Source organism: Haplochromis burtoni, unplaced genomic scaffold (assembly GCF_018398535.1).
Source record: "Haplochromis burtoni strain Fernald_Lab_line unplaced genomic scaffold, NCSU_Asbu1 Contig_7, whole genome shotgun sequence".
Lineage (NCBI taxonomy): Eukaryota > Metazoa > Chordata > Actinopteri > Cichliformes > Cichlidae > Haplochromis > Haplochromis burtoni.
Genome location: NW_024582368.1, coordinates 859,630 through 1,000,728, shown reverse-complemented (window position 1 = coordinate 1,000,728; position 141,099 = coordinate 859,630). Strand labels below are relative to the sequence as shown.

At 40.3% G+C, this 141,099-nt stretch overlaps 11 protein-coding genes, 1 non-coding gene and 1 pseudogene across 19 annotated transcripts in view; 4 read left to right on the top strand and 9 right to left on the bottom strand.

Annotated features, from left to right (window-relative positions):
• The window catches only part of sfxn3 (sideroflexin 3), a 10,319-nt gene extending 519 nt beyond the window's left edge, over positions 1–9,800 (top strand). The window contains exons 1-11 of one of the 2 annotated variants that reach the window (XM_042224794.1): positions 1,223–1,336; positions 2,174–2,628; positions 3,103–3,273; positions 4,699–4,797; positions 5,361–5,436; positions 5,549–5,634; positions 5,733–5,860; positions 6,228–6,277; positions 6,483–6,532; positions 6,654–6,701; positions 6,791–9,800. In XM_042224794.1, coding sequence (XP_042080728.1) covers positions 2,555–2,628; positions 3,103–3,273; positions 4,699–4,797; positions 5,361–5,436; positions 5,549–5,634; positions 5,733–5,860; positions 6,228–6,277; positions 6,483–6,532; positions 6,654–6,701; positions 6,791–6,887 — 879 coding nt within the window. In that variant the 5' untranslated portion in view covers positions 1,223–1,336; positions 2,174–2,554 and the 3' untranslated portion in view covers positions 6,888–9,800. Of the gene's footprint in view, positions 1–1,118; positions 1,337–2,173; positions 2,629–3,102; positions 3,274–4,698; positions 4,798–5,360; positions 5,437–5,548; positions 5,635–5,732; positions 5,861–6,227; positions 6,278–6,482; positions 6,533–6,653; positions 6,702–6,790 lie in introns of those variants that run through there. The other variant, XM_005913958.3, reaches the window with a different exon arrangement.
• Positions 9,801–10,729: 929 nt separating this feature from the next.
• Positions 10,730–17,971, bottom strand: selenou1a (selenoprotein U 1a). 4 transcript variants are annotated; one of them, XM_042224773.1, is made up of 7 exons: positions 17,884–17,970; positions 14,781–15,023; positions 13,849–14,034; positions 13,315–13,406; positions 13,069–13,209; positions 11,570–11,734; positions 10,730–11,490 (listed from the first exon to the last, which is right to left on the bottom strand). In XM_042224773.1, the coding sequence occupies exons 2-7, from the start codon at positions 14,974–14,976 to the stop codon at positions 11,395–11,397; spliced, it is 876 nt and encodes a 291-aa protein (XP_042080707.1). In that variant the 5' UTR covers positions 14,977–15,023; positions 17,884–17,970; the 3' UTR covers positions 10,730–11,394. The 4 variants fall into 4 exon arrangements, with proteins under 4 accessions (XP_042080707.1, XP_042080710.1, XP_014192120.2 ...); XM_042224776.1 differs by lacking the exon at positions 17,884–17,970 and adding an exon at positions 15,493–15,606; XM_014336634.2 differs by lacking the exon at positions 14,781–15,023 and having other exon boundaries at positions 17,884–17,971.
• A 136-nt stretch (positions 17,972–18,107) lies between these two features.
• On the bottom strand, positions 18,108–19,722 carry LOC102307047 (annotated as a pseudogene).
• Positions 19,723–27,813: 8,091 nt separating this feature from the next.
• mat1a (methionine adenosyltransferase I, alpha) lies at positions 27,814–35,523 on the top strand. Its single transcript, XM_005913957.3, has 10 exons — positions 27,814–28,046; positions 29,549–29,626; positions 29,881–30,003; positions 30,096–30,208; positions 31,247–31,390; positions 31,579–31,704; positions 31,803–31,895; positions 31,985–32,167; positions 32,264–32,397; positions 34,161–35,523. Exons 1-10 carry the CDS (start codon positions 27,980–27,982, stop codon positions 34,261–34,263), a joined length of 1,164 nt encoding a protein of 387 aa, XP_005914019.1. The 5' UTR covers positions 27,814–27,979; the 3' UTR covers positions 34,264–35,523.
• Positions 35,524–35,575: 52 nt separating this feature from the next.
• On the bottom strand, positions 35,576–55,630 carry zgc:154058 (Transmembrane protein 150A-like). The gene is made up of 8 exons (XM_005913950.3): positions 55,357–55,630; positions 54,807–55,032; positions 50,647–50,694; positions 49,650–49,736; positions 48,557–48,624; positions 43,497–43,624; positions 39,203–39,380; positions 35,576–38,554 (listed from the first exon to the last, which is right to left on the bottom strand). Exons 2-8 carry the CDS (start codon positions 54,869–54,871, stop codon positions 38,292–38,294), a joined length of 837 nt encoding a protein of 278 aa, XP_005914012.1. The 5' UTR covers positions 54,872–55,032; positions 55,357–55,630; the 3' UTR covers positions 35,576–38,291.
• Positions 55,631–58,297: 2,667 nt separating this feature from the next.
• ftr14l (finTRIM family, member 14-like) lies at positions 58,298–62,180 on the bottom strand. The gene is made up of 7 exons (XM_005913951.3): positions 61,566–62,180; positions 61,374–61,469; positions 61,013–61,246; positions 60,724–60,883; positions 60,498–60,614; positions 59,390–59,526; positions 58,298–59,267 (listed from the first exon to the last, which is right to left on the bottom strand). The coding sequence occupies exons 1-7, from the start codon at positions 61,962–61,964 to the stop codon at positions 58,884–58,886; spliced, it is 1,527 nt and encodes a 508-aa protein (XP_005914013.1). The 5' UTR covers positions 61,965–62,180; the 3' UTR covers positions 58,298–58,883.
• Positions 62,181–64,548: 2,368 nt separating this feature from the next.
• On the top strand, positions 64,549–71,268 carry si:ch211-198a12.6 (uncharacterized protein LOC563253 homolog). 3 transcript variants are annotated; one of them, XM_005913953.3, is made up of 3 exons: positions 64,549–64,750; positions 67,418–67,516; positions 67,675–71,268. In XM_005913953.3, the coding sequence occupies exon 3, from the start codon at positions 67,796–67,798 to the stop codon at positions 69,449–69,451; it is 1,656 nt and encodes a 551-aa protein (XP_005914015.1). In that variant the 5' UTR covers positions 64,549–64,750; positions 67,418–67,516; positions 67,675–67,795; the 3' UTR covers positions 69,452–71,268. The 3 variants fall into 3 exon arrangements, with proteins under 3 accessions (XP_005914015.1, XP_005914016.1, XP_005914017.1); XM_005913954.3 differs by lacking the exon at positions 64,549–64,750 and adding an exon at positions 64,757–65,440; XM_005913955.2 differs by lacking the exon at positions 64,549–64,750 and adding an exon at positions 65,447–66,023.
• Positions 70,177–94,801, bottom strand: stox1 (storkhead box 1). Its single transcript, XM_005913947.3, has 4 exons — positions 94,224–94,801; positions 77,306–77,458; positions 73,491–76,125; positions 70,177–72,937 (listed from the first exon to the last, which is right to left on the bottom strand). The coding sequence occupies exons 1-4, from the start codon at positions 94,552–94,554 to the stop codon at positions 72,784–72,786; spliced, it is 3,273 nt and encodes a 1,090-aa protein (XP_005914009.1). The 5' UTR covers positions 94,555–94,801; the 3' UTR covers positions 70,177–72,783.
• Positions 94,802–108,227: 13,426 nt separating this feature from the next.
• On the bottom strand, positions 108,228–123,865 carry ccar1 (cell division cycle and apoptosis regulator 1). 2 transcript variants are annotated; one of them, XM_005913944.3, is made up of 26 exons: positions 123,763–123,865; positions 122,448–122,608; positions 122,179–122,354; positions 121,935–122,066; positions 121,382–121,414; positions 120,724–120,920; positions 120,342–120,468; positions 119,680–119,799; positions 118,910–119,102; positions 118,606–118,750; positions 118,335–118,487; positions 117,986–118,211; positions 117,239–117,352; positions 116,030–116,196; positions 114,939–115,149; positions 113,635–113,718; positions 113,360–113,548; positions 113,066–113,257; positions 112,724–112,954; positions 112,515–112,644; positions 112,310–112,398; positions 112,077–112,217; positions 111,822–111,942; positions 111,522–111,704; positions 110,223–110,428; positions 108,228–109,237 (listed from the first exon to the last, which is right to left on the bottom strand). In XM_005913944.3, exons 2-26 carry the CDS (start codon positions 122,557–122,559, stop codon positions 109,160–109,162), a joined length of 3,750 nt encoding a protein of 1,249 aa, XP_005914006.1. In that variant the 5' UTR covers positions 122,560–122,608; positions 123,763–123,865; the 3' UTR covers positions 108,228–109,159. The 2 variants fall into 2 exon arrangements, with proteins under 2 accessions (XP_005914006.1, XP_005914007.1); XM_005913945.3 differs by lacking the exon at positions 123,763–123,865 and adding an exon at positions 123,042–123,723.
• Positions 117,142–117,206, bottom strand: LOC121815320. Its single transcript, XR_006054983.1, has one exon. It is a non-coding gene; the product is annotated as a small nucleolar RNA SNORD98 (small nucleolar RNA).
• Positions 123,866–124,683: 818 nt separating the features above from the next.
• Positions 124,684–129,540, bottom strand: zgc:110319 (uncharacterized protein LOC796111 homolog). Its single transcript, XM_005913943.3, has 8 exons — positions 129,322–129,540; positions 128,799–128,899; positions 128,574–128,709; positions 126,875–126,941; positions 126,679–126,790; positions 126,531–126,594; positions 126,133–126,307; positions 124,684–125,284 (listed from the first exon to the last, which is right to left on the bottom strand). Exons 1-8 carry the CDS (start codon positions 129,384–129,386, stop codon positions 125,189–125,191), a joined length of 816 nt encoding a protein of 271 aa, XP_005914005.1. The 5' UTR covers positions 129,387–129,540; the 3' UTR covers positions 124,684–125,188.
• Positions 129,541–131,350: 1,810 nt separating this feature from the next.
• Positions 131,351–138,031, top strand: si:dkey-228d14.5 (uncharacterized protein LOC796266 homolog). Its single transcript, XM_005913942.2, has 7 exons — positions 131,351–131,684; positions 132,333–132,380; positions 132,473–132,538; positions 132,631–132,698; positions 132,789–132,919; positions 134,422–134,599; positions 135,888–138,031. The coding sequence occupies exons 1-7, from the start codon at positions 131,620–131,622 to the stop codon at positions 136,079–136,081; spliced, it is 750 nt and encodes a 249-aa protein (XP_005914004.1). The 5' UTR covers positions 131,351–131,619; the 3' UTR covers positions 136,082–138,031.
• eif4e1c (eukaryotic translation initiation factor 4E family member 1c) overlaps positions 137,958–141,099 on the bottom strand; it is a 7,682-nt gene continuing 4,540 nt past the window's right edge. Inside the window, exons 3-7 of the mRNA XM_005913941.3 lie at positions 139,746–139,841; positions 139,485–139,548; positions 139,254–139,367; positions 138,994–139,133; positions 137,958–138,876 (exon numbers count right to left, since the gene is read on the bottom strand). Of these exons, the coding sequence (XP_005914003.1) occupies positions 138,762–138,876; positions 138,994–139,133; positions 139,254–139,367; positions 139,485–139,548; positions 139,746–139,841 (529 nt within the window). The 3' untranslated portion in view covers positions 137,958–138,761. The remainder of the gene's footprint in view (positions 138,877–138,993; positions 139,134–139,253; positions 139,368–139,484; positions 139,549–139,745; positions 139,842–141,099) is intronic.

Below are 141,099 nucleotides of genomic sequence, written 5' to 3'. Positions count from 1 at the left end.
CATCTGCCACTGTGTCTGTTGCGGTTTTCTTTAATCAGCTATTTCGGTATGACAAACATCATTCATGTGGTTGTCTCGCTAGTGAGGCGATTGGAGGCTCGTGCACTTTACACATAGTTTGAAGGAGCAAACCAATAGCCAACTCCTCTGTTATCTATTTATCCACGCTATCAGGTGTTATCTCGCTCTTTAAGGTGTTTTTTTTTTTTTTTTTTTAAATCAATTTGGTAGTTGTGACCTTCATGCCAGAAAGAACAAACCAAGGTCTCCACACTGCTGTGCCCCCCAGTTTCTTACTCTATTATGGCCCAAGTGCTGGATGAAGTCATCCAGTTAACACTGTGGTGAAAAGCCATAATGTGAACAGCACAGAAATAAAGAGTTGGATCTGAAAGAGGTCAATAGTTGTATTACAAGTGAGGTATTGTTTTATTTGAAATTGTACAGTCCAACTTGGATTTTTAAGTGACTGTGGGCTTTTTGGTGTTGTGTGGGCATTTAATGGATAAAAACATCATCTTAATTTTACTTTATCCTATACTCACAGACACAGCTCACATTTTAATTTGGACTGCACTGAAAGCGAAGAGCTGCTTATAAGGAACCCACAAATGGACAAAACAACAGTTTATTGTGGTTTTAATTTAATACAGCAAACAGAAAGTGTTATTTAGGCTTCAGAAATCACTGAGTGATGAAGAATGCAGTAAAACTCGAATGCCCCGAAGGGTTGTTTCCACAAAGATTGTACAGGGTGGTGTCCTGTACAGTAAAGGTGGAGGGTTTCGTTAGCACAATGTATCTCTGGAATGCAGCACAGCTTTTAGTGAAACGCGGATGAGCGCTTATCTCTGCCACCAGCCTTTTTCATTACAATAATTACACTTGTAGGGCTAGGAATCAGGTCGCCATACTTATGTTGTTTCAAACTTTGATCTCTGTTTGTGATATTTGAGCATGCATAAAATTTTAAAATAACATTCAGGGTATGTTTGTTGTTTTTTGGGGTTTATTTTTCTTGCCTATAAAATGTTTTGACAAGTCTTTTCTGTGAGAAATGCATTAGTTAATCCAACTCATACGGTTCTTTTTTTCTTCTGACTTGATGTTTTATGCAGTGTTTTACGTTTGTGCCCGAGCACTAATCAAAATTTCTAAGTGAAGAAGTCAGGATGTCAGAAGAGGTGTCCCGCAACATAAACATCAAGGAGCCAAGATGGGACCAAGGCACGTTCACGGGCCGCGCCAAGCACTTCTTCATGGTCACGGACCCCAGGAACGTCCTGCTGTCCTCTGAGACTCTGGAGGAGGCCAGAGTGACTGTGGAGAACTACAGGTAGAGAAGGTCAAGATATAAAGAAGGGAGTAGGAATGTATAACCCTTATTCCAAAAGACACTGTGTAAAAACCCATATTTTAATTACAATAGGATATAGAAAACATATCAAATGTTTAAACTGAGAAAGTGTACAATTTTAAGAAAATTATTAGCTCATTTTGAATTTACTGGCAGCAAAATGTCTCAAAAACATTGTAAAAGGGCCATGTTTACCATTGTGTTGAGTCCTCTCTTCTGGGAACTGAGGAGACTAGTTATGGATTTTGGGGGAGGAATGCTGTCCTATTCTTGGCTCACGTAGGATTTGAACTGCTCTACATTTTGGGGTTATATTTGTCATATTTTTCATCTCGTGCTGTTTTCAGTTGGTGAAAGGTTAAGTATGTATACGCAGTGTGTGGTTTTGCATTGCCTTGCTGAAATATGCAAGGGTTAGGGTTAAAAGAAGTCATGTGGATGGGAGCATGCGTTGCTCTTAAAACCCGTATGTATCTTTATGGTGATTTCCAGGTGTGCTACCTGGCAATTTCATACATTGAACAAAAATATAAATGCAACACTTTTGTTTTTGCTCCCATTTTCCATGAGCTGAATTCAAAGATCTGAAACATTTTCTAGATACACAAAAGACCCATTCCTCAAATGTTGTTCATAAATCTGTGTTCATGAGCACTTCTTCCTTTGCCGAGATAATCCATCCCACCTAACAGGTGTGGCATATCAAGCTGCTGATTAGACAGCATAAATATTGAGGGAGTGTGCAATTGGCATGCCGACTGCAAGAATGTCTACCAAAGCTGTTTGTGAAATTAATGTTCATTTCTCTGCCATAAGCTGTCGCCAAAGAGTTTGGCAGTACATCCAACCCGCCACACAACCGCAGACCATGTGTAACCACACCAGCCCAGGACCTTCACATCCAGCATGTTATCCTCCATGATCGTGTGAGACCAGCCACCCGGACAGCTGCAGCAACAATCGGTTTGCATAACCAAAGAATTTCTGCACAAATTGTCAGAAACTGTCTCAGGGAAGTTCATCCAAATGCTCGTCGTCCTCATCGAGGTCAGACGACGACGAGATCCTAAGGCCCATTGTTGTGCCATTCATCCAAAACCATCCCCTCATGTTGCAGCATGATGATGCACGCCCCCATATTGCAAGGATCTGTACACGACTCCTGGAAGATAAAAACATTCCAGTTCTTGGATCAACATGATCAACTCTATGCGATGGAGATATATTGCACTGTGTGAGGCAAAGATACAGAGAAACCCCATCACTTTAAGGTGCTCTTTTTATACCCAATCACGTTGCTAAAATGCTACCAATTAACCTAATTTGTTAAAAATAGCAACACCAAACAGCTGGAGAACTAACTCCTCCAGTGTTTTTGTTGCCCCTACTCCAACTTTTACGAGACCCACTACTTCCATCAAATTCAAAATGAGCTAATAGTTTTCTTATAGTTGTACATTTTCTCAGTTTAAATATTTGACATGTTTTTTGTTGATGTTGTTTTTTATAAATAGAATATCGATTTATGAGATTTGCTAATCATTGCATTCTGTTTTTATTTGCATATTACAACAATGTCCCAACCTTTTGGGAAGCGGGGTAGGATGTCTGATCTGAGTAAGGCATGGATAGGAATGAGCTTTGAACGAGATTATATGCTGACTTGTTTTCTCCGGGGTTTTTTTTTTTTTTTTTACATATAACAAAAACCGTACTGTAGCGCTGTACTGTTATGACTTTTTCAGAGCTGGGATCGTGAAGCCTGGTCTGACGGAGGATGAGCTCTGGAGAGCCAAATACATCTATGACTCTGCCTTCCACCCCGACACAGGGGAGAAGATGTTTGTGATTGGCCGGATGTCTGCTCAGGTGCCAATGAACATGTCCATCACAGGCTGCATGCTCACCTTCTACAGGTACAGCTCAGGTTTAAACACACGATTCACTATAATCTGCTTCTAAAATGATTCCCTAAAGAGAATCTAGAAATGGAAAAATCTAATATCTAATAAATGAAAGACTGAATTTGATACAGTTTCTGTGTGACCAAAAGTCAGCCTTAATACAGCAGCAAAAATAGAAATGTTAATCCCTGTGCAGAGGGAAAATCCTCTTAAAGAATAAAAAATGTTGCTCTTAATTCTACTGATAACTCGCTATGCTGTGACCATTTAATAAGCTGAGATCAATTCATGTTCAGAATCAGAAGACTTTATTTATCCCCAAGGGGCAATTAACAAACAACCGAGCAGCATACGTTGAAGATAAGGACAATAGGAACAGGCAGTAGGAGTGAAATAATAAATACACAGTATATACAGTTTTAAAATTACACAGTTTTAAAATTAAAGTGACTGAAGGTGAATAAATAACTGCAAGTGACTAAAAGTGAATAAAGTGTCAGTAGTGTAAGAAGAGTGTAGTTTATGTTTATGGGTGTGGGAGAAACAGTTTGATCTGCAATAAAAGTATACACAATATGATAAAAGGTAAAGCTGAGATGACTTTTAATACTCTTTGTAATTACAGAAATAGATGGTGAAACTAAATAATAGATTATTGGCTATAGTTTTAAAAACTGATTTATTTTAAAATTTTATGTTAATAGTTCACATTTTATTTTAAGTATTTTTTCACGTTTTTGTTAATTTAATATTTAACAATTAAGTCTATCATTTTTGTCATATTATGTTTATGTTTGTTACTCAGGTTCAGGTTGGATGTATCGTGCACTACCATCAACCACAATGTTGTTTTTGCATCCTACCACTTGAGGGCACCATATGGTGACATTTTAAAGTCTATATATTATAGCTTTATATAGTAAAATTGGTATAGTAAAGAAGAGAGCGAGTGCTTTGGGGGGTTTCTTAATACAAATATGAATATTTTAGGTGATTTAAGTTAAAGTTGAAATTCAGCATATATTTCTGGAGGCCTGTAAACTGTGCTAAAGGACCATTTGGTTTTTAGGTCACATGAATAAAATTGTGACACATACCCTATCAAGATGATCTGTATCTTTTGCATGTGAATTTTATTCAAACTTGACTATGGGCTGATTGATTTTATATGAAGATGTTATCTGCTGGGAACACTAGTGTGAAATGAGGGTCCACACAAACTTATCTGTATGCAGTTATGACTAAATGCATCTGTAGGTTACTTAGTAGTTTTGCTTGCATCCTCTTTTTTTTTATTATTTTTTTAAGTGTTTGTCGCTAGCAGCTACTTTCTCAAGTAGTGTCACTTCTTTGCCACAGCGCAAATGGCACCGAACACGCAGCGTGAAATCTCACTTCCTCAAACACACTGTCGCTGTTCCTTAATGTTTTTTGCAGGACTACTCCAGCAGTGGTGTTTTGGCAGTGGGTTAACCAGTCCTTTAACGCCGTCGTCAACTACACCAACCGCAGTGGAGACGCACCCATCACCGTGAAGTATGGAGGGCTTCTCCTTTCCCTTCCTCTCTTGATCATTCCTGTCCCACGTCTAAACTAGTCTCTGTGAGGAGGCTGTGGGAGCGGCTGTCCTCTCCCTCACAGCGGTATTACGTTCCACTGTTAAGCATGTTCGGCAGTGTCACAGTGATCTCATGCTGACTTAGATTACGTGCTCCTTGTTGACAACAGGTCAGCATATTTGCAATAAATTGCCCCTTCCAGACGCTGCAAAAATGCATTGAATGCATGCATTTATGAAGAACAGCAACATGCGAATGCATATTTATGGATCAAGCATGCAGTCAGTGAAACACATATTGTAATGTTCTGTTTTGCAATTATTTGCGAGGATGTTCTCGTTCATTCTTAAATATTCATACATGACTTCACACATTTCTTGGTCCATTTAAACTTTGCATTGATTCATCTTAGCTTAATTTGTAGACTCTGAGCTGCTGTCTTCATGTGGTGATGCATAATTGGCTCTATTTCACTTATGAAAATGCTGAAAAGGGATGTGGGTTCTCAGTGTGTGACCTGTGATAATTTTGTTCTTGCAGCCAGCTCGGTGCAGCCTACGTCAGTGCAACAACTGGAGCCGTAGTCACTGCACTGGGACTCAAGTCTCTAGCTACGGTAATACGTTTGTTTCAAGTGCAACAAACATGAAGTAAACCGAAGATAAAACAAACACATATGACCTGCTCTGAGATGTGATCCTGATTGCTTAATTTTGTTGTCTTTGCAGCGTCTCCCTCCAATCATCAGCCGGTTTGTCCCTTTTGCTGCTGTTGCTGCTGCTAACTGTATCAACATTCCCTTTATGAGGCAGAGGTGAGGTCACTAAAGTATTAACTATAATAGGCCACTGATTAATATTTTAACAGCTGGTATGACAGCTTTACATGATGTTTGTTTTTCCCCACTATCAGGGAGTTAAAGTACGGTATCCCTGTAACTGATGAGAATGGAAACCGGTTAGGAGAGTCTCCAAATGCTGCCAGACAAGCCATCGTGCAGGTGGTGGTGTCGAGGATTGGGATGGCGATGCCTGCAATGGGTAACGTCGACCTTTTCTCTGCTTGGTCATTACCTTGCATGCATTAGTGACAATCTGCAAAGAAGTATCAGCTGAAACTGCAGCTCCTCTCTGCTTTATGGAGTTTTCTGGCTGGTTAGGTTCCCCGTTTTTCTGCCTGTTCTGTATAGTGTTCATCATTTAACAGCCTATGACCCAGATATTTATCTCAAGAGCCGCTAGACAGCAAACACAAAGTTAAGAGAATATATGTTGACTTTATGATCGTCTCTCACCAAAAATATATTAGAAAATGTATCTTCACCTCACACATTCTGAGCCTTACTAACAGTTTCCTGTTTTGCTATTGAAGCAGAAACCCCCACCTGACTTGTTGTTCTGTTCACAGCCATTCCTCCTGTCATAATGAATGCTCTGGAGAAGAGAGCTTTCATGAAGGTAAGCGAATTGCATCCGTGTTTGCTGTACTGTTTTGTTTCTACTGAGTGGATTTACCAGACATGCTGGTATTTTATGAGGTTAAAGAGTCGCACCGCATTCCACATGTTGCACATACATTGAATGCTTGTGTCTGTGGACGCTCTGTAAAGACAAACTCATCTGATATGTATGTGTCCCTGATTTTTATCTGATTTCTCTGCAGCGGTTCCCAATTCTTAACGCTCCAGTCCAGGTGGGACTAGTCGGTTTGTGGTGAGTAAAGTAGACTTGTTATCAGTGAGAGTATCCTTTTATCAAATGATGTTTTTAACTTCACCTAGAAAGTACCTGCAACAACATCTGAAACATTCCTGTTTTCATCTCATGATTTCAGCCTGGTGTTTGCAACTCCTCTGTGCTGCGCCCTATTCCCTCAGAAAAGGTACCAGTGGCCACTTTCACTCTTTCAGTCTATATCTAGAGTTGTTTAACTTAGCTGCCTTTTAATGATGCTGGACCATCTCTTTGTAGCTCTATGAGTGTTAGCGGGCTGGAAGAAGATCTGCAAGAAAGGATACGAAAGACCAGTCCTCACATCACCACTGTCTACTTCAACAAAGGCCTGTAGGAGCAGCAAGCACATTTCCATGCATATGTTGAGACACACACACACAGTGCTCTGGATTCAGTTGGAAGGGTGAAATAAAATATATTTGCAGGGGTTGTTGTTTTTTTTTTTTGTTAAGGCTCTTTTTCTTTTCTCTTGAGAGAAGAGCACCATCTATTTACAGTTTATTGTTTTGTGGTGTGTTTTTTGTCTTCCGCTGGTCACAGCTGAACTTTTGGATGGCTATTCATGAAGTTACTGATTTGTCCTCAACCCGCCAATATCTTGCGTTGCATTCAGGTTCATTTCTGATTCAGTTAAAATGAAGACTCATGTGTGTAACTTCTTCTGAATGTAACAGTCTTTTCTGCCTTGTGCTCCCACTTTTTCCAGTGTATATTCCAGTGTCATAGATTTCGCACTGACAGTTTTGTTAAAGCAACTCAGTTGCCCCAAGAAAACTGTATATTAAGTTGCTCTAAATAGCCCGACTCCTGTTGAAGTTCCTGTTTTGTTGTACCATGCCTGTTGTTACCCAGTGCAGCTTCTTACCCTCGTCTACTCTCCTCTAAGTGTACTTATGCCCTTCATATTCTTAGTCAAAGTAATGAGGTGCTCAGTACCTGTGGCAAAGATCTTTATATAGCAAATTGCTCATCCTATATCAGTCAACACTACAAACTGTGGTTCTCATCAGCATAAGTATGTACTGTGGCAGCCTGGGTTTTTTTTTTCTTTTTAAAGGTGATGGCGCTTTTAAGTAGTGGCATCTGGTGGAAAGAGGATAGTGTTGTGTGTCCACGAGGAAGTAGAAATGCTGTGGATATCGTTGATAAGGATCTTAAATTATCTTAAATGTATTGCTGCTGTTATGTGAATACTAACTCACAGTTTGGAGGAGGGTTTTTTTTAGTGTTTGCACCTGACCTGAAGTGGGCTGGGAGACATCAAAACAGCCAGATTGTCAAAAGCGCGAGAGCCGCTGATGTCCTGTTGAACCAAAGGACAGTAATAAATGTTGTGTAATAGGTCAAAATAGTAAACTCCTGGTTATAGGTCATGGTAGCTGTGTGTGCACAGTGTTTGTAGCTGCTTTGTTAATGTGGACAGCTTGGCCGAGTTTGAGCATCTTTGATCAACAGTCATTCACATTGTTGACCAAGCTCTCCAAACGCAGTGTCTCCAGTGTGGTTAGATAGTGATGATGGTGTCTTAGTGGTGTAAAAATAATTATATTTTTCTTGGATATATTTATGTACAAAGCACATATAATGTAGAAGCTACGAAGCACATTTTTGAGGGATTTTAGAGATTTTAATTAAAATGTATGCCTCTGTTAGTGAATGCATCAGATGGCCCCACATATGCACTTGGAAACAATGTCCTCTTCTCTTGGTACATAGTGTAACTTATTGCAAATGACTAGGAGCTTCTCCTGCTTCAAGACCAATCAGTTCTCAGATTAAAGGAGTGTTCCTATAATTTGATTTATCACTGTTGCAAATTACCAGCTCGGATTCAGTGTTAGTATAAAGTGATGTTTTGTGTATGTTGGTTAAAAATGTGACCACAGTAAGATTGTATAGATCACCAAAATTCATCTCCATTAAGACACTTCGATGTAGTTGTGGACAGATGTTGGGCGTTAAGGGACTGTAGTAACCGCACAGCATTTGCATTTTTGTGAATGGACTTTTTGTACAGATACAAATGCACAGTGATTGTGTTAATGTGCGATTCCAACATTCAGTAGCTTTATTCACCAAACGTTAGGAGAGTGTTGCTACTTGAAACTTAAATGAAAGTGGACGTAGTGTTTTGGGTTGATTTGTTTTTTTAACTATTGGCTCTGTTGTTTTGGAGAGAAATTGGGTTTTCATATGAACACTTCACTCCCTCTCATCTCATCCATGTGAACAGAAGGCTTCTGTTTGAGTCCCCTGCTTGAATTAGACACCGACGTGGGATCACACGCACTGCAGGACAGTGTTTCACACTTGACATCACTACTATAGTCTATATGTAGAAATGTTTGCAGTGCCCACTGAAGACCTTTTTGCTACGATGCTGACTGCAGCTACTGTGTGATGTGTTTGCTGTGCTGCTGTAGGAGTTAACTGGATTTGTGTTGCTGTTTTAAAGGAGCTTTTACAAGTGTGCATTGATGATTGTGAGTCTTCATCATGCTGGATAATGCTGATTGAATCGTGGCTTCGCGTCTGCTAATTTTTAATCATTTGTGGTCTGCTAGCTTTCGTTGCTCGTAACCAAGTTGCTTTGTTCCCATCTTTCTCCTTTTCTACTCGCGTTTTGGTGCACAAATGTTTAAGAACAAAACTGAGGGGTTTGAGTCGGCATTCAGACACGTTTGGAAACTTTCATCGTCCCAGCTTGTGACTGTGTTTTACCACCGTATCATGTCACACCTGTAGAGCCAGCCAAAGATGAAACGGGTAAAGGACTGAGGAAGTGTGTAGCTTTTTAAAAGTTTTTGTTTCAGCTTTAGCAAATGGACCTTTTGCCATACTTGTGCAAAAACAGTTTGTTTTTTGTGTATTTTAACACAAGTGGTCCTCTCCACCAAATCCATTGTCTTGAATACAAAGCTACAAGTTTGAAAATGTAAAGAAAGTCCAACACACACTTTATTTTTGGAATTCATTTTTTTGCCATTGATTTTATTGACAGTAACATTTTAGATCACAGAGTTCTTTCAGTGTTTTACAACTTTGCATACTGAAGGCATGCATGGAAAAGTCATGTCATGCTACACTCCATGAATGTTTTGGTTATTTTATATACATACAACTCACATACATGTAGACTTATAAGTATTTGTGTTTTCTCCCTCTGTTTGTATTGTTTTGAAATGTATATTTCCTGGACGTGAGATGTATTTTAATCTGAGCAATAGAATAAAATGTGTAACATCAATGCCCAAGCATGCTTGTTTCATGCAGTAATATTTAACACGGGTTATTATCACCATATAAGTGAATATTTCAGCAGAACAGTTCAGATATGAGCGTAAACATTTAACCTAACTTAAAAACCACTGAATTTTGGTGGTTGGAACATTCACAACTTTAATCTGACACCGTCAAACAAAGAAATTTCACACTCTATGACATGGTCACGTCACAGTCAGCAGAGCAGGACGAATTAGGCTGCTGTAGATATACGGATTAGAAAGTAGTTCTCCCTGTCCGGACTTTGTACGCTGTATTAGTGCAGCCGCCCACCCCTGCTGGGGGCCCTGTGCTATGTGGTAAGCCGCATTCTTGAAAGGGCTAGATAATGTTTTAAAGTCTTTGTAGCTCCTATATAAAGGCTGCCAAATTTTACAAGGATTAGAACCATTAAGCTTTTTTACTTTGACCCAGTGCATTTACATGGACAGTTAACCTGCCAATTACAGTACCTGCATCATAGGGTATCATGTCTGTAAGATCTTCGATTAAAGTAACATATATGGAGGCGATGGACCATACATAACCTGTTATAAGCATGCCGTTCCGGTGCAAGTTTGAGATAAGAATTTTCTAACCTTTGATATACTTGCAAGAGGGAGAGAGCCGTTCTGGTGACCTTACTGATGTAATTAATAATACCAAGGTTCCTGACAAGAGTATTTTTTGTGTCTAAAGGTGAAATGATAGAACATAATAAAACCAGACTCATGCAGAGGAATTTTTTTGCTTTGTTTTTGTTGTTGTGCTATCAAGGATAAAGTTTTAAATGTTCAAAACTCAAAAAAATACTAAAGTTCTCTGAAAACTCTCATAAGAGCTGTGTAAGTTGTTTTATTAGACCAAGTTTTAACCAATATACAAATTACATTTAAAGAAAAAGAAAAGCACAGATATTGGATGAGGTCTTCTTTATTCACTGTTCTGCAGCTGGTATGCAAATGTGCAGATGCATAAAATTCTCTCTCATACGCACAGTCATACAAAAGCGAGCAACGCCTGCACCACAAACAGTCCTCAACATGACGACAGCAGCAGTGTGTGTGTGTGTTTAGGCATCAAACTTGCTCCCCTCGACCAAGAGTTTAGAGTGAAGTTGTCATTATCACACACAGACCGCACGCTCTTGTTATGTCAAAGGAGTGTTTGAGAGCTTGACCAGTAGAAGCAAATTAAGCTTTTACACAGAGTCAACATTTCAAATGTTTCACAGTTATATTCAGATGTAAAATTCAGCCATTAGATTAAAGCATCTGATTTTCAAGTGACCTTAAATAAATGGCTGCTGCACCTAAAAGGAAGTGATGCCTTTAATTCCCTAACATTTTCATACCCGTGTCAAGAATCTAGCTTGTAGGTGGCTTGATTTTCATAACCAACAGCAAATTACATGTGCAAAAGTCAGCGGCATCTTATGATATTAAACAACACAGACTTCATAAATACCAGAACGTTACTGAAATAATAATTATATTCGATTTTGACTGAAACTCTGCATGAGGTTAAAAATATTCAATTTGCTATTCAAGTTGTGATCTAATAAAAGCGTGCTACGAAAATTATTTCACTGGTACAATTTTTTTAACTGCCTCTAGAACATCGGCCGTGTCCACCTTATCGCCAAACTCCTTCTCGCGGTGTTCCAGGAGGATGCCCTGCCAAAAAACAAAACATGTGCTTAAAAATAGAGACGAATTTTGTGAAGCATCACTGAGCCAAATCTGTGGAAGCTACCTGTTCTGCTGGTCCGATGACAAACACCCCTCCGAGGACAAACCCCTCTCCATTCAGGTTGCCCTGGTACCCAGACCTCCAGGCTCGCATGAAGTTCTGCCACACTCCCAGGCGAATGAACCCCAGGCCTCCCATCCTTCTCTGCACCGGGCCATAAAAATGTTTCTGCAATGCACATTTTAGTTTCAGTCCGCCTCATTTATACACAGCGTACAGCAATTACAGTAGCATTATTTGACTGCTACTCTAAAACTGATTTATCACTGCGTTCTCATGACCCAATACTCTTACTGTCAACAAGCAATCCCTGCACTGCTGCTTGATTTGAGATTAAAGATCATACAAAAGACAGGGGTACTTGTAACTGTGGTTCTGTCAGGACATTCGGTAAAACGGCCCCTTGCAGTTAAGACAAGATGCTGGTCAGGATTAATTTATTCACAGAGCTCCCATTAGAAAAACCATTAGGAGGAAGGAGGAGGGCATTTAAGAGCTTTTTAAGCAGCAGAGGCAATGTCAGAAAGACAAAGAGGAGATATATGCTTGAAAAGCTTAATAGCAGCGAGCTAATGAAACGCGACAGATTAGATCGTGCGTGGATAATGTGTGTGGTGGATACCATTAGAGACGCACTCGTGCCGAGAATGAAAAAGATATCGCTGAGAAAAAAACTCCAAAGAGTTCAGCGGCGATGAATTCAGCCTTTCACATGAACGATTACCTTCCTTTCAAACAGGCCTCCCCTGCTGTTGTGGGTGTAAATATTTAAAAGCCAAACAATTTATCAGCATTAATAACTGACAGATAACAGTACTCATGTTATGTTACCATCATGGCAAATAAACATAACCAAGTGATCATAACGACTATGAGCATGTTGATTTAGACGTTTGCAGTGAATCTCTGCAGAACCTACAATGTAAGTGAAGTGAGTGGCCAACGTTGTTGCCAGCGTTTAAGCTTTTTCTGGTTCATTGCGTGCCAGTGTGACCGTGTCCTGTTTCATATGCGGTGTCGGCCAATAAAAACAAAAAGATGCGACGACTTTTTCCCCTCCTGCGTCTTCACTCTTTGTTGTGGTCAGTTGGTTTTTTGATTTGTTTTTTTTCCTCGGGGGTAAACATATTTGTCCTTCAAGTTTTCCCATTTCTTTGTACATTCCTTCATTTAAATTCCGATCATTTCAGCAATCACCCTGCAGCAATGTGACATTTGTGAGTGTTTATATTGATGCTATGATTACTTTTTTTGGATGATATGGCAGTTATTATTATTCTCTCATATATTAAATTCAAAAAAGTCACCTGAAATGCACAGGAGGACTCGACATGCATTTCAGTACACCATACGGTTTCAGTTACGAGGTAGCTACGATGGTGATTTCCTGCTGAAGCCTAAACCGGAAATCTATGCTAGAGGTTTTTCAGTTCAGCCAGGAACTCTCAGATTATTCTCACAATTTTTCTGAGCATGCCCACTTGTTATCTACAGCTGCTAACCTGTTCATCAATATAGATGTCCCCAGCGAAGTGCGGTCTGAAGTCCCGGATCTCTGTGCCGATGTCCTCTTTCACAACAGCAACCAGCGGGACCCCGAGCTCTTCCAGCTGGGGTTTCAGAGAGGACAGCGCAGAGGCCTCCTGCAGCGAGACAAAAATACCAAAAAGAGAAAAACAATCTCATCACATGCACTTATAGTTGAGTGGAAACAGACAATGTTCATTCACAGAGACTTTTGGCGTCACCTCTCTGCACAAAAATCATCCAGGTCTTCTTACAGCCATGACCACAGCCCCATTCGTCTCCCACAGGCTCTTTGCTTTGATGACCTTCTCATCTGCAGACAAACCCACATTGAACTATTTCTTATCAAATCTTTGACCTCACGCGTTAGCGATTAAACGCAAGTCGCAAAGATTACGAATGCCGCAGTTAAAAGAATCTAACAGAGTTTGCAAGATAGAGAAAACAACAAAATGTTCACGGTCACATGGTGCATCTCTTTCACGATGTTCATTAAATACTCAGCATAGGAATTTGACCAAAGTTTACAATGATTTAATCTGCCAGAAAATTCTAGAAAGTGGCTTCACTTTACATACTACACAAAACCTCATTCGCTGCATGTGTAATGTGTCGAAACGCGCACGAGGAAAGGAAACCACATGTGGCTGATTCTAGTGCTTATGTAACTTTATATTTCCTTTTAATAGCCTTAACTACATCTGCTGTTAGTCTGGTACATTCCAATATTGTACCGTATCAGAACGCTTTCTTACCACCCGTGGTGGAGTGCAGATCAGCATCTTCAAGGTACTGCAGCGTTGCATTGGCAGCTTTAGTAAGACACAGATCCGTGTTGGCCAGGAAGATCCCAGTTAGCGCAGCTCCGACGGCACCCAGACCCACAGCCCACATCCCCATTCCAAAGAGCTCGCCCTCCAGCCCAGAAGCAGAAGACAAAACTGCAACACAAAAAAGCAAAAGCATGTTGAGAAGAAGAAGCATAAGCATAAGGGACATTAACTGTTCTTTATTAGAACAATATTTCACAGTGCTAGTGCAGACATCACATCTCAACTGAGATTGCATCTCAACAAGGCTCAGCATGCCCATTTTATTTGAATCTGGTGCAGACTGTAGTCTGTGAGTGTGCGTTTGTTTTTGCCACTGTACTCTTATCTAAAACTCACACATGCGATTAAATTCCTCATGCACTAAGATCTGCAGGCAAATTTCGACTGGAGCAAATGTGCTTCTCGATAAAGCACAGCTAACCGCAGAGTTTGGTTTTTGTTGACAGTGTCTTTTAGAAAATATCGCAGCATAACATCAGGCTGCAACTATTTATTTTATTGTTTTAATTATTTAAAACATAATCTATCACCATTTCCCAGAACTGAAAATCTTTAAATATGGTTTGTTTTAGGTTTTTTTTTGTAATTTTATTTTCTGAGAACTGGTTTATCGATTAACTGCCGAAGGGTTGGTAAACTGTGCGTATGGGACTCCAATCTGACGTTAATTGAATTATTAAATGACTCGTTTAACTTGTTTGTTTTTGTAACATTTCAACCTGGAGTCATTCCAGTGTACGGTAAGTGGGAAGAAAGAAAAAAAAAGAGTCGCCATGCACAGGTGAACAAACCTGAAGTCTGGGCTGTGACAGAGATTGGCTAACTGTGTAGGGAGCAGTCAAATGTGTCCTTGCCTGAAAGGATCTTGTTTGGGTCTGGACTGGCTTTGGCTTTACTTTGGTGAAACGGGGCAGCCTGGGTCCTTAGAAACTGAGGCCTGGCTGTGGTGGAGGGCTGGCTGCCTGGGTTAGAGCCCCTCACGGAGAGGGCAGAGCAGCGGAGGGCAAGCCTCCAGCTCAAAGCTGTGGAACATCTGGACAGAGCCAGCATGGTGGATAAAGTCTGATGATCTGACTACACACACTCTTAAGATTTCACTGGAAGACAGAAACACAAGTCGTTTCTAAGCAGGTTAAAGCATAGTGCAGTGCCATAAACAAACAACAGCATAATCCACCTTTATCAAAAGCTAAAGTCAAGGATCGACTTGACAAGTTTAAAGGAAAAGAATTTCAAACTTTTGCTTTCATTGTGATCCAATTATCAGGTTTTACCACCTGTTAAACAAGTTCGCCAGGCTTCAGTTACGCTCACACTGCAGACGGTGCAATCAAATGTAACAAAAGCATAACGTACAAAATGTTTGATCTTCCTTACAAAGTCTACTGTGTAACTATTTTTCAAGTTCCTACTTTTGCCCCTTAAGTTCTCTTCTGTGTAGCAATAAAGACAGAAATTACACTGAAAACCAAAACACTGTTGCCAGTTTACAGCATGCTACACAGAGGGAGTCAAATCTGGCTTTTCTATATAGTCAACTTTAAAGTAAGATCAGAAAATACTAACTTGTCTCCATTGCCAAAGAATGAGTGAATGCGTCCCTTCCTGTGGTTCAGACCATCTGGTTTAAAACTCAATCACCCAAAAGCATTTGAGTTCTGACTCCTTATTACTCAGAAAATGAAGAACCAAAAAAAATATAACCGAAGCAGCCAATCATCTGTGCAACGCACACAAGAGTCTGACTTTCTACATCTGCAGAGCCAGAAGTGAAAAAAACAAAGAAAAAAAAAAAAAGCTGTCAACACTGACTGCTGATCAGAATCTAGTCTTCCACAAAACATGTAAACAATGAGCACGACTAGTAAATTACAAGTTTCCTAAAAAATAAAATGCTTCACTGGTGATAGCGCAACAAACCCTGTGGTATAAAGTAAATTAGTTGATTTATCTACACTTTATTTAAACGTTTTTTTGCTTTGCTTTTCACTTCTTTCATCTGTCATCTTGCTGTAGAGTGAGTCCTTTAACTCATTTACACCTCAAGTGCATGTCGATGAGAATACCGTGCAACTTTATACTTTTTCTAAAGTAGACGTTTGAATAAAATATTTGACAGCTACAGTAAAAAAGTAACCTGCTACGACATTAAAATAACTTTATTTTATTTTTACTTGTGTTAAAGTATTCATAAGCTTTTCGTGGCTCAATCTGTGGCTTTTACCTGGAGAACTAGCGTGTCACTCATTATCACAATTGATAACTCAATGTAATTATGAGCTGATTTGTATAAAGCAGCTATGAGTAGATGTATGGCATTAGTATTGTCTACTCTTTGTTATTGCATAAATATTTTCATATTATACCCCACGACTAAGGGTGTAATTATCCAAGAATTAAATCTAATTTCCATGTTTGTTTGTTTTTAATCTGAAATTACAATGCAATTATATTTGGCTAAAATACGTAGAAATACGTAGCGGATGAGACACTAGAATAAGGGGGTAATACCTTTGTTTGTACCGGAAAGAAGAAATAATTATGTGTAATTTTAACCTGAACCATGAAATAAATGCAACAAAACCAATTCTTTGTTTACTGAACTTAATATATTAATATTTATGATAATTATTATTAAATGTGTTGTCAATTTCTGAATAATTATGATGCATGTATGAGTTTTAATTTGTATAGTTTATGCTAGATTTGGCATTTTTAAACAGTTTATTGCTTAAAAATGTATTGTTCACTTTATTCAAGTTTTCAAGGAAAAGTACGGTGGCCCTGAGAGGCCAAACGGACTTCCGTTTGGACTTCCCGGCGTGTTTTGTGTGCTTTTACAGCATTTTTCTTATTGCTTCCGATCCAGAAACACTAGAGCATCTATTTTTCACTTGTCAGTATGTTAATGCTTTTTGGTTTGAAATACACTGTTGGGTTTCACTCAGAATTTCCAATATACCTTCCTTCACATCTAAGGATTACTTTATGGACAATCTGGATTCTGAAATCTCAGATGTTGTCAATTTTGTAATAGTGCTCTGTAAGTTTTTTATTCATTTATGTAAGTGGAAGAATGCCTCTCCTATGTTTACCGTCTTCTTGAATTACTTTTGTCAATATTTTAAGTCACTTAAGCTTATTTCAAATATGAACAAAAAAACTGCTGTACTATACTGTAAAATCACAAAATACTTGCTATTCTAATTTTCCTGCCTGTGTCAAAAGGTCTATGTTCCTTATTACTTTACCCTAGAAACTTTTATTTTCTCCCTGTAAAGTTATGATGACTTGCTTCACCATCTTTATAATGTAAATTGTTACAATTCTGGTCTGTTTCCTTGACTTGTTTTGTATATGAAAATTTGTTTCAATAAAAAAAATAAAAATAAAAAAAATTCTTATTGCTGGTGGGTTTTTTTAAGTTGCAGTACGTTTGGCCTCTCAGGGCCACCGTAGAAAAGAAAAATAAAACCATTACACTGATGATGTAGAGGTCTCAAAAACCCATGTGTCAACGCATTAATAGTTCCTCTACCTTTGACATTTAGCATACATGTGAATCAGATGATGAGATGGCAAAAACTAACTAACAGTCGCCCACAGATCACACGATACAAATAATGACCTTGATGCTGGTAATTGTGTAAGATGTTTGTTTACGATGACAACTGCCCAGGTAGACCAAACTTCAAAACTGTAAATGAAAAGGTGTGATTATCTGGACGATTGCAACTGCGTGAAAGATACTGTCAAAGTCCAGAGAAGTTACTGTGGTTTATCACAGCGTCGCCGCCTCATAGATAAACCGTCTCCCGTAAATTAGCATCTAAAATGAATACCCGTTACCGAGTCTGCAACCTGAGCCAGCCGTGCCTGCCAGTGCATCCGTGCTTGCTCCGAAAATGTCACCGTGACAAAGATAATGAAGTAGTTTTTCAAAAAATACACACTTACCAAAATCAATTTAGCCACCAGTAACGCCTCTCACTAAACGGCTTGTCTTCGGACTTTTGCGCAGGCGTACTAACCGATTCTAAGCGCAGGGGAAACTAATCGAGCAAGATTTAATATCGTTTGACGTAATTGAGAAAAGTCAAAGCAAGACTGAGAAACAGGTAAATGTGCGGGCTCTCTATGAGCATCGCTGATGTATCGTTTTATTGTTAACTACTAGGGATGCAGTTTACATTAAATTTTCATCATATTAGGCCCAGATTAAGGTGTTGGTTTTGTGCGCTTTGGGATCAGAGCTGTTCTGTCTTTATTAGTTTAGAAACAACCCATCATTAAAAACACACAAAACATCATTACACAGTCGAGCTCATATAACCAGACATTGAGTCATTACACATTTAAAGTGTCACATTTTAACCATATCGCATGACATCTCAGCTTGTTCATTCTTATTTGCTAGAGGACATGCTTTTACATGTTATCTATCACTATCACACAAGCTAATAATAATTCTGGCATCTATCCTTTCATGTCTTCTCGCATTTTGCGGGCTGCTCTGAGCACTGCCAGCATATTCACTTTATCCCCAAATTCCTTCTCCCGGTGCTCCAGTAGAATACCCTGGGAGAAGAAATATAATCAATCATAACCAATGAAAATATCCAGATACACTTGCGATAAGGTATTTTTTCAAACATCACTTGTGCTCCACCTGATCTCCTGGCCCAATGACAAAGACTCCTCCCAGCACTAGTCCTTCACCTCTTAGGTTTCCCCAGAAGCCCCTCCTGTAGGCCCTCCAGATGTTCCTCCACACACCGATGCGCAGAAACATGGAGAGACACATCCACCTCACTTGTGGGCCATAGAAGTTTTTCTGTGAGAGTGAATAAAGCTTATTGGCTTTAATTATGAAACCTTCCTTTTTTCTTTGAATATCCCAAAACATTGCATAGAAGAGCAACATAAGACCTTCTGATCCACGTAGACTTTCCCCAAAAAGTATTTCTTGAAGCAGTCCAGCTCCTTGCCAAGGTTTTCTTTCACCACCGCAATGAGGGGAACTTCAAGGTCCTGCAGCTGGGAGTTCAGAGAGGACAGCTCAGCAGCCTCCTAGAGGGACAAGGAAAGAAAGAATCAAAAGCATGAGTGAAAGATAAGCAGTTCTTTTTACACACATGGGTATCTCACTTCATACCTCTCTGCACAGTAATCATCCAGGTCGGCGTACGACCGTGACTACAGCTCCAGTCTTCTCCCACAGGGTTTTGGCCTTGTGTCTCTCATGGACTAAAAGACAGCAGAGCATTACTGAATCTAAATGCCACTGAGTTTCCCTTAAAGAAAGAGAACTCACATCCTTAAAATGAACCTCTAAGTTGTTATAATTTTAATACTGTTCTTTGACTTACCCCCTCCAGTTGTCTTCAGCTCTGTGTCCTCCAATATTTTTAGGTCGGCCCAGACTGGTTTGGTCTGGAACCAGTCTGTAATGGAGCTTATGACCTCTGCAACAAACAGACTCACTGCCTTCAGGACAGTGGTAACAGTCACCATGGTCCTAAACTGGCTCTATGAATACCTGCACAGAAAGCAAGCACAAAGATTAACTTTCAGATATGTTTCTGTCTTTATCGCACGCTCATGCAAGCTGGGAATCAAGATGATCTCAAAGTCTTTTCATGGTGACATTCCCTCTGAATGTCACCAAACTAAACAACATAAAATAGTGTCATTAATAATGTATAAGCATTTAACTGAACTAGAATCTGTAAAGTAACTCTTACCAGGCTGTGCTGCACGGAGAAATGTGGAGAAATCTTATGTTTTCAAGCAGCCTGGTAATCTCTCAACCCTCAGATCAGCCCAATCACAGTCAAATCCTTACTCATATGAAGAAAACATGCAAGGAATTCCTCAAAATCTGCTGTTAAACAGGGATTACGATGAGCTGAATTCTCAGTACCAGGTTCAGCATGGTGCAGCACAGACAGCTTATCAAGCAGCAATGCAGACTCGGTGGTGCAACAGCATTTTTAGATATTTATTTAATGAGTTATGTTGTTCTAATTACAATTAAGCTGCTAACATTAATAAATAAAACTAGACAGGAACTCAGAGGTTGCTTATGGATGTTGCACTTTTCTGTGATTCTTCATTACTTGCCAGCAAAACAAGCTGAAAGTAACTGGACATCTCTTGTGATCGGCTGAGACCAACACTGACACCTGCAGGAGGTTAACGACATTACAAAGTCTGCAGTAGCTGACTTCCATGATACAAATAGCATTGTTTATTATTGTTTTGCTCATTCATCAATCCCACATTTTAATCAGTTTTCCAGTTATAGCCAAGTCAAGAATTGATTAAACATGCCTCTGTGTACCACACATTAGTCTATTAGACATGTTGAGCCATCTGCAGTTGTGATATTCAGGTTTTGCTCAGTTCCACATATAACGAATTTCATTAATTCATTCTGGGTGTTAGAAAAACATTGTTAAAAGGAAATGTTTTAACTTTACTTAAACGTTTTTATTGAAAAACACTGTCTTTGAGAACTGATTTGATGATTTTTTTTGTTCAGCTTTTTTTTTTTTTTTTGTACTTTTTAGATTTGTTGTGAAGGACTAATGCAAAGTGTAACTGTCTGCCGTTGAGTGCAATGATCTGCTGAAATTTCTGTTTTATTTTTGTTAAATTGGAAATTTTGTGAAAGCCCAGATTTAACCTCAGATAAACTACAGGTTAAGGAGTTGGTGTCTGGTTTCAGTGTCAGATATATTTGAGTATCATGAGCATAATGGTTGTTGTTTTCCCTAAATCAGATTAATGAAATTACAAATTTTAATCTATTTAAAATGCAAAATCAGTCAAATTCTCACATTTGACCTTGATTTTGACTTATTTTTTTGTAAACTAATTTTTCTTGAAAAGCTAAATGCTGCCCATTAGTTTATTTCTAACCTTGTATCCTTTTCTGCTTGTCCCTATCTGTAGCAATAAAACAACTGATATATGCTTAAAATCAGCATTCCCATTACAATGACATTGCAGTTTACTACTTTATTACCTAATAATGCAGTAAAATAGAGTGGGCCAGTAAATAAATAATCGTTTTAATGTAGTGGTTTTGCAGGTGGATATTTCCTGATATTGAGGGCATTGCTATTAATGTTAGAAAAACTGGTGATAGTACTCTTTTTCAACAAGCCAAAGGACTGAAGATAGAAGATACTGAGGAAAGATTTAATTACACAGAGGCAAGTCAAACGAATATCATGCCTTGCTCCATGATTTCTATGTGGAAAGTGGATTGCTAGAGTGGTATTGGGGGTAATATTTCACTCATTGGTGTCAGCTTCACAGAGGAATGTGCTGAGAGTCCCAAATGGGTTGGAGTACAGATAGGGCAGGGTGACTCTCCACCAGCCCAGCTGCTGCACTCCCTCTGGCTCAGCCATGTGCTGGGTTAATCTGCCCAGAGGCGTCTTTTTGTTGCTGTAAATGATTATAGGTCATTTACTTGGTAACGTAACAGATGACCTGTTTTTGTTTTCGTTTATATTAGAAAAAACTCATCCATTTGTGATGATTTAATGTGCTTTAACCATTGTGTAAAACTCATCTGTGAGGTTCAAGTGACGTCTTGGCTTTGTTTCCCTGCTGGTGTTCCCGTCACACTAACACACAAATGCAAACATATAAACAAATGTAGAACACTGTTGTGTGGGACCAGTGCTGCTGGGAGTGTGTGGGACAGACAGCCAATCAAAGCTGAAGAACTGCGCCCCACCTCCTGTGTGGTGTTGTTGCTCATTTGCATTGGTTGACATGTTACGTTCTTATTGCACTCGTGAAGCCAATCAGCGAGCTAAATCTGTAGTTAAAGAAGGAGAGTGAGAATGATAGCAATTGTAATCTGTGCCTGGTACCTTGATGGTGGAGATAGATTTTGCTTTCTTTATTTGTAAAAATTGTGAGCAAATTGTAATAATCATATTTTTGATATGAAAGGATTTTCAAGCCAATAATTCAGATGACTACAAACAACAAGCCAGTAGGTAGTAAAAGTCTGCAAAACCACAAACTTTTGATAAGAAATCACTATGTATCTGAGCATATAGTAAATTAAATCTGGTGACAAACTGTGTGCATCATCTGCTGTTTACTGACTGCTGCTGCTTATATAACAAGTTGTAGGGCACACACTAAACCCTCTGCAATCTCTCAACTGTGCAATAAAAGTCCAAGCCAGGAGAGATCCGACTTTTCCTGCCTGCTCTCACTGCCATCCAGATGAAACTGGTTGGTGACTAGATGAGCTCAGGTTGTGGAGAGGTAAACTGCATGTCCTTGAACCTGAAGAAAGACAAACAGGTGTTAGCACCCACTCCCTCTGAGGCCCTCGGGGTTCGCTTAACATATCTTGTTCTGTCAAGTTTGAGTCTGACTGACCCTCAAGCCCCGAGGTGACCCAGAAACCATGACCCGGCTTTAAAAGACACACTTTCAGGTAGCCAATCAAACAGGAGGAGGTTACACTGTCACGTGGCTTGATCTTGTCAAAGTGGTTTCGGATTGGAGGGGCAACATTGGGAAATATTGCAGCTTAAATGACGATTAAAAAGAAATGGAACTTGGTAATTAATGTTCAAAATATGTGAAGGTTTAAATACACTGGAAAGCTCCCTTGTAGAAATACAAAGTTCATAAGTCTACTATCTTTTGTGCTTTTCATTTTCCGACAGGCTCTTAGTAGCTGAAAGTTCAAGAGGATTTGAACTTTAGACCCTATCTAGTGTGTGTGTCTTCGGTAAATTTCAAACACACAATGACTAATTAGAAGATATCAAACAATTCATGGTTACATGGCACATTTTAGTGTATACCCAAATGTTCTTCCACATCAATTAAATAGAAGAAAAATAAATAAGACAGCTCTACATGGAGTTTTTTTATAGAAACAAAATAGTAATGATAATCTTCAATGAATGGAGCTTATACTAATAATTTCTAATTAGCTTGAATTAATATGAAAATCAGTTTAAGAACTCAGAGTGGTCCCCACTACAGGGAGTGCAGAATTATTAGGCAAGTTGTATTTTTGAGGAATAGTTTTATTATTGAACAACAACCATGTTCTCAATAAACCCAAAAAACTCATTAATATCAAAGCTGAATGTTTTTGGAAGTAGTTTTTAGTTTTAGCTATTTTAGGGGGATATCTGTGTGTGCAGGTGACTATTACTGTGCATAATTATTAGGCAACTTAACAAAAAACAAATATATACCCATTTCAATTATTTATTTTTACCAGTGAAACCAATATAACATCTCCACATTCACAAATATACATTTCTGACATTCAAAAACAAAACAAAAACAAATCAGCGACCAATATAGCCACCTTTCTTTGCAAGGACACTCAAAAGCCTGCCATCCATGGATTCTGTCAGTGTTTTGATCTGTTCACCATCAACATTGCGTGCAGCAGCAACCACAGCCTCCCAGACACTGTTCAGAGAGGTGTACTGTTTTCCCTCCTTGTAAATCTCACATTTGATGATGGACCACAGGTTCTCAATGGGGTTCAGATCAGGTGAACAAGGAGGCCATGTCATTAGTTTTTCTTCTTTTATACCCTTTCTTGCCAGCCACGCTGTGGAGTACTTGGACGCGTGTGATGGAGCATTGTCCTGCATGAAAATCATGTTTTTCTTGAAGGATGCAGACTTCTTCCTGTACCACTGCTTGAAGAAGGTGTCTTCCAGAAACTGGCAGTAGGACTGGGAGTTGAGCTTGACTCCATCCTCAACCCGAAAAGGCCCCACAAGCTCATCTTTGATGATACCAGCCCAAACCAGTACTCCACCTCCACCTTGCTGGCGTCTGAGTCGGACTGGAGCTCTCTGCCCTTTACCAATCCAGCCACGGCACTGGCCCATCAAGACTCACTCTCATTTCATCAGTCCATAAAACCTTAGAAAAACCAGTCTTGAGATATTTCTTGGCCCAGTCTTGACGTTTCAGCTTGTGTGTCTTGTTCAGTGGTGGTCGTCTTTCAGCCTTTCTTACCTTGGCCATGTCTCTGAGTATTGCACACCTTGTGCTTTTGGGCACTCCAGTGATGTTGCAGCTCTGAAATATGGCCAAACTGGTGGCAAGTGGCATCTTGGCAGCTGCACGCTTGACTTTTCTCAGTTCATGGGCAGTTATTTTGCGCCTTGGTTTTTCCACACGCTTCTTGCGACCCTGTTGACTATTTTGAATGAAACGCTTGATTGTTCGATGATCACGCTTCAGAAGCTTTGCAATTTTGAGACTGCTGCATCCCTCTGCAAGATATCTCACTATTTTTGACTTTTCTGAGCCTGTCAAGTCCTTCTTTTGGCCCATTTTTCTCAGTCAATCATTAACAAATACTCTCTTTTTGTGAGTTCACATGTACACACAGCAACATGCGCTTGTGTTGAGCATTTTTAGACCAAAACATATGATCCAGAGGTCAATCAGTTATGACACCAGAGTGGTTCTCCACTTTCTTTGGCATCAAACAGGACTTTCACATCTTCTCTGGTTTGATGTAGTTTACGTTTTGTTATGTTAAATCCCCTCTGACCTCTGTCTCCTATTAGATAGCTTATTATCAGATTTTGAAGGTAGCGCAGTGTCCCTGTGGTAGGACACTCAGTACACTCTAAATCTAACCAGGTTCTGACTGGTTTTATTGTTTACAGCAGGAGACATGACTAAATAAGGCGTGTCTACTAACAATCTCCTACTATGTTGTTATTGCCCAACATGTTTGCTAAGTCATGCTTTAAAATCTGAGATAGCAATGTACAAAGGAAATTAGGTATTTTAGATCAATCCATAAAAATAGTTTGATTGCTGTTATTTTGCATTTCATGTATACAGTTCACTCTTTCAACTCGGAATTTAGGTTATCCATTTTTTATTTGTAATGTCAAATTAGGTTTCATTGTTTTTCATGTAATTATTACTAAAACAACACAGGTAGATAAATTATTTCTGGCTAATTTCTACAATTGAAAAATGTTTCAGTTAGCGCTAAGCTCATTTATGTTTGAATATTAGGTGATTTTTTAGCTAAATATTAGCTAACTGTGCATTGCTAGTGACATTTTAACTGTTGCTTCCAGCTAAATATATATAATTAACACGTGCCTACTATTTCAAATTAACTATTTAAAATCAGCTATTGATGCATTTGTCAACTGTTTAAGGTTTTCAGCTTATATGATGAATTAGAGTTGAAAAACAAATGATTTAGCCATAAATTGTTTTTGTTTTGTTTTTTTACTATCTATGATTTTAGCTAAATGTCTAAATTTTTAGCTGTTTCTTAACAGTTACGATATCGTTGTTAACTGTTAGCTGTTTTCTTTGGCTATCAAGTATTTTAATAATTTCAGATTGCCTGATAATGGTTTCATCTAATTATTGTTATCACTACTAATTTTTTTTCTTTACATTTATATTACAACATTACTTTTAGCTAAATATCTCTAATTAGCCAGGGGTGGGAGTGGGAGGTTGTTTGACTGTTTGTTTTTTATATTTCTTGTTTTTGCGTTTACCTTTGGCTTAATATTTAACAGTACATCAGTTAAAAACAGTACTTTTATCGCTTTTAATATCTTAGCTAACAATCTTAAGCTATTAACTCTTTGTCCATTATGTTAATCTACTATTTATATTTTTCTCTATGATAACAATAAATGTTTCGTAGATATTTTGTTGACTCTATTTACATATAGGGGATTTTCACATACTTCGCTGAAGACATATGTGCCACCCTGCCAAGACCTCTTGTCCCTCCTTTGCCCCCTTTGTAAAATTTTCTAGCTGCACTATGCTAATTTATATTACCTTTAAATATTTTAACTATAAACTATATAATAGATAGTTCAGATATCTTAGCTAGATAGCTGTGCAGATTTCAGGTTCGGTGAGCATGCTACTTATGTGAGTGGTATTTATTTGTAAGTCAACAGAGCTGTTTCTCATTTTCGCCTACCCTCCTGTATTTCCTAAAAATTCCAAATTCCTCTCTTGTGTGCATTCCTGATTATCAGTTGTTTTCACTAATTTCATCAAGCCGATTATTATTGCAAAGCTCTTGTTTTCAGCAATAAGTTCCACAATGCATAATACATACATCAAATCTGCTTTAAAAGTCCTAAAGCTGTCAGGAAGAGTGGTATTTTATTCACTACAGGAAGCTAGTTAAAATTCTCATCTCATTTCTCAAGGCCAACTCAACACTGACTGAAATTAGAGCCAGATGATGGAAAGACGTAGAGAAAAAGGATTGGCCCACTGCACTCTTGTTGCATTTAATGGGACAAGAAACGGAGTCAGAGCCATTTTTCTGTATGTTAATGTTTCTGCAAGCATGTATTGTGTTTGTATTTATATGATAGTGAGGATCTTTTCCTAAGCATCCCTTCATAGATCCTAATATTTTGCAAAAACACAGACACGGTGAATCACGTGAAGGTCATCAGGTATCTAAGAGACATATCTTCATTAATTTGATCTTCTCTCCGGACAGGGTTTGATATTTTCTGCAGTTGTATACAAAGACAAGAGCCCCAGGCTGGGACTTGGATGGAAAAGTGCATTCAGGCAACAGGTGACTGTCTTCTCTAAACCTAATTATTGGCAATGAAATAAACTAATTATATAGATCTGAACCAAAGTACAAATTTCACGTATTTATTCTTTTTAAAATGTCTTTTGCTTTTAGAGTGTTTTTTCTTTAAAGTTGTGACTTTATTGGGACTTGGAGATTTCAATTAGAGAATACAGTCATAAAAAAACAGGTATGTTTGCTCATGTAGTGGAGTGGAGTTTTGAGGCAGTATTTTTTAACCTTAATTTTCCCTTTAATTTGATTTCTATTTGAATTGCACTAATAATTAAAATCAGATGTTATAAATAGGACACTTATGATGAAGGTGACTGTTTTGTGCCCTTTAAATCAAATGTGCCTTTATATGGTACATTTTTGTGGTTGGTATTTGTAGTTATTAAACTACTGGCAAATGTCTACATGATGAAATGAATCGTAAGCTTGAAAATATTTGAGCAATAACAATGTTTAATAGCACCAAGTATAAAGAAGTATAAAAAAGAAGTATAAAATTCATAAGCAGCTCAAGAAATGTTGGTCAATTTCCAGCTGCAGTTTAATAAAATGTAAAATCAGGAAAACGTATCAAATTCAAATGAATGAATAGAAAATCATTTTGGTCAGTACACCAAATAATGAACTACACTGTAAAAGGAAACATTAAAATGTAGTACAGTGTTCTGTTTTTAATTTATTTCCATATTTTTGAAACCACAGATTGATTTTTTTCTATTTTATTTGTTGATTTAGTTTTACTGTGTAACTTTTAAAGTTTCTCTTATTCATAAGTCCTTTCTAGTAATTTTTTGTGTCTTTTCACCACAGCAGTGTAAACTGATTTACTTGAATGATGTAAACACAAGTAATTGCATCATTTTCCTGCTAACAGCAGCTACCTTTCTCTCTCTGTCCATAGGCTACCCTAACTTGGCTGTCCCACCTGTGTGTTGTGGGGGGTAGGGGAACTCCTTCTCAAAGATGTTTCTGCTTGGACACGGAAACGTCCCGCCCTGAAGCAGAGCAGTCAGAGCAGCTGGAGACTGAAAACACACTATTGAACATTACAATGTTTACAAAGGGTTAACAAGCAGTTTGAGCTGAAATTCCCTCCCATCATCCACTCCCCCTGGAATGGACTGTCCCATGGATTCGTGTGTGTGTGTGTGTGTGTGTGTGTGTGTGTGTGTGTGTGTGTGTGTGTGTGTGTGTGTGTGTGTGTGTAAATGAGTTACAGAATGCGTGTGTGTCCCCTTAGCCATATATATTGGGCCATGTGGACACAGATGTGAAGTTTGCAGGACAGATTACGCTTTGGCTGCAGGGCTGTTGGCCTCCCTTTCTTTTATCTTTCTGGTAAAGAACGCCAGTAGGAATATAAAGCCACCTTAGGATCTCTCTGCACTGGAAATTGAATAACCTTACCCCACAGAAAAAATGAGTGATCATCTGGAAGAAGGTTCTTTCATGTTCACTTCAGAGTCCGTTGGAGAGGGACATCCAGGTGAGTCTTTTTACAAAGTCTAGCCACCTCTGTTACAGTGACATTAAATTTTAATGCATTCAATTATAAGCTCAACACTTCCATTGAAAATGCAGTGTTATCCTGCAGAAATAGCATGCATATAAATAAACTTGATGCAAGCTGGACACTATGTCCAAAGTAACTCCACAGTGCTGCGTGTTTACCCGCCAGGCATGGATGGTATTCCATTCACAGCAACATGTGTTTAGTGGCCTTCACTCTCACTTGTAGGCAGCTGGAAGCAAATGTGTGTCTGACTGGTGCACAGTTACATGCTTAAAAAATGTCCAAGAAGAGGGCAGACACACACGTTTAATGTAGTGTGCAAAAGAAGAGATCTAAAGACACGCAAAATGCTCTTCAAGAACAATGTCTCAAGTACACAATAAGATAAGAAGTGACAATGTGGTAAAATTAGTTTGACTATGTTATACTTTAATCTAGTTAAATTATATCAAATACTCAGTAAAATGACTCCCAGATGTTCCACACAAACCTTGCTTAACTTGTAGTTGTACTCTGTCCTCCATGTTGCCTTTAAACCCCACGGTGCCCCGTCAATGTGTTGTAATCCTTTCACAAATATGTAACCTTTCAAAGTCCCATGTGCTAAATCGATAATGAGTAAGAGTTGTGCAGCTTCACAGACAGGGGCAGTATCACATAAATGCCGACTGTTAAAAAATTAAATAAATAAAATAATAAAAAAATGAAACTGCTCTTTTAATCTGGATCTATATTAATGTAGTTCTGAAGTAAAAGTATGCTAATCTGACAAAGTGCTTATGAGAGGATGAAGCATACAAAAGGTAATACCAATGCGCCTGAATTCAAAATCTCTTTCAAACTGTCCTCTGAAACAGCAAGTGATGTAGATCCATGTGTCACACATCATGGTGTCCCTGTATTTATCATTTAAGGAGGTTCTTTTTAAAAAAAATAAATTACATTTTGGAAGCGCGTAGCAATCCTGAAGCCAATTTTAATGATAAACTTCACAGGTTTGAAGTTTTACTTCTACTGTTTGTTCAGTAACAGAGTTGGGTGGCCTTGGCAGAACATTGCAGTACACACTTTTGAATTTGATAACACAACTCAAAGTCTGGGCTGTTCCCACAGATAGTGGCTATTTTAGTGGCTTTTCCTAAGATGCACCTGTTTCACCAGCAGAGTAGTCAGATGCTGATGGGCTTTCTGATGTAACCGGTCTCCTGCATTGCTTCAGCAGGACGACACAGACAGATGAATGGGATGTATAGTGAGGCATTGTCCTGCTGCCATGCTAAAGTAAAACATTCAACTACTGCTATGTGAAATATTAGGATGTAACCTTTCATACTTTCATATAAATTACAAAATTGACATCTTCTATTATTAGTGTTAGGCTAAGCGTGCAATTTAAAATGCAATATGTCGTTTTTTTTAATGCATTTGTAAAAAATCTTCGGAATCTGATGTTTTTACCTGTTATGTGTCCACAGACAAGATTTGTGACCAGATCAGTGATGCTGTCCTGGATGCACATCTGAAGCAGGATCCCGATGCCAAAGTGGCCTGTGGTGAGCCAGAATTTGTCTCTTTTTCCGTTAAAAAAATGGCAAAATTAAGAAGAGGCACAATCTAATGAATCAGTTTGTCTTAGCAAAAAAAGGGACCACATGATGAAGGCAGAGTATAAGCTAACTAACCCACTGGTCTGAATTTCACCTGGATTTTATGTCGTATGCAGTGTTGATACTGTTTATTGTATTTCAGTGTTGACAACTTGCTGGTGATGGCAAAACAGCTTTGTAATTAAAGTTTGCGTTGGCAGAGACGGTGTGTAAGACTGGCATGGTGTTGCTCTGCGGAGAGATCACATCTCGGGCCGTCGTGGACTATCAGAGGGTGGTGAGGGACACCATCAAGCACATCGGCTACGACAACTCGGAGAAAGGCGAGAAAGCAAAAAATTAGACATTATTTCTGTTCTCTGTATTTAGCGTTTCCCTCTTAACCATCTCAATCCAATTCACTTCCCTTCTGAAGGTTTCGACTACAAGACATGTAATGTGCTGGTGGCCCTGGAGCAGCAGAGTCCGGACATTGCTCAGGGGGTCCATGTTGACCGGAAAGAAGAAGACATTGGAGCTGGAGACCAGGTAGGGCCACAGCAGTGTCACTGGGTCACTTTGGCTTGACAAGTGAGTGATCCTGACCGAGCACAGTTTGTTTGACTCTTTACTTCAACAGTAGAGAATACAGACGAGATCTGGTGCAATAGTGTTGGTGTGTTCAGGTTTATCAGTTCAGTAGAGGTGGAAAAAGTAGTTTTATCTAGTCCAATATTTAAAATCCTAAATGTTACAAGCTGATTGTAAGGCAGAAAAATGTGCTTCGTGGCTGATATATCATTATTAGATTCGTGTTTATGTTACTTTTGCAAATAAATGTATTGTAGTATAGTAAATAGGGTCCCCAGCCAAGTGTTTGTGGCTCTTTAAAGGGTCACAAATTTGAGGATAAAACTTTGATGTGTAGAGGCGAAACTTCCTTTTCATGAAATTGCTCACAGTCTTTAAGTAATCTGAAGCATGATAAAAAAAAAATATGTCCAGTATGTCGTGGAGTAGAAGTGTAATGCAGCAGAGAAAGGAAATTATTAAATTATACAATTGTATATGAGTGCAGTACTTGAGTGAATCAGTGTAGTTTAATCAGTAACACCATCATCATCCTTAATAGTTTGGGCAAAAGATAAAGAAATAACATGTTTAGATTAAATTGATGCTTTCTCTGCATTATACCTCAGTAAGAGACAAACTCACGGCTCAGGATCATTATTTCTATAAGAGACTTCTGGCTGAAAAAAATTATCCCATGCTTAAGACTAATCAATGAAATATGGAGTAATTTGACTATATTATATATAAAGTCCCATAACCATACACGGTATAATCTACCTGATATTTGTTTTTATCATTTCAACATCTACTTCTATTTTGTCTTCTATAAATGCCTGTATGACCATTAGCCATTATTGTTCTTTTCATAGCTTATATTTTATGTATTTTGTGTCATATGATAATAGAAAGTGCTGAAGATATTACTGATAAAAGAGCATGCTGAATATCAGTATTTTGATATTCCTTGTTTACTTCTTTGTTTTGCCTTCACTGATTTTCTGACTCGTTCTGTAGGGTCTGATGTTCGGCTATGCCACAGACGAGACGGAGGAGTGCATGCCGCTCACCATCGTCTTAGCTCACAAACTCAATGAAAAGATGTCTGAACTTAGACGCAATGGCATCGTTCCCTGGCTGCGTGCCGACTCTAAAACACAGGTGAGGTCGTGCAACATTTTTTACTTACCCAAAACACAACACCACAGCAGTTTGGGAACTTTTTCTTTCAAGCTTGGATATATTTCATTAGAAAATCTGATAACCTGTCTGAAGCTGTGTTGTCACAGGCACCATAAAACAGCTAACTACAGCTTCAGTGAGTGTACCAATTCTTGTTAATCCCACAGGTGACCGTGCATTATGACCAGAAGAATGGAGCTGTGATCCCCAAGAGAGTTCACACCATTGTGATCTCTGTCCAGCACGATGACGGCGTCACTCTGGAGGAACAACAGAGAGTCCTAATGGAAATGGTAGATCCTCATGAACACACCTGACTGGGCTCTGTGTAATGTGTCGTGTGGGAAATAAAGTCACATGTTTGGTTTTAATGCTGGCTTGTTTCTGTCAGGTTATCAAATCCGTGGTCCCTGCAAAATATTTGGACAGCAAAACCGTCTACCATCTCCAGCCAAGTGGTCGCTTCGTCATTGGAGGACCACAGGTAATCATCACACACTGGGGGAAAATAATAAAGCAAACTAGAAAGTCATCACTGGTTTTTGCTCATCTTCTTCCTTTTTTTGCAAACAGGGTGATGCTGGTGTAACAGGAAGGAAGATTATTGTAGATACATACGGTGGCTGGGGGGCTCACGGTGGCGGAGCTTTCTCTGGCAAAGATTTCTCAAAGGTTGATCGCTCTGCTGCCTATGCTGCTCGCTGGGTGGCCAAGTCTCTGGTTAAAGCCAAACTGTGCAGGAGAGTTCTGGTTCAGGTGAAGTTACAGCTTAACCCTCCAAAGCTGTGCATAGATGACAGATGACTGGAGTACAGTACAAATATGCAAACCACATCTCTGTGTGTGTTCCAGGTGTCTTATGCGATCGGAGTGGCCCAACCTCTTTCCATCTCCTTGTTCACCTACGGGTCCTCTCAGAAGTCAGAGTCAGAATTGCTCAAGATTGTCAACAAGAACTTTGATCTCAGGCCAGGAGTCATTGTCAGGTAAAAACACATAAACATGACGTTTGCATAAGATTAAATATGAATATTTACTCAAACATGAAGATGTTCTGCTTGCTTTCTAAATATGAGTTAAAAAAAATTAGGAACTATTTTTGGCATTTTGAGGATTAAATAACTGATCAAAAATCAGATTCTTCATATATCTTGATGAATTTAGAATAGAGTAGAATAATCCTTTAATTGTCCCACAAGGGGAAATTTGGTTGTAACAGCAGCCAGAAAGACACATATACAAACAAACAGTACACAGAACAGAAACATACACAATTTTTTTTCTTTACATATTTACATCAAGGACAATGGTTACTATAAACACGAGTACTGTACAGTTATTAAATAAAATAAAATAAACTACAGATAAGAGGCAAACCCAGGCTGTAGTGCGAATCGGTTGATTAAATTATTGCAGTTACAGCGCAGATGTAAACATCTATGATTGTTGGGAGCAGTTTTGATTGTACAGTTCAGCAACATTTACATGAATTTAATATATAAGTAAATATTTAAGTTCAAACTTCAGTTCAACTTTATTTATATAGCTCCAATTCACAACAGCAGTTGCCTCAAGGTCCTTTATTCTGTAAGTTAAAGACCATACAATATTAGAAAGACCCCTAACAATGACCAAGCATTTGGCGACAGGGTGAAGGAAGAACTCCCTTTTAACAGGAAGAAACCTCCAGCAGAACCAGGCTCAGGGAGGGGCGGGGGAAGAGGGGAAAGAGAAGCAAACTAAGAGAGAATCACACCAAAAATCAAAGTTGAAATTGTTGAAGTATAGTTAGATACAGAAAATTCTTCCTCTTTTCTTTTCTTTTTTTTAATACTATCCATTGGAGAGGGAATCGTGGTGGATGCATAACCCGCCGGGTGGCTTCACAGACATGATATCCTTTTTGCTGTCCTTTTACATTTAGATTCTTCCACTTTTAGCTGATCCTTTTAGGATAATTTCCCTCTATTTAAACCTAGCCCTAGATTTCCCTTTTCTATTATAATGTTCTTGTTGAGATGCAGCGTTATAGGTGAGCATTTCATTTTAAAGTGGATCTATTATGCTGTTTGTTTGTTTTTTCCATCTTCACTCTACTAATGTAGCGTTGTATGATTCACATATAAAAATAATGATTTATTTGATAATAAGCTTTGGTGCAGCCCTTTAGTTCATCCTCTTTCTTTTGATTGGCTGCCCCTCCAACAGGAACACAGCATCCACTCTAACTGATACAGTACAGAGCAAAACAAGAAGAAAGTTGTGTTTTGAGATGTTTTACTAATATGAACATTCATCATTGTAACAGTATATATATAACAGAAAGTAACTTAAAGCACAGTAACTTTAAGTAACTTAAAGCACTTAAAGTACCCAATTTAAAGTACTCAACAATAACAACTACTTTTAATTGATTTACCAAAATCGTTAATTGTTAAGAGCCGCATAACCAATGACTTCATTTTGGTTCAAGTGTTTAAGAGTTCTGTAATCGATAGATGTTGGAGGTTGGTCCAAAGTGCAGTACAAGCCATTCTGACACACAGACAAACTTTGCCACCCATGTACGCCAAATACAAACAAAAAACTCCAAGCTCACAAGAGGACATGCAAACAATTGCACAACATGTTTCACCTTTATGGTTTTTTTCTACTCTGTATAAGAATTTATGGCTTCAAATGGTTTTGATCAAAATCTTCACAGTCCTTTCTCACCAGCGATGTTTCATCCCTTGTGTGTTCTTCTTAGGGATCTGAACCTGAAGAGGCCAATTTACCAGCAGACAGCCTCTTATGGCCACTTTGGCCGACCGGAGTTTTCTTGGGAAGTGCCCAAAAAGCTTGTCTTGTAAATACTCCACCAGCCTGTCCTGATCTCCACCTGGATGCTGAACAAGACTCCTCTTCATGGACTACAACTTCCAGCTTCAATACAACTGATTGAACACTTTTTTAACAGAAAAACAAAACAAAACAACTGAAACCACAGTTAGGGAGGGATAAGTCAGCTTTCAAGATGTGAGAAGGTAGTTATACGTGTGAGCAGTTGTAGCCAGCAGACATATGAAGGGACATCCTCCCAGTGAGGAGAGGGACATTGCAGATGGCATCTCAGTAACTAATCTTTTTTCACTGTCCTTTCCGAGGCCAAATAACATCCAGGTATCGGTGCTTTAAAAATACACATACAATCACTAGTCAAAGTCAGTAAAGTAAAGGGACAGCACATAGTAAAATATAAATACTTCCACATTACTAGCAGCAGTGTTTTACCTCAAAGCTGTGAATTTTTTATTTTTATTTTTATTTTATTTTATTTTTTTGGGGGGGGGGCAGTATACTTACACAAGTTCAGTGCTTTATTCTTAAAAGGTGCTATTACAAAATGTGTATTCCCTCAGTGGCTGCCATATTATTGTAAGAGGTGTAACTACTGCTCAACCAAAAACGTGGCTTAAGAAACCGTATTGTCATGACTATAAAAAACTGTTGTAAACGTGCCACAGGAAGCTGTTTGCACTACTACCATTCCCACTGTGTGAGATAACAGGTCAAGTTCGGATCTCTGGAGGCATAAATTATAAGTCAAAATGTAAAATAGCCTTGCGGCTATTTCAGCCTTTCTTTTTTTTTTCTTTAGTACCTGCGGGCTTTCTGCTGTAAATGTGGCTCAACTTAGCAAATAATTAGAAGTCTGAATCTTAGTCTGAATCCGTTAGCATTTAGCAGACCACCGATGTCTTAAATTTGCTGTGTTTTACAACTTTAGAAGCACACGCTAGCATATATCACACTTCTTTAAAAAATACCTTTAAGAATATTTCATTTTGGCCCAGCTTTTTGGCATTTATTAATGACAGAGTATGTAATTAGATCCTTGAGAAGCACTTCTGATGGGATTAAGAAAGTCTTAAGAGAGAAACAAAAAACAGTCTGTAGAGCTTCAGGACGTTTTGGTGGCGAGTGTACCAAACCTGTAAGTTCACCTACAGCTGACACTGTTTTGTTATAGGAGTTTTCCTCTGTTTAATGTCTTATCTATGAGTGTCACCTTCTGTCAATGAAACTGGATAATGTAAATAATTAAACAATAAAAAAAAAAGATTAGAGAACCGCTGTCTGGTTCTTTGTGCTCATGTTGTGTAATGAAGCCACTGGGATTCAACGTTTGCGGTTTTTTTTTTTGTTTTGTTTTTTTATTTGTTGAATATTAAGGCATAAATGGATACAATCATATGACTCTTCATCAAAATAGAATTTACAACTGTGACCTCTTTGGTTTCCATGATCAAAACAGCACATAAGGCACAGGGAGCTGTGTAACTGAGAGTGGGGTGCTGTGAGGAGTGTTGGGTTCTTGTTAGTCAGAAGGCTCTCACCAATGATCTCGATTGCACGAGTGAGCTCAGTTTTCTCGCACATTTAACAGAGTCTTGATTAGCAAAAATAATCTATTACATCATGGCTAATCATCAGTCTTACTGCTGCACCTATACTACACAAAGAAACAAATGTACACAAGGAATCCCATTGACAAAAATGCAATTTAAACAAAGACGGCAGAAAGCCAAAGGCCTTGAATCAAAGAACACAGCTGGTGTGGTAATGTTTTCCTGAGTGTAGAGATCAGATAGATCCATAAATGAGGAAGAATGAGGTATGAAATGAAGAGAATGATGGCGAATGTGAAGATTTAAAAGAAATGTAATGTTTCTTTTTTTTGTAGTGGTCAGCTAGAAATAGGGAATATTCACAAACCATGATGTCGGATTAAGTACTTTAAGTAAATGTGAAATGATTAGCACCATTATTTTAGTGAACGTTTCAAATGTATTGAATGTTTAATGTGGTTTCTCAGTCGCAGGCAGAAGCTCAGGCTGGAGTTGAGCCTCCACCTTTATGAAATAAAAGGATAAAAACATTAGTTGGTCTTAGTATTCTGACTGCGGGCAGAAAAAACTGACAATTTTTCAAGTAGAAAAAAAAAACCCCTCATGTGAGCTTAACACATGCAATAAGCAGTGTGACCAGCAGAGAGAAGCAAGTGCTCAGTGTTGCAGCTGGTGTCGCTTTCAGCTCCGTCCTCAGAGCAGCGTGCGCAGGCTTCCCCATTACTCTAGTTCAGTTAGTCTGATACATTCAGCCTGATAGTGAATAACTACTTTCAGTAACATACTGTGAATTTGCAGACAAATTACACAAACAACATCTCAGCTCGACATGTGGCCAGATGTGCTGATGGCCAATTAATTAAATTACTACTGTTGTAAAGCCTCTGCCTCCTCAAAGCTTGAGAAAATTATGCACAGATGTTAGCAAGCATGGAGCATTTCTCCACGTGCTGGTGTTGCTAACCTTCTGTCCCTGCTCTCACTCTCAGAGTCACCGATTTACCTCATGTCTCTTCTTATTGCTTTGCCGTAATCACAACTGAAGTAAGGGAAAACAACAAGGTAAGGCCTATTTGTGTATTAGCACCAATGCCATAGGCAGACTTGTATTTGGCACATACTGAAAAATAACACGTTAACACTGAAGCAGGACAGTCCATCTCCACCATGTCTTACATTATACAAATCCTTTTCCCTTTATCCCACCACACCAGCTTGACGTGCTGAAACATCTCCACCTGTGCGAAGTTTCCAGCTTCACAAAAAAAGGAAACAGCTAAAGCAATAAGAACATGTTCTCCTCCTCCTGCATGTGGGAATAATAAGATGCAGACCTCTGCCTACAGGACCTGAAGACACGTGTAATGCCCCGTCACTAAACTCAATAAAGCCAGTGCTCTGGATTGAATTAGCTGGTACATATTTGGCCTCTCGACACTGTGTCACCTCTCCCTCATATTCTTTTACAGAGAAGGAGTTCAATCCAGCATTATTTAAGAGCTGAGCGTTGATCTAGTCTATGGATCCCAAGAAGAATGGGGAAGGGTGTATTTTTTCAGTCTTAATTAGAAGATTTATGTGACTCAGAGCTCACTGAATTTTTTAACACAGTTTAAATAAAGACATATGAAACGTCACCCGAATAGTCCGGAAACAATAAGTCCATGCGGTCTGATACTTTAACAGCAATATTAGGCTTGCATATATGGCACAAACTTTAATGCTGCAATAAGCATTTTAAACAAAATGACACTCGTATCTAAATGCAAGCTCATGAGATGCACAGCAGAGCTCAGAACTACTCTGATGTCCACCAGATAATATTATTTCTGATTGGCTTTGGTCAACCAGCTCCACAGAAATATTTTAGCTTTACACGTGGCTTTGGAAGGGAGGTAATGTGCAGATGAGTATGCAGAATGAATAACCAAAACAGTAAAAAACAAAAGAAGATCTATACAGTGTAGGGTGTTAATTACAAAGACGTGACTTAACATCAAAAATATTGCTTAACAGAGGTTTACGTGATGAAAAATGCAAACTGCCGCCCTGTTCTGTTTCCAGGATTGAAACACTGTGACACCTTCCCACTGTAATACTGTCAGCTGGGCTGTCCAGCAGCCTTCACTTCTTACACACTCTGAACGCATCGCAGCAGTCATCTGAATCCGAGGCCATCGGATTCACAAGAACTCCATGATCTGATTCCCAAAATGCTCCTCTGATGGTCACGGAGCACAGCCATGAGCAGGGAGAAAATTTGGTTTTGCACGCCTGTGCAATGTGCAAAATGCAAACAAGTTCTTCGGAGACACAAAGTTTGACGTAAGTATAAACTGCAGCAGAGCTACGCCCGCTCTGAACGCCTGCTGCGCTGGCCTGGTTCATTTCAAACCTTCAGACGAACACGGCTGGAAATGAATGATTCAGACTAGAGTTGGAAAGGAATAAAATGAGGCAACTGTGTGGCATCAACGTGTGCCAGGAGGCTACAGCATGGACATGCTTTCAGGTTGGTGTGGATGTGGTTGTGAGTGCAAACCGGGCCCTCCCAGCGCATCCATCTTGTGTTCTCTCCCAGCAGGTCCCAGGGAGCCTCCTCTCGCCAGCACCACCATTGTATCTCCTGACATGCCGGAAAACTCGAAGGCAAAAGTCCCATAAAAAAGCATGATGATGATGCAGAACACCCATTCGAAGATGGCCGAGGCGTGTTGCAGGACGAAGCTCTCCTGACAGAAAAAAACACCACCTGAAACACACGGTTAAGGAAAACAGCAGCAAAGCAATGCGAGGACCTAAAGCTGAAACGCCCCAACAGGAAGCAGTCGTGGACACGGCCCCACTCACCTGCACGATGCAGATTAAACACTCAGTTTTTGTCCAGGTTAAGTAAACAAGACACAATGAGTTAATTAGCGAGCTTTACAAGTGCTCACATGTTGATTATGTTACCCATGAAGAGACAGGCCCAGGCTACAGCTACTGTATATCTGTACTGTAGGTCAGGCTAATATGTTTTTCCCACATGCACTGTAACTTCTCTAGATGGATATCAGCTGACAGAGATATTGGATCGGACTTAAGTCGGTCTTTAATCTTCCACCTCCTACTATGAAATATGCTGGAGTGCGCCAAGATTTCCTGCTGCGTGCTTCCAAAACTGTCTGAAGCAGACACGAGACTGGCGTTAGTGCACTACATTAATATCTGGTAAAAAGGTCACTGTATCGCGCAATTATAGAGTTAAAAACTCTTGCTGCTTTATGTCATTGCTAAAGAGGTGCCAGGGACTAACTGCATGAAATAATAAATAAAAATATCTGATGAAAAGAGGTCAAGGGGGATGCTTAGTCCCTTAAGCTTCAGGGCAGCCATCTGTAGAGGCTGGAAAGGATACTGAGCACCAAGGCTACGAAGGCCAGCAGGGTCATGCAGAGCCGGAGGTGGGCCAAGTTGTACTCCCCTTGGGTTTTGGCCAGTCGGTACGTCAGCGCTGACTGCAGGCACACAAACAGCATACTGGTGGGAAAGGCAATGCCTGCTCCAACATAGTGGAGAATTTTGGCATTATCCACCTGTGATATGAGGACAGAAAACAGGAAGAGAAGGTAAGGGAGCCATTTAAAGGGTTGACGCAAAGATGTAACACAAAATAAAAACATCTAGTGAATGTGACGTGGGCAAATTCAGGAAGTGGTCCCATCGCCCAGTTTCAGTGGTATTTAAAACTCTGGTCGAAGCTTCTTACGATTCTTTAAGTAAAAGGGGAAAAGAAAAAAAAGAAACACAAAAGGCAAGCGTACAGGAGGCAACAGCAGCAAGAAACACGACAGAATGCCTCCTTTTCCCTGCTGGTCACAAGAACAACAAGAAACAATACACAAAAGAGCCGCTCAGGAGCATGTGACTACAGCTCCCACTGAAGGGTCCACACACACACACACACACACACACACACACACACACACACACACACACACACACACACACACACACACACACACACACTGAACTGAGTAGATAGATAAGAGATCTTGTGGTACATTAACTTGAGCTAGGGACACATTAAACGACTTGACTGATTTGCTCAGATAAAAAACAATAGTTTCATGGTTAATGCCAGATGTATAAATTCTGCTATTTGTTATCATTTTCCAAGATCATTACAGCAACAGCCTCAAAGTTTGGTATCTAAGCCATTTGTCCATTGGCCTGGTCAGTACATGCTGAACATTCTTGTGTAGTAGGCTGATTCTTGAAGTGGCAATGTAAGACTTGCATAAGAAAAGTTTTGAACAGTTGAGATCTGCTGTAAAGCTCTCACACAGTAAAATAAATCCAATTTCTTCTACTCTAGTGTGGCACCTCCACCTCTGGACACACAACAACAACTTCATTTTCTTCTGACTAATCTCTTTTCCACGCTAGAGCTGCAAAAGTTTAATCAGTAAATCAGTATTGATAAAGATTCTGATCCAATGTATTGTGAAGTGAAATAATGGTTTATGTTATTTAATGAGAAAATCACTTTGACTTTGTGACGGCACGTTTTTTATCATTTGGCAGGTCGATCGCCTGGTGTTGGCTGCAGACTCAATTCATACACTGCACAGTGAGCTCTATTGATTGTGTGCATGTGTGAGTGTGTGCAGCCAGGAGTGCCAGATTCAATCACTAATACCTGTTTGTTTACGCTATCAACTGATCACTGCTAATCACAGCCAGGTAATGTATGCCGCTAACATATATAGGTGCAATATTAGCAGATTGTGAGCACACTGAAGTGAGCAAAGTGTGGCAGTGAAAAGCAGTGTAACATCAAACAGGGAAAGCATAAGGAAGGAAATGAGAATAAAGAGAAGACTGGGCGGCACTTAAGAGCAACAGATCTTATTATAGCTACACATATTTATCTGAAACCACTCTGAGCTCCTGCCTTCATTAGTGAGTTTTCCGCAGCTAAATTCAGCACACTATTGAGCTGCACCTGTGATATTTCACAAAGTAGCAGTCAGGTACTGCTACTTTGTGAGGTAGATAAACGCTGTGACGATGTTTCTGTGGGAACAAGCCTAACTTTGTTTTTTTCTCTATTTTCATTTTCTGGAAACAGAACTAAATGTGATGAACTGAAACATACCGACTTTACCGACTCGCCTCCGTTGTGCGGGACATACACAATGGCTGTGAAAATCTGTAACTGAAAGTGGCACCACCACCGATTACAACGGCCCTTTCGACATCACCTGAAAACCAGAGCTTTTACAAAAAAACAGAGAAGAATGAAACACCATCGTGTTTTAAGTGAGGAACTGGTGTGTGACTTCAGAAAATGTTCCTGATTTGCGTGACATCTTCCAGCCAAATAAGATTGGAAATACCTTCAGACTGTAGGTGGTATCAGTCTTTTTCATCCAAAATTCAGTGGGATTAGCAGTCCAACGAACTTTTCTACTCCTTTTTCTTTTCTCTTTGTTTTCCTGACAGCTGCTTTCCATGCAGCTGTGTCACACTCAGGCACCTCTGTGTGGCAGTAATGTGCTTCTCCGTCAACAATTCATGTACTTCTCTTCCCAGATCATCAGATCGCTTGACGGGAAAAGTCCCCGTGGCTCCACCACACCACAGCTGTACTGCCAAAGGCTTATGTAATGCACAACTATGCGCTCAAGCAGTTGATGTGGCTGATTACGCTGCCATGTGTTGTGTTTCTTGCGCTTTCTTTGATCTGTTTCGATTTTGACTGTCAGAGTCCTGCTCTGCTCCCTCTTCTCTGAGTCAAACTTGTTTGTGGCATTTGCCAGTGGATCCTGAGTACACGTGTTTTCGATGCTAAAAATGCGGGTTTGTGTAATGTCCTGAACTTCAAGAGAGGGCAGTGTGTGAGGCGGGCTGCAGGGATCAGGCTCGTGATTGGTTATAGATGGGGCATCTGTTACACACACCCTGTCTGCCTAGCTCCTCTCCATGCATGGCCAGACTTGATGACTCACTTCCCCCTGGCTCTTCTCGTAAAATTCCTCCCTGTTCTGCAGAGCTCGAGCCTCATAGGAAAAGCGGGAAGAAGGTGAGGTTGCCGTTACTACACCCTCGCATGAACTGCCACATCTGCAAATCTGCTCCAATACGCACATACACAACACTTGTAAGAGGAGTATGTAAAAAGAGCCGAGACTCTAACATGTCAAACAATCTAATTTAACCAAATAGTAACATCTGTAGAAATATTACACTCTAAGAAACTTCACTTTACTTCAACACAACCCAAATTTTCTTTCAAAACTTTTGCTCCTCTCTTTACTCTGAATATAGCATCAAATGCCTTCTCCGTGGCTGTCTCTCCCTCTTTATTTTCCCATGAACTATCTCGGCCTTTTTAAAGCATGGTAACAAGATTTTGCAGTGATATCCAGCCCAGCGTCAAACACCAAAATAACCTCCCCTCAGAGGACGTTAAATGATCTTACTTTTCTTACCCTAACCGTGACCACTTCCTGAATCTGACACGTACGCTGACTTTTAACCAAAAACTCAACAGTTGACATTATGCACGCTTTCTTTGAAGCGGTCGCAACAATGTTACTGTCTAAACAGAGTTCTGTCCACGCAGCAAAGGTAGTACTAATACACATACACACACACACACACACACACACACTGTCTAGGCATCCAGCCAGAGCTCTAAATATTTAAACTTCAAGAAATTCTTTCCCAGAGAACAGAAGAAGGAATTCACGTTGAGTTTCTTCACTTGAAGTTTTAGGACCAAAGAAAGAGGATTATTGTGAACAGTATTGTGCTGATGAAGGAAGAAGTTAACATTACAAACATTGAGGTGTGTTTAATCTCAAATAAAAGGATTGATGGAAAGAAGCAAAGAGAAAGACTCCTAAAAAGAGCCAGGTTAAACAAAGACATGTTAAAGATTATACAGCAGATTATTTTCTTGGCTGTGTAAAAGAATTTACTAGAGATGAAGCCATGCCACACCATTTAGCAAAAAGAAATTACTCATTATATTAATGAAACAGGAACCAGAGATATTTTGGACATTTTATCTGAACATCAAAGCTTTTTTACAACCAGCTGGCATGTAGTTGCTGGAGGCTGTGACCAATTTCACCCAGCAAAGAGTCTGCTGCACCAAAAAAAACCTCCTTGAGATTGCGTCTGCTATTGCCCGCAACCTGCTTGGAAGATGCCGACTTGTCCTCATATATCCGCCAACTACTCTAAGACCGGTAATGAAGCTATGAAAAGTGTGGCACTAACCCCACCTTTCACATGAAAAGGTGCAACACATTTTTGACTATAGCTTGACTAATAGCTGGTGAGTGTTTGAGAACAAGTTGGCAACTTTTCTTCGAACTATAAATAATTGCAGCTACATTAGCGACCCAAGTAATTACAAGGACGCTTTTGGTGCAGCAGACTCTTTCTGAGAAACTGTACCCAGCATCCAATCACCAACCAGTCAAGAAATACACATTTTTCCTGAGTGACCAGAGGTTGCAAAAGGGTTGCCAGCCAGTCTCTAGGACTACACAACAGAAGCCTCAGTCTCTGTGTGTTTAATTTCACTATTTCCCATGCTGAATACAATTTCTTTGGGTATCCATAAATCTTTGTCTTCATCAGCATTTACAGCGACCTCTCTGTGTTTTATTGTTAAAAAAACTAGAAGACCGTACCTGGAAGTTGCCCACCATGATGAGTCCAGCACCACAGATCCAGCCCGTGCAAAGACTCGCCGTGTTGAGGACACAGTTTTGATGCTTCTCAATGACGTGGGCGTAGCGAAGCAGCACAATCACCATCACTAAAAGAAGGGAGATGAAAGTCACTGCATGCAAGAAATGGAGAAAAGGCATCATCTGGCTTTTTTTGGACGACTATCATACAAAAGTGCCTGGCTTCAATTTAACGCAAACACTCTCACACGTCACTTAGCCAAGAAATACATGAACTCCCTGAAAGCTATATTACAGGAAATCAGAGATGTTAAGCAGCTTCTCTGACTCAAAACTATGAGAAGCAGAAAATGGCGGGAAAGTGAGAAGGATATCTTGGTGGGGGGTTGATCCAAACCTACATACGATTAAAAGGTGAAGGGGAAAGAAGTACAGTATATGAGACAGATGAGTGCCGATGTGCTAACAAGCTCTGACTGGGTGCATTGTTGGAGCACTGAGGAGCTGACCCCCATTTGGGTTCTCTTTGTTGGCTCCTCACGGCTGGTGCCTGATGAAGGCTGACTGGGCTTGGAGAAAGCGGGGCATATGGGGAGAGTGAAAAGTGGAGGGTGGGAGAATTAGTGAGGACAAGGAGCCCCTCGTGTCTTGACCTGACGCTTATATATTGTTCCAGGGACTAAAGTGTTATGTTAACTCTGTCACTGTGTCTGTGTAAGAGGCAGCTTTTCAGAAGGTCTGTGTCTGCCAAAAGGGAATACAAATGGAGACTGTGGTCATGGCTAGAAAAGAAAAACATTTCCACGTAGAGTCTTTACATTGATAGATTTTTCCTTCCTCTCTGAAGCTTTGTCTCCAGGGTTTGTCTATGCCGTGACGTGTCTGGCTTTAAGTAGCGTCTCAGTGAGCGGACACATTTTATAGCCCGGCCACAACCTCAGGATGAAGCAGTAGAAATTATTGATTCCAGGCCTGATCTTTTGTTTTAAAGCGACCTTTTCTTCGCAGCTGTTAAAAAATCAGCCATGCATATTTCACATCATTTTCTGATTTTGACAACAACAGCAAAGCTTCCAGATGATAGTTGTTTGGCTCATGCTGAGGATAAATTACTGAGGGGAAGTCACCACACCACAATTGCCGCAACACTAGGGTGAAAAATGAGTCACCAGCAAGCTGCAAAGATAAAAAGATGATATTAAAAGAATGTTTTTCATTAAAAAAAACACACAAAATAATACACTACTGCAACAGCCAAGTCACTCATGATTATAGTTATACTACATTTTATTAATGTTCTGCCCAAACGGGGAAAAAAAAGATTTTAAAAAAGGCCTTCAGCTTTTTTGTTTTTTTGTTTTTTTGTCGATCTTTTCATAGTTACACATCCACACAGCTTAGGTATGTATATGATTTATAGAGAGAGTTCAGCATCACATGTTGAGAAATTATGTCTTGCATAATTTCCTGTTAGAACAATAGTGCAAAGTTCCCACCGTTATGTTAACCATTCTGTTTTAATGTGATGTTTGGAGGGAGAATTAATTTTAAGTCCATCTGATCTGCAAAGTTTACTATGAGCTCACTGAAATGTTGCTATTAAATCTGATAATAAAAACATTTGTTTAAACCTTAAAGGCAAACATTGGTACAAGCAAGACCAAGACATGGTTATGTAATGCTATTAAAAAAACGAATTAATGATTTATTTATGTTTTTATATTCACTAGCTCTAACTTGTGTGTATCTGTGTTTGTGCGAGCTTTCTTCTGTTTCATCCTTCTGTACCCAAATCAACTCGGCAAAAGTGATTTCAGTTACAATCACGGAAAAACAAACAACTGTGTCTCCGGGCACGGAAACAGTCTGCTCATTGGCTCCTTTTTATAATGGAGAACATGCTGTATTGCTGAAGGGAAAGGAAAGTCGACTGCAGCTTTTTCATTAGATTAAAGCGCCTCGTTCACCCTGCTGCAGACTGGCTGCTGGTGGATTCTTTTCTGTTTCAACTAAATGTGTGTTTCATCATAACAAATGAGCGTGTTTAAACTTGTTGGCATTGTGCAGTCATCCTGGAATGATGAAAGCTACGCCTGAAGGTTAAAGACAAGGACAAGCAGCTTCTCTCTATAGGAAATCAGTGTTTCTTCTTCTATTCTGGGCACATTTGTGTGGGCATTTTTTTTGGTATCCTTGTCAGATGATGCATGTTTAGTAAAGTCATGGCCTCCTCCAGCGTAAGGGCTTCATGTCCCATGCATAAGCGCCACCTGGACTCGAAGGTCACAACAAGCTGCAGTGTGACAGCTTATTTTACCCAAGGATGCCATGCAACAGCACCTAACACTGTTCCAATACTTTGTTACCTTCCACAGAGCAGCCCTTTACAAGTTCATGCTGTTTGCTCTGAAGTCAGGAAACCCAGTGCAGGAAGTAAAGTGCTCCCACAGACACTGACTCACACGCTACTTCTATCTTGCATGTATACTTGCAACAAGGTGGACAATCTCTCATGCATAGATAGCCCTGCACGTGCCTTTGCATTCACATACGCAGGGCTGAGTTAACACTAAAACTGATGGGCATTAATAAAGTGCTTATTACCCAGCGGCACTCGCACCTCACAGTAGAAAAAACCTTGCCACCCATACAAGGGGCTATATTTCAACCCAAACACAACATTTCACCGTCTCCCACAGAAGGTATGCAGACAGAGAATGCATGTATTGTCTTTCAAATGTTTTGTGTGTACACTGGCAGAAAAGTGGGAACTGAACTGAAAAGGAGAAAAAACAATTACAGGGCGATATAAAATTCTCCAAGTTCATGTTACTCCATTTGGAAGTGACACCTGCAGCCAACTATAGCAGACACAGCCTTCCAAGTAAAACATAAATCAATGAGCTACTAGCTAAGCACGCAATATTTAAAATAGTGTTGTATAGCTACATACCACATCAGCTTTACATACTTATGTATAGACAAAAGAGGTAGCTTTATAAACAGTATTAACATACAGACTGATGGGATTGCAAAGGGGGAAAAAAATGCAGCCAAAAATTAGAAAATTAAACCTTCCAAACCTCACAGATTCACCCGAGTGGGTGAAAGTGCAACTGAACTCAGTTAAAAGGATGTGATGGATAATTTTTAATCAAATGCAGCAGCGATACATCACTTACAATAACATCAAGGTTGAGGGTCCTTAAATCTCAATTTTTTATGTTGTTTTTAAAAAAAGAATAGAAATGCAGAGGAAATTATGAAGGAATTATGCAGAATTTCAATTCCCAACTGTCATTAGCTCTCCAAAAAACACTTTAATGGATGAAGGTGGAGTGTTTCACTGAAATTACTTATTGAGTGGTCATATTAAATTCTCTTAATTAGAAATATAATCAGCTTACTGTCATGGAAAACAAAGAAAACAGCAAATATTAAAATCTGAAACATGTTGACATGCTCATTTTCCCACTTCCTTAAGTGATTCAGCTCAAGTTATGTGTTCTAATGAAAACAAAATATTAGCTGACATTTTATGTAACTGGGAGGAAAATGTGCGTCTCTAATATCTCAAAACACATTTATGACAAGGACAGAGATACAAGCTTTTATCCTTTCACAATGAAAAGGGATTTGTTTCTTTTACTCACTATGTACTTTCTAAGACATCTTTTCTTTTGGTTGCTGTCACTGATGGTTTGGTGGGTGACTAACAATGGGCGCAAGAGAAACTTCATTCACAAGGAAGAGGAACTAAGAAATTTAGATGAAAACTGTTTAACAGTCACTGTGCGCGGAAGTGGTGCAGGATTACCTCCACCACACACCATTATTTCACACTTATACTGCATACATATTATGAAAGAGTCATTCTAGGTAAACATGTTTCAAACAAAAGTTACAGAGCTACATCTTAACTAAGCCAGATAAAATCCATCATCGTGATGAAGCAACAGTGGTTGCAACATTTTCTCACTGCCACATAATTTACCCGTGAAATAAAACACAAAAATCAAAGGGCAGTGTTTAGCCAAGGTGTGTTTCTCTGACACCAATAATATTATGTACCGATTTTAAAGATTCTCAGTGGTTTTTTATGCATATAACCTCCCTCTAAAGGAAAATCAGGTTGCAAAAGATTTTCAAAAGTGGGGTCTAATTTACTCAAGCAAACAATATACTTTTCTTTATCAGATAATAGAAATACTTCTTTGACTATGTGTGCAGCAGTTGTACTCAGGTGTGCATTCACCACCTAATGGGTCTGTTAAGAGCCTGGAAAAAGCCTGTAAGTACACAAGGGCAGCTCCTGAAATGCAACCATCTGCCTCCTTTTTCAGCATTGTGTACACATACAGTATACAATGCTGCAAAGTTCCTCCATTCTTGTCACAAGCAAAGACCAGAGCTACAATTTGCATCTCAAAAAGACAGCTTACAATGTCCAGAGTCTCACAGTCAGACAGAAAAATAGCTGCTAGAGGCTTGGATAAAAACAAAGCACAGTAACTTTTTACACACAGCTAGAAAATTAACCACAGCTGGAAAACATTATCAAGATCGGGCCAGTCGAAGCCACCAGTGAACGGAGGGCAGCAGCACATGTAGAGACTCCCAGAAAACATGCAGACCAGCAATTGAGAGCTCATTCTTTCTTTCAGACACAAGAGTTTTCTTTGCATCTGTGTTCGGACTTGTTCTGTATTACAGCTAATTTTTTCTTTCAGCTTCTCTCTTATTCACAGGGGGGGTCGGCACATTGGGCAGCTTCACATGTTTAATCTGACTGACTTTTACACCCTTCCTGAAACAAACCCAAAGGGATTTGTGTCATCTCCAGGAATCAAACCGGGGATCTTACCATTGTTAGGCAAACAAGCCCCTTCCTTTTTCTATTTCTACAATGGGAAATACAATGTGTCTACTTCAATAAATATGCTTATTCATTTGTTGACCTGGCTGCCCTGCAGGTGTGTCTTGAAATTTTAGCTTGCTGGTTTACACAGTTAATATAAGCCAGTCTAATGTGTCCTGAGCCATGCCTTATGATGCCTTACCCATGAATGAGCCCGTGCTGCAGATAAGGCTGAAGAAGCAGCTCTCAGGAGGAAGAGTCCCACATTTACTGCAAGAAACAATTACAAGAAAACCATCAGAGCAATACCGCAAAACAATGCACCACTGCCTACACCTCCAACCATCAACACATCCAGAGGTACTCTATGGCTGTTCCTCACATCCTGAAGTAAAGTGTTTGACTTTTCACCTACTGCTTGCTGCTTTTATTCTACAAATGGGAAATGTTTGTAGGAGGGAAAACTCAGAGACAGTCAACACTGGCTGTGCCCAGACTCCCATTGAAGCCAAAGTCCTCTCAGCTGACTCAAGTCATACACACATTCTTCACTACATGGATCAAAACGCACCATTCATTAGACTAAAGCTGACATGAATACGTTTTAAACAATTTTTTCATCTATGGCTTGTTCGAAGGTCCGTTTTATTTTTACCCAACAGCGCGGCATTTAACACAGATTAAGAAAAATGCTTCTTCCACCTTCTCTGCTTCGACTGCTTAGCAACAACAGCGCTGCTATATTAAAGATTAATTTTCTGTGTTAAACTGTAGCTGCACACTTGATTTGTAGAGGTGGTGGTGGTGGTGGGGTCATTATCGTTGCATATTATCTTTTCTGGTTTTCCTTTTTTTTATGCTTTGTTTTTTTGTTAAATGAAAGCCACTGTGGCTATGTGGTACAACATGTCTTTGATGTTGGAAGCTGAGAGGGCCAAAAACCCAAACAAAGAAGCAGGAGTGTCTTGATTTCCTCTGGACTGTAAGCCGACTCCTCCGTGTGCGTATGTGTGTTTACATGGCTGAACGTAGGCCCGTGTTTTGCCTCCAAACTGCCACGGTGGCAGGCAGGATATTTCTGCCACAAGTTATTTTCAGAATGCACACACACACACACACACACACACACACACAGAAGAAACGTCTCATTCTCCTCACTCGCTTTTTTTCTTTTTAAATCAACAATGTGCCGACAGGGGTCACGCAAAACAATGGGACAGTGTTCCTGTTCTGACTCAGCAGAAGCAAAGGGGCAGAGAAGAGACGGACATGAGGTACGACTCCATCTCACTGACCTGATGAGAGGTACATTGTCTAGTGTGCAGCACAAGGATGGCCCGCTCTGCAAATACAGCTCCTCCTCACATGACTGGTTATACAACCTGAAAGAAAAAACAACCAAACAAACACCAAACATGTGTGGCAGTGCAAAAGCAAATGTTAAAAAAAATTGAGAAAAATTGCGTTTATATTAGGCTGTGGACACACAGTGGAAAATAGCTAACAAAGCAAAGACATATTCCTGATTTTTTTCACTGGGTCTAGTAAAAATATATGAGAAGCTGTATAATACAGTATGTTGTTAAACCACAGTACAGTAACTGTATATTAAGCACCATTTTGTGCGATCACACCCAGGATTTCTTTTGTTTTTAGGGTTGGTGTGTCAAAGAGGCAGAAAACCACTGTGTCATCAAATGCTAGCTCTGCTCGTGGAGATTAACCTCAGCTTGTCCGAAACGAGCCCAGCATCCAGAGCAGCAAAGCACACGATCTGACAGCAACGACAAATTTTTCAGCATCACAGCTTTAGATTTGTGCTGATTTTCTAGATTAATATTCATCTCTGGCTCTGCTTTACAGTGTGTCTTTCTCCTACCTCCCTCCCCTCAACCACATCCGGTTGCAGCAGGTGCCTGCCCCTCCCTGAGCCTGGTTATGCTGGACGTTTCTTCTTATTAAAAGGGAGTTTTTTCTTCCCACGGTCATCAAGTGCTTGCTCATGGGGGTTTGTCTGATTGTTGGGGTTTTCTCTGTATTATTGTAGTGGTCTTTACTTTACCATATAAAGTGCCTTGCAGTAACTGTTGTTGTGATTTGTCGCTAAGTAAATAACATTGAACTGAACTGAACTGGATTGAGTGGATTTTAATGAGTCTCTCAAACGTTTTTCAGCCGACTGAGCAGGAAATTATTCTCACTGGCTCTTGTTGCAAAAGAGGTGCAAGGAAGGTTACAAAGGTCAAGACTGACTGTAGGGATCAGCAAAATACAGAATAGATGTCAACATACCAGTTTTCCACAGGGCAGACGTGCTGGTTGTAAAGGGCCATGGCATAGCTAAAAAGGAAAAGGAAATGATTATCCAAAATCAAAGGGAACAGTTATTTTATATTTTTAGCATACACTGTAAATTTAAACTGACTCAATGAGCATTCATACGGCAAAAGCCGTTAGAGTGGTAGTGGTAGGAAAAAAAGATACTTCTCACATGCAGCCTCAGAATAGGAAGTTTTTTTAGGTCATTGAATTCAAGTGAAAAGCAGAGGGGAGTTCAATGCAGAGGTCAACAATCTAACATAAGTAACATAATATCTGTATATGTCAGCACTAAACACAAACACCAATGTTAAATATATTGATCCATCCATTTTCTTCCGCTTGTCATCAATTCAGGGATGCAGGAGGAGATGTGAAAGGAGAAGCAGGGTAGACCCTGGACAGACCGCCTGTCTGTTGTGGGGCAACACAGACAGACAATCGTTTGAACTGACATTCACACATGTGGGCAATTTAGAATCACCAATTAACCCAACTCCACTAACTGCATGCCTCTGGACTGTATGAGGAAGTTGGAGGAGGTGTCAGAAGTACCCAAAGAGAATCTGCAAACTCCAAACAGAAAGCTTGCTTTGAACCCAGGAGCTTCTTCATGTGAGGCAACAGTGCTAACCGTTTACTTTATATTATCTTCTAATTAAGATTTTAAAATATTGAGACCAGTGCTGGCCACAAAAATCCCCTTTTGCACAGGCTACAGATAAACTCTATAACTGGAACATCTTCAATCAGGCTGCAATGACCACTTGCATTGTTATACCTGACATTGTGACCCTGCCTGGGAATACTTAAAAGACATATTTTTCACATAACAAACCATTTTCAGCTAATGATACAGAGGCCACATTAAAGGGCCAGATGTCCAGCGTGTGGTTTTGAATGGCTGAAGAAAATGCTATTTAACTGTGAGTCCTGTGATTAAGTCCTCAACACGAACATGTGCAGCTCAACTGTGTCTGCTCTGTTGCTCAAGTCCTACACAACTGCATATGCAGAAAGGACGAATATGCACATGCAGAAAGAAATCATGGGAAACTCAGGTTTCTGAGGTGTTTACATATCCCACATCATCTTTATTTTTACTTGTGACTATAGTATAATTTTACAGCATCGTTTTAGCCACATTTCTATGTGGGCATTTCAGGAAGGACATGCAACAATCACATATAACCTTGTTATTCACATGCAACAGTAAAAACACTATTTGTAACAGCCAGAAAACCACAGGAAGACCGAGTCATACAGACAGAGTATCTTTCCTCATTTTTGCATGCAGTCCTAGTTCAGCAAGAGGTTAAGCACCAATCAGGAATGCTTCCATGGCTGATAATATCCTACTCACAGGCCAGTCTTTACAGGACAGAGATATTTCCCAAAGACACAAGCAAGAAATCAAAAGCAAGACATATTTCATAACGTTAAAAATAGCGTTATTAAATTATTTCCACTACACAGTATCTGCTACAATTTCATGTGTCGACACAATATCAGATTCAGAAAACACGGGCTGTCCAACCTGAGCAGGTGGACAGTTTTTTCTTATGCAGGGTGCGCACAGCTATATAGAACTTGGACACGGAGTGAAACCCAGTATCATACATGGCAGTTCTGTCACCAATGTCTGTTTACATCTTTGTCTTGGAAATCGCCAGCTAGCACCTCCTATCCAATGATCACACGCAAGATAGGTGTGACTGTCCAAAAGGTCAAGATAACAGGCAAAAATATTAGTCTGAGCATAGCTATCATTACTATTAAAACAATGTGTCTATTAATTTCTACAACATTAAAAAATAATCTGAGGGCACCAGCTGGTGTTAGAAAAGAAACGCCTGGAGAATCTATTTTTAGTTAACTTTCAAGTGTGAAATGAATCCTGCCACCAGCTTTTTAACACTGCATTTGCTTAGTGAAATGCACAGCTGGTTTTGACTGCTGTAAAGGCTGTCAACACTTGGCTGGCTGGTTAGATGGGGGCAATAACCCTCTGGGATTTTTTCCATTGGTTGCATCTTACTGTTCCCATGGATCTCTCACTGTAGATGAAAGTCAGCAAGCTACAACACACAAAAACTATGTAGGTCCGACCGTTTTTTTCAAAATTGCAGGCCGAGATTTCAGCTAACAAACAAATGACTCATTTAGGTGTACTCCAGGTACACAGAACAGGAGAGACCACAGAGGGTTAAAGACACATCAATCACCGTGTAATCAGCGCTGCTCTAGCACTGAGGAAATCCATCACTGTGAGTGAAAGAAGACTTCCAGCTTTTGATTATGATAAAGGAACAGAAACAAAAGTGCACCATGTCCTCCCTTTTATCTATTGAGTGTGTGATAAGACTTAAAGGAAAATGTGCCAATGTGTACCTTCAGGCGTAAATGACGGTGATAGACATTTAAGCCTTTCGAGAAACACAGTAACAAACACACACCTTTCATTTTTGTCTGCTTCCTTTCCATATGTGCTGAACACTACAAATGGTACCAACAAGACAAAAACAAAAATCAAAAATCTAGAAAAAAAAATGCAGGAAAAAGAAAGCTTAGGTTGTTACATTTTTCCCTGATTTTGGGGGTGTATTTTATACATCTGGCCAGCTTCTAAAGCTAGAACAGCATCTGCAGCTCTGGGGAGCTTCTAAATAAAGTGAACTTATTTAGATGTAGCTGGAACTAAACCAGCGCTTTATGTGCTCAGCAGAGGCTAAGTAATAATAGGTTTGTTTATATAATTAGACCCCTATCAAAGCTCAGCAATGGCTGTAATTGCATGTGCCTTTAAGCAATGTTTAAGTGGAACAGACCCTGTTTTTTATTTAGGACCAAGTCCTACATAAAGAAAGACTTCGATGGAAAAATCTTTTTTTGTTGGGGATTTCTGTGTTTTTTTAACAATGAAAAGTCCCAAAAGCTCTACAAAAATAACCTCAGAAAAATGTGTGAGCCAATAAACTATAGATAAATTTGGCAAGTACTAGTTAAACTCCCATTGCTTCTACAGCATGGTTGCTGGATAACATAAAAGACACATATGCAAATACACTGACTGACTGATAAAAGTTGAGAAACAGAAGCCAAGACTTCTTGGTGGTCCAACTTGATACAGAAAACACTTGGCATGGGCGCCAGATACTGAGTGAAAATTTTGCTTACGTTCTTTCCCACCCCTTTCCAGTATTTACCTTACTCCTACCCAGTCATCCACACTGGGAAGCAGGAGTTATGCAACATGCCACATTCTGTGACATTCCCCAAGTCTGAAAAAGACCCTTGATTGCTCTTAGAAACAAGGCGCCCTTGTCAAGGTAACAGGAAGGAAATGGGTGTAAAGGGGCCGGCAGTCTGCAGCTCTCAGCATCTGAACTCAGATCAGCTTTCTGCTCAGAAAAAAATGCCCAAACTAGACAGATTGGTTTTCACCTTCATGTTCTCAAATCAGCATGGAAACATTAAGCCGCTACACCTGGATACACACTACTGATTGGACTGTTGAGTAGCCACGCACACCACAACATTAATTGCCATATGGTCTCAAGTTTGGTGCTTGATTAGGCTGTTTAGTCTCCATGCAACTTATCAGTGATGCAGCACATAGCCTTGATTCAGAACTACAACAATTTAGAATTGGGCCATCTGTCTCTCTCCCCACTGGGGTTTGCATTCCTTGTCCCAACAAAATAATAGAACAGAGAGAAGAGCTGTCAGCCCAAGTATAACCAGGAGGGTTTCTCTCCGGCACATCTGCTCAGACACTGTACTACAGATAATTAAGATTTACTGCAAACCTACATGTCTGATTTTTAGGATAATGGTGATAATCCCGGATCATTACTGGAAAGAGTTAATCCACATGCAATTGCCATGACTCCCAGGAATTCAGGGTAAATATGTAGTGCTGCACTCCTGTAGGCAGGAGAGGAGGCTGGAGTATCGAAGAGTATTTTTATTACAACATGTTTCCAATTCTTAATTTGTATTTTGTCATTATTAAAGTTATGGACAGGGTATAGATCCAGATGTCCAACCTTAGAACATTTACATAGATTTTAAACTTTTCTGATGTCAAAAAGAAAGAAAGAAAGAAAGGGGAAAAAACAGACAATACTTACACAACCCATATCCCAGTGATGGTCAGGACAGGGAGGCTAACAGGTAGTATCATCCACAGAGACATCTTCCAGCACCTTTCTTCTTTTTCCTCTCCAGCCAGCTGAGCAATGTCTTCTCAAGTAGGATTAACATTTATCTGAGTGTGACTGACATGTGCACCGACTCATTTTCCTGAAGATGGAGGACGGTTGATGGGACAGTGGCAGGACAGATGTCTCTTTTCAGCTAGTGAATGAGAGGATCGATAGGGTTGATTAGGAGCATTCACCTACTCATCATCATTAAATGATTAAGTAAACTATCAAGAACAAGCTATTAGTGACCACAGCAATTTAATTTACATCGATCAGCAGGGTGCATTACCTTACATAATCCTGCTTTCGTAAAGCTTTAGTTTTCTGCTTTTCTTAAATGTTCAACAACATTTTATAAGTTTGGGGGGGGGTGGACACATTAACCGCTTACATTTCAAATGCGACGGTTTTTTGTCCACCTTCCTGTTTCTAGCTAGCAACAACAAGCATCAAAGGTAAATCTGTGACAACTCACCTTCTGCCTCCTTGTAAGCTAGCAAATGCAGATTGTTTTTTTCTTTTTAGGAAAATGAAAACTTTGAGTACGCCGGCGTGTCCTCCACAACTCTGGCACCCCCAACCCCCCCAAAAACTATCACGACTTAGCTTTAATTTTACTTGGGTATGTAGATTTTTCCAGAGCAGATGGGACCTCGGTTAGCCGTGTTCGCGTTGAAATGAGTGGGGGGAAGGCTGGCTTCACAGCAGCCAGTCCTTCTGTATCTCAGCCGCCACGAGTATCCAGCTGTTTGACTCCGCCCACATTTGGTTACGCACGTGTGGGCGGGATAGCGCGGAGGAAGCTCAAGAAGACAAGTTTGTCCTACCGTATTTGGACAAAGTTTTAAATTATAAAATAGCAATTACATCCACACAATGTTGTAATTTGAATATTACTGTTTTAAAGCAGTTCCTTTCACCGTGAGACCCTGAGAGTAGGCCTACTACACTTGGAACCTGTACGTTTCCTTCGCTGTTAACGGTAGGAAGAGGGTACGGCCAGAATAGAGGGCTCTGAGTACAACCTGGAAGCTTTCGCATTTTCTTCTTTTTTGTGTGCATGTGTGTGTTTTTCTCCCGTGCTTTCTTATCTCATTGTAAAGACACGCGTCTTCGTCTTTACGTCAGCACCGTGTAACTCTCTGTTTATATACAACATGTGTGAATGAGCGTGAGACACCGAGCCCCTTAAACAAAACTTGTTTCTGCTGCCCTCTGCAGCTTTAACGAATTAATATTTTCATTTGTCAGCTATACATAATCTGCGCTGGGTCCTTCTGTGAAAAAATCAATTACGAATCAGTATATTTAATAAACTATGCAAAACCTTTCCCCCATTCTTTTCTGATCAGTTCCTATAACTTCATTAGTACAAAAGACAGACGCGTGGAATTTATCAGGACCAAAAAACATATCAAAGCGCCGTTAAAAACAGCAGACAAATCCTTTTTACACCGTCTCCACGTATCTTTCCATCTAAAACAGCAATCATGTAATATATTCATATAATGTGATATCATAGTTTAGATTGCAAAAAAAACTGCACCATTATAATGTCTATGACAAAGAGTAAGAGAACCAGTGCCCTAAATGTTTTATCTGTTTATCTTATAATTCACTGGAGCTTTCCAGACTTATATGACCACGTGGAATAGATGGCTGGTCAAACTTTATCACAGCCAGTGGTTCAATCAGAGGTGTACAACACATGAGCAACATGTGAGAGCATGGATAGGACCACCAGGAATGTAACATTTACTCATATACTTTACTTAGGTTTAATGTATTTGTAATATTTATTTTTGTCTGTATATATTTTTTAGTATTCTCATACTATGTTACTTTTTTATTCGACTATATTTTGAATGCGCTATAGTATTTATTTGACAGCTTTAGCTACTTATTATTGTAGATCAAGCCACAGAACACTATCGGTGAAATATGTTCAAAAACATATAGACATAAAAATGTCTGAATATGTTTACTTAAGGTACTTTAATTATATTTTGATTGTTCAACCTTTTCATTGTTAAGTTATTTAAGGTAGGATTATATGTTTTAAGTGAGTTAAAAATCAAAATACTTTCTTCCATTTTGCCAATGTCCAATAGATGACTATATTTAAATTCTTGGGCAGTTCCTAATAATTTCACAAAAAATGTGTAATAGGCCTCAATTTTCATAAACCTGAAATTATGTTTTTGACATCACTTTTCTATTTCTGATTGATTTGTTTTTTTATTAATTGTTTTGGTTTTCCTGCTATATTCTTGATTCCCCTTTGGGCTCCATGTAAAAAATCCTGGAAACGGCTTCAACTGGGGATGAACAACTCAGAACAACGCCTGGTACCTTCAACGAGCAATGAAATCTGATTGGCACATTAATGCATATTGCTGTCAAATGAGTTTCTTTTGATTTTGCTACCTCCAGTGATGCTTTCTCAGTAATAAGAAAATAATGTCGCCCCACAGTCCATTTACTACACCTTTCAGCACATTGTTTTTTTCTCATCCCTTTGATGGCTTCAAGGTGCAAATGTGAGCATATTCAATATCTAGCTCACGTTACAGAAGAGGACCAACCATAAATGGAGTAATTTTTTTTTTGCAGGTAATTTCAAAGTTCAACAAACATCATCACACACACAACTCAAGCAGTGCATCACAAAATGTATCTAATGTACAGTTGCTTTATTTCCCAGGGCGAGAAAAAACATCGGTGTGCAACACAGAGGTAGTGAAAAATGTAAGAAAGAGGACAGGAGAGGAAGATGAGAGCGTTTTTTCAAAAGTAGGTAAGTAATGCTTATTTATAAAGCACCTTTCATGTGCTCAAAAAGCATTTTACACAAATTAGAGTAAAATAAATGACAAAATGAAATGCTGTAAAAAATAAATCATAAAAAGTTAAGATACAGAATAAATTGAAAATAAGAAAAGTTTTCCAGTTTTATAAACTGGAAATTTAAATCTTGCATTAATGTCCAAATTTATTTTTAATCAGAGTTCTTCAGTCAGATGTTGGATCAGTACATGATGTGTTAAGTTACATCAAGTAAAACAGAAAACACAGTAGCAACACGGATCAGCTGATCACAGCCTGTACATTAAGAAAAATCTACTGCAGCTCACAAAAGAAATTCATATGTGACTTGTTTTTAAGTAATTCACATCCCCACATTGCACTGCAACACCTGATTTAACTACAAAACTCCACTTAGCCCCTGGTTTTAGCATATAGAAGGTCACATGTTTACCTAGATTTTTATACCAAGCATACCATGAAGGACTTAATTTATACTAAAGTTATTATACATTTAAAAAAAATCAACTGGGTAGAAACTTTATTCCATTTTGGCTGCTTTGAAATGTCTTTGTTATCAGCTGATTAGATGACCCATCAATTCCTGGTTATTGCTGATGAAATTCAAAAGTGTTTAATAAGTGGCCAGTATTAGTTAAAATAGTCAGTATCAGTCAATATGACATGGTATTATGATATTACATTTTTTTAGTCACTTACTTGAACAAGAAAAGAAACTGTTGAATCTAAGTTGTTGAAGGAATAACGTATTAATAGACTGATTAACATCAGCCCTTACAGCAACGTCATTCCCAGTAATGTGAGTCACTTTCTATTTATTGTGTTTTTAATAAGATTACAGAAAATGACAAATTAATCAGTAGCAATATTTAAAAAAATGTATTTTACAGACATGTGCAACATGTCAGTGATGTAAATATATAATACATTAACATAATAAAGAGAAAGAAAGAAAACGTGAGAAAGCATCCTGATCAATGATTTAATGTTTTTCTACTTACTAATGGCACCCGTTATATCTTAATTTCCCTTAAAAGAGCAACCTGTAACCAAAACACTCATAAAAAGACTTATCAGGAAAAAGTTAAATAAAAGAAGATAAAACCAGCAAAAATGACTCAAACACCACGTGCTAGATGTCACAGATTTAAGGAGAATGTAAGTCTGAAGAATATCTTACAGTCTTATACTCGTACCAAAGCCCCACACACTGAATGCAGGGTAGAGTGGCTCTTTAAATGTGGTCTGGATCTTGTGCAAAAGACGCATGCCATCAGAGACACTGTAAAATGCCAGTGTTCCTGCTGCATGGTCCAGGTACACGCCAATACGAGAAGACACCGGAGCTGTGATGTCTGTGCTTTTGTTGTTGTGCACAAAAGAGAATTTGGAGTCAGAGCAGTACAGACTCCAGGACTTGTCATTCCAGCCGAAGCTGCATTCATTGGCATTCCCTTTACGACGGATTCCTCTGTAGGTAACAGCCACATCTATCTCTGTTCCCTTCCAGTCCACCTCCCAGTAGCAACGAGTCCCAATCACACTATCCCTGCACAACACCTGGAAGAGAAAGGATGAAATGAAAGCTTAAAAGGCATGATTTCACAAACTATAGAAATTACTTTTTTCCCCTAATAATTTGATCAACTCTCTCTTTCATCCTGTTTAATGTGAAACCTCACCTGCTGCCAGTGGTCAAATCGGTCAGGGTGGTCAGGGTAGTTCTTGGGTTCATTCTTCATCGTGGCAGCTCTGTTACCCTCAGACAAGTGAAGGTTGGGGTGAACAGTGTTGACATCCAGAATCAGCTGACCAGCATCTGAACACAGCAGAAAAACAAGTCAAAAACTCTGGAAAAGGCAAAGTAAAGTTCGCCAGAGTCTCTGTTTTAAAACAGCTAACTAAAGAGGACCATGGAGAGTATCCTCACCAGCTGTGCCACCATGTGCAGCTACCTGAACAGAGCTCTCAATCCTGGATAACATCTATGCTAGCTATCTGACAAAGAGGGCCAGCAGTATATTCAAAGTCCTACCACACCCTTGACACTCCCTGTGGATAGTTCAGGACAATACATCATCACAGTAACTGACTGAGGAACAGCTTTTTTCCCTGGACTCCATCTTACTCCTCCTTGCCACGTCAAAGCACAGTTTCAAAGACCTATGAGCAGTGACACACACACACAGAGCACTACACACACCAGTTCATCAGGTCTGTAACATATGTTGATATACCGGCCTTTGTCCTCAGATACTGTTAGAGTATGAAAACTTCAAAACCTCCTGCTATACTTTAGAAATATTACGATTTTTAGCTCATATATAGAATGTTTCACTACATATAATCTAATTATTCTTTCCTATTTTTCATATATTTGCATCTATTGTTTGTTATATCTCTATGAGAGATAAGTGCCTGAGTATGGTAACAATTGTGATTATACCTTTAAAAAAGGTTTCTAGCTCCCATGAATCAGCTCATTCAAAGGTTTTTATAGGTGCCATAAAAGCAGGAACACCTGTATTTACTTAAGTAACTTTGCTTCCTTATGTTTCACCAAACCAGTTCTGCCACCAGCATACCTCCCACTGCAAGTTTCGGTCATTTCACACACAGAGCTGCATATCCATGCATGAAACAGTAACTGGAGCTATTTAACATTAGATAAAATACAAAATGTGCTTCCCATGACAGTATGTAAGTAGGATTTTCTGTAAATGCAATGCTGGTGCTGAAGGTTTACAGATAGGCTGAAGGAAGGTTACAAAAATGAATCCGGTAACTCACATCTCAAGAAATCTTCTCTTGCTCTTGGTTCTTCTCTTATCTTTGGTTCCTCCCTCAGCACGGATTCTCTTCTTGACTTTCTTTCTTCATTTTCTTCTGTGATGTGGACTTCCTTCACTGTGAAGGCAAATTAAAAATGCACATACACAACAGCAGATTAAGAAACAACAGAAAAAAGCACATATCATCTGCGCTATCTGAGATGAAAAAAGGCAAGTCTGTTCACCTGCTCCTGAGATTTTGCTCATTTCAACTTTGCTGACTTCTTCCACTTGTAATTTCAGTGCAGAGATGGCTCTCTTGGTAGCATCAAAGGAGTAATAGGGTGCGACTCTGATTTTGTTGAGATCTTCATATCCCGAGGGGCCTGACAGGGACTGCCAACTCTGGTGGGAAAAAAAAGAAGAAGAAGAAGACGCATGAGACATACCAGACAGTGAATATTTTTACTCTTTTCTCCAAAGACCCCTGACGTTCGCACCATATGTTATCTTGGTTGGGGTCGCCAGCCTCACCTGTAGGAAGTGTATGTGATCATCAGTGTGTGAAAGCAACTCCAGGTCATTGTGCTTCTTCTTCAGCAGAGTAATCTCCTCTTCTAAACGATCCAGCAGTGTTTCGGCCTGGGTCACGGTGGTCCTTTCGTGGGTGCGGATCATTTCCTTGACTTCAATATACTTTCTCTCGATGGAAAGCAGAAGCTCAGTGAATATGCGCTCGTTTTCCTCTAAGACTGTTTGAGCAGAATGCTGGTGAGATACAAAGGAGAGGAAGATTTTTTCACATCATGAGTTAAAAACGGTTACTTTTAAAAAGAATATTTTAATTGTTATAGTTAGATTAGTGTGACTTGCACGAGGCAACTTTCTGACTTACTTTAAGTGATTCGACAGCCTGTCGGAGGTCTTGCCACTTTTTAACCCTCTGATCAATCCTTTGTTGGGATTTGTGCAGCGTAACACTAAGTTGTTTCTATAGCAGCAAAGACAAGAAAGAAGCCATCACTAGTCATTAGTGGATTGTCGATAACTTATTTGCTGTGTTCACAGTGTTGCTTTTGCCACTTACTTGTTTCTCAGTCCTCTCAGTGCCAGCCGGGACGATGTCATGGTGTTTGTGTTCATCCATCATGCACAAAACGCACACAGATGTCTCATCAGTGCGACAGAAAGCCTCCAGCAGCTTGTCATGCTGTGCGCAGAGCTTCTCTCTCATCTGACCCGTAGCTTTGACCAGCTTGTGCTTCATCAGGGTAGGGTAGTTGTAGTGAGACTGGACGTGAGTCTCACAGTAGGATGCCAGGCACACCAAGCAGGACTTCTCAGCTTTCTGCTTCTTTGTTGTGCAGAAGTCGCACAGGACGTCCCCGCTCCTGGCCAGGGTCCTGGCTTGGTTGCGACTGTTGGGTCGACGAGATTTATCCAAGCTGGTGTATCTGTCCAAATCCAGGCTCCCGCTGTGTGACATTTTCTTACCAGGAGATAAAAAATATATATTTAGAAAAAAAAAACAATCCACAGGTGATTAAAGTTCAGCGGCTGTGTGAAGTTTTTAGGAAATCTGATGAGATGAGCAGCTAAAGAAAAGACTTGACTGAAAGTAAGCAGCGCAAGGAATCTACGAGGAGCTCCTGAAGTTGATCGCTACACTGAAACTGCGTGACAAAAGCTGTGAGTAACAGAATGTCTGCTATGTAATACGCTCTCTTTGTAAAACCAGTATTCCTAGTTGGACTTTAAATAATCAAAGAATGGGTGGTGCCTGAAATAAAGACAAGTGAGACAGCAAAAAGGAAATAAAAAAAGGACTACTTACTGATGAACTTAATAACTAAATATCATAAAAGTGTCAGAATTACTAGCTAGACTGTTGAGGAATTCATTTGTTATGGTTGTGTTTTATAGACCTCTATATGTAACCATACTTAATGCCACTCTCACTAACAGAACATTCATCAACAATGTGAAGGGGAAAACAGCATCATCTTGTGGGATTCCTTCTTTACTACACCAAATCTACATGTGTGCATTGTGAAAATATAATAGAAGCATCTAGACTGCTGTGCCAGTAGTTGATAATTCCCCCCAAAGCCGATGGATTTCCATTAAAAAAAAGACTAGTGTCATACAAAAAACAAAAAAAACAAAAAGCCATTTTGATTTTTTTTAACCCTTTGTCATCTTTCTGCATTTTTTGAGTGACAGGTATACAGTGTAGTCTCACATCTCCTACAGTTTGCAAGAAGGTGTTCGCTTTGATATTTTCCCTACAGAATTTTGTGCTAATATTCAGGCTAAATTTGCCTAACAACTCCCCCACCCATCATCTTTTCACTGTGACAAACTAATTCAGTATGTTTTAAGCAAATATTTGTAAATGTAGAAGTCAGCAAATTGAACATTCAAATAAGAATTATAATTGTTTAGGAATATGTTGGCAATAACAGTTGTAATCAGTGACAGAATACATACAATCATTTCTATGTAAAAGTCCAAAGGGGGTCATTGGTGACTATTATATACAGATGACTTAAAGAACCTTGCTGACCTGATGATGATGTTTATATTATATTAACCTTTTAAACTTCTCCATTTCATTTTTGTTTGTTTGATTGATTTTTATCTTTGATTTTCTAATTAATTATTATTTTCAGACATTTTTATGGGGAAAAGGATTTTGTCCTGACTCATCTCTGTAGATTCGTTTTTTTTTTCTTTGTCACTTTATGCATCAAATATCTGCCTGAAGTCTTGCTACTTTGTGTCTGTTGCAATGATTGGCTGCAAAAAATTACAATGAAATGTTAATAAAGCCCATAAGAAAGTAATAATAATTTACTCATTTAGTTATTAGTAATTTAGCTCTACACATCACCTGTATTGAAAATTAGTGCCACCACAGTTCTTCTCCATTCCTCAGACATCCTCTTACTCTCCAATACTGTGCAAAACAGTCTGTTTACAAAGTCCACCACCCTCTCTCATGTACACCTCCGTACCTCCACAGGTAAGTCATCTGGACCAACTGCCTTTAAACTCTTCTTTCTCTTCATAGCTGCCCACTCTTCCCCCTGTATTATGTCCTGATTATGTTTTTGAGTGAATATGATCACCTACAAAGAAGCTATTACAGCCCTAACTGGTAGACCGAGACTGGTAGAATGAGCAGATATCGTCCAGACACAGATGTATCTGCATTTTCTTGCTTTCAGTCCAACACCTGCCCTCATTTTGGTCGGCTGACTGGCATAGTAGCATTCAATCAGTGCTATATTATCAGTGTAACAGTAGCCTTTTTCTTAGTAGTTTGCAGTGGTTCTTCTGACCTTGTTAGTTATGTGTCCCTTGCTTGTGCCCTGAGGGAATTTAGGATAATTGAGGATCTACTCTGGGGACCTTTACTGGATACATGCCCTGACCAGTATTTGGTCTCCAACCTGTTGTTCCAGAGACTGTAAAGCTGCCACTACACTATCCACATAATATGGTTACAAAGCAGGGACCAGGAACTGAAGGAACAACTGGAGCAGATGTGGATTTTATGGAAGGAGCTGGAAACTGGAAAAGTGGCTGCAGCAGATTCCGGCATCTGTCCAAAGGAGTGCAGTGCTAGGAACAGCTAATATACTTGGCCAATGGTAAAGGCCCTGAGCTTGAGGACCACACAAATACAGCTTTATATATTCAATTATTTATTTAGGCTTAAAAAAAACTTTTTTGAATTTAGATTTATTGCACGTTTTTTTTTTTTGCCATGTTAGAGTATTTTTTTCACATTATATTTTATTTTATTGATCTGTATTGTCATAGCTTGCCTTTTTTGGGGGGTGGAAGAAACAGGAACATTAGCAGGTGAACTGATATAAACCTCATATTCAACTTTGTTACAATACAGTAAAATAACGTCAGAGACACTGTTATGGATAAACACTGCAAACTAAAAACCGTAAAGGAAATCTCCAGACTTGTGTCTGTGGTGCATTGTCGACTCCCAGCCTGTAGGGGGTGATTGTGGTTTCCGTGCTGCGTTGAAAGGACAATGGTTGCTTTCGCTAAAGTGCGTCGGTTGTCCAACGTTGGCGCCAGATGAGCTGTGGCGCCAGCTACACACACAGGCATAGAGAAAGAGAGAGAGAGGGCTAGAGAGGGAGGAAGATACTGAGCAGTCTACCCAGGCTTACTACATACAGTTTGCAACGCTTCTCTCTTTTTAAAATTCTCTTTTCAGCAGTCACAAAGTAAGCGGACAGAAAGGTGGGTGCGGGCCTGCAAGAATTTACACGTTTAAACAGCCGTGATCCTTTATTCCTAATGATGTGTTATATCGTTTAAATTCAGTATACTCTGGCATCAATAGCAGCAACGGCAGAGAGGCATAGAGGGTCGTTTGTGTTCAGCTTAATATATCATCGTAGTTTTTAATCGTTATTTTAGTCAGCGGTGTGTCTTGTGCGCCTCGGGTTCTGAACTTTGAGATGGAAAAATACAGGCCCGGGCTGGCACTGCTTGTGACATTATGTGCTGCTAGAACAGCAGGCAAGCACAGCAACACACTGGTATAAAAGACTATTTCAGGTTCGATTCCTATTCAGGCTATTTTTTGATTGCTGTTTGCGATTGCTGCAGACTCAACTCGTCTGTATTTCTTTCTATTTGCTTGCAGTTTGTCTTTGCATGCGAAACCACACTTAAACATGGTCGGATGGGCGGTTTAGTAAAGCTTCCGCTCCAGTGTTTTACTATCTACAGGCTATATAACTAAACTGGAGTGTAGGCTCTAACTGTGTTAGCAGACTGGATTAGCTGGGGGTTAGCTTGGCATCGTGGCTATCTAGCCAGCACGCTAATAATGTCTCGGCTGGATAGCTGCTAACATCAGCAAGGCCGCCATTGGAGTCGTGCGTGCGGTTTGTCGACTGCTGCCGCAGTGAAGGAGTGCTTCGGGTTTGTAGCCAAGACTCATCGTGTCCTTTCAAGTAGCGATTAAACGGCTTTTCTTGGTTGTTTTTGTCCGTATAATTCATTTCAAGCTGCATATGGCGGCGGATTTGTGTTTCGAGAAGTTCTTGTCTGCGTAAAAGACGTCCTTTCCCGGGCTTTTCGCACACCGTTTCGGGCTTTCATGGTTAGCCATCTTTGTTTCAGCTAGCCCACTCCTGACTGGAAATCACGGTGTGGCGCTTAGCGTGCTAACCAACTCGTCGTCGGCGTTGGTGTTGTGCGATAACGTTACTAGCGCTCAAACTATGATTTATGGTTGTCTCTGTGGTTTCCTGAGCACTCTTGGTTAATCTTTGTGAGCATAGCGCTGTCGAGATCGCTCTAATTTTAATGTTTAGAATGGCGGAAGCTAGTGCAGCTACCATTAGCAAGCGGCAGCCATCTTAGGCGAGTGTGTAATCTTGGCTAGCCTGGAAGTGCTGGTGTGGCACAACAAGATGGCCTGTTAATACTCGCACAAGGAGAATTTCCGCGTCGGTCGTTGTCATAAATTGCACTTGAGCGCAAAATTCAGTGCTGGTTTGGTGTAAGTATTTCGCTGTTTATGGACTTCTCACTACAATTACTCTGGTGAGGTTTTCCTTGAAGCTAGTTAGCTGGCTAAATCGTGAACACATTAGCAGCTAACACAATGCTGTTTTATCGTTAACCAGTCTCCCATCGACCGTAGCCAGCTAACTAGCGGCTATATTGGCTATTTGTAGCTTATTTGGAAGGCTAGCAACCAGCAGTTAAATGTTTAATAACAAAACCCTGCTGTTTAGATGTCCCGTTCTTATTTCGAGATGTATTCAGTTATGACTCATAATGAACTGCGCAGATAAGCGACAAGTGTAGGCCAGCCAAGTTTTTTGCTTGCGGATTAAGATAGAATTGCGAGTCTGATTATGATGTTCAGTTGGGTTTTAACATTTGTTAGCTGAGGAAGTCTACGCTAACTTGGCTAGCAAATTGTTGGTAAACCTTTCTTAGTAGTATTTGAAATTATCAGGTTATGTGAGATGAGGAGTGCAGGCATGAAAACATTATAATACTCCTGTCCCACCACTTTATTCATGCACAGTTTCTGAGCATAATGCTAAAGATTGAGCAGTTTTAAAACCCATTACCTTAGGCCAGTGGTTGTATAGTACAATATACAAATACACTTAAATCCAATTGTGGCCCCTCTTGTCTTGCCGATCATCTGTTAAACAAACGAGTCACCATCGTTTGTTTGTGCTGCTTTTTTGTGTTTGTGGAGGTCATGACTGTATATCCTGGACATACAGTGATCTTTACCTGGAGACTAGGTGGCAAAATTATGTTCACCAAGATTTGCTTTTGCTTACCTTGTCTAGCTAGATTAAACCTGACTGTTGGCGTGAAAACTGTCTTATTTAACTTATAATTTGGAGAGGCTGTGTATGTTTGATTCAGTATTAAATCTTTTTTTTTGGTATGGCTTTAAATCCTCCCAATGATGGATCCATCAATTTTCTTCCACTTATCCAATGTAAACTGTGCAACTGTAACAGAAAACACGTTTTTGTAAAAGGGACAGAACTGAACAGTGGTCATACTTTCACACTTCCCATGTGATTGCCATGTGCTTGTAATAAATGGATGAACTATTCACTTTACTCTTGTTTTATTTGTTAAATAATAGATCTGATGTCTGCTCATAGTGTACACGTCTTGCTCAACAATTAATACTTAAGAGTATACTTATTAGTAAGTGCTGATATTCTGTTTATTCAATTATCCTGTTTTTTCAGAAATGACTCGACTATGTTGGCTGAAACTGGGCTAGTGCTGTGTGATTAACTGAATTTTAGTGTCAGTTACTGTTTTGGATTTCAGTTGTTATTATGAAAACGAGGTAATCGAGGTCAAACTTCATGTTTTGATTAATAATATTGCTCTAATTTTGTCTTTCAGTCCAACTTTTGGTGCTCCCTGAAAGCCCAAAAGTTTCCAGAAAACCCACCATTTTAAGGACTCCGTTTTCAAGTTCAGCAAATCTACAATTTTACCAAAGTTAGTAAACTTTGCCATGATCTGTCACCCAGACTTAGACTCCTACTTAAAATTTCATTACATTTATAAGTGACAGTCAAGCAAAAGTTTTTCTTTACCAAATGCCTTTGGCTGTGAACAGTTATCTAAAATAAATTGTTTATTTTCCACTCTCACAGGTCTGCTTGACAACAAGAGCAACAGCGCGGCACAACACAAGACAAAGGTCTATCCCCCCGATTCTTTAGTAGGTCATCATCCGGCAAGAAAACGGAGGTCGTGGGGTTGGAGTGTGTTCTCATGGCCGAGTCAGAGACTGAATGTGACACACCCGGCCTTGACACACTTGGGTCGGAGTGTGTCATAGCCCACAGCCATGTCGACCTTCACTATGGCGCAGAAACTGAGATTATGACAGAAGAAAAGCGTGGATTAGAGCTGGAAATCCACGGTTCAGACTTAAAGATCCAGGGACTGGGGACAGAGCTCGGAGCTGTAGCGTGTGTGGATGCAATTGTAGCCGAGACAGACCATGATTACATTAAAGTGGAACATGGTGACATGCACTGTTTCACTGGAGCTGAAATCAAGACGACGGGAAACGAGGCTCTGCTGGGAGAGGTGCTGCTTAAGACGGAAAGTGAACATGTGGTAAAAGTGGAGTCTGACCATGGCGGGGAGCTGACAGTTGAGTCTGAAAACGGTGTAATCATACATGAAGCCCATGGCCTGCAGTGCAACGAGTGCGGGGAAATTTTTGGCAGCATAGCTGATCTTCACCAGCACTTTGAGATCCACAAGGACCTCAACCCTTACATCTGTGTCCACTGTGGTGAGAGCTTTGCTGTAGAGGCCAGTCTCAAGCAGCATATGAAAATTCACATGAAAGAGAAGCCCTATGTCTCTCCAGGAGTTGAGATGATGGGCAAAGATGTTATTGATGCCTTCAGCCTTAAGTCTCATCAGATGATTCATTTGCCAGACAAGCCCCACAGATGCTCAGAGTGTGGTAAGAGCTTTGCAGCTGCAATCACCCTAAGGGAACACATGAAGATGCATTCAGAGGACAAACCCTACAAGTGCACTCAGTGTCGGAAGAGCTTTGTCCGCAGAAGGCATCTGAAAAAACACCAGGAGGTGCACGCACGTGAGAAGCCATATACCTGTGGGCAGTGTGGCAAAGGCTTTGCTACATCTTCAAACCTGAAGCAGCACCAGAAGACCCATGCTGCGGTCGTGCTTGGAGACAAACCCCACCGATGCGCACAGTGCGGGAAGTGTTTTGCTGCAGCCGCCACTCTGAGAGAGCACCAGAGGATCCACTCGGGCGAGAAACCGTACAAATGCAACATGTGCAGGAAGAGTTTTGTCCGCAAACGTCATCTGAAGAAGCACCAGCAAGTCCATGCCGGAGGCAAGCCCTACACCTGCAGACACTGCAACAAGGGCTTTAATCACTCCTCTTCACTCTCCCGTCATCACAAGACACACCTGCAGAATCCAGTGTTTTCTCCACCTCAGCCTGGGAAACCCATGACCTACGGCACTCCCCCAAAGCAGAGAGTGCACCAGCAGGGAGAGAAGCCCTACATGTGTCACCACTGTGATAAGGGCTTCAATCATTCCTCTTCCTTGTCGCGGCACCAAAGAGTCCACTCTGAGGGAAAGAGCTACACCTGTGCTCACTGTGGCAAAAGATTCAATCACTCCTCCTCACTTGCAAGGCATCAGAGAGTTCACTTGGAGAACAAGCAACAACAGCAGCAGCCGCAACCACCGCAGGCACAACAGCAGCAGTACACCACCATCCCCACAGGGAAGGGATTCCCCAACAATACCTTCCCAAAGCAGCGCATCCTGACGGTTGAAAAGCCATACAGATGCTCCCAATGTGGAAAAGGCTTTAACCATTCTTCTTCCCTCTCCAGACATCATAGGATCCACGTAGACCAGTGAGCACCCTTTTCCCACCCTCACATGTGGTCCCATGCAACGCGGCTCCCCCCGCTCCCAAGAAACCCTCCCTTATCCTATCCTCATTTATGTTCTACCAATGTTCTCTTCATTGATATTACCACATGACAGGAAATGCCAGACCCAGCTTCTATAGACAGGAGAGGTCAGGTAAGCACATGACGCTGAAGTGGAGCAGCTGAGAATGGATGGACAGTAACACACAAGTCTTCAAAAGGACGCGGCTTGGCCTGAAAGACTGCAACCTATAATTCAGAGCTGAACCCGGGGCTTTGTGCTCAGTTTAAAGAGGGTATAATAATAGATTCTTGAAGAAGTCTCTATTCTTGTTTGTGATTATGCTTCACATGCTCCAGGACCTCTTTTCGAACACTTTTAAAGAAAACAAAATGTGATTTGAAGATCTACATTATAAATTTGTTACCTGGGGGAGCGGTGGGGGGGAAATGTGTTTCGCCCACTGGATGGTTTTTCAGTCATGCACCTTCAGGTGGGCAAATAAGCTTTTCAGCTGCAACTTTATCCAAGGTTACCGACACAATTGGTGAACGAGAACTGTTTCGATTTAAATAGCTCTTTCATTTTCTCTCACACAACCCATGTGAAGCAAATATCAGAAATCCAATGTAAATAATATTGATTTTCTTTTATATATATGTATAGGTGACTAGTGTGATGTTTCAAAAGATTACATTTTTGATAGTAAGCTCCACTTTGTCTCCATTTTTTTTTTTTTTTTTTTTTTTAAAGTGCTGGAGATCAAATTGTTGCAGGTGTTCAGTTGCAGCTTGTTCTTGACATTGGGCTCCACCAGACTTGAGCCATCCTGTATATTTATAAGGTTGTTATTTTGTATGTCTATGATGAGTTGGCGTTGCTGCATAGACTGTACAGAGAGCAATACTGGCTGGCTGACACACTGTCTATTATGACCTGCGGTTTAGCCATAAAGAAATGCATAATAGAAAATAAAAACCTAATGGGTAGCATATTCCAACATGAGCCGTGTCCTAATTATTTACCGTGCGGTTTCCTCTGTACCCAAGCACCAAATGTACATTAAATGCAACATCACACTTTATTCCTTTGGAGACTAATTCAATTACCTGTGTATAGCATATAGGTAACTCTTACTCATGTTGATCTGCGAACTATCACAATTTGATCTAAATGGAGAGAGAAAAAAGATTGTGTATACTAAAAGACTACATGAGAAAATCTCACTTTTACAAGATTTTCCAATGTCCAACGGATAGCGTTCTATTTACTGTTCTGTGTAAAATATCTTTTACAAACTGATGTATTTTTTTAGATACAGCTTGGGCTATATGAAAGGGAATGAGAGAGATACAGTTTTTATCAGAGTGAACATTTTGGTGAGCAATATTCTTTTTATTTCAATAACAGTTGTGCTTCACTGTAGCATAGGTTTCTTCCTTGTGTTAGATAGGTGCCTTATTGCATGCTATGTAGAAATGTATGCCGAGCTGTTGAGAAAAAAAAGTTAGGGGTTCCAGGAGTCTTTTGTTCTTATTCATACTAACTTTACCCTACATTTTAATTTGATGTCACTGATACCTATTTTTTTGCTTTTTTTGCTTTTGTGTATATTACCATGTGTTTACACTGTTACTACCATATTGTCTATTTTTTTTGCCCCTTCATTTTTGTCAATGGCCTCACTGTAGAGAGAAAACATGTAAAAGATCCATATAGACTTCTCTTAAGGGCAAATCCTGTAACACCTCTTCCCAGTTTGAGTGGCACATATATGGATAAATAAAGGTTGTTGACTACCTTGTGGTGTTCAGTCAATGGAGTACAGAGATTTATGACAAAGTCCATTATTTTCTAGATGGATGCCGTATTGCTGACACACAACTGGTGGGTTATGTGGGTTAATGTGTTGGCATGTTTACCTCAACACAAGGTTGCGGTTGCATTTCCACAGTGTCTCCACATGGTGTCACTCTTTCTCCTTGAAACATCTTCAAGAACAGGGAGATTCCGGCTGTGAAGCAGGTCCTGGTCTTCAGTTTAACATCTGTTTAAATAGTAGTTTTATCCTTCCTGCAGCTGAACATTTTTAACTGAAACCTCACCTTAACTTGTTTGGCCTTCAAGGCTAGGAACAGCCCTTTTGAAGCTTTTGGGAATTTCCTGTGACCTCTGTAAAAACATCCACGTAATGTCTCCCACGCTCACCACTACACTGGTTTATATTCATTCTCAACTGCAGGGTGACCTAAGTCTGCTGAGGCAGACGTTCAAGGCTGAGGACTCATTGTCACGTAACCCTCAGAAATACTGAGGTTATGCAGACACATGGATATTTGCACTGGGGTGGCTGTGGTTCAAGAGCAAGAGTAGGTTATCCGCTGTTATGAAGATTGGTGGTTTGATCATCGGCTCCTCCAACCTGCAGGTTGAACCATCCTTAGACAAGATAGTGAACCCCCCGAAATTTACTTGCTTCTTAAAACCCAACAACATATTTTTTAATTCATTTATTCACAAAAATAAAGTACATTAGAATCTGTCTGTTTTAAGCAATATCTACCAGTTTAATAAAAGCAGAGCTGTTCAGTGCCGTTGCCTGACAGCAAGAAGATCCCAGGGTTTGAATCCCAGGGTATTTCTGTATGAAGTTTACATGCATGCCGTCGGTCTCTCCAGCTTCCTCCTACATTTGCGGGACAAGCATGTTAGGCTAATTAGTTGTTAATTGGCCGTATGTGTTAACGTGTGTGTGAATGCTTGTCTCTCCTTTTGTGTTAGTCCTGCCACAGACTGGCAACCAGCCCAGTTTCACCCAACTCCAGCTGCCCCACGATCCTGAGTTGGAAAGGCAGAAGAAACGAATGGATGGATGGATGAACTGGGGCCAGTTACACTGATAGCATAGCGTAAAATAATTCTTGCAGGCACTCATATTGTGTTGGTAAAACGTTTCATATGGAGACGTCCATTTCAAGACAATGTGGGTTTATATATACAGTTTTATTTGTAGTAATTTCTACATGACGAGAAAGAAAAAGGGTAACACTAGAGCTGTAGAGAAGGAAAACTGTACATTTAAATGACACAGTGCTGCTAATACACCATGCACCATGGCATATCACAAAGTTATTTACAAAAACACAAAATATATACTGTACACCTGTACACATGCCTCTTTAGCAATGGCTATCATTATGTGAAGATATGCATAAAACTGTGATATCGGATATATTACTAACTGTCGTATATAACTACGAGGTTTGAGGCCTCTTCCAGATGAGGCCTGTGAAGGTCCAACGTGAAGTTCAAGCCTGCTACACGTTCATGACAGGAGTCAGCTGCAGCAGTGAGCTCTGTGCTCGAATGGCACTGCTCTTCGAATGCAGTTTCTCCAGGTTCTGCAAAAAGCCTCTTCTCTTGAGGCCTTCAAGAAGGACAGTGTTGCTAGACGCCAAGCTGACCCGGGTCCTGTGGAGGAAAAATACACCACTTCAGTAACGTATGTGACGTGGTCGTGCACTCCCTGCTTCTACCTACACACCAGGGTGCACGGCGAGTTCAATGGCAAAAAAAAGAAAAAAAGAACTCCCTTCTTCCTCTTTGATTATAACATGAGTGTTTAAGTACCGCACAGCAATTATACATAATTATCATAAATGACTCCCTTCTGTTCAAATACTGGATGCTATAAGTGGCCACAAGGTGTTTGTTCAGCTTTATTGCAATTTACTTTATAAGAAAAAACATCAACTTGAGAGCATGGCCAACCGCAGACACGTAACCCAGAGGTTAACTAACCTCAGTATGGTGTTTATTCTGCCCAAAACCCCTCCAGAAATATGTGGAGGATGCAGTGTGGTGTGGGCTCACAATAGGAAAGACATGAGTCAGAGGTGTGAAAAGTAGTCAAAACTCTGACCACAAGAGATCGTGCATCTGGGTTGGGATCAGTGGATTTGTTAAGATTCAGTATCACCTCATTATCTTATTTATAAAAAACGATTTAAAGAGAGAGACTCACCTTGGAGAATCTATACCGCTGTCTCCTGTGATGCTCTGATTCTCTCCCGTTTCCACAGCTTCCCTAACGTCTGGCCCTCTAGCTCCATCGGGCATGCTCAGAGCAGCCCTGTGGGCCTGAGGTACATGCTTCTCTTCCTCCTCCTTCTTCTCCACCTCAGCTGCCCAGTGAGCAGACTCACCGTCACCTTCATCAGCCGACTTCCTCACAGTCTCTGTGTCTGATTCCATCTCGCTAGTCTGGCAGTAGTCAAAGATGCTACTGTCTCCAACTTCACATGCTTCTGAACAGTCCAAATCAAGGTCATCTTTGTGCTGTCTTTCTCCCTGGATCGCTGCATCCCGTTTTGGGCTGGATTTGCTTTCGGTTCTTGGTGATCTGATCTTCTGGTGTTGATGATGGAGTCTCCAGCTGGTGTCTTCAGGTCTGGACGGGCTGAGGGTATCTTCCCTCTGGACTGCCAGAGAAATTCGATCTGCTGACCCCTGCATTAAGGTGATTTCTGGCTGGTGAAAGTTGGATTTAAAATGGCGACTGTGTGGTCCCTGATACTTCAGATTAGAGTCGTGGTTTTGGTAAACCAGCTGGTGACCCTGATAGTCCGCACCACCTGCTGTGTACTTACTTGCATCCTCTGTAACCTCATCGTCATTCAGGCACAATGAGCTGCAGGCATCATCATCCTCCTGATCGGCTGCTCTCTGATAGAGTCTGCAGTCGTCCTCTGTAAAGCCATCAGTGTCTGTTACCAAGGCAGTGCTGTTAGATGTCAGTTCCAGCCTTTCTCCCAGGCTCATGGCTCTTTGCTCTCTGTTATTGACAGTGACAGGTCTGATCTCTTGCAGGTCCTGGGTCTCTGTAGTTTCAGAGAGCTCATTAGGCCTCTGTGTGCTGTCTTTTTGTGGGTTGGAGAGTCTGAGGGAATGTTTCCGCTGTAAAGAGGGCTTGGGCCATGGCAGATTTGGATCATATGCATTGTTTATTATGGCAAGCTCATAGGGATGGGTGGGGAGAGAGGCATTAGCACTGGAATACTGCTGGATGTTAGGAAGACTTCCAACTATATTTTGGCTGCGATCTGGCACACTGTCATATTCTGGGGCATCCTGAAAATGTTTGCTCTCTCTGTCCTCTCTCTGTCTGACCTTGTCATCTATGCGAAGCGTACTGCTCTGTGGGTAGACTGAGCTGTAGTTTAGTGGCAGCTCTCTGCTGGGCTTCGTGTCCGACTGGAAAAGAAGATCAGCACTAAAGTCCCTCTCAGGGTTGCAGCTGTATTGTTCTTCAGATGTAGTGAATTTCCCTTCATTCTCTCCATCTGCTGCCATCAGTCTGGCTCGGTGTGGGTCCCAAGATTTGGAGCGATGACTCGTTCGGTCCTTCCTCCCTGATCCCGAAGTCTTGTGCTCTTTCACCTCTCGTCTTCTGTGCTCTCTGGCAGCGGAAATTCTGTTCTCGGCTTCTTTCAGCGGATGTGCCTGGAAAGGGTTTTCAATGCGTTTCTTATAAAGAGACTTTCCCTCAGCAGTTCCACATTCTTCCACTTGAACTGGTTCATCAACAGCGATTTCCACTCTGAGCCGCGTAGGGATCAAATCCTCCCCCTCTGGATAATTGTCCGCACATATGGAAGCTTTGTTCTTAACCTTGTCCTTCTCCTTTTCCCTGTGCTTCTCTTTGGACGAGTGGCTCCTCCTCTTGCTGCGAGAGGCTTTCTGAGCAGATCTTTTGCCTGCTCCTGCCTTGGATGAGTGATGATGCCTCAGTTTTGAAGATGCCAATACCTCAGTAGACATTCCCTTGTCAACTCCCTTATCATCTTTATCAACACCCTTGTCCAGCACTTTTTCTATCCCTCTCTCCCTTCTCTCCTCCAGCTTCTTCATGAGGACGGTATGGCGTGTCAGATTGTCCACAGTTAGCTCAGGGTTGATGCGTTTGATGATTGCATGCTCCAGATCACGGGGTAAGTTGTTCAGGTCTTCCTCGTCTCTTACAGGCCACTCTTCTGGAGGGAACTGGCCTGAAAAAGATGCATACTCCTTCTTCGGTTTCTCCTTTTTTCCTCCATTCCTCCGGAACAAACTGAGCCCAAACCTCCTCCCTGGTTTATCTTTTTCTTTGCGGCTGGTGGCGTTAGTAGTGGCTGTAGTCTTGCTGATCTCACTTGCCTGACAATCTGCTGCAGTGGAGGTGGACTGATGTTGCACGGTGGGTTTGTGATCTAAAGGTCGCGGCCACTTTAAGCTTTTCCCCGTGCATTCGCTTATGGACACGGACACGGAATGCTGATCTGGGACGGTGGAGGGAGGGACAGTTGCTGGAGCAGTCATGGCATTAGTGGAAATTTGGAGGGGGCTAAAACAGCTGCAGGACTTGCAGTGGGCGACTGGGGGCGTTTGTGTGCTCTCGACGCAGATGTCGTTACTTAGCAGGTAAGTAACGGGAGGAGGTAAAGGAGCGTCATCTGCTGAAGAAGAAGTCCACCAGTTCTTCTCTCTGACCATGTTGTTGGTGATGAAATAAGTCTGTGGAGTGACGATGAAGTAGCCCTCGCCTGTGTGGTAAATCTTGCGTTCCTTGATCAGATTGCCTAAAGCGTTATAGAGGATGTCCTGAGTGGGGATGGTTATCCCTGAGACACAAAAAGGGAATGCGATTAAGGCCAAAAGAGATGAAATGTTTATAATTCCAAATCTCTAATGCATAACTGAAAACTATGAAGCTACAGCCAGCAGCCATTTAGCTTAGCCCAGAACAAATGGTGAAAACAGTTCTATGGCTTTCTTTGCTCTGGCCAAAGTACCTTGATGATCAATAGTGCATACCCGCAGATCTGTGCACTAATTGTGCATGCGAACGTTTCACGCATAAATCAGTGGTTTATTATTATTTTTTAATTCACAAATACAAATACATTTAGTAGTGCCACTGACCATGCGTACAAACAAATGAAGGCCTCGCTGTCCAAAAGCAGCATATGTCGTAAAATGCTCGATAAAATGAAAAAAATAACTGCTTGTAAAGAAAAGAAAATACTGCTCCCATATTAGTATATGAGATTTATGAAACATGCGCACTGACCTATTTCGTTCTTGACCATGGTGAAAAAAATAAGAAAAACTAAATAAAGTAATGCTCCAGCTGAAGTAATAGAGGTTCTTAATATAATTTCCCCTTAGACACTCACTGTGGCTCAAGGACTGGTATTTATATAGTGCCTTTCTACTCAGCTGGTAAAAAAATTAAGACTATAAGTGTTGACATCTAGCAATGATATAATCCCTTTTAATGAAATACAAGATCATTTAATTATAAGATAAGAAAATACTGAAATATGATTAAAAGTTAAACCCTTGATTTTTCCATTTACTTAATAATTTTTTAATTTTTGTTTTCTTGAAATAGTATTTTTTTGAATTCTATTTTTTATTTAATTGGGATTCTGTGCATTTTGTAACACAGTGTTTTTGGAAAACTGCAACTAATGACCAAAAGGCAACATTATCATTGTTATTATTATTGTTGTTATTATTATTGGTAGTAGTAGTATTGCTATTGAGTTTAAAGGTGTGTTTTAACATTTTCTAAGCATTTTCTAAAGTCTTCGTTATTTCTACACACGGTCAGAGGCACTTCTAATTTTTTCATAGAGTACAAACAAACTCCGCTACAAAAATACTGATAAATCGCTCATTTGTGCATGAAATTTTTATATGCACAGATTTGTGTGTGCACTGTTAGACAACGAGGTCCAATGTTCTTGCCTAACTATTCATTTCTCAAGTAAGCTGTGGCAGTATTTCATGGATTACCTGGATGAGCTTTGCTCATGTAGTTGACAAGTGAGTCTTGACTGACGGTGATCTGGGAAGAGTTCATGTCTGAGATGACTGAGCACAACACCTCAGCCAGGGGAATGAACTGGGACTGAGGAACAGGCGACATCTGCACTGGGGACAGGTCACCTGAAAACACACACACACACACCAGCGTGGGTGGAACAGGTGGGCCTGCTGCAGGAGATATAAACACACCTGGGACAGAGGGTCTCTCTCTGACTTGCGCTGCCAGTGAAAACAACTCAAAGTACTGAAGTTGACATTCCTGTCCCAACCACCTCCTAAATCATGACCAAGGTGGTCTATTTATGTGAGTTATATGAACCATGCCTGACTGCTTTTGGAATTCCATGGGTACTGGGACTGACCACAGAATTCCATTACTCCCACAGAAATGACCACAGCTCTGCCTGCTGGGCAGATCAGATATCCTGCCCCCATACCATAGAGACCTACACATCTAGGAGCTGCCCCTAGACAAACATGTTACTAAACCTGAGAGACACTATGAAAAGGGGTCTTGGAAACATTTGTCTCTGCAAAAATAGTATGAAATTGATTCTTTAAATGTGCACTTCATATCACAATATCCCAGCAATCTGCACAACTTTACAGACCTTCGTTTATCGTGCAAACAAACTGTGGGAGCCTATTAAAAAGCCACAAAGCTTTCAATCATAAAACCTGAAGCTAACCAGGCATTTTAGGAAACTTTAGACCAACATGAACTTTCACAGACGGAGAAGCAGGGATTAGAGGGTTGGGATCATATTGAGGGGACTCTTTAACAGCATATTTATAAGAGTGGACTGAATGAAGGGGAAATGAATGGAGACTGGTTACATGAACGTTTCTCATTTGGTTAATGTGTTACTGTGTTCAGAGACAAGAGGCAGTTACTAGTACCAGTGTCACGACACGCAATCTTCTTTTTCCTACAAAGTGAGGTAACATCATAGGGACAGACATTTGCAGCTCGATCTGGGTTCCAGGAAGGAAAGCAGCAAAATTTCTAGAAGATTTCTCCAAAGAGGGTGCAAAGGCCAGCCAAAACCAGAAGACATAGCATAATATCAGCAATGTTTACTTTTAGAGGGTGCTGAGTATTAATTACAGAGTAGAGTTCACATATATATATGTTAGGTTAACAGTAGTGGTGGGTGGATTTGATGTGGTAATGAGTACGAGGAGAATGTGGGTTTTGCTGCAGTGGATAACTTATGTCTTGCAAACTAACATAAAAGGGGGAAAGAAATGCTTGCAATATGAGCTACAATGTTGACATGCTAACAACAATGTTATCCCAGCATACAGCTTACAACCAGCCAGCTGACCAAGGGTCTCAAACCCACTGCTGATGAATGATTAGACTTACAAAGTCATGGACAGAACCTTACCCATCGGAGTGGAAAATTGGTTTTAGTTAATCATCTACACCACACCAGAGAAAGGAGTGCAAAAGATGATAAACAGGAAAAAAGAAAATCCAATCCATCAAAAATGCTACTTGAGTCCTAACATGAAAACTTGAGTGTAAAGTTAACACACACAAACACACACACACAACTAATTAAATTCAGCTACGTGACCACTTGGAACTTTTGGAGACTGCTTGTGTTGACAACAGTGTTTTGTGTATAAATGTCACACTTGTATGACTGTGAGTGATTTCCTCATCAGCCCTGGGGCATTCATTCAAAAGCACTGCCAAGCTCACCACGTGATGTAAGCTAAACATTTACAACCCTCACACTTGAACCACTTTTGTCTGAGGCAGGGAAAATATACAGCTAATCAAATATCTGCTATAGTAAAGAATGAGAACACGCATACGTATCACACACATGATGACAGATGCAGGCAAGTTTACAAAAAAACCTATTCTTTCAAGAGCAACGTGTCATTAGTCAAAATCACTTATTTTTCATCATCTCAGCGCTTGCATTACGACCACAGAATGTTTTGACAGATTTTATATGGGAAAAAATGACTTAATCAGTGTGTACAATCTACCACACGACCATAAATGTAATCCAGTGTTAAAATATGTGATATGAAATTACATATTGGTACAATTAAAACATTCTGGCTTCTTTGCATATATAAACATGAAAACTAAGGTTAAGATCGGGTTAAGACTTAAACTTTTTACAAAAAGGGAAAGAAGTTGGAAAAAGACCCTGCATAACAGCTTTTAGCCACACAAATGAATAATAAGTAGCCTAAAAGCACTGTTAACATAATATTTTAATCACTACAAATGGTCCTGCATTTCAGTTAATTAAAAAAAAAATGGAAGGAATATGTGAACCTAAAAAAGTAACAAAACAATTATCAGCACATGGGGTTCACTTAATGCTCGTAAGGTTCACAGGCAGAGGTCTTTCTTTGCAAAACTGATCCTATGAGGGATTGTAAAAGAAAATAAAAGCTGCCTTCCCCCAGCTGAGACAAGACATTAAGCTGTCTAAACCTCAGAGCGGATATCTCAACAGCGGTCTCCCTGGCAGTAAATTAGTGCTGCTGACTTAGCTCCTCATTGTCGTTAACTTCCTATAGGAATGTCTGGCAGGCTGTCTGCATAGAAACCACATACAAACACAGTCAACAGTGAAAATGTCAGCAAGGTTAGAGTGGGAGGCAAATAATTAACATCCTAATCAGAGGGAATCAACAAACTAATCTTCTCTTTGCACAGAGGTAATTTCAGTGGATTGATTGTTATCCTCTTCGATCGTGTCCTGGTTTAATGCATGATATCCTGTAGGACCCATGCTATTACGATTTTTTCTTCTAAAGAGGCTAAATGCAAATATATTCATGCAATAGGTTTGTTACATGCAATGAATTCCAACTACATTGAAATGTTGGTGCAAGACATGACAAAAAACACCTGTAGGAGTTCAGATGTGGGAAATATTGCTGTAATGGAAGGATGGGGCCGGCTGAGCATCCGTGTTTATTGAGTCTAACATTAGCAGGCGTGACTGTCGGAAAGGTTCAGCGTTGTAACCGCCTCCTCTCCAGGGGGAACGGATCTCTGTGTTGCTGTAATCCAAGACCGGGCCACCGACATTAAACCCTTTGTCATACACAGCATGAATACCCGGCTGGGCACCATGGCAACCGAACCCTGTGTCATAAGGGCGAGACAGGGAAAATAGCAGCTTGAGAATCAAAACGGGGACGAGCATTGTGTTAATGCCAGTTAACAGAAGGAGTAGCAGGTCGATATAACCTTGTAAAAGCTGCTCTCAGCTTGTATAAAATGTGGAATATTGGTTTGTGCAGCTCTCTGCAACCTTCAAGTCTAAAAACATTTTTTTTTGGGGGGGGGGGGGGAATGAATTAAATTGAGCTAATCTGAGCTAATTCTTTTTCTGTGAAAAGGAAAGTTTTCAAATACCTGCAGAGATGCCTGTGAAAAACACCCTCACTGTTTTCATATACATTAAAAGGGTAAGTAGCAGCCAGGTGCTACTAATCAAATGCACTTGATTTATGGATGGAGCACCTATACAAATGCCCTCAAAGTTTGCTAATCTGCAGCATTCAGGTGTGTGTTTGTGAAGTTTGCCAGCCTCTTCTTTCTAAAAATTAACATGGCAGCATGACTTAGGCTTGTAAAGTTGCATCTGAACAAACCACAAGACTTTAGACAGACATTTAAACAGATTAGACCAAAGTGGAGATCTTTGGCCATAATGAACTAGATCACATCTGGTGAAAATCCAAACACAGCATATCAACACAAACACATAATACCAGTTGTCATGTGCGGAGGTGGCGGTGTGATTATTTGGGTTTGTTTTGCAGCCACAGGACCTGAGAATCTGATGTAACATAAACTCCTGTGGATATCAAAGTAATGTCTGACAGCTCAAGCTGACCTGGCAGAAACTGGGCAGCAGTTGAGCTGTTGATTGTTTAGTAAGACAATGATCCCAAGCACAGCAGGAAATCAACAACAACAACAAAACAAAGAATCACAATGGTCCCGTCTAAGTCCAGTTAAACTCTGGAGCTCAACTTGATTGACACCTTAAGAGAGCTTTGCATAAACAAATGCCTGCAAACATTAATGAATTGAAAGAAGAGTATGCTAAAATTCCTCCATAAAAATGTAAGCCTGATAAAGTCGTACAGAAAAAAATATGTATTTATTCGAATGTTTACAGTCCTGAGAAAGCTCTTTTTTCACACGATTGTTCATGCAGATACACAATCTATAAGCAGTGGGTTTTTGGTACTGGAAACTTTCTGATTTCCATTTGAAGTCCGGCCACAAGCAAGAAAACAACTGAGAACAAAGGAGGGTAGGCATCTGCTGAAATGCATCACCTCGCAGTCTCTTTAATTTATCTGCATTATCTGCTGAAATGGAAATCTTTGACCACTTACTACACTGGCAGCACAGAAAGTCCAGAGAGGTCTGCTGGGTTAACCCGCAAAAGAGCAAGTCAGCAGACTAGCCAATGGATTTCCAGATTGCATATGGCAAAAGTTGAATCCACTGCACTTGGTGCTTGACTCATACTAAAGGCTTACAGGTCATGACACTGGAGTCTCTGTGATACTTACGTCTTGCCATTTTATTGAAATGAGCTATGATACACAGTCATATATAAATATGCAGAAAGAAAAACAGTTTAAGCAATGTTATAGTTATCCTTTCCATCTTGTTCCTACAGGAATAGGAGCATGAGTTTCTTTCTCAGGGGTGCAATGCTTAAATCACATGCTGGTTTGTATTAAAATAACTTGAAATTAAAAGATCATTGTGATTTTATATAACGAGCCTGATTTTTGTTTCATGAACAGCATTAACCACAATATTAAAATAAAGCGACAAAGTCCACACTATGATTTCTGCCCCTTGCAGACCTAAAAAACATTCTTCCAGTGTCATAAGTTTTCCATGTGAGAATAAACTGCTGCCTGGGGAACAAAATGAAAAATATCTAAAGCCGACTGTTCATATTGCAGCAATGACTGACAGAGACCTTCTCTCCTCGATCCCCACTGAGATACTTTTGGCTGCTGACACTAATCAATACCACATGTATTCACATGGCTCACATGGTGTTTGCAGACCTTAGAGCCTCTTGAGTCTCATTTCATACGTGATTGCATTACCTTAAGTCTCTTGGAGTAAAATACTGCACCACACCGTAAAGCACATGCTGCAGACCTGCCATAAATTGCACCACTGTCAAACTATCTCTAAATGATCTTTACTCAATGCAGAGAAGGCAAAAATCTTCTGTTTATGGACTTCTCAATCAGTGGACGTGCCATAAATTAATAGCAATATTCAAAGACTAGAAGCACCTAACTTTATGAAACTCACTAATATGATCAAACATGTTGGTTTCTGCACAATGCAGAAAGAAAACATCACAAGTATGCACAGACAATAGAGCCCATACATTTTCAGAAACACAGAGCAAAAATTAAAACGATTAATTTAAAAAAAAGTCTCACAACAGCTTGTATATCATTTAACATTTCAACCGTTTAGCTGACATTTTAATATTTAATGATATTTTGCCAAGAAGTGAAACTCTTGCAAAGTCTTCCGTTCCTGATCATCACCAGCCCTCGATAACAAAAAACATGTGATGTACTGGCTTTAAGTTATGCCTTGGAACAGTACAAGATTCCTGTAAATATAAACAGACTGCGCATTAATGTGAAATATTGGTTATTATCCTGTATGCCCATTAGTCACACTGTTGTAGTGATGGAAATGTTTATTGGACTACCAATAAATATATGAAATATCTTAATAATATTTGTATGGATTGCCATGACATTTGAGGCTAAAAGTGCATGAGAATTTTTCTCTAGTGTCATCATTTAGCAAATGTCTGGAGCTTTTACTAAAATGTCTGAATAACAACCGGATGGTTTGTTACACAATGTCACAGCAACAATTTTTCTTCCAACACTAAAACTTTAGCTTGTCCATGTCTTTATTTGCCCAAATACCTGAAAACTAACCGCAGTCCAATCACCCTCAGGTATTTTTATGTTTTCTGCTAATGTGTAGTTGTTAGCATGTAAGTTAAACTAGCTAACAGCTAGCTAACATTAACACGTTAGCTTTGTTTTCTACTGTACTACTTCTACTGATAATATTTAGCTCTGCCTCACAGAGCTGGCTCATAGGGTCTTTGTTTAACCTCAAACACAAAAATAAAATAAGACAACCTGAAATTCACTAAAACTGTAAACCCTTGAATGGCCACTTAAAGCTGTATTCAGAGCCTAGCATGTCAATTATTTTCACTGAAATTAAATGTGTTTACAACCTTGTAAAAGAAATATATTTGACCTTTAACTGAAACAATAAAATTAGTCTGAATTTCATTGCCACTTAAATAGTAAATAAACTGTTATCTGTTTCTGCGCAATGCTATCATATGCCATACAGTTATAGCTTGCTAATTGAATTTTCTGTTTCAAGTAGTTGCCACATCTATTTAACAATCACAAACAGCTGGCCAGTACATTGCAATCAATTTGAGTTAGTGCTGATGAGTGCTACTCATCTGCAAAGCATCTCTTCCCATTAGAGGACTGGACTTAACTGTCTGTACTCTGGTTATATTCCTACGTGAAAGCAAGGTTACTGAGCACGTTTGTGGAGGAATTTGTGAATTTCTCCATCAGAGATTCTGGTTGGACTTTGATTGTACGTAATGAATGTGAATTTCTTTGAATGTAGATGGAACAGAAGACAACAGATTTGTGATTTTAGCGATCTATCAAAGTCAATCACTCTGTCATGACACAACAGAGCATGTGTAATTACCAGGTTGACTCAACTGCAAACTGATAACAGACCAACTCAGTCCTATCGCTATCACAAAGTCACTTTGAAGATGGCAACTGAGTACGAGAGGTCACACACCTGATTCCTATCCCCTGTGGATGCAACCATTTCGAAGGCAACAAGACTGCAAATATGTGCAGTGAACTTGCAATCATTTTGGTTGCACCGCAACTACCGTTTTCCTATAACCAGGCTCGAAAGCATTAGCTCTTAACTTAGCACTCCAACCTCTTAATTAAATATGGTAACTTTTGGCTCAAAAATCAAGATTTCAAAAGCCAAAAATGTCAAATTGACCAATTCACACCAATGAGTTACATAACAGTTACTACATGAATCTTTTATATACAGCCTTTAATGAATGACCCCATAGTTTGGATCATTGAAGGCTGCTCAGTGTGCATGAGTCCCTTGCTTCCTGAATGTTTTCTGTCCTTGAGCCGAGAAGCACCTGATTCAGAGCTGTGTTGTACGCAATCTACTATTGACCTTTCATCTTTGCACTGCTGCAGGTAAAATTTAACTCAAATTTTAGGTATGATTTAGACAGTCCCACATTCAGTAGCCCTATAGGAACACATACCACTCAAAGACGACCACCGTCTTATCTCATCCTGCTATCGTCTAATCTTGTAGGCTCCAGGAGGCAAACAGGATAATCTTCTCTCTCCCTCATTAAAGACACACAGCATGGCATTCAGCGAGATCTCAAAGCCTGCCCCAACAGACTAAAGTCATTCCTTATCTCTTCCTCACTAAGTCAGTTAACTATGTGCTACAGTAAATCTGCTAACTGTACATGCAAGATTCAGTCAACCTTGGTGGCACAATGTCAAACATTTTGTCAGATTTCTAATTTATGTGCTAAATTCCCACCCGTCCCTTTGTCCTTGGTATTTTGGACAAGCAGGGCTCCGTGACCCCGCCCTTGCTCCGTGACCCCGCCCTTGCCTTCCTTCCTATACATGTGTGTGTGCTGCACTTTTTAAAAGTGCTTTATGAGTTTGTGTCTTTAACTCACATAAGAACACAGACGTGGGCGTTGCAGTTAAATGGCCCAATAAACTGAGTGAAAAGATCCCTTCAGAAAGCAATCACAGAGCAAATATCCCAGCAATGAAACCTCTCCCAGTGTGGCGACACTGCGCTTTCACCCCAAAAGCCTAGCATTAAGCAAAAACGTCAATGAAATAAATATCTATTATAGAATTTGCCGTAAAATTACCATCCATGAGCTTCCTGTGTCTAACACATCAAGCTATAAATGCTGAGCCACTGGGCATTTTACAGCTTTATTGATTGATTCCTCCCAATAAAACCTGCATTTTAGCCCAAACATTTAGCTGCATTAGGTAAATATTTAATCTGACCTATTCATGGTTCAGAATCAGAGAGTGCAGTGCAAGAGAGGAATCAAGGTGGGAGAAAAAAGGTCAAATATGGACTGTGTTTGCTTGTTTTCTTTGGGAGGGGGGGTTGGTACATTAAAATGGCAATTTAGCCCCTTCATCGGCATACAAGCACTGCAACATCTTAAAATAAACAGCTGAATAAAAGCTGATAAAAGTCAAAACATCTCGACTAAAGAAAATTCATGAGCTAAAACCATGAGCAACGAAGAAAAATCCAGGCTGGGTTTGTGTTGTCCCACATCACCATAGAAACCTTTACTGTGGCAGCGACCTGCCACGTCCAATACGAAAACAAAGAAAAAGAAGAAACAGCAGCAAAAGTGTCGTTTTTGTAACAGCCACAGTGTCGAGACAAAGTTTGCCAAAGCGGGCCTTTGATATTTAATGTATGTTGGCAAGTAAGCACAAAGAGCCTGTGACTAAGCTTCTCAAACTGTCATTCACCGAGCTCAAAAGATCTAGTGGTTTATAGTGGGTCACCGCAAATCTTGCTTGCAAATCCCTGCAGCTGTAATGGCATAAAATAATGCTTTTACCGTCTGATTCACAAGAAGAACAATTGGAAAAGCAATCCTGCTCATAAAAGTGACCTGGCACTAGTGAGCAGGAACCCCGTCATCACGTCCTGGTGAAATAGGAAACACACCTGACCAGGTGTTTAACAGCAGACCTCAGGTAAACAGGGCTGTATTTTATACCAAAAACATCTTAAGTGTAGCATGATTTCAATTTATGCCAATGCCATCAGACAGAGTTAAAGCACAGCTTTACCAACAATTTATTTTCTCAATCTTTCACTTCATACCTCTTCAGACCAAGTGGACCACACCGCCACGTTTCTGGTTCTCATCTGCTTTGATGAACTTGAACATTACCTCCAAGTCTGCCGGATCCATTTCTGTGCCACAGTACCTTTCCTTTGTTCTTTAATGTATAAAAACTAGTCCTCTGCAGTGTCTCTGGCCAAATTGGTCCCATTACCCTGAGAAACTATTCATCTCGGCTTTGTTCCAGCCCACATCTGAAGTGTTCAAGGCAAAACTATTATATTTCCTCTTTACAGAAAATGCACAGTTAAAGACGCATACCAGAGATTATTGTTGCACTTTCAGGGGGACTTTTTTCCATTTCAAAAGAAGGGTTACAATTATTTACACATAAGCTAACATACTCGCTGGTGCAAATGACACCACCAGAGTTGAAGAACTAGAGCAGAGCCATTTTACTTAAAAAGAAAAATACCTATACTGCGTCTTGTTGCAAATTTTATTGGGTGAATGCTGAAGGCATTCAACCTATTGAGTTTGTTTCTTTATTCTTTGCTGCTTAACTATGGCCACAGTTTTGGTGCTATTTTCACCACTCAAGTCTTAAACTGCTCTGCTATTTCTGCTTATGCCAGCTACAGTATATCCTTTGGTGCTCATAACATTTATACTTTTTAAAATATTGTGCTTTTTAACATTTCAACTGGTCATATCTCCTAAACGGTGGACTCCAGACACATGAATCTTGTGCCAATATATCTTCAGACTCTCCTGATGCTCATAGTGAAAGAATTTTTTTTTAAGTTTACCGTTTTCCCATTAATTATGTTTGTTTCAGAAATCTGTCCTTCTCTCAGATTTCAAACCCTGGAATTGAAGCTGTTTTTTCTCTCGTCATGTCTCTCTCTGGGAAGACTGCCGGTTTGCCTCACTGAGATGAGCAAGGTTCGAATCCTACCTATGGCTGTTACTGCATGTCTTCCCCGCTCGTGCTGCCTTTGCTTTCTTGACACTCTTTAGTGTACCCTTCCAAATAAAGCCATCTTCAGCAGACAGTTTTCTTTTTTCAGCAGATAATTACGCTTTTTCAGCTGTTTTCAGCACATATTTCCGCTACATGGCATTCACCCGGCATTTTTGCAGTTAATGCAACTTTTTCTAGTTTTTTATTTATGATCTATTTTTTGGCACGAAAGCCTTAAAGGCTTTAACTTCTTTATATTAAAAGATTAGCATCAAGTACCCAACTGATTCTCTTGGTGCTCCTGGTATTCAGTATGAACCTGTTAAGCCTGATGGTTATTAGGTTACCCATAAGGACTAGCACAAAACAATACTACTGAAAAAAATCATTGGGTCTGAAAAGCTTCTGCTGTTAAAGAAAATGTAAAACACTTGACTTTTTTCTTCCTTTTTGCACAAAGGCGTATTGCCTTTGTGCAAAAAGGAAGAAAATAATATTGCATTGCTTTGTAATTTAATTCTGAGACTGATAAAAAAGATAAATATATGCATATATTTCAATGAAAGAGCTGATTTCTTCAAGATAAGACAAAAAGTCACGGTTTAGCCAGATGTTTGGCCTCAAAGTAAATGCACTCAGTGAGGAATGCATAAGGATACATTTAAATAATACCTCGTGTTTAACCCTAAAGTAGTAATGTAACTAAGAGGCAGTTCAATTTCCAAAATTTTATAACATCATTTAACATTTTTTGTTCAGCATTCGAGGGCATGCATCCAGAAAGGAAATCCTATCCTCTTTGTGTATCAGTCTGGCTTCGGATCAAGACAAACATAGCACCAGCTCAGCCATTACCTTATGTTGGACCTCTGCTGGAAAAAAACAAAAACACTGCTGTGATGTTTCCGGATACTTAACTAGCAACTGATTCAGTCACTGATTCACAGATGTTTTCAAGACTTTCAGACTGTGATCCAGCTGTGTGGGGATGGTTTCGCAACTATTTTGAATACAACTATCACTGTGAAAAGAAGTGTCCCACATGAGGTCTTTTGTGTGTTTAACAAACGGTGTACCCCAAGGTTCTTTCTTAGGATTCCTCTATATTCAGCATTTACTCTTAATGGCCCATTTTAAAGACCTGTACAGTATTTTGCTTTGCATTTTTCTGACACTTTGCCAAGCTTGGAGCTCAGACAAAGACAGGAGGCCCTAAATCTCCAGCTTGTCTTCCTGAAAGATCTGGGTATTTTCACTCCTACTCCATACATGTGACATTTCCCCACTGACACCCCACCACAAAAACATATACACCCAGCATCGAGGAATATTTTCAGCAGATCCACACATTAATCATGAGTGATAGTAGTCATTGGTTGCAGATGAAACCCATTTCCTCTCGTTTAAACTGAGCTGAAGGTGCAGCAGATTCCAGTGTTTATTATCCCAGCGTTTGGAGCACAGCTCCCATCCGCTATCCACCATGTGATCCATCACTCCACAATGCCCTTAAAATCATCAGCTCTGTCGTAGTTTCTTGGAAGTATCTTCCACTCTTGAAATTCAATAACACAGCACCTTGCTATTACTGAACCAATGTTAGCATACCTTTGCATGTATTACTGCTACATGAAGCAAAGAAAACATCCTGTCAGGAAACTGAACATTAATAGTGATGCAGAGTTTAATGCAATGTAGTCTGACCCATTTGTCTGACCGGAGACTGAATAAAGATAACTCCACCAAGGGAAACCTAAGCTGTTACTGACAGGGTGCATAAGCTCAGGGATGAAGAGGAAACTCCTTAACTGTTATTGTTGGCATTGGTCCACTCAGCCGCTGCGGGTGAGCCCAGTGTTTGGGTCGATGCAGAGGCCGACATGCCTGATTCGCACCGGGGTTAGCTTCCTGCTTAATGGGAAAGGATGTGGCAAACAAATGATGTGGCAGGACTGCATGCACATGCAGAGTCCTTCATACACACACACGGAGGGTCACATCTGAGAATACAGGTCAAGGTTTTTGAATTATTTGCTAAGCTATTTTTGCAGCCACAGGAACTAAAAAAAAATGTTGTAGATAAATGTAGAAAAATATCTCGCCAAAAGCAAAATCAGTAAAAGTGATTGTAAAAGGCTGCATCCTAATCATCTTACACTAATAATGCAATTTGAAAATCAATTTGAAACTTAAATAATATGCACAAAAATCACAGAGACTCCTTTCAAGTTACAATTTAATTAATTTCCCTTTAAACTGGTTATTTATAGATATGAACGAGGCAAGAAGGCACTTCAAACATGCAAATACTACCTAAACCGTTGCCCTATTTTGCAATTTTAGGGAAAAAGATTCAGTTTAACACTAGAATTTAATGGAATTTTCCTTTCTTAACACTCCAATTCAGCACTTGTTACAGATCCTGCAAACTGCATCTACAACATGCCTCATCTCTCATCTTGGCAGTGCAATGAGATGTTTTCTGACCTACAAAGCAACATTTATGGCAGATGTTAAAACATTCACACAGCTGATTGGTATACAAATAGTTTTAAATTCATACCTTAGGACCTCTTTGAAAGCACGACCACTGTCATAAAACTGAGTTTGAACAACAAAGATAAATGTGATTATTCGTTATAAGCTGATCAAATTTCAATAGGTGGTCAAAAGGAAGTTTGCTTTAGCCGACACTAATGGTTAACTTATGGCAATGATTGACACTGTTGCAGGAAAGGATAAAAAACTAAATAGCTGGATAGAAGTAATAATGATCACCTGACACTGAAATAGCAAGCTTAAAGTAATAGTTTTAATTTAAAAAAAAAAAGATTAAACTTAAATAAGAGGTTGAAATTGTTATCTAAAAGTAGACCGTTAAACTGCAAAATATAGTGAATGAATAGCAATAATGTTACCAGTAATATTGATCAATGCAGGCCTGACATGTCCATTCACAAGTGCACATTTGTAACCCGGTGGGTAAAATACTGAGACGTAAGCAGAAACGCAGTGAGCAAAGAACACCTGGATACTGTTTAAATGTATGTTTCTTTCTATAAAACCCTCTGAAACTAAATAACCCCGAGGTACCTTGTTAGCAAGAAGGCTGTAACCTTTGACCTGTGCTGCTTAGTTAGGACAGGGTGGGCCATTTAGGGGCGGGCAAGGGGGTGTCATGGTTAATAAGCTAACATCTGGAAGAGTTATGACTATTAGCGGAGCGCTTTGAGACTCTGACAAAATACCCCCATGAAAGGAGAAACCCCTGGTGTGAAAATAAAACACTTTCAAGTGAAAAGTAAAGGGCAGAAATGAGACTTGCATAGCTGCAAGCTCAGGAAATGATCTCAAGAGTAAATGAAGCATTTCAGGAATGCATCACCACCTCATGGTATGGCAAGTTAAATGAAACATACCATTTAAAAAAAGAAACTTGGCTTAAAAAGAGCAGCTTAGTCATGCCTTACAGTGCTCAAAAAATGACACAGATGTGCTGAAAAGTAGCGATTTCACCGACAAAGGTGAGAAGACTTGTTTACGCCTGCGTTCAAAGGAAAGAAGGTTTGCAGAGACTGACAGTAGAAAGGATACAGAACACCTCATTACACCGGTGGCTTACTCCATATAAATGTTTAAGCCTGTGTCTCCATGCTCATCCTGCTGCGGGGGACAATAGTGGCACGCTAAATAATGCAGAACCAGCTAAAAGTCATTACCGAGCCTCTGGTTTCAAAGGGACAGCTGGAGTGGTTTACCGCTGAGAATTAAAGAATTAAATTTAAACAAAGCCAACAACGTGCTTTGAGCATTTTAATGACCAATAAGAAGCTACAATTGGATTAAATTAAGAGTTGTACTTTTTGGGGGAGTAAAAAAAACTTTTTTACCCTCTTACTGAGAATTTCATGACACTGACTTCCTTTTAATTACGGAGAAAGAGTAAGGAGAAGCAAGCCTGCTCATCCTGAAGTTTGAAAAGATTCTTAAAAGTACCCACAAACTGATGTGCTTGTTTGTTTCATCTGGACTGTTTTAGGCTTTGTCTTTATGCAAGTCTAGATAAACCACTCTAGCTCCACAGTCAAGGTATAGAGCTAATTATCGAATGCTTTGCTCAAGCACGTTTAACCCACGACAGGCATTTTCCGTTAAGGCAACTCACTGATTGAAAATAAACCGTCCCTTTAACAAAAAACAAGCTGTTGAGGTGGTGTAAAAAATCTCCAGATCCCACAGTCTTGTTTTTTTCCCTCTTGATTACAACTCCATTTTGATGTAGTTCCAGATCACCCTTTACTGGAATAGTCTTTAAAAACTACAGCTGTGGTGCTTTATCCAGCTCCACATATTAAGCATCATAATACCTGCAGCCATTTCAATAGATGTTATCCACACAAATTGTAGTAAATATAGCACATGTCATAAATGGGTGATAATTGAGGTACTGTAACTGCGCTGCATTTCCAGTAAACTAAATCCTCACACTAGTCATAAGTGAGCTGGTTTTACAGTATAAATAAGTGTGCGTGTTAGTCCCCATAGGGATATAGTTCCTCTGCATTTAACCCATTCACCCAGTGAAGCAGTGGGCAGCCACCAATGCAGCGCCCGGGGAGCAGTGTGTAGGGACGGTACCTTGCTCAGGGGTACCTCAGGGTAGCCGGTAGCAGTGGAGTCGAACCCCCGACCTTCCGATCATGGGGCCACCACTCTACCTACTGAGCTATCCCCACCTCTAACCCCACAGTGCTATTATCCTGCAGAAGGACACTGGATGAAGAATGAGAGAATGCCCTGCAGACAAGAGTTAGTTTAATCAGAGATCCTCAGTTCCACTGGGTCCATTGCCCACGTTAATAACACTCCATACCAACTTCTCACACTGATTGTTTACCTCAGTCTAACCTCACCACGATCCCCGTCCTCCACCCCGCCTTTCCAGTGCGTCTTCCTTTAGAAGAAGCCTGGGAGTGGGTGAGTGTGTGATGGGACCACAAGCCAATCTCTCTACACTGAGACTATCAGCACAGATAACCAGGCAGGACCATCTATGTCACCTGCGTCGCTCTTTCTTTGTCTCTTTTTAGACAATCTTAACTAACTTTGCCTACATCTGGTTAGCTTCAGCTGAGCATCTCTTAAATTAGGCGTTCCTTACACACAAAAAACGTCCACACTGCAGTAAAGTCTGAACCTTCCTCTGACCTGAGAAAGGAAATAGGGCTATTTGAAATTCACTGTAGCCCATAACTTATAACATTTTGTGTTTTCGAGCTGACATATTTATATCAGGACAATGTCAAGGCCTTAAGTCCATGCCTGATATCAATCTAGGAGTCTGACTTCCACAGTCCCACACTGGCCATGAAACGGAGGGACATTAATCCTGGGCAACAGAAAAGCGGCTGCGGTCGGCAGGCAGTTGCTCAGTGATTCACTGCTGACCAGCTCTCAGCGAGAAGACTGTAAACCAGGCTCTGACAACCTGCCAGAGCTTATTTCCATACAAATTTCTGCGGTGTGAGGAGAAGGATTTGTTAAGGATGAGAAGGAGGTGGTATTTCCACACGCAGACGTGTTTGCATCTGCTGTGGAGAACACATTCGAACACGAGCTCACGCATGAACGTGCACACCTTTTGGGCCGTGCATAACAATAGGTGCAACATCACCTTTGGCCCATGTGGTGTTTGTTTGTCAGGGCCAGGAGGGGTTGCTCAGTGGGATGGCATGTCAGCCTCCACCCTCTCCCTCTCTCAGTCAGTCCACGCCCTCCCAGGGTCTCCCTCTGTGTGGTCTCTTCCTCCCCTTCACATTCCTTCATTTGCTTGTCTGTGAACTGCTCAGTCTCGCAGAGCTGACGCAAAGTCAGCAGGTAAGACAGCAGAAGGCACACATCCAGACAAAAGGCACTACTCTGGAGACAGACCGGGAAACGTCAGTACCGCAAGCAGCCGGGAAGCTGTTGGAAGGCAGCTGCAACACTGGGACACTGCCCGAACAGCCAAGATTTGGAAAAACACCTTCTACACCCTTTGGAGATTTTAACTTTCATGTCATAATTGTGTAATTTTAAAAGTGGTCACGTATTAGTCCCCACACATTTATTTGTAAAAACCTACAGATTAAAGTAAGGAGGGAAAAAAGAACGTATCTGTTAAGAATAAGGTCATTAGCTCTAAAATCCACACAAGGTTGTCGTTTTCTCCAGGGGTCAGTGCTGTCAGACATTTACAGCCTGTGAGATCATGCTATAGGAGGCTGCATAAAGGTTTCTGCCCCATTTCCATTGTTTCTGTGTCGCTATATGCTGCTTTAAATCACAGCTGGAGAAGAGGGGGGCAATTAGGAGCAATTACAGGGAGGTTTGTTAACAAGCTGGGGTAAACATATGACTGTGTCAGTAACAGAGGAAGGACGGATTTGGGATGCAGTTCTCCCAAACACACCAGACATTTGAGGGGTTTGATGGGTGGGGTGGGGGTCTAGTTAGAAACATAGTCTTCCAAGCAAACTGAACAGATCAAAGTGATGAAGCAGGCAACACGTTGTCTCTTTAGAGATCCTACCTACAATAATAAACTTAAAATAATGTAAACTCCACTTTTATTGCTACAACTTCTACAACTTGTGGAGTTCCACTGCGCCAGCTCTGTGTCAGTCACACTTTACAGCTTTCACACATCTGTCTCAGGGTGGTAAACGTGTTGTTGGTGGTGTGATTACAATAAAGAGCCCCTTTAAAGAAAAAACACCTTGTGCCATTACATGAATAGAAGCTGTTCACTGCGCTGAATGAGTCCTATCACCTTATTTGCATTGCAAACGGGACAGTGGCGTATACACACGTTCTGCTGCTTCTACCTTAATACTTTCAAGTGTGTTTTGTGGACATTTCGCTCACATACCGACAGCTTTAATGATAAATCCCTTCGGTGACCTCAAAGCCCTGCGCATCCACGCTTCCCTCAGCACCTCCAAGTTGCTGGCGTTGCCTTGAATGAAAAGCACGAAGTTTTCCATCCATCCCTGAAAGTACACCTCAGCTATAGCCTTGACCAGTCTCTTATTCCAGAAACTTCGCGAGTTTTGCGCTTTAAAGTCATCGAAAATCTCCTGACCGTTCGCACCGGTGCCGCCGAGTTTCCCTCCGCCGGCGCGCACACTCTCCTCATCCGGGCCGAAAACTACAGCCAGCGAAGCTGCTGAGAGCTGAACAAGTCGCTGCTGGTGAGACATTTTAAAGCCTTTTTATGGGCTCCGGAGACTCTCGAAATCAAAACGCACGCGTTAAAAGGAAGTTCTCTCATCCAAAAGTCCAAATAAACACCGATTTTTGCCTCGCATTCCTCCGGTTGCGCGTCTGAATCCTGCAATGTGTGAACCGGAGGCGCAGAGGACGTCCGACTGGTTTCTCTCGGCTATGGTGACGGTGGCAGAAGGAGGAGGACTCACCAGCCTGCCTCCGCCGCTGCTGGGACCTACAGGTGGACCTCCCACCGACTGTTCGCAGGTGTGTGCGTGTGTTTTGCTTGCCAAACAGAGTTTACCAAAATAATACGTCAGAGTGCTCCCAAGATTTATGCAGGAGGAAGATTTACCTGCAGTCCTACAACGAGAAAGAAGCTCAGGGTCTCAGAGGCACCCCTGCAAAAACCCTGCGTGGGCTATTTTACATTGTACCTTTGCGTTTTTTTCTATCCTCACCTTTCCATTTGACTTTCTGGTTTTTCATTGTTAAAGTTGGTGATTCCTAAACAACCAAGATTTTTTTTAAATGTATCTTTAAAACAAGCACAAAGCCTCCCCGGAAAGCCCGATTCGTCTCCTGCTCACAAACTTGCAAACAATTTGAACGCGTTTTGATAAATCCCGTGTGATTTCTTACTTATTGGTATTACATTACTTTAATTTCATCTTCACTGCAAGTTGGTGACACAGACAGCTCTGACGCTGATCCCAGAGCACACTGGCAGACAATCTGTGGCTCTCACTGAAAGCGGAGTTTCACAACAATGACTCCGATTAAAATGCGTGAGCCTCCGCTGCAGGGTACATTTGCCACTGAAATGAGAACCATCCCCTCCCGTGCTCTAAAAAAAAAGGGACCCCATTAGGCTCAACTTTTACTGAAGCTCTAAGACAGAGAGCCACCTCATATATCACAGTCTCAAAAGGCTTGTAGTTTAGTTTTCAGGAGCATTCAGGCCCCTGAAAGGCCGGGGGCCACTCTGCCTCAGTGTGGTATTAGAGCTCATGCAGGAACAGGATATTACACTTCCTCTGTACATGAAAAGAATACATCGCCTCAGCCAGCACAGGATGAATTATATGCAGTCTGTCAGTGAAACCGAGTTGAGTGAAGTCGGAGGCTAGAAGAGCAAATGAGCAAAGATTATGTGTGGGATTAAAGATTTATGTCGTTCAGTAAGAAACTAATAGAGCAGATGGAAATCAAGCTTAATAATCGTTTGAACATTTGTAGTTTGGATCTGGTTCTGCTGTCATTACATGCAGCAAAGGTGTGCTCAAACACTCTGTCGCCTCACAGCTGGAAGGTTCATGGTTTAAATCCCCTGGTCCTGTGTGGAGTTTGCATTTGTTCCCTGTGCTTGCACTGGTTTCCTCCAGCTTCCTCCCACAGTTCAAACGCATGGGTGTATGTGGCTTGTTGTCTAAAGCACTTTGACGGGTTAATAAGACTAGAATGGCACCATATAAACCAGTCCATTTCCAACTTCTAAATTCTAGTAGAAACCCTTACGATGCAAAATGCGTGAGGCTGATTGTTGTGGAAAAATGTGAAAAACGTGTACATTTAATGCCATAAAAACGTTAAATCTTTGGTTTAGATATTCCACTCATTAGACTGTATATAAAAGATAGTCACCTCACCCATTTTGAAAGCTTGAATTTCTGATTTTAGCCCTCACCATCTGAGGTTTTCTGAGCCACGTGTAACTGCGTTTAGACAAAAAGATGCAGCGCTAAAGAAATTACTGGCATTAGTTTGGTTTGTAAGATGCATCCCACAGGTACAGATGTCTGCTAAACACAACCACACAAAGACAGCTGAGTATTCAATGACTCAAATTAGCTGAGATGATGCCTAGATGTCAGTTACAGGCCTGAGTTTTAAAGCAGCAGTATAACTTTAAGCCTTAATGCAATTTGGAAGGTTGTCAACATCTTTATTTGAGACAAACATGAAAGTCTGTGAGGATTGAGTGATGTTGAAAACCACAGAGAGAAACGTTAACATTATTTTAAGGCTATGTAAAGAAACTAGACTCCCACCACACATTCAGTCTGGTTAGATTAGAGCATATACTGTGCTTCTGGAAGAGGGAAAAAGTAATTTTGCTGATTGAAGGTGTGATCAGGGATTTTGAAACCTAGTATTCTTTGGTAATGTATTAAAAAAAACTATGATGCTTTATAAAGCAAATTGAACTGAATAAAAAGGTTTAACATGGCAGGAAGCGAGCTTGGCTATTCAGCTTTTTATGTGTTTTTTCAGTCTTTGTGTTGAGCATTCAGCTGGTGGCTAAAGATAGGGCTTATCAAACTTCTCATCTAACTTTTAAGAAGTCTAAACTGAATTTGTAACTCAAGAAATGCTGCTTCCTCCTTTAACTGATCAGTTTTTTCTACAGCTTTTGCACACTTCTTATAAATTGTGCATTTCTTTTACTAAAAATACTCTGACAATCCCTGCCTTACAACACAATGCTTTTGTCATGTCCTGGAAGTCTGCAGAAATGCTATCATTGTTTGATAACATTGACTTCCTGCAGATAAAAACTTTGGCCCATACTTTGTTTAATCTGTGCACTGACAATAAGAAGCGACCCGCTGTCCAGACCTACATTCAAAATCTCTTTCTTCTAAATGTTTAGTCTGCTGGCCGGACTGATTATTGTGAAGCAAAGTTGCCATAATGACGTGAAGTTCTGCACTCCAGCCTCTTGATTTTTAATTAGCATATATATGTCTCCCTCCTGCTGTGCACTGAAGCAATTTTAAAGTAGTATCAGGTGTCTCTGAGGGGCCAGCGACCTTGACGTGATCACAGTGTATATTTTTGAATATGATAATTTCAGCGGACCACAATCCTGAACCCAAAGTTTGTGTGTGTACATACAAACTAAAACATCTGGTCCCGCTAAAGGAGTTTGGCTCTCAAACCATTTTCTGAGTAAAACAGCCCCAGAACGCTTTCTCTGAACCCCTGTGCCAGGAATAAATATGACCCAAAACATCAGCGGAGCTCCTGCACATGTGCCAATACGCGTATACCATCTGCATCGGGAGAGGCTTCGGTTTCATAAGGCGCCCGTGTGTTTTAGAGGGTGTGTCCTCTCTTTGTTAGGTTAGGATGACAGTGATGCATTTGGTCATTACAGCCAAAACAGAAAGGGTCAGTTCTGCATCACGTGCTGGAGGTCAAAGTTCATTCAAGGGTCAGGCGGAGACCATTTGCTTAGTGACCTGTGTGGCACTTTCGAGATCAGATAGACTGTGTTAAATTAAAAGTTGCTGGTAAATCCCAGCCAACCTCCTCAGTGCTCATGCTCAGACATGAGAGCGGCATCAGTCTGCTTATAAAATTCCAGCATGAAAGCAAAACGCATTTTCCAAATTGTCAAACTGCTCTTCAAAGAGCATCGAGGTGAAACTCGGCTGAGGACGTTTGTTAATATTTTCTTGGATCACAAATGTACTTTCTTCATCAGTCCTGCTTGTTGAGATCTTTTATTTTAAAAAGCACCTCTTTTAATCTTTATGCCTGAACGAACATGTCCCGGCATCAGTTGTGGTACTCTGTTATTACAATTTCATTATTTCAGCACTCTGCCATCACAGCGGAGATCAAAGGGGGGCCAGGCTGGTTTGTGTTCAGTCTCTACAGTGTGTATAGACATTTAAGACAGTAATGTAGGCCTGTGCACGCTCGAGAGCTTGGGAGCACAAATCAATGCACATCTTAAGTGAAACCTGCAAGACAGACTTCCTTCGTGGAGTTAGTAGTCAGTCAGACATACATAATAATAGTGGTTTTGCCATAAAACATGATTACTTAAGTCGGGACTATAATTGAGTCATGTTGTTTTAATAAGTCTAGGACAGAGAGCGAATCCAGCAAAGCACTTAGTCTGCAGGGGAGAACTGCTCTCATAGTCCTCTTAGAAGATATTTTGACTTTAAAAGACACATTTAAAGCTACTCTGACTGCTGTGTAAAGTGTTAGAAGGTGGTGAGTGATGACTTACACACATTCACACACACTCACACACACAAAGACCCCGCGGATATGCTGAAGATCACAACCATGTGAGAGACCTCTATAGCTGCACTTTGAGGTTGTGCGAGAGAAAGGGAGGCTCGGGTTGGTTTAGTCTCGTGTTTCTCGCCTGGTTTCTGCAGTGCATCCGTGTACACGCAGGTGCAACGGACTCTCATCAAACAGTGACCTTCGTAAAGCCGTAACAGTCTCCTTGAGTTCCCGTGTGAAAGATTTCTAACAGATTCGAGCGATGCTAAACAGACGATGTAACGATAAAGCAACGAGGTAAACAACGCTTCCACAAGTTTTAAGAATCATTGTTCTGATATTATTGTGGCGTAAACAACAATCCATGCAACAGGACACCAACAAACCGACAATGCAATTTTATGTAATGAAAGAAATTCCGAAACATCAACTGGTTTTAGCTGCAGGGAGCCAGGATTTGAAATATTTCTGTTTTGGTTTTTGTTGTTTTGCAGTAATAATATTTGTTGCAAGGTTCACTTAAAATTATATAACCTCTTTGCGGTTTTTTGAAAGGTTATGACAATGAATGAGTGTTTCTATACAGAGTTTATCTGTTGAATGTATTAAATGTTCAGTATTAGTACATTTTTATAGGACTTAGTGGAATGTGGTTGTCTAGAAGATTATGGCGACTACCGATGGCTTCACTTTGTGTCCTTAACCCTTTTCTTGATAGTCTATTTTCAAACTGTAGCAAATAAATACACACCCCAGCCAATTTATTAGGTATGTTCAACTGAATGTTAAGACAAATATGTGACATTGAACGCAACAATGTAAGGCCACGGCTGGTCTGAGTATATAGGATAACTGTTGGTCTCACACAACCTCTGGGTTTACAGAGAGTGGTTGGGAAAAGAGAGAGTATGAGCGGCACTTCTCTGGGCAATAAAGCTTTATTAATAACAGAGGCCAGAGGAGAATGGCCAGACTGCTTCGAACTAATAGGAAGGCAACAAATAACCGTTCCTAATGCCACTGCTGTGGCACTGCTGTCACCTGAGAACAGGAAACCTCGCATGGGCACGCCATGATTGGACAACAGAAGACAGCTGTCACCAGATCCCAGTCCAGTAGAACGCCTTTGGGATGTGGAGGAACGGGAGATTCTCATCATGGATGTGGAGCCAAGAAATCTGCAGAAACCGTGTGATGACATTGTGTCAATATGGACATAAATCTGTGAGAAATGTTTCCAGTACCTTTTTAAATCTGTGCCAGTAATGTACTAATACTGTACGTATCTCATGAAACAGATGTGCATATTTAGTTTCATGAAACAGGAAAGTGAAAACATGTGAAATGTGAAAATGTTTTCTAATTAATAAGAAAAAAATCATAAGCAAACGTGATCACTGGGTGAGAATTAGAGGAGGTTGTTTTTTAAGTAAAGCAGTTTTTCCATTCACACCTCAGAAAGTGGTGAGATTTTGTTACTGTTTCCAGGTCACTGTTTTCATTGATGCAGTTTTCTGATTGCATCCTAAATCAGACCCCATCAGACTCCAACGACATCAATGCTTATTTTGCTCTGTGATGTGTCACCTGTCACCAAATTAACATCCAGGCAGCCACAAACTATATTAAACCGGGACCTAATTGACCGAAGCTTTGAAACGAAGAAGCAGAGCCTGAAAGGCTCCGTGGCAATCACATGACATCAAAGAGCTGTGCGGCACATGAGCTTCATTAGAGGAAGAAAATACCTACTCTCACTTAGCCAGTTAAAGACACATGAAGAAACATGTGCTCTTGTTATAACACAGTACATGCAGGAACACACGGAGGACTCTGCTGTTAGGAAGAGCAGGCGTGCATTGTTCCCAGCGACCCCTGCTTCAAGGTGATGAGAAATATGCAGGAAATGCCTCATGGTGATTTCCTGTCCAGTTTGAGAAAGGAAGGAGAGCTGGAGGATGCACAAGGCCGAGCGGAGGTCCTTTAAAGACAGCTGCTGTCACCTCTTTGCAGCATTAAGCTTCTTGCTTCAATTTATTTCACATCAAATTGCATTTAAATCTCATTTTCACTTCTCTCAACTATTTTCTGACATAAGAAGTCCTTTATTAATTTATTAGATGCAATTATTCAAGTAAAAATTAGTTCCAGTCATAATTATGATTGATGACATTGATTCAACATGCTGCTTGTATGTGAAACATGTAGATCGCACTCTCAGCTGTGATGTTCCCCTCAGTTTAGCATCTTTCAGCTCATTGTTCTTATCTGGTTTGTCCAGCAGCTCCACTGTTCTGGTTCACTCTGAGAAAGGTCAAGTTTATTTGTATAGCACTTTTAAAACAACCAGACTTGACCAAAGTGCTTCACACGCAGCCAATAATAAAACATCTGGCCGCAAATTAAAGGCCAGAGAGTACAAATGAGTCTTGAGGAAATACTTTTGGGCAGTTCTAATACGAAATGGTAAGACATTCAGAGACTCGGGGAAACAAAAAAGCCCAGACATCTCTATTTTTAAGTCTTGGATCTTGGAATAGTGAGGATCATCTAATTAGTGGGCCTCAGTACTCTGGCAGGAGTGTGAACAAGAAAATCTTCAAATTAATCCTAACGTTGACAGGAAGCCAATGGAGCGAAGCTAAAACTGGTGTAATGTGTTCATGTTCACTCATCCCAGTTAAGAGTGGACCAGCAGTGTTTTGTAGCAGCTGAAGTCGATGAAGAGACAACTATAGTAAATCTGTTTAGAGTAAGAACTATAATGATCCAGCCTTGTCATAATACGAGCATTTATGACTATTCAAAGGTCATTATGAGAAAGAGAGGGCTTCACTGTGGCCAACAATCAGCTGCTCATCACAAACAAACATAACAATCTCTGTTCTGCTTTCTTTAAATTGAAGAAAATTCTTTAGGTTTTAAAGCGGTTTAAAAAAAAAAAAAGACTTTTATGCCTCAGCTGATGTCACCCCGCCGGGTGGGCACGGGCCTGGACACCCAAGTTTTCCAATGCAACAAACTGGAGAATGAGGCAGCATAGGATTTTGATTTAAACACTATTGGAGCGTGTATTTAAAATCCCTGAATGTTCGAATATCAGTGACCTGGAACTCATCGTCAAGGTCAGAGGTCAATTTTTTTGAAAATCACCTAGGATTTTCAAAATAAAACCACAGATGCATCTAGGTTCCAGGGTAGCACCGGCAGACACAAATATTTTTCTTGTTTACTGTTACAGTGGTGGCCAACGATTCTAATAATGCTCTAAATGCTCTGTTTCAGGCATATATTTTCTACTCTTGGATTTGTATGACGTCACTGAGAGTAGACGTCCTAAATACTTTCTCACTGTGAGCACAGAAGCTCCATCCACCAGCTATTCAAACCTCATGTTTGTGAGAGACAGTCGATCAGAGGAAAGGTGGCTAAAACAGAGTGCACCATCTTCACCACAGCTAACCAGAGGTGGGGGTAAAATCAACGTTGCAGCAAAGCCTCTGGGCATTTGACTTTATTTTCCTTCCTGATAACAAATCCAATGAAAAGACCAAAACTAACAATGTTAGTCCATCTCTCAGTATTTTACATATTCCAGTCGGTCCCTCTGAAGCCAAGTTGTTCCTCTGAAGCCCTAAAAAAAACAAGAGGTCACAGACACATATTTGGAAAAGATCATTTTTAAATTAAAACTCAAGTAGCTGCATGCGTGACAGAGTAATACACTATTCCCTCATGTGGGAACTCATATCACGACCTCACAGGGTAAATGCAAGAAAATCTAGCTTTTGTGATAAAGAGGCATTTATCTGAGATTGCAAACATCACTATATGCACTCATATGTTAGCCATTTGTTCCACATATTCAAATCAGTTTGAGCTCTTGACCTGCTGACCCTGCACACCTGCAGCCTTTTGACTGACTGACTGGTAGTGACTGTACTGGCTGGACTGAATGGGAATGCTTCCTGTATTCATTACACATACAAACACTCTGAAGATGTTTGCATGCACCATGTCGAAGCCAGCTCTGCAAATTCACAATGGAAATATTTGTTTTCCAGATTGCAAGCTGGTGCTGGCAATCCAGGGTTCCCACTGTGTGATTATCTTATTGAGTGACATACTTTCCTTCAGGGCAGCATGCAGTGGCAATTAGAGAATATCTGCTTTTCCCCCCAAAGTGTAGATGCTAAGCCCGGATGAATGCTGGGCTTTGTGTGACTATTGTTGCAGCGATATGTGAAACTTGCTTCAAATTTATGTGACGAGGTGTCCAGTTGCATTAAAGGGCCACCTGATTTTGCAACGCCATCAGTCGAACCAACGCTTTGCACTGTAGCAATGGACTGTGGGCGCTCTGCTGCTCCTGATGGTGTCTTGATGGACGTCCACGCTGCGTAGAGATGTGGCGTTTGTGTGTTCCCACCAGGACATGCCCCAGGGACACAATGTCAAAAACAACTGCGGGACTTTCTCACACTGTAACCCAGTATTCCCAGGGAAAGGCCTTTGAGAGCGGGATCGTTTCCTCAACAACTACACCACTTTGCTGTGCCGCTCCGGAGGAAGCCAGCTTCCTGCAGCTCCAGCTGAACAGGGGCCTCTCTCTCTCCCCGTTCTCCAGCAGGGGCCTGTGCAGGCTGCCGGGGAGACAAGCAAAGCTGCTCAATGGAGCCTCTGAGTATCAATTACCTGAAATATCAAACAGCACATAAGAGGGCGGTTGACTTGTTTGTTTGACTTTGGTGGTCAGAAAGATTTCAAGGGAAGGAAAAAAGTATAAATGTGAAAAGAGTGAGAAAAGGTTTATTTATCCCAGAGGATTTGGGAGAGAAGCTGGATCATTTGTCGCCTGAAAGATTTATCTCAATCATAATTCATCGCCCAGGAAGTCCAATTCTTTGCTCCACAATGCTGCTAAACAATAACCAGCAAGAAAAATGTCTCCAGTTTTCAAGGTGAAAGGGAGTTCAGAGAATTAGGTTCACTTACTTTGAGGTTAAAGAAGACTTTTTGGCACAAAAAGACAAACATAGCTTTGTAAGATATAAGCTTGTTTTGTTACATTTTAGCTGCAACCTTCCTTTTTATTAAGTTTTGTGTTCTGCCAACACAGAAGGCTAACAAACAGGGACTCCGGGCTGGTTTTGAAAAGCCGGCCTTTTGGGATTACGCTGTGTGAGGCAGCTGCTTTTGTCATGATAACTACAACTCTGAACTTTTGACACGCAGACTGGAGGGTGCTGATGGAAACGGGTGATTTCACAAAGTGATGATGAGAAAGGGAGGAGAATTTAAATAAAGCTACGAGGGCGAGGACATGTAGGAAGTAAACCAGAGACGTGTAACGTCATGCTACATCTGCACATGCTGCACAGCCGCACCCTCAGACTTCAGAGGACTGATCATTACAAAAAGTGAGGGATCAGAGGAGGTGGTGGGGGAGCGAGGGGGCATAGTGATCAGTTACTAAGACAACTCTGTGTGCGCCCCGTATCTGAAAACTTAGAGCATGCCTCGAAATGGCCTGATTGTCTACCTGTGAGTTCAGCAGCTCTTTAATGGCAGAGGGGGTTAAAGAGTAGGGGTGGGGAAGTGGCCACAAAAGCCTTCTGTTGCAGCCTGGGAGTGGGGTTACCTGGCCCGCTCTCTGCTGACGGGGTCTAATTTCACACATCACATGTGCATGCAGACGCATAAGCATGCACATTAAGTGCAAACACAAACACACACACAGGAGTTTGAGAGGCGAGAAAGTGTGCGCGTGTTTCCTTGGGGGACAAATGAGTTTTGTTTGTGGAGCATTCAGAGCATGACAACAGGACAAAAGCAGCTACATAACCAAAGTACCGGGTGACAGATAGTTATTGTTCTCTTGGAAATGACATAGACATGCTGCTGGAAACACTCTGAGATGTGTCCTGCTAAGTAAACCCTTTCTCTTTTTTCCCCCAGTGTGCACTAGCTCTGTTTCTTGGTGGGAACAAATTTAGCTGTCAGTTCCACAGCTGCAGCGCCTCTGATGCTTTGTGGGACAGCCGAGCAGTGGGATTACATTAAAAATTGGGGTAGAATCTCAATTAATCACACTGGATACTAATGAGGTCTAAATGGAGTATAAAATAACAGATTAGACTCCACATCTGGACAGTGTCTGCAGCTGCCTGCGACAACACAGGCAGAAAAGTATGAGAGATAAAATGATTAATCACTAAAAGCACGTTAAAGAGGACCTACATCTAGAGGACATGTAGAAGAGTAGCTTTGCATGTTCAAAATAAGCCTTAAAAAAGTCTCTCAAGTTGATCACACAGAGCAGCCTGAGGCCTGTTTATGTCCCTCACAGTGATAACTTGAACATATGCTGACTTCATTATTTGCAATGCACGTTTAATTTATACATATGTATGACAAAATATAAGAAAAAGCATAAAAGGCACAAAGAAAGCAACATTCTGCTTTATTAAAGAACATGAATGAATGTGTGTTAGAGTGGTGGGAGGAAAATGCTCAGACAAACTCTGCTCTACATGATAAACACTCCGGTCACACCCTTAACATCTTCAGTGATACCACATCTGATAAATGCGTGGCAGCCACTCTTGTGCTCTCCTCTTGAGTCCATTACGTTATCTCGCCTGTCAGTGTATGGACCTCTGCCTGCAGAAAACCTGGGTGTGCTCCACGTCCGCTTCAATGATGTCTAAGTTTTAGTTTTAGTGCACTTTTCTCCACTTAGATCCATCACCTGGTAGCACAGTCCCAGGTTGGAGGGGCAAACAAAAACCTTTTTGTCTGAAGAAACAGGATTATAGGGGGAGGGGGGTTGACCCCTTAGAGAGCAACTGATCAGATAATGGTCTTCATTCAGATAATGGGGCTGCATTTCAGACAGTGGTGTTGGAGATTTTTTTTAAAATTGCTGGAATTATGAACTCAGAAAATTAACATCAGATTTTGATCCACCATGAAATACCATCTAGAAAGCATCCGATTGGCAACAGAGTAATTTTTTAGCATGGCAAAAATGGCACAAATACAGTGGAACATTATCAGTCATGCACTGGCCTCTCCAGGACCCAGACCTCTACAGTGTGGGATCATCCTGACAGAGAGCAGAACAAAGAATAGCATCCAAAAAAGAACTTTAAATGTCCTGCAAGATGCCTGGAGAACTATTCCTCAACACTACTTAAAGATAATTTAAGAAACCTGCATAAGGATGTTTGGACTGTAAAGGTCCTCATACCTAATATTGACTCTCAAAGTCATTTTTTTTGCCTTGTATACTGTATTTCTAATTACGCTTGCAGATGTTTTAATAAATCGCTTCAGCTATTCACATTTCCTTGCAAACTTCCTTCCTTTTTGTGACACAAACAGATTTTCATCTAAAATGTTGTGTTAGACAACCTCAACACCTCTTCACCAGAGTCGAGATGTTGATGTTGGGAGCTTAGCGTTAAAGTCACATGATGTGTGATCTGACACTTCAGCCTGAGGTCAGATTGTAAAGAAGGGGGACCAAATCAGAACTTAAAAAAAAGTTTTAAAAGATTTTATGTGGTTTGTGTTGTTTACACTTTAATTAAAAGTGACCTGAGTCACGTGAAAGCAAATAAGTAAATTAGTCAAATAAATGTAAATACGCACAGCTTTGCATTGAAATACAGTAAATTGTATTTCTAATAGAGGCTGATGAGCAGTTGGCTTGTGAGGTTTTCACTGGAACCAACAGACCTCCAGTAAAGGAGAAGTGTAGATCCATGATTCACTAAAAGACAGTTCAGTTTTATTTACAGAGCACCAATCCACAACAGCAGTTGCCTCAAGGAGTTTTATTCTGAGGACCTACAATATTAGAAAGATACCCCAACAATCACACAATTCCCTATGAGTAAGCATTGGCAACAGTGGAAAGGAAAAACTCCCTTTTGACAGGAAGAATCCTCCAACACAACCAGGCTCAGGGAGGGGCAGCCATCCACCGTGATTGGGTGGGAGTGAGGGGAAAACAAGAGAGCAAAGGTAAACTATAGGTGAGAGAGTCAGAGTTTAATAATTGCTAAGGCTTACTAGAGTAGTCGTGTCTCAATACAGAGTGAAAAGGGAGGAGAGAAGAAGAAACACTCAGGGCATTATGGGAACTCACCCAGCACCCAAAGCCTATTGGAGCAGATGGTTCAGGATCTTCTGATCCAACCTTAACTATAACCTTTATCAAAGTTTTAAGACTTTCTTAAAAGTGGAGGGTGTCCACACCGAGCCCAAAACTGGGAGCTGGTTCCATAGTAGAGAGGACTAACAGCTGAAGGCTCTGCCTCTGAAAATTCAAATCCATCATAGGGTTGTTTCAGGACGGCCCAAATCAAATATGTGGATCCATCCACAAAAAAAGGTTTTCTATTAGAAATGAGAAAATGATGGCAGAAATAAAACCCCTTAGCTCACTCTGTGCAGAAGCAGTGAGTATAAACACATGTACTTTGTGAAGCTGTGAGAAGAAGATCGATCAGTTTTTGTTGTAAATAGCTGGGAAGGTTTATTAAACAGCCCCATTGCTGTTGGATGCTGGTGTTTGTAGCCCTGCGTGCTGCATTATGCAGAGATGTTTTTACACTTGCTGATTTAAAGGATGATGAAACAGAAACACCTGTTGTGGGGGAAAAATGTAACACTTGGCTTGTCTCATATATATATTTGCAATTACTCTCGAGTTTTTGGATATAACATAAATTTCAATGTAATATGACTCAGCACTGTTGATGCAAGAGAATTAGCTTGCTGTTACGTTGACAACACTGTAATTAAGTAGTAGTAACTTCCCATTTCAAAACCATTACCTGCTTGTTTTAACCTTATTACACCACCATTACTGCATTATTACTGAGCTTGAACAGAAACTGCTACCAAAAAACAAAATCTTTTAAACTTCATAAAATCATCACACCAGAGTAATTATCAGAGATCTTTGAAATCTGATAAGAGAATTGTATGCATTGTTTTAAGAAAAATCAGAAAGTTTAATTTTTTAACCATTTGACCTGAATGAGTCAGAGTGGCAGCATCTACCTACTCAGTTGTGTTTACTCCTCCAGAAAAAGCTCTGTCTAAACAGGAAAAGCTTCCTGGTGCTGAGGATATAAATGGAACTATCACCTTGGCTCCTGCAACTAATATGTTTCTCAGCTTCTTATGGATGATGACGTGGATTTCATAAAATAGTTATTTTGTAAATTATGAGTCATTTTTTTCTCTCTATCCTTTGTTGTGAGGGAACTGCGGTTAACGGGAGTATCACCGATTGTTAAAACTGCACTGCTGGCATGGTTGTATTTAATTTTACGTCTTAAAAATGCTCAAAGTTGTCTAACATGTATCTAACTAGTCTACGAGTTGGACTAAACCTGGTTTAATCTCTCAAATCAATCTAGTTTCCAGTAGCTACAACTCTACTGCCATCTGCTGGTCAGCACTGTAACACTGCAACCCACACAGCAGCTGCTCTATTAAGTTTTCATCTCTTTCAGTGTGCTCTTATCTTTGCAAATAAACAAATAACATTTTTTTCTATAAAGACAAGTCAAAATACCTGCTGTGACACAAACAGTGGGGAAAAGAAATGCAGACACACTGTAGTGTTAAAATGGACCACTTTACTCTTGCACAAGACATCCATAGAGCGCATTTTCAATATAAAAATAAAATCGCCTGCTTTGGAGCACATTTAAAACGCAACTGTGCCTCTTGTTAAGAACCCAAACCAATGCACACAATTTAGAGATGGATCTCAAGTGTTCATTCCTTCAGCAGAACACACATTCATTAAGCTTAACTTTTGGTTCATGTGTTAGTTTCCTTTAGCAGAAAACACGACAAACGCTGGTCACAGTAAAACATTAAAGTGGCAGCGCAGAAGTTGGTGGATACAATGAGACAGAAAAAAAAAGTCCATGACAGGCAGGAACCATGCATAGCCGTGTGTGTGGGGGAAAAAAATCCTGCAGAAACCTGTTAAACCAGCCAAAGGACTACAAACCGAGCAGAGCTGTGAGAAATAAAGAGGGGCTGGTTAAGGAAGTGCTTCTGTCTGAAGCACACGGGAACACTCCAACACTTCCTTCCATCCAAAATTAGCTTCTTTTAAATATTTTATGAATACTCTCGCACATAAATAGCATCATTATTGCTCATTAGAAGAAGAAAAAAAAAAAAAACAAGACTCAAGTAACACACACACACGCCTGCATTTAAATCTACAGAGTGGCACTTGAGCGGCCTTAGCAAAGCAAACGCGATGGCAAAAAGATGCTAGCAACTCAAATCACTTTGAAAATAAGCGCTTCAAAGCTTTGTTATCGTTAAAATTACTCTAAGTAAGAAAAGTAACTCCTCAGAAACAGAGGAGGTGGTCAAATTATTACAAGGGAACTAATTCATTAAATTAAACATACTTGGGAGACAACGGGTTCAAATATAACACAGTCAAATTACTCGTGTAGTGAATATTTACAGTTTAAGATAATCAGTACTGATTAGCTTCATTCCTTTGAAATCTGTCACTTATTAATCTGCGCCGTTCGTCTGGGATGTCCGACTGCGATCAGCGGCGACTTCGCTGCCAGGCTCGTCTATGTCCTGATCCTGTAAAGGAAAAAGCAGTAAAGTGAATATGAGCTCATTTCCTCCATCGAGGTAAACAAACCCTTGTGTTGTCCTTGGGTCATTTGTCCTCTAAAGGAATGTGTTTTTTTATTCATCAAATGGTCTGAAAATAACAGAAGTTATTCATTACTATGCTACGCATGATTGGAATAAATTTTAAGTAATTTGATTTATTTATGGGGTTTTTATCGGATTTTATAACACCTGTGGTCCTCGTGGACAAAAATGACCTCAAAGTACAAAGTGTTGCAAGGGGCCATATTTTCACAAAAAACTTGTAGTTTAAAAACAGCTTTCTAAATTAACTTTGATTATCCCCGTCTGTTTTATTCTGTTAAAACAACCGACTCTGGTTGTGAAACGATAATCACAATAACTGATCATTTAATTAATTTTTTTACCCGAAAACAAAGAAACATTTCGTATAAATGAGCTTTTATCAGACATAAATTTGAAATGGAATAAAGAAATAGTGTCAAAATGTTTGAATTAAGTTTTAAATAAAAGTGGGGGGAAAATCCACTTCATGTTAATTAAGTATCAATCAAACCAGATGGGGCCATTTTTGACCCCTGAGGACCACGGGTGTGATTACGTGCTCCCATTTAAAAATTTTAAGTGGTTCAAAAAAAAAAACTTTCTTACTAAAGTTCAACATACAGCACTCTGTAGTTAGTCAGATAGTCAAAATTATCTAAACGTTTAAATAGTTTATTGTCTTGTTTTATTTTCGCTCAAAAACAGAGTGTACTTTATCTAAACAAGGTCTGGTGGCCCTAAAATGTAGGGTCAATTTTGTGTTAGTGTTGGTCTTAAGTAAAACTAAGATGCAACACTGAACAGATTGACAATTTATACTTTAAAAACAAAACAAAAACACTCAAATGAAGTGGGGACATTTTTGACCCCTGAGGACCACAGGTGTATGGAAATCAGGAGGACATTATGATTAAACATGCTGCACCTTCTTCAGCACTTCCAGCACTCCTTTCACAGTGGACATCAGTGAGTTTGCTGATTTGCTCAGGAGCTCACGGTAGACTTTCTTCTCTTCCTCCACAGTCTTCAGAGTCTGCTCGGTTTGGCTCAGAGTGCTTTTCACCTCCTCCAGCTCCCTCGACAAAGATTTGTTGGCTTGATCCAGCTGAGCTTTAACCTTTGCGTCTTCGTCTGCGATAAAGAATCAACACCAAGTCAGGATCACAGAGACAGCAGGTCAGTGGGCAAACGCTGGTCACAGTAAAACATGAAATCGGAACTGGAAACAGCAGCGTGTCCCACTGAAGTCTGTAAAAACTAGCCACTTTATTAGGTACACCTGTCCAACTGCTCATTAACACAAATATCTAATCAGCCAGTTACATGTTAGCAACAAGGTCGAGATGACCTGCAGAAGTATTTCAGAAAGTGCTGATCTACTGGGATTGTCACACACCAAAACAACTCCTTACAGCCAACGAATGTAACCTAACATTAGCAAGGTGTACCTAATAAAACGTCCAATCATCGTAACTATACACTACATTTAACTGCCTCTCAAGTTAGTCCACCATCTTGGTGACAAAGGTCTGTGCTGTCAGTTTGTGATTAACAAACGATTGTTATACAATATGTGCACAGCTGGTCAGTAACCTCTCATTAATGTTTTATGAATGCCTGTGTTTTAGTATTTCTTCCATGTCAGTGTAATCATAAGCAACCAATGTGGCGGTATCCTCGCAACAGCAAAGAAACAGCTCAGTCGTGGACATCGTGGACTGGCAGTAAACATCAGCGTCTATAAATGCCAACATTAAACATTCACAAACATGTGGTAAGGGCAAAATATGGGGTATGGGCAGTAGGAAGACTCCTCTCCTGTAGATTAATAATATGTTACATATGCTCTAACTTGTTTACACTCCTGCACGTATACTGTAGTGAAGTAAATCTGTCTGTTCTCTGCCAGGAAAATAAGGTTCAGTCCTACACTGCCTGCCTTTTTTTTGAAGACTGTGTTTGTGTTTATGTTACAGTCAAACTTTTAACTAATTTCCAGTTTGAATTTACAATAAACTCAGTTTTGCAGACTCCTCTTTGCCATCCAACATACAATGTGCCAGTTCACGTTTCACCAGACATCACAGAAGGACGGTCTGGAGAATGAAGTGAGACTGAGCTTCTCTGTAGCAATGCTCAAATTGAGCCAGATCATTGTCCCGAGGGACTACTGACACAGAGTGTAGCTTGCAGTTTAGGACATATAATGCAATCCAAAACGTACCCATTTTAGTATCCTGCAACATAAGCTTCTGCTCTATTTCCTCTCTCGCCTTCTCACTCTTCTCTAGCTTCTGCATCATGCTGCCGATGTCAACCATAGCTCCGTTATACACGATCAGGTTACCAGACTCGCTGGCCTCTGACTGAGCACGAGTTTTAGAAGCAGGAAGCAGTCCTCGGTTACCTTAAGAAAGGAAATGTGATACAAAATAAAGTCATTTGGCATCCGTCGCTCTATCCTGCTTAAATGAAATTTATGGAAAATTAAAGGACACACTAATAGAAATATCTTCAGGCTTACCTGTGAGATTTTCAATCTGGGCTTCATTGAAAGAAGGAATGGGTTCATCTTTTCCCCTGTCTGTCAGTTTTCGGTAGTAACACGATTCTCTGACAACAGGTTTGTTCAAAAGCTTCTTTATCTGAAAACAGAAATCAACAAGACAGATTTACTGAGCTGTAAGGTTGACGGTACGTGTCTTAAAGCAAAGTGAAAAAGAAGGTCTGACAGGGTAAGAATCACAGAACCAGAAAGACCATGTGCTTGTGTTTTCACCTGAGCACGAGAGAGATGCAGTCCCAGTGTGTACAAGATCTCCTCCAGGTCTCTCTCAAGTAAATAGCCACAGTGGCTCTGATCGAAGTAGACAAACGCCATCAGCAGCTCCCTGTTGTGCGTGATCATCTGTTTCCTTTCCTAGTGTAACGACAACCACGCTCATTAAAAAAAACAACTTTCTGAACAACATCTACACCTCACCAACGTGTCTATAACAACATAGAGCCAACCTTATCTTTGGAGGACCTCTCTTTCGATGATTTTCGGTCATCTTTGCGGTCTTTTCTGTCTCTGTCAGTGGAGTCGTCATCATCTTTGTCTAATAAACAATCAGAAATATTATTTTTTAAAACCATTTTGTGTCTTTGTGAAAAGAAAATATCCCAAGTAGTACACAGTTCCAAATCATTCATTTAATCAAGAAGAGTATAGTACCATCATCCTCATCATCATCTGCATCTTCAGCCTCCATGGGATCATATTCTTCAGCATTGGCTGTGCTGCCATCATCTTCATTCTCCTCTTCATCTCGAGACTCCTCCTTTTTCACTGTCTTTTCTTCAGACTAATTTAAAAAAAATGACAATGACATAAAAACTCACATTTATCAGACAAACAGTAAAAACCTGAAAAGCTGCAGAAACCTTTTTCTTCTCTTCCTCATCTTCTTTGGTCTTCTTTGCTGTCGGTTCTTCGTTCTCTTCTTCTTTCTCCTTCTTCATTTCACGCTTTTCAGCCTCTTTCTTTTCAGCCTCTTTTTTGGCTTTCTTCTCCTTCTTCTCGTCCTTGGTAGGAAGCGCAGCGAGGGCTTTATATATGCGGTAACCAAAATCTCTCTGCAGCATCTCATTAAAAAGCTCAGCAAACAGAGAAACCTGTACAGAAAGAAGACAGTATATTAAAAAACCTGTAAAGAAAGCAAACACACACATCACACGTGTGTGTTTGCTGGTCTTTGTAACAAACCCCAGAGCATTAATTCTCACTTCAAATGAGTGCTCCTTGTTGTCTTCTAGTCTGTAGTCCAGTAACACACTCAGGGACATGACACTGCAGTCAAATTTGCCGTTCTTGGCTGCCCAGTTTGGGTGTACAAGGATGGTAGGCTCATCAGGAAGGATGTAGCGCCTTTCTCTCCGCTGGCGCTCAAGCTCCTCCTGCCTCTTCTTTTCCTCCTCCTGACAGACAAAAGCATCCATCAGGTGGAATTTAAAATTAACCTTAATTACTGAAAAGATTTTGTTATATATAAAAGGCTTAAAAAAAAAATGTATCCGTACCTCTCTGTCATCCTCAGTGCGTGCTGGCTCCTCTTCCTCCACATCCTTGGTCTCTACTTTCTCGGGCTCCTTGGACTCCTCTACCTGCTCCTCCACCTTTAGCTGTTTGGTGAGGCGAGCAATCAGCTGTGACTTTAACCCCTTAGAGCTTAGAGAGCGACAATCGAGCTCCCTGCGCAGGTCATTTACCTACAAGTGGAGAAAACAGACATGAAAAAGCAAGTTGAACATTTCTCGTCCTGGTCTCTACTCATACCTGCACCAGCTTTACGCACCTTCATTGATTTCGGGTCAAGTTTAGCCCAGTGAGTGGGAGTACTAACGTCCTTTAAATCATCGTCATCCTTCTCCTCTTCCTCCTTGACAGGAAATCATTAAGATAGAGACAGGCAGAGGGAGAGAAAGAGGTGGGATAACAAACAGTCAGCATAGCACTCATGGTCCTAGTGAGCTTTAAAGTTGATCCGTGCAAGAAGCAAGGCCTCATTTGTCTTTCATTCTCTTGTCCTAGTGAGCTCTCGACTGTGTTTAAGTCCACTGCTACTGAAGCGTACACAGGGAAGCTCTCTAGCTCTTATAAAAAAATAAATAAAATTAAATAAATAATAATAAAAAAAACAACAGAAATGCTCCCCCCCAGCTGCCAATCAATCAATCTGTGGAACACAAAAAAGGTAAAAATCAATGAGAGGTGTGTCCAAAAGGTGTGTAGGTACATCAGGTGAATGAAGCTGGCCTCCAAACGGAGTGAGGATAGGCTGGCCCTACCATGCTCTATGACTGGGGTATTGCCATTTATGGGTTTTATACACCTACGTCAGATTTGAGCCATGTGTCCTTCTGTCCAACCAACTGCCCTGGAAAAACCAAATTCTACATATAGTCCAAATGAAAGTGTAGAATCCAACAACAAGAACAGACAAGAAGCAGGACTTGGGGGAGGTTCTCTTTTCGAAGTCAGACGATATCAAATTGATGTGAAAAATCATATAGAAATACACATTTCTCTACAACAAACACATTATGTGAGCGCAACTGACTCCACAGATTCCAGTACGTTTGTAAATGATGGGTCCCAGTGTTAAAAATTGATCACTGGTTCAAATTTAAACTCATTCTCAATCAATCTGCAAGCAGATGCCTTTTTATAATAATGCAAAACAAATGCCAACATTAACATAAAATACTGAACAAGATTAGCACCCAATTTTGTGGTGTTTAAGCAACTGGAAGCTGTTTTACCATTTGCGACCGGGGCCTACACAACACAACCTAGTCTCACTGCTTCCACTGTGTGTGTCTGCTGGATGTGAGGGAAGGTGGGAGTGCTGATGGAGGAATGGAGGAGTTGGAGCAGAGGAAAAGGGGACAGGTGGAGGAATAAACAGAAGAAACCTAGGTGAGGTTTGGTGGAGCCGTAATATGCCTGGGTTCGTATCTGTGTGCGTGCAAGGTGAGGTGTGCTTTGTATTTTGTGTGTGTGTGTCTGGGGTTTTTTGTTTTTTGTTTGTTTTTTTGTAAGTCCTGTGCCTTCCTGTGAGAAGCGGAAATGAGAAGAGAGGGATTAGCGGTTCAGTGCCTGTTCTCCATCTGCCTCCTTTCGCTCGGCCGACAGCTTCTCAGCCAGCTGCTCCCGGAGTCGCCGTGACAGCACCTCCCACTCTGAGCGGGTAGGAAGACAATGCCAAACATCCGGAAGAAACAAAACCACTGTCTCCACATGAGCAGGGACTGTCCGCCCCTTGTGTGTCTCCTCTGGCCGATGATAGCGAATCTCTGCAAAACGATACCTGTCGCAAAGGAAGAAGGTGCATTGGAAAGAAACATTCTGGTCAGGGCACAGTATAAAAGGCAAGCCTTGCTATTGGGCGAGCCTTCTACAGCTACTCCCTCCCATCAGGTCACTCAATGATCGTACAGGTCATTACAGTGACCCTTCTCCCACACAACACACAGCATAGACAAATGGACCCAGTCTGCAGCTCTCCGACTGTTGGCACAGGTTATGGCAGCCATTTTGAAAAAGTTGACAGACAATCACAGGAAAATTAAAAATTAAAAAAAATTAATAATCACACCCCCAAAATTCATCCCCATTATAGCTTCAGCCAATTATGGATGAGTACTCTGCATTTGCCCTAGGATGCACTTGACGTACTACATTAGGGTTGTGTGAAGAGAGACAGAATCAACAGGACAGTGAAAGCCAGTTAAATATGTAAGATATTTAACAGAGAGAATAGAAAAAGAAAAGAAAAGAAAAACAAAAAGTAATGGCAGTGTCTTCTGGTCCAGGCTACTGCTTCCAGCCACCAAGTCCATGCGTTTGGTTTTTCATCACAATGAAATGTGTGTATATGAATAAGAGTGTGTGACAGAAAGAGAGAGCCAAGACTACAACACACAAAAGGCCAAAAAAAACAACATTACACAACACAAAAAATTATAATAGTAAATAATAGATTGCAAATTAACAGCACAATAATCATTAATATAACAAAAATTAAAACAAAACGGAACACCACACTCTACATGTCCAGGAAAGATTTAGTATCGAGGTAGCATAAAGATGCAGTACATTACAGATAATTTAGGATTTCAGTTACAACGTTAAGAATTATAACACAACCAGTGAAAACAATAAATACTGATGAGAGTAGCGGAGCTTACCACTGAGTGCACAGACTAAGGTCTATGCCTGTGAGGGCCTTGCAACAGCGTATCGCTGTCTTAATAAGGACTGATGGATCCTTTTCTGGGTCCGCTCCATCCAGAGATGGAGACCAGTGACCACCAATGGCCATGGCCTCATCTTTACCTCTCATGCCCACCAAAAACTGAAGGAGAAAAAGACAGGTGCAAGGAGAGCCACAGAGTACAGGTTAGATGGAAATGGGGAATAGGAATATGGGAAACAAAGGTGCGGAGAGTGGAAAGAGCAAAGAGAATAGAGACAAAAACAGAAAAGCATCAGCAGTATGTCCAAATAATCACACGTCTAATAAATTTGTGCAATATTCTCATTTTCTGACCTTTCCTCTTGCAGACACAGAGGATGCTTCAAACATAACACAGAAATGTAAATGCCAGAATGAATTCCCCCTGCAGGTCGCCCCTATTCACACACACACACACACACACACACACACACACACACACACACACACACACACAAAACACAAAAAAACCACACACACACACACACCACACACACACACACACACACACAAACCACACACACACACAAAAGCACAAATACAAAGACAAAGTAACACACACACACAAAATCTCCAGACATAAGATGCAACCCCCGTTTTACAGCATCATGAAGTTGTCATTCATACAGTGAGCGATATTCAGGTTAGCACTGGTCTATTAATCTTTTAATATTACTGGCCCACAATAGCAACTATGTTATCAGATGCAAACCCAACAAGCTGTCAGTGTAACTGTTCTCCAGAGATGGCGGCTAATGTGCGTGACTGCAGTTCCACAAGCTTTGTAGGAATTCTGATGCTGATGATCCGCCCTCCAAAAAATGTAGCTAATTTTCCCACTGAAGCAGCCTGTTGGTTCTTGGTGGCACACTGAAAAGCCATCAAGGCAGACTTGGAGCAAGAAAAGAAACTTACTGTCAACTCTATTTGTCACTGTAAAGTGAGCTCTGACAATAAAAATCTATCTCTGATCTCACTGTTGTTTGTACTATGCAGCATTAGAAATAGCTTTCAGGGAAAGGTGAAACAAATAATACACCACAGGTAAATTAACACAAGGGAGCTGACATCAGTTTATAGCTTTCCACACTGAGTATTCAGCAATGGAATAGGATTACTACATCATCGTCAGCTCCTGTGCATTCTAAAGGGTTTGACATACCTTAATCAGTCTAGCAGGATGCTGGAAGGAGTCTCTGACTTCCTGTGGGTCCTCTGCCAGAGCACAGGACTTATGATAGAGCTCCTCTATACTGGGGTTAGCCAGCAGCATCACCTGAAAAATGGAAGAGGACACATTAAAGTTATAATCCTTACTATACTATTTAAGTCAAATGCCATGTTTTACACAATTTATGGTCTGCATTCCCTTTGTATAAAATGTCAGAGTTCAGTCAGTAATTATGCCTCTTCATCACTGCTTTGTCTCACTAATGCGTTCCTATGAAAATACACGTCTTCATTCGGAGGCTCTTATGATGGCAGCTGTTACTATTCACACTCTTTACACTGTGTCAGAGGTGTACAAAGATACTACAAATACCAACATAACATTTCCTACTATAGAGGGTTAACAGTCACAGTCAAGGATTAGTTGAAAAGCTGTGGGTGATGGCTTGCACACCTCTAGCTGCCATTTAGCATTACCAGCTTTAACAGAATGAATGGTATATGAAGCCTTTTTGGCTGTAGGGTATGTACCTCTGTAAGCACCTAAAGATGACATATGCACAGCTCAAACATGACAACTATATACAAGCCTATCATTTTCTGATTTACTTTCACTTTAATGCTGCAGTGCTATGATATACACACTGCAGTTAAAGCTGATTACTGTTAAGTTTATTATTTGAAAAGTTTTTTTACATTACTTATATTATTGCAACTTATTTAGCACTGGCAGTCATACCTTAGCACTGTAGGTATGGTTGGCGTCAGGAGGGTCCAGCACAGCCGTGTTCTTGACTAGAGGATCCACCTCTTTGTGCAAAATATGGAAGTTACAAGCGTTACTAAACTGGAAGGGTCGCGTAAAAGGGAAGGCATCCACCCAGGTGAAGACAGCATCAAAGAAGTCACTGGGAATGTAGAGGCTCTGGTAGCGCCTCCTCAGCTCCATCATGTCACAGCTGGAGCTGCAGAACACAAGAAGGCTTTCAGATTTCAAACTGGGGCGCCACATCCTGCTGTACAGTATTATGCTAACATGTGGCATATCTAGGATGATGTGTTTTTAACAAAGGAAACAATATACATACCCATCTAAGCTGAACTTGGAAAACTGGACAGTGTAGCGAGGTACAACTCTGCGAGGCCGTCTTGGGGAGCGGTCACGTCGCGGTGAACGGTCTCTGGAACGTTTGCGTGTGGGTGACCGTTCTCTTGATCGCCTGCGCTCACGGTCTCTGTCTCTGTTAAAGAATCAATTTTTTAAAAACTTAATGACTTATTACTTCTAATGAACAGGAGGATGAAATGGATGTGGAATAGGCGTATGATGTAGTAATTATATGGTAACTGCCATCTCACCTGCGTTCTTCTTTAGTCCTGAGGATGAGCTCAGGGCCTCGATCGCTGCGAGTGGGGAAACGAGGCGGAGGCTCAATTCTTCGGACAGGCTGCGGCTGTGCCATCATTCTCACTGGGGGCTGGAGGAGACCCCCGGGAAACACTTCTGGCAATGACAAGAATGCAAACCACTTCCTTACTACACATACTATTCTGTGTTCAAAGGTGGTACCAAAACAGCAGCACAAATAACACTCATCATTACTAGTTGTTCAGACTGCTTTACAAGGAAACGCTAGATAAATGCCACTGACAAGTACTGTACCTTTGGGCGGAGGCTGTGGCAGCAGAGGCTGAGGAGGGTTTTGGAGAAGAGGGGCAAGAGAAGCAGCAGACAGCTGTGCCTGCAGAAGAGACGGAGGGGGAGCCTGGGCTGGAACACTGAATGTGGTCGGGGGAGGTAGTGACTGCAGCATGGTGGGGGCTGCCTTCATCATGCTCGAAGTTTGAGGCTGGTTCTACATAAAAAGTAACAAAGAAAAAGGAGGTTAAAAAAAATCTTTAAATGCAGACATGAAACGATCAATAACATGCCAGCTGTGCAACAAATAAAATCTTGGTCTGCTTAGAAGAAGGTCTGAATATGTTTAAATCAAAGACTTGTAGAAATCTCAACAGGGGTTTCCTTAAAGGTTGTCCTAATCAAAGGAAAGCTGACGTGCAGCTTTGATCTCAAAGTTATTTCAGTTAACCTGCTAAAAGTAATACAGCAGGTTCTGACTTGTTAAAAGGAAAAACCTTTTGATAAGAAATATATGAGGCCCTGTTTACTGTCAGTTTAAGAGACATCTCTGATGTACAGCTTTATACTGTCAGAAAATCATGATGCTTTCTCACGTTAAAAGACAATGATTAGTATAATGATATTTGTCATCAAGAAGCGTATTTGTAAAGACATTTAATATACTTAGTGAGCAGCCAGGTTTGGCATTTTGCTCACCACTTTCAAAGTAAAAAACACAAAAAAAACAAAAATGAAAAAACAAGCCGAGAGAAAGAACACAAAAAGTCTGTGATTCACATCTAAGGGGTTACATTTTGTCTGTTGTCCGCAGTGGTGTGCATGTCCGAGTAGCGCAGCTGCATCCCTGGCTCATTGTAAAGGCTGCCGAGCTGTGGGGAAGCTTGAGGTAAAGGCTGAGGCTGCTGCTGATGCTAGGAGGGATGGAAAACACAACAGTTAAAAAAAAAAAGAAAGCAGGACTAAGAATTTTTTTTGAAAAGGAAAAATAAAATAAATAAACACTCATAGCAAGACTAGAAAGTCTGAGCACATTTGTTGTAATTGGAAGTAACCCCACCAGTTTCAGATGATGAGAATGTGTTTGCTGTGCATTAAGCGCTAAATTGCATTTAAACACTTTGCAACAGTGGGAGTTTATTCAAACATGAACAAGTGATATGATTTTTATTACAGTAAATAAGGACTTAAACACTAAAACCAGTAAAAGGTTTGTGTGCTTAACTTTATAATGAACTCCATGAAAACACTGGTGCTGATATAATTGTGATTATAATATGAAAAAAAGTAAAGTTCCTAATTCTCAGAATCAGGGACTGTATAAATACCTCTACATTTGAAATACAATGCGTTTGTGAAACTCCTTAAATTAAAGCTGAAAGTATGCATTTCAATACAATACAAAGCCACAAACTGTAATGCTGTGCTCCAAAATGCAACCTTTGAACATTCTCACCGACTGATTTGCTAGTTGAGGTAAAGTCTGGATGCGCTGGGCGTTCCACTTGAACGGCATATTCGGGTTGTACACAGCTTCCACTAGGACCCTGTCACCCACCTGGGGAGTCTTCCCCTTCACAGCACTATGAAATACAAATATATACAAAAACACATAAGAAAATCTGTTTGTAATGCTGTATCATTTTCAGATTCACAGAAGCAAACTTGTAGCTCTTTAAGTTATGGATGATAAATAAGGTCCTATGCAGGCTAACAATGGTGCAAGAAAAGGGATTGTATGTGCAATTTATACACTAAAAAACTTCTAGTGAAAGTGTTAATTTTATTAAACCACCAAGTAACAGAATCTGAGCGATGTTAGGACCACCCTTTTTCACCTTAACTGAAAGAAGACATCTTCATCTACAAAGCCAAACGTGTCATGCAGCTTATTGACGACACCAGTGAAGACTCGCTGCTTCTGAGGCTGCGTCTGCTGTTGGTGGCTTGAACGTGGTGTGGGATAAGACACAGTAATTTGGGCTGTCTGCTGTGGGTTAGACAGGCTCAGGCTCGTGGGCAGGGCGACAGGGGGCTGAGGGTCAGGAAAAGAAAGAAGAATCAAAACACTAAAATTACATTTTAGTGGTATATCTAAAAAATTCCCAGGGAGATCGCTTGATAGCTAACTTTTCTATTTCTATATGCATTAAACACAAAGCTTCAAGAAAAAGAACCTTAAAAATAATAATAAATAATAAGGAAATATGCTTTGATATGGTCATCTGGAAAAAAATTCAACCTAAATGATAGTTTGATTATTCAAATGCTCTGTGCAAACGTCCACAAAAAAACTGTAGCACTTGAAAAAGTGTGACAGTATGAGAGCAGACAGGGTGTAGCTGCTGCACCTCATCTGGAGCAGCTGCCCTTGTCTGTGTCCACAACCGAGCATAATTGCCAGCTAACATGTAAACAGATAGGGCAGATAGACACCGAGATCTGTCCTATGTAGCAGCTTGAGTTTGTTTGAATATGTTTTTGTAAACACATTACCTGAGAAATGAGTGCCTGCTGAGGCTGTGGAAGCTGAATTAAGAAGAGAAAAAAAAAGTGAACTTTTTGTTGAAATGAAACAACAGATTTACACCCAAAGCAAAGACACATCTTGTGCTGTCATAATGCTCCCAACAGCTGTTTGCTCACTAACAGATTCTTACAACATAAATAATACGATCCATCTAGTGAAAGATGTAAACATGCTGTGCAGTCGTATCAAATTACAATTACCTTATTTACATATTTACATTACATTGTCTTGGGGAAAAAAATCGAAAAGTGGCTAAAAAAAAATAGCAGAAATGGATTTTATGTTAATTTTAAAGATTTCAAAGTGATCTTACAAAACTTTAAGATTCAGCAAACTTATGGTCAGTTTCCAAACGACCGTTCAGTCTACTGTGACACATCATACGGTGATGCTATATAAAACAATCAGAGAAATCTAAATTTAAAGCACAATGTCAATAAGATTCTAAACTGAAAAGGATATTTTCCAATGTAAGGAAATAAGGTGTGACACAAATAAAAGTAAAGGCCGGCAAGATACCTGATGAGGTACATTGTACAGCTGCTGCTGGGGGGGTTGTTGGGGAGGTTGCTGCTGTTGTTGCTGCTGTTGCTGTTGTTGCTGCTGCTGTTGTTGTTGTTGATACTGCTGAAGCGCTGTATTGATTTGAGACTATGGACATTTAAAAAAAACAAAAGGGGGGCAGTAGCAAAGAGCGTCAAATGTGACCAGGGAAAAGACACACACGTCTTACTGTGCTTAGCATTACTCTTTTGTGACTGACCTGCTGTAATGCTGCTGCAGCGGCTGCTGCAGCTTGCTGTTGCAAAGCAGCAGTTTGCTGAGAAAGCTGATAGTTTGCAGCAGACTGGTTGCTGAGAGAGGCTGCAGCCAAGGCTGACTGCTGAGAGTAAACAGCAGGAGATGCTCCCAGAAGAGACGGCTGCTGCACTCCAAGAGCTGTGAGGGTGTGGGGTATAATGTGAAACGTGAGTGTAATTGCACCGCCGGGTAAAGTGCTAATGACATTTGATCTGATTTTGCTATACTCACAGTGCAGGCTGTTGAGGTCCAGAGACTGTCCTGTGTGGCCTGGCTGGGACACTGCTGTGGCAGCAAACTGAGTCGCCCACGGCGGATTTTTCTGTCCCCCGAACTGGGCCATGACTCATTCAGATTAAGGGCAGCCTTTCTTCTCCAGGCCAATGCTATCACTATAAACATAAACCAAAAATCAGGAGTATTAGTAGCAATTTGATCACACGGTCATGACTCTAGAGGCAGAACTTGAACTTGCTTGAATGCCAGCAGCTACTCTTTAAGTGCCTATTGGAGTACCAGCTTGTGTTTTTGTGTGACACACTGCATGTGCAAGAGTAGATGTTACTTGTGGTGGATGTATAACAGTCAAAAGCCTGCATGAATTTCAAGCAGGGAGTCTGGCCTGGCTTTAACTTATGTCACCATTTACTTTGCAAAGCATGTTACACATAACAAGGGCAAGGCAAGGGTGCACAGAACAACAAATGAAGACTAAAACCACGTCCGGTGAAGCATTTTAACTCTGATAGGCCAATTTTTCCCTTCTATAAAAAAAAAAAACTGACTTCTGTCTACAGAAAAGACATTTATCAGAACCTTACTCACAGCTCATGGTGATGATGTTGACGCTGAGTGCACTTGCCAAAATAATCTTCACATATGTAGTATACTGTTTCTATGATAGTAAGGCAACACGAGGGAATCCAAAAAGAAAACTATACTAATTATTTAATGAGGTGGGAAAGAGTGTTCTCATAGTTATCTCCAGGACTCTTCAGATTAGCATATGCTGACACAGCAACCAAAACGGGCTCAAAGGCTGTCCAGCTAACGTTAGCTACTCACTGAGAGTATGCTAACGTGAGCAGCTAGGCTACTTAACGTTTCCGTTCGTCTAGTGAGCTAATGTTGTTATTGTTGAAGGTAACAACAAGCTGACTCGAGCTTTTGTAGCTACGTTAATTTTGCTTAGGCAGCACCTTTCAAAAGTCCCCAGTTTAACTGCAAATATATTAAAATGCAGCATGGCTACTGTACGACAGATACGATAGCAACACATATAGAGCTAACACGTAGCATTTTCGCATCGTTAGCTTTGTTGCCAGATTAGCCTCGTGCTAGATTTGTTGTCGAAAGCGAGGCCCGAATTAAGCTCGCAGGCTCTTGCAGTGAATAACCAGTCTTTTAAAAGCATAATAATACACAGCATAATGACGGCAGGCTCTCTCTTGCATGCAATTTAAGAGTGCACGTTACATTTACATTAAATATTTATAATTATTTAGGTAATAAAGATTTTCATTAAAACACTGTCAACAGTGCTTACCGTTGTCTCCCTGCACCGGTCTATTACGGATAGAGAACGCGCATGCGCAGAATGGAAACCCCATCCGCGCTCCACAGCCAGCAGACGGTAGACATAGTAGTTCAAATATTTACTTGTAATCGTGTGCATATGGTGGTGATAATTCCAGCACTTCCTTACTTCATGTAGGAATATAAAGAAGAACAATAGTCTGTTACCACTGATCGTAAAGGTTTGGACATGCTTAGGTCAAAATTAAAATGTAACATCTGAGCTAATTAAGATAATCCAGCTATTAGGCTACATAATTTTTTTTGTTTTGTTTTGTTTTACAGCCGGTAAAAATGTAGACGTTGTTAAACACAGCAAAAAATATAACGAACTGCTTAACAGGTATCATTATATATTATATTTCACACCATCACACCAACCCTTGCTCTTTTCCTCTAGCCATCCAGCTCCATTTTCACTATTCCTCCTCTGTGAATGTCCAAATCATGTCAGCCTTACTTCTCTACGTTTTTCTCCAAACAGCTGTCTCTGAAACTCTACTCATCTGGTCAATTCCAATGAAAATCTCGGCATCTTCAGGTCTAGCACCTCTAGCTCCATCTCCTACCGCTCTGCTACCATTTTCAAACAAGCTGCATGTCTGACTTAAACAGTATGAAGCTACTTTCATACTGTCTCAAATGTAATGGTGATTTCAAGCATCCATCATTCTGTGTCAAGTTGAGCTACACTCCAGAGGGTCCCTATTCAGTCATAATTCAAGATATTTACCCTGGAAAATGTGAAGGACTTAATCTGTTTTCCTCCCCCATGTTGCATTAAAAAATTTTCTTTGATGCATGTGTGGACAATGTTATACAAAAGCTTCCTTTCCTGAGTAGCTTTTTTTTCTAGGACATAACACCAGCGAATTAAAGGTCACAATAAACATCAGATTTCAAATAGTGAACTTTAATGTAATGAAGTTATTACATTAGACCACATAAATTCAGGATACATATAAACTGTTATCCTACCTCAGTTCAATTAATAATTGTAGCCTCAGTATCTTGCATTTCATTTACAGATTACCGTACTGGTAGATTCTTTGTCATTCGGTATGTGGCAGCAGCCGGTGGATCATTTTCTCAAAAGGTCCCTCTAAACAGTCTTAACCGATGCCACGCACGTTCAAATATCTCCAACTTTCAAAATATACAGTATTTATAATAAATAAAAACACACCACTTACAGTGTTCTGCTTACACAGAAAAACATGACTGAACCTTCTGTAAACAGACATACAGTTAATGACCTCTACCTGGCAACTGGGTGAATACAGTATGTACAGAACTCTTAACAGTATACAGTATAGTAGGTAATTTTCTGTTCCTCAGTATTGTGATTTAGAACAGTAATATGTGGAAATACTACAGTGCTGTGTATATAACAAAGTCTATGAGTGGGTCGGCCGGGGAACTTTCTCATCTTGCAATTTGCGCTCCACTTCTGAGAAAACCTTTGCACTGATTTTATCCACTTCATCTTCCACCTGGAAAAAAGGGAGAATGTACAAATTATTTTTATATAAAAGTGATATTTTTATTTTCTTCTTTTAAAACCAAGCTAACCGAGCTTGCAACTGAGCTTTGGAAAACCCATCAGCTGTAAAATGAATGCTTCCTGCTTCTTGCCACCTTGTATGGCAAGAATAGCTCTGAAGGTGTAGTGCAAATGTGTGTATGTAAAAGTAACATCCACATGGACCCAGGGTTTCCCTAAAATATTTCCTAATCACAATTCCTCCGCTAGCTTGCCTTCTTCATATTGATATAGTGCATCCTGGTGGTATCAAGCCTGACCTAAAGGAAAACATAATTCATCAAACCACGCCATGATCCTCTCTTGGTTCCATGATTGATTTCTGATCTTCACGTGTCCTCTGTAGGCAAATGCAAGTCTGTGGATACTGTACACAGCCCACATGCAACAAGCTGCATTACCCCCTTCTTTAATAGCCAGCATTAACATTTCAGTATTTATGCTCCAGTAGCTTTCAATGGGGAACAAAAAAATTAACGTTTAAAATAATGAAACCAGCAAAGGCTAAAATATTTTTCTACTTTTGAAAGAAAAATTGGATAGGAGTAATAAACAAAACAGCTCATTTGTAAAGGGACGCACTAACAATCATTTTGAACAAATGAATAATACAAAACCACTCTAGAAGAGTCCAAGACTAAAAATATGAAGCAGAAATGATCTTAATAAGTCCGCTTTAAAGTGACTGCAGAATTTTCTGTATGTGATGACTTATTTATCCAAACAAGAGTTTCTCAAACTTGATATCAGAAGAGTTTACACAAAAACTTATCCCAGAACGGCTCTATAGATTATCACCTGTTCCACTTTGTCCACTTCAGGGATGTAAAACTGCATCATGTTCTGGATCCCATTTTTCAGTGTGACAGTAGAACTGGGACAACCTGTGCAGGAACCAACCAGCTTCAGCTTGACTACTCCATTCTCAAAACCCTTAAAGATGACATCGCCTCCATCCTCCTGCACTGTAGGTCTTGTGATTAAGAGCGACCGTATCAATTGGTACAGAACAGGACAGAGAAACAGAGAGATTAAGACCGTTATCTCAGCACAACTATCTCTTAGAACACTAACAACATCTTTTTTTGTGAACGTGAGTGAAGCAATAAGGTATTATGTTACCGTGCCATAAATACTTTCTGAAGCGCAACTGTGGTTTACTTAAGCAGCTCTCAACAGTACTGAGAAATCGCTACCTGATTCTGGTGTCCAGAAGCTCCTTTATCATACAAACAATATCATCATCATCTTCAGAATGACCTACAGTAAAGAGAAATGTAAAACATGAAAATATTTACACAATTTCAAGTCAAAAAGTTGTATGTTTTCACACTGTACACTCACTGCTTTCATGGTGCACTGCTCCCGTTGTTATCGGCTCACCACTCTCAAAGAACTTAGCAATGGCCTCCAGAGCATGACGCTTAATGTCCGTCCACTCAACATCCTCGTCCGTCTGATAGGAAAACAAACATCTCATGTATTATATGATTAGACTATAACTACAAAGACAAACTGTAAGAGGACATTAAATACTTACTTTAGTGACAGTAATGAAGTCGGGGCCAAAGAACACACTCTGTACTCCTTCAATTTCAAAGAGGTCTCTGAGAGAAACACATTATCATGTTCAGTAAGAAATAAAAAAAACATATCATGAAACAATGAAGTCCTTTTGGTCTGTTTTGTGATTACAAATCAGACTCAGGATACTAAAAGTATCAGCAAAGAAAAAAAAAACATCCTGACAATGTGCAAAGGAACCTGATGTGTCTCTCCTCAGGAATCCACTGAGGACCAAAATGTTATTTTCAGGGTGTACATCTGTCACATCAGCTATACGTATACCCCATCATGATCAGAACTGAAGACACCATAAGCATAAAAGCAAAAGAGATATCCTCACACTCAAACCTATGACCCATAGGGAATTCTTTTTTTAATAACATGACATGAATGCATTGAAATTGTAAATGTACAGACTCTCATTTTTCCATTTTTCATATCCGCCTGCAAGCAAGCACTTAATAAGAATAACATATACACTCATGACCACTTTAATTGGTGCGCCTGTGCAACTGTTCATTATGCAAATATCTAAACATCCAATCACATAGCAGTAACTCCACTTATTTAAGCATATTCACATAGTTAAGATGAGCTGCTGAAGTTCTAACCAAGCATCAGAATGGTGCCTTTGAACATCGTGACTTTGAATGTGGCATCGTTGCTGGTGCAAGACGAGTTGGTTTAAATATTTCAGCAACTGTTTATCTCAGAGCTAAGGGCCACTGCTGGCACCGTCATCTCATTGGAGAGCCACTTTAGTGTTCAAGTAGTATTAAAAACAAACAAGAAAACACCCACAAAGAAAGCAATTTTTCCCCTCACTCTTAACTATCTGAAGCCTTTTATTGAACCACCAAATAAACAAATTGGCACTCTCTTTCTGGCCAGATACGTGGCAGCACTCCTGATATTATTTTGTTCGTATTTAATAAATTAAAAATGCAGACATAAGTGTACTCATTAGTTTTTGACTGCTAGCGAATACGGTTTTCTTTACAAATAACTCTCTCACTGAACTAACAACCAATCCCTCAACGTGTTTGTAGTGTGACGTGAGTTTGCAGCGCCTGGTTTATCTCCTGGGATTTTCCTGCACAACTGTCTTTTGTTTATAGAGAATGGTAAAAGAGAGAGAGAGAGAAAATAGCCAGTGAGTGACAAACTGCTTAAAGCTCACAGGAAGGCTACACAGGCTCAAACCTGCCCCCCAGGAAACTGAGGCTACGATTTGCATGAGCTCAGCAAAACTGGACAATAGTAAATAGTAATAAAATTGATCTGTTGAGTCTTGATTTCTGTGACATTCAGATGGTAGGGTCATTAACTAGTATAAACAACATGAAACCATGGATCCATCCTGCCTTATATTAATGGTTCAGGTTGTTCGAGGTATAACTTTGTGGGGGATATTCTCTTGAAACACTCCTGAGTTCCAACTGGGAATAATTTAAATACCACAGCTCACCTGAGTCTTGTGCTAAGCATGTCCATCCCTTTATGACTACAGGGATGATTCAAGGAAGCCAACAAGGTCTAACCTAGTATTAGCACAGTGTACCTTATGAAGTGAGCATACAGTATATTCTTCTTGTTTTAGTGCTAGCCCTGTTACACGTGCCTCCCAAGGCTTCAAATGTGTTTGAAGTGCAACACTAAGTCTGACACACAACCTGGCTAAAGAAGAACATCCAGTCGAGCTTGGAGAAGGAAAGTCAAGCGTTCCACTTCCTAGGACGGGTTTACCGGGAAGAAACTTCAGGCTTCTGGGGTTCGGTGTATCTTGAGTCTGGATGGACAGGTGTCTTACTGTAAGACATTACATAACCATCAGCTCAGGCATAACATAATGCAGTGAACGTATGTAAGGTTTTCAAACTTCTAAAAGAGTTTCTCACTTGGGAATTGTGTGGCTCCTATCCCGAGGTGAGGCTGGACTCTTCTGAAGCTCTGAGTCGTGGACAGTGAGTGGTATGAACATCTGGTCGGCTGTGGAAACCTTGAAGCACAAAGAACACATTACACCTTATATCCCCTCAACTCATTCATTTATTGAGGCAGGATATAAACGGGTGGCGTTGTTATGCATGGAATAACCTTCTCACTAACAATGAAGTTTTACTATGCTAACTAGCTAGCGGCCGTGTGCCAGCTACCACGTGATTTTCACAGTGAAAACGACTAAACTAACTAACACTAGACTAAACTACTTTCTTCCACAGCTCCAACCACACCTAGGCGGATGAGTTAGCCTGGAGACAAAGCTTTGTCCCATTTGTTTTGCTTGCTAGCTATGTAGCTGGCTAAAAGCTAATTTCTGTCTCAAATGCAGAGACGCGTCGCAATACTGGTTTATGCTTTACACAGACTCATCATATAGGTATTACAGTACGGTGGATCAACGCTGGGGATAGTTCAAACCTAAAGTGAGCCGTATTTCTTGTCCGTAAAAGCTGCTGAAGACCCCATCTCATGCGCGCCGCCATTTTGTTTGTTTAGAAAATGAGGACCCCACGCGGCAGACAGCCAGACAGCACGTTGAGCTGCCGCGTCTTTTCTTGGCACCTCCACAATATGTATAACGCCCTAGAACTTCTCTTTCGGCCTCCCCAAACCCCGATCCTCTCCTGAAAGAGTATTGCGTTACCTCACCGTGTAACAGAGTTGAAACAACGTTACTAAGAACAAAGAATGCGCCATAAATTAAAAGAAATCTTTTCTCCGAAGAGACGAGTGATCATTTCTCCTTTGAGGATTTATATTATTCCGAAATATAAAAGAAATAATCTGACACTGATTTTTCATTTGCCCTGTGATCAAGTGTTGTGGATTTATTAGATCATCCATGTGTAATGCTTCAGGGAGGCTAACCAATGACTTTCAAAAGTTTAAAAACGAAACATGATTGGTTGCTTTTTCCTAAACCAGTAGGTGAGGAAAGGACTAATCATTAAATTATTTTCACTCCAGTGATCCACAACAAAATATATTGATAATCAAATATAAATATAAGTGTTGGATTTACAATTTAAATGCATTCTAAAAGAGCAGCCTGTAATTCAGTTGTTGAGTAAATATATACTGTATTGTGCAAAAGTCTTGAGTCACCGCTCATTTGATCATTTGTTAGGAAAACAGGAAACAGGTGCAGTAATTTACTGAAACTTGTGCAAAGACGTAGAAACACAGTAAAGGAGACAAAAGGTAGTTTGTACCATTCTAACTAGCTTGAAAATCAATATTTGCTATGATTACCTTTATTTTCCAACACAGCCTGAAGACTCTCAGCCTACTTTCTTGTCACCTCTTTAAGCAGCCTTCATGAATAGTTGCCTAGAATTCTTGAAGCACATTTAAAGCTCTTCGTTTGACGCTATCTGCCGTTTGTTCTGTTCCCTGCCTGTTTTTTCCCCTCAATGCTTCAGTGATGTTTAGTCAAGTCAAGTGGCTTTATTATCATTTCAACCATGTGCAGTACACAGAGAAGCAAGACGTTCCTTCAAGACCATGGTGCTATATATAACATATAACAGGCAATCAGCACAGGACTACATAACGTGCAAGTGTGCAAAATTAAACAAAACAAAACAAAACCCCTCAAAATTGGTGTTGGCTCCAGGAAGGCCATGACTGATAGTGTTTGTGTGTGTTTTTCCTGTTAGGCTATGCTTTTACTGTGTGTGTTTGGGATCATTGTCATGCTGACACGTGGTATTGCACAGTGGATCAAAATCTGATGGTATTTCTCTGTTTTGACAAGTTTTCTGACACCACTGGGTGAAATTTAGCTACAAACCATTACAGGGGACCCACTGTGTTTAACAGACGGCTGTAGACGCTCACTGCTGTACCTCGTTCCTGACCTCTTCCCTACATATTGATGATGATTTCAAACAAAAAGTTGGATTCATCAGTCCATAAGATCTTTTGCCACTTTCTTGTATAATTTGGCACATCTCAGCCTTTTCCCAGTGTTTGGGTTGTTCAAGATTTTTGCACAGTACTTTATGTGGGGAATGTAGAAAACAAATATTGGATATTTTCCTCCAAAATGTAGTAGAGAATAAATGTTATGTAGTATAAAAGAGACTACAGCACAGACACACACACATGTACAGTACAAGTACCTGAAATTCATATTTATTGAAATGACTGTACAGGGTGCACGTAGCCACCTACCTGACAGGAAAGACAAGACACGGGGCTTAAAGCATTCCAAGCTTGTCTAATCTAATAATCCTACCAGCCATTCATTGGAAAATTCTCATAAATTCAAATCTGTGCACAACTCCAAACATTTACTGTTTGAGTTTATCTTTAATACGTGTCAAACAGAGCAGTAGCTGGCAAGGACTATAGAAGGGAGACCGTCGACAAAACAAATAATGTGACAAGAAGACCAACCCTGTGTTTCATAATATTTGTTGTAACACAGCAAGGTGGTGCCCTGAAGGAGTGGCAGAGACAGTCTGATTTAAAAGGGAGGTAGTTCTCCGGATGGAGGAAGACTAAACTAACAACAGCAGTGCAAACGTCTGCTCCAAGGACTTGAAGTTAGGATTTTTTTGGGGGGTTTTCTGTTCTAGTACTGATTGTATATAATGCTGACTGCATGAGGCTTCTATAAACCCCCCAAAGAGGCTTGACATTGAGTATTTTTAAGACAGCTGGACCTCTGGAATCCGTCTCTTTGCTGCTTGTCGTCATCATCATCCAGACATGGGGTTGTGGATTATTTTCCCCATCTGTCTTTCCCTGGTGTCCTTCATTGGAACGTGGAGTGTGTAAGTTTACTACAGATTCACTGTTTGTTTTTTGACATTTACACTATCATAAAGCTGTGGGAACGTTTTTAAACATGTCATTTTTACTCAGTCATAACAATGTTCTTTCTATGTGAAACTAGTAAACAGAGTTTATTCATATCTGAATGTTTTTCCCGATAACGTCACACCATGTACTTGATAGTCAAGCTTAGTACATGAACTGCGTTTTCCTGGCACTTTCAGAAATCAGTGGGATTTCTGCAATGCTGATAACATTTGGCCATGAAGAGGAAGTAAAGAAAATGGCATCATATTATTTCCGCTGCTTTTCACAATCTTTTATTGTACTGTTTTATCTGCACATCGTCTGTGGAAACAGTCGTCGACGTCAGAGCAGCTTCTAAATGTAAAGGCACGTCAGAACTCACCTGCTTTGGAGTTTGAAAATATGTGAGCCGGCTTGTTCCGTTTGCAGGGTGTGAACTGTGTCTGTCACTAAGTTCATAAAAGAAAATCTTGTTGAACAAACGACTTTAACGACTGAGTCACACCAAACTGAAAACGTGCTTGGCGTTGATGCTTACATGCTGTGACACTTCCTTGGAAGCATTTCTGGTTTGATGTTTGCAGATTCTTAACAGTTTTTCTTTTGTTTTATATTTCCAGATACGGGCTAGCCTTCTCCAACAATCATGTGTGCGCCCTCACTGACTGGTGACTTTTTAAATCATCCTCATTTTGTTTTAAATATGACCCAGTGTTTATTTAATAATGCAGCCTCTAAAATGGAATTAACTTGTTTTCAGGGGTAACGGCAACTACTGCAGGGCTAATCATACTGATGCTGGATGCTGCTGGGTTCCTACAATAAGGTAAAAGAAGACTAAATGCACCCGTTTATTTTTCTTCTTCCCTGGAATGAAATCTTGAGACAGAATGAAACAAACTAAATATGTTATTTCAGCTCAAGTGGAACATATCCGCCAGAAAATTCACTTTTTACAGCCACAATCAACGCCGGATCCTTCATGTGTGAGTTTACCTGCTAAATGCCTAAACCATTATACACACATATATATGTATGAGGGATGTGTGTCACACCAACTGCGATCTCTTCTTTAGTTTTCCTGTTCTGCATATTCCACCATGCCCATATAATGGAGAGGCACTCAAGTCAGTCCATGCTGAGTAAATTTGCACTGGTCTTTGGTGTGATTGCAGCCATGGGGGCATTCGCAGCCGGAAACTGCAACGTAAGTGCCGAACGTCATACTGCAGCGGTGTTTCTGCAGGGTTACATTGTTTCAGATCTAAATGAGAATTTCTGTTTGCGCTTGTGCTAAAACAGCAAATAAAGGCGGGTATCTTGTAGCTTTAGGCCATCTATAATGAGAGCCCAAGCACACTAAAGTGCCATTTATGCTTGGCTTATAGTGTTTTTTAGTGTGTTAAAGGGCAAATATGACACTCTGCTACGTGATCTGTAGTGTTATACTGCACTTACATGTAGTGACAAAACGATTCTAGAAAAATCAGTTAGTGAAGCAGGAATGAAAGGAAACCAGTTATAATTAAAACAAAGGGTTTAAGGACATCCAAATACTTGGAAAATGTTTCAAATCATAAACCTGTTCGGCGACATCGTATTTTTCACTGCACACTGCCTGATAGTACTCACTCACATGCAGTGTTGGTCAAGTTACTTGAAAAAAGTAATCAGTAACTAATTACTGATTACTTCCGCAAAAAAGTAATCCCGTTACTTTACTGATTACTTATTTTCAAAAGTAATTAATTACTTAGTTACTTAGTTACTTTTAAAAACACGATTTACAACCTGAATAGGTGATAAAGCGATAGATCTTTCAGCCCAATTCTACTTTTTCTACATAATCCATCATACAAAATGTAATCAAATGGAAAAGTCTCTTTTTTAACTTGTTTTATTAGTTTTAATCTTTTAACTTTATCAAGCAAAACATTTAATTATATGCAACATTCTCTGACTGGAAGAAATTAGTTTAACATTTAAACCTATTTTCTGCACATTCCAGCACATAAAATAAAATATTTTTTGTGTTTACACTCAGTCTTTCAAATAGATGCAAGTAAAACACAGCAGAAAATAAATAAAGTCAAAGACTCAGCGGTCCTGTTGCTCTATTTTCACCTGTAAAGCAGGACTGGGTAGGCGGAGGTTTACCCTGGTGCAGGTGTGCCGCGGTCAGTTGAAGAATCCGCGAGTTTCTCTGTGAATTTCCCATTACGTCGTTGCGCACTCGGTGCTTGCTTGGAAGTTTAGGGGTTTTTTTCGCTGTAAAAAGAAGTTTTCTTCCCACGCACGATGGACGCTAATGTTTTTGTCACTTTTTATGGAATCAAACTCAAAGTAAGGTCAGTACTTCCACGCTTTAAACGCTGCACGCTCATACTCTCTCCCACAATCGATATGTGATCCATTGTTGATCTGCACACAGCTGTTGTCACCAACACAGCTGTCGTGAGACATTCTCGCAAAAAATCACGGTTTTAGTAACGCAGTAACGCAGCGTTCCTACGGGAAAGTAACTGTAATCTAATTACCGTTTTTGCAATAGTAATCCCTTACCTTACTCGTTACTTGAAAAAAGTAATCAGATTACAGTAACGCGTTACTGCCCATCTCTGCTCACATGCCAACACCTTTCGCAATCTTAGTCTTGATTTAAACAGCCTGCTATTATTCGCTGGATTTGATGGTGAATGTCCTCCACAGCCGTTTCACGTGTCACTCCTCCACTACCTCGGGGCTGCCATCAGTTTCATGTGCGCGTGCTTCTACACGGCCATTCTCACCGTGCTGACAGGGAAGTGCGCCCTATCTGGATATGAAAAGGTTCTCTACCCACTGCGAATCATCTCCACTGTGATTCAAGTAATTGTGACCGTCATCTGTATCCTTTCACAAATCATGGAGCCAACTTTATTTTTTATTTTTATTGTTGTTGTTTCTTAAGCCATACCCATCGACCTTGTGGCTGGTTAAGCACGCAGGTTAATAGTAAACTTTTGATGGGTTAATTTGGTGTTCCTTTAAACAAGGGATTTCAGCAGCTAGCTCTAGAACTAATGCATGAGTTATAACACACTGGGACATATTTGGATCCGGTCAGCTCCTGTGTTTACCAAGTGGGACCGGCCACAGAAGTCCACATGACAGAAGCAGATACACATTAATGACCTTTTTTAGTGAATTATTAACCATAGCTTTCCTTTCCTTTTCCTTCTAGCTTTACATTTGTCCTCAACCTTGTAGATCTATGGGATCAGATGCACAGCAATGAAACATTAGACACCTCATTTAGCATTTAGCAGAGATTCGGTGATTGAGGTGGCTGTAGAGCAGGTCATCAACTGATTGGAAGGTTAGTGGTTCGATCCCTGGCTGCTCTAGCCTGCATGTCAATTACCCTTGGGCAAGATACTAAGCAAAAGCTGCCCTCTGATGCATCCATGGGAGTATGAATGTGTGTGAATGTTAGCTACAAGGCATTTAAGCATAGGGAAAAGGTGTTTGTGTGAATGGGTGAATGAGGCATGTTGCATGAAGCTCTTTGAGTACAGAAGAGCACGATTTAACATCAGGAATACAGAATCTATTGACTGTGCAGAGTAGCAGAGTTTTTCTTTCCTCACTTTTATAACTTACTTTTATGGGTTTCTTGTATATTTTTACGTATGGTTAGTTGCTGATATCAGTCTGCAGTGATTGGGGAAGTTATTCTTTCTTTTTTTTTATGTGACAACATTCATGAGGTTTACAATAAAACGGATTGCTGTGCTGTGTGTGTGTATGAGAACAATAGCCAAAGACGAATGGTTACTGACTGTAACTTCAGTTCTATGAGTAAAGGTCAAACGTGTCTCATTGGTTGCAAAGGGTGGCTAGATTGTTGAGCAGATTTAAGTTGTGGTTGCCATGACTATGTGCTAACTCTGCCCCTGATGTATGCACACAGTAGTCAGGTGTGGGAGAACTCCAGGAAGAGCTGGCCCATGCAGCTGATTCATGCTCATCCAATAAGAGTGTATTTAATCCCAAATTAGCCCACATTAATGATAGAAACACAGTTTCGCCTCATATAGCTATGTTCTTTTGTCAAAGAAATGTGTAAGCTCTATGTCCTCCATAGTTTTAACCATCAGTAGACCAGTGAAACACCCTTAACCCAGAACCTTCAGATACTGTCTTGTTCGCTCAGAGCGAGTACTTCTACATCCATCTGTCTGCTGTCTTTGAGTGGATGCTGAGTATGAACCTGGAGCTGTTTGAGCTCAGCTACGCCGTGGAATTTTTCTTCTTCTCGTCCTATATGCTCTCGAATCTGTTGAACAAACAAGATGAGGTAAAGCCTTTGATTATGACGATGTCGTGATATAAGGCTGCCAGGATCCAGCTGAACAATGCAGAAAGTGAGGATGCTGCAAGAAGGACATCTGTTACTACAGTGGCTGGATCGTGGCTGAAGGACCAATAGTGTTTTGTTTTTTCCTTTTCTTGGATGGATTGGATTGGATGGTCTTCTTTACTAATTTTTTTCCATATTTATTGAACCAAACGAACAATCATACCAGCTGGATTGTATCTCACGCAGATGCCCCATCTACAGAACAGCTTATTTTTGTTGTGCAATCATTTTTGTAATGAAAAATTTGTAAAAAAACAAAAACAAAAACAAAAAAAAACAAAATAAAAGAACCCCCTCACAGATCAAGTTTTGTGTTAGGTAACAGCTCTTCCATAACCCTTTGGGATGTATTACTTTCACACAAGGAAGTCATGCCACCGTGCTGATAAACATATCTGCGTTTGGAGCTAAAAGGGTGGAGGACTTTTATTTACACCCTTTTAAACAATAAAAGTCTCCATGACGCTATAAGATCCTGTTTGACTGGATGATTAACTTGAACGACAGTAAAAAATAATAAGCGTCATCAGCCGCAGCTGGTCTAGCGATAGACCAATGGACATTACAAGCAATCTTGGCTACATACACTTAAGGTGATGTTGTCAGTACCCTTTCCATTCCAGAGATTTTCACTGTGGTCTGTTCGATGTATTTCAGTGTCTGTGTGCTTTAGAGGAAAAGCCGGAGTAGTGATTTATAAATTGTAAAGTTAAAAAGGAAAGAATAGTTTCATGCCTCTATGTGTCCCACGTTAATACAGTATTTTGAACCAGTTTGTTTGCTTCACATTTATTGTTTTATTCTACTCTTGATCAGTTGCCAGCACATAGTTGGAAAATGTTGACCCAGACACTGATGAGCATCGAAACATTTACAGGTGTATAGTTGAATCGTCACTTTTCAAAGTTTATAAAGTAGCTAAAAGGTATTTTGAAAATTTTCTGACCAGACATGTTAACAATGCTGAGAGGTATTCTGACATTTTTCTATTCAGATTAAAAATAAAAAACTTAAAAATGTGCATTTTTCTAAACTTTCATTAGAATGTAAAAGTTAAATATACTTCCATCTCTTTTGAAAAGCTGAAATGTGTTTTTATGGCTTCATGCACTTTTTCCCCCCCGTCTTCCAGATTCTGTCATTTTAGCTGCTCTTCAGTTTGGGTGTATCTGTAGATTCTGCTCGCAAAAAAGAAAGCCAACAACTTGAATCCAGCTGTGACGAAAACACAGCATCACTTCATACATTTCTCCTCTGTGTGGAACTGAAAAATAACTTCCTCAGAATATACTGCTGCTACATTTTTTTTGTGGTAGTTTCCATCATTTTCAACAAATCTGCAAAGCTTGTGAGTTTTTGGTCACTTTTAACTTTTCCTCATGAGTATGACATTAGCCCGAGCTGCTTCTCACTATAGCACTTACTAAAAAGTCAGATTTTTGTTCCCAGGAGTTGGTAAATACCACAAATGGTAGTCAAAACGGAATTTTAAAAATCAGCTTAGTGTTTAAGAAAGCAAGTTTGCCAACTTTAAAAACCTCAAAACAAAACAACACGCTTCTGGTTTTAATGCAAAGCACTTAAACTTTACTTGAAAGAAGGTAATATACATCCTGGAATTACAGATAATAAAGATACATTATGAGCAAAATCATTTCACAATGAATATCATCTTTCTTTTGCAACAACCAAGAGAGGAGTGCGACATTATCTACAGTTTTTGTTAGGAAGAAAACAGTGAAAAGCACACCTAATTCTGTCGGCATCTTTACTGTATGGTACACTGTAAAAAATGTCATCTATATGCAGTAGTCCACATTATTAACCTTAATAACAAAAAAGAAAAAAAAAAAAGAACAATTTGAAAAAACACGAGCTTCATGGTTGTCTTTCAACTAAGTAACTGCAATGCATACATTATAAATAAATGTAAAGGGAAGAGAAAAAAAGTTGAGGAAAAAACCAAAACAAAACCTACAAGCAATATCCCACAATTCCAGCATGGCTGAAACAACAAGTGGCCTTAATCCAAACCCTACACTTTGGAGTGTGACCACAGCTTTTACAAACCTTTAAGATACTGTAGATTATTTAAGCTGGTGCGTCTGAAAGCCCGGCTCATGCTCAACACTTGTGGATAAATCAAGTTAAAATTGCCCTTAAAATTTGTTCTGTATGAGGACGAGTTGCCTGCCTTCTTTTTCCTGTGAGGTGAGAAACACTTTTTGTAAAGAGTGAGAACTCAGCATGAGAGAAACACAAGGCCCTATAGTTAAGTCTTTCTTTTTTAATTAAACAACTCAAGCCATTAAGTATTGGGAAAAAAAAGCTTGTTCTCAGCTAAGCTAGGAGAGGTCACTGATATTAATCACAGAAGTCTTCAACTCTAAAAGTAAATCATCGTGTGTTCTCTTACTCGTCGTACAACATCTCAAGCCCGATACCCTTCCTCCCCGTTTTTTTTTTTCTTTAAACAACCGCTCCGCTGGCATCTTGAATTGGGAGAAGCTCCAGCTGTACACGCTATGAACAACTCTCTTAGCAATAAAAGGAAAGGACACTACAGTAGTTGACAACTCAAAAATTAATGTGATGACGCAGATCGGCAATTGTTTAAATCTACAGCAAATTGAAATGAGGAGCTTTTTCAAACGGAGTACATGTTCTTGGTGGTGGAGCCGCTCTTACTGGACGTGTCGTCGTGCGACTGGTAGCCAATCATGGCTTTCATGGGGAGGTTGAGACGCTCTTTGTAAAGTTGCCTGTGAAGAGATGAGATGGAAGCGGTGTGAAGACTCAAGCAAGCTCAGTGTTGCCATCTAGTGGTCCACTGTAGCTCCTACTTGCGTATTATGAGTAATGTGACTTTAAAGGCTCACCCTATCGTCATGATGGCGTCCCTGTTTTGGCAGTTGCTCGTCCAGATGGATATTTTGTCACCTTTAGGTCTGACGTTGACCACAGCTCCGCAGACGTCTTCACTTGCCTCATCAAATGACTCACCGACTAAACACAACAGCTGCAAAAAGCACAAAAAAAGTCAAACTATACATATATACATTTATATTTAAATCACAACCATCAGGGGAAACATCCAATGGATACGACTCTGAGTGGTTTCAGAAAACAGCCGTCTTACCGTTTCCATCCAGTAGCGATCGAGGTCATTGTGCCTCTGTTGTTTGTTGAGAGTCATCAGCCATCGACCCCCCAGCTTGTTCCTGTCGTCCTCCCACATGGGCTTGATCCCATCCTGACGCACAATATGAAGCAGCTATTAAACCCTATCCATGTCTTTAGACTCTGCTGCAACTGAGTTTAAGGGAAAATGTGTAAACATTTAACATAAAAAACAAAAAAAGAGCCTTACCTTGAATAAGCAGTAATCGCAGCCAAAGCCGAGTTTACTTGGCTGCTGTATGTGGTTGTATAATCTGGTAGAAAGATGAAAAAGTAAATTCCTAACATGAGTGTGTCGAATTGTAGAATTTCAGAAGCTTTTATCAGAACAATGGTCATTAAACAACAATCAGTAAAGTGAAACATGCTGACCCTGATTGACATTACCATTAAGGGACATGTTGTGCACATTAATAATAAACCATCAATAACTTCAGCAGAGAAAACTTACGCCCAAAAATCTTCCACTGTGTCAAATTTAGAAATGAGACGCAAGTTCTCTGTCCAGCTTTTGCTCTTGTCGTTTTTGAAATACCACAGGGCCCATCTAACAAACAAACAAACAAACAAATAAAAATGCATCATTCATAGAATTCAGTATTCATAGACCAAGAGGTAAAGAGCATAATTACACCGACTGTCTGAAAATCTCTCAAAACCATGTCGGAAAATGCAGATTGCTGAACATGCATAAACTGAAAATAAAAGAAAGTGCATGACTTTGCCCCAAATTGTGATTGAGCAAACCTCGTGAGTGTGAGGGGAAAACTCCCTGCTTGTTGACTTCTCCATCTTTGTGGGGATCAGAAATCAGAAGTGTCATCACTTACAAATGTATCAACCTGGACATATTTCCAGTCTGTCGCAGAGCCAACACAGTACGAGCTTTTCCGATGTCAGAAGGTAAGTGGGGTAATGCCTGGCTAATACTTGAATGGGAGACAGCCGATGGGAATACCAGGTGCTGAGAGCCCAAATCCGGCCATACCAGCCTGAGTAAGTCTGTCTCTCTCTTGTTTTTCTACAGTTACATTTTTGTATTTTAGCCTGTTTTGTGTCAGAAATTAAGTGATTTCTCTGTAGAAAGACATTGGGCAGCATGGTACGTGATTTTGAAACCACTATACAGCGCTGCAGTCCACACACCTTGTGCTTTCCTTAGGGATTTTGGACCTTTTTTTCACTTTGCCAATCTTTGCTAATAATAAAGTGCAAGGTTCTTGGAAAACACTATTTAGGGTTCCTACTTAACAGCAGCTGGGCTCAGTATAGGGTATTTGGTACTTTACATTTTCTTTTTTTAAATAAAACTGTTATTGTTAGCAATCAGTTCTTGAGTTCAGTACAAGCATATTCAATGTTTTGTATCTCTTAATTTAATAACAGCTCGATGCTGTACCATCACTGTTAAAATCAAAAACAAGGACTCTGCGTGAAACGTTTACCCTAACAGCAGACGTACACGCTGTTTCACAGAAGAACACAACAGCTAGTAACAAAAGCATGAATGTCAATGCAAAAAACAAGAGAAAGCCAGCCATCAACCGCACTACAAATGCACTCTTTGTTTACAGTGGCTGCTGTAATTCTTTTATGCATTACCAAGGGGCAGTGGGTGGGAGGCTAGCAGGCAGGGTTCAGGGCAGTGAGAGGACATCAGCTGAACCGTTTGCCCCCCCTCCACTTACAACTGTAACAAACCCACCCATGTGCCATAGACACAAATGAAGCAAATGGACCGAACAGAGCTAAAAGAGAGGATGAAAGTATATTTGTTTAATGCGAACATCACACTGCACATACTG

Bases quoted from the DNA above. Each gene is read 5' to 3' on its own strand.
- mat1a (XM_005913957.3), top strand. From the start codon at position 27,980: ATGAGTGATCATCTGGAAGAAGGTTCTTTCATGTTCACTTCAGAGTCC. The intron at 28,047-29,548 runs GTGAGTCTTTTT...ATGTGTCCACAG, and splicing joins CGTTGGAGAGGGACATCCAG to ACAAGATTTGTGACCAGATC. The intron at 29,627-29,880 runs GTGAGCCAGAAT...TTGCGTTGGCAG, and splicing joins CGATGCCAAAGTGGCCTGTG to AGACGGTGTGTAAGACTGGC.
- zgc:154058 (XM_005913950.3), bottom strand. From the start codon at position 54,871: ATGTCTCTGTGGATGATACTACCTGTTAGCCTCCCTGTCCTGACCATC. The intron at 50,695-54,806 runs GTAAGTATTGTC...TTTCCTTTTTAG, and splicing joins ATCACTGGGATATGGGTTGT to CTATGCCATGGCCCTTTACA. The intron at 39,381-43,496 runs GTACGGTCTTCT...CTCATATCACAG, and splicing joins TCATGGTGGGCAACTTCCAG to GTGGATAATGCCAAAATTCT.
- ftr14l (XM_005913951.3), bottom strand. From the start codon at position 61,964: ATGTCACACAGCGGGAGCCTGGATTTGGACAGATACACCAGCTTGGAT. The intron at 61,470-61,565 runs GTAAGTGGCAAA...TTGCTGCTATAG, and splicing joins CTGAGAGGACTGAGAAACAA to AAACAACTTAGTGTTACGCT. The intron at 60,884-61,012 runs GTGAGGCTGGCG...TTTTCCCACCAG, and splicing joins ATCACATACACTTCCTACAG to AGTTGGCAGTCCCTGTCAGG.
- si:ch211-198a12.6 (XM_005913953.3), top strand. From the start codon at position 67,796: ATGGCCGAGTCAGAGACTGAATGTGACACACCCGGCCTTGACACACTT.
- stox1 (XM_005913947.3), bottom strand. From the start codon at position 94,554: ATGTCTCACCAGCAGCGACTTGTTCAGCTCTCAGCAGCTTCGCTGGCT. The intron at 76,126-77,305 runs GTAATCCATGAA...TTTGTGTCTCAG, and splicing joins CATGAGCAAAGCTCATCCAG to GGATAACCATCCCCACTCAG. The intron at 72,938-73,490 runs GTGAGTCTCTCT...TTTCCTCCACAG, and splicing joins AGCGGTATAGATTCTCCAAG to GACCCGGGTCAGCTTGGCGT.
- ccar1 (XM_005913944.3), bottom strand. From the start codon at position 122,559: ATGGCCCAGTTCGGGGGACAGAAAAATCCGCCGTGGGCGACTCAGTTT. The intron at 118,212-118,334 runs GTATGTATATTG...TGTGTTCTGCAG, and splicing joins TCCAAGTTCAGCTTAGATGG to CTCCAGCTGTGACATGATGG. The intron at 116,197-117,238 runs GTATGTCAAACC...TTTCTCCTTCAG, and splicing joins ATCCTGCTAGACTGATTAAG to TTTTTGGTGGGCATGAGAGG.
- zgc:110319 (XM_005913943.3), bottom strand. From the start codon at position 129,386: ATGGCGGCGCGCATGAGATGGGGTCTTCAGCAGCTTTTACGGACAAGA. The intron at 126,791-126,874 runs GTAAGTATTTAA...TTTTCCTATCAG, and splicing joins ACTTCATTACTGTCACTAAA to ACGGACGAGGATGTTGAGTG. The intron at 125,285-126,132 runs GTGATAATCTAT...CCTTTTTTCCAG, and splicing joins AAGTGGACAAAGTGGAACAG to GTGGAAGATGAAGTGGATAA.
- si:dkey-228d14.5 (XM_005913942.2), top strand. From the start codon at position 131,620: ATGGGGTTGTGGATTATTTTCCCCATCTGTCTTTCCCTGGTGTCCTTC. The intron at 132,920-134,421 runs GTAAGTGCCGAA...TGTCCTCCACAG, and splicing joins TCGCAGCCGGAAACTGCAAC to CCGTTTCACGTGTCACTCCT. The intron at 134,600-135,887 runs GTATCCTTTCAC...CAGAACCTTCAG, and splicing joins AGTAATTGTGACCGTCATCT to ATACTGTCTTGTTCGCTCAG.